The sequence below is a fragment of the Gossypium hirsutum genome, chromosome A11 (genome assembly GCF_007990345.1).
Source record: "Gossypium hirsutum isolate 1008001.06 chromosome A11, Gossypium_hirsutum_v2.1, whole genome shotgun sequence".
Taxonomy (NCBI): domain Eukaryota; kingdom Viridiplantae; phylum Streptophyta; class Magnoliopsida; order Malvales; family Malvaceae; genus Gossypium; species Gossypium hirsutum.
In genome coordinates this window covers 3,385,026-3,529,204 of record NC_053434.1, presented here as the reverse complement: position 1 = coordinate 3,529,204, position 144,179 = coordinate 3,385,026, and the positions used below count along the sequence as shown (strand labels likewise).

Sequence of the window (144,179 nt, the reverse complement as noted above, 5' to 3'; positions counted from 1 at the left end):
TGATTTGATGCGGTGAAATAAATGTAAGGTAAAATAGTGACCCAAGCAATAAACATGTATTGGATGGAGCATAAAAAGAAAGTATTATGTGGAAAACATCTGGTTCTCCATTTTCAGGCATCTATTAACACTATAGATTGTCAGAGAAATTAGTATATCTTATCCATCTACTACCTTCCAACGCTTCTCCATGCAAAAGCATCATTAGATAAAGCCACATAAAGGAATCTATCATCCAACATCACAATTCTACTTAGTTTTGTTTAGTGCAAGTCTCAACATTCTCGACTCAGCCAAAGAATGAACATAACAGTGTCTTTAAGGTGAATTAGCATGAGACTGGAATCTTTTTCAACTTGTGCCCATGTCGTTTCTTATACATAGCTTGTATGTGACTCTGCCTACACGTTCAAGCATTTCGGATCTAGAGACACAAAGTAACCTAGCTTCATCTAGAGAAAGGTGGAAAGGCGGCATAAGTTTCAACAAAAACTTCTGAAGCCGGCCATATATAATGAGTTTAGCTAAGGAGTGCTGAATAGCCACTTCTTAAAGTTAGTTAAAATACTATTTATAGTATTACTTTTGTATTAAATGCAGTACCTGACTGTTAATGTTGTGAATTCCAATGCAGTTGAAAATAAATTATTTCAAATAATAACCTTCCTAATTAGGGTGCTTGTTAATAAAACCCGTAGCTTTCAAAAAAAAGTTAGTACACTAAGGAAACTACGTTTTAACCATCTGATCTTAAGAATTGAAAATATTCCATTAATGATCTGAATGTGGTTGTCTTCAGTGGTATCCAGTAAGAATTGAAATTTACTATTATTGTTTCTCAACACAATCATGACATCATAAACCAAATATCCATTTTGTTACATGCAATTAAATGTTCAAGATCCACAAGCATCTTTACATCTTCAAGAATATGCAAGTGGATATACACCCTGGAAACTTCAAGGTATGGAAAGATGAAAATTCTAGGAAAAATATTAAAATGTGAAGTGGAGGATTGAGGAATGAGGAAGGTGAGGACCATGTAATCCTAAGATAAACTAGATAGATGCTATGCACTATAGTATCCTAAGATAAACTTAATAGATGCTATAGATTATACTAACATAAATCGCATTCAAGCAATTATAGTACCTGATACCCATTCCATTCAGGATTTGGAGGTGGAACACCTGGAGTTGGTGAAAACATAATTGGCATAAAAGTAGCAGTAGCAGTCTCATTTAACGCCCTTGGCGATGACCAGGAAGCCATATTCACTTGTGATGCAGCTTGTGATGAAACAGATCCACCATTACCATATGCAGCAGGTGGGGCACAAGCTCCAGTAGTTGTAGGATCAGGATGATTAAACCTGCAGTTGGCTCCATACTTGCAGGACCCATTACGCATGTAATAGGGGCACTCTTTCTCTCCCTGTAGAATTAAAACTTTGAAACTTTCCAGAATGACTACTCCAAATAATCACTGAAAAGAACTCGTAGGGTTTGGTTGAGTGTAGTACAAATGCAAATGAGCATCCACCAGTTAACGAATTAAGGAGTCTTGCTAAACTCAAGTAATACAGTTAACGAAGTGGTACCTGTCGGATCGGCAGCCCCAGAAAGTTAAGTTCTAAAATCGGATCTGTTGAAGATTTTGCCCTTGAGTGGTTGTATCTACAGGCCTTACCAAACTTACATCCACCAGTTCTTAGGTAGTACTGCAAAAATCTCGAGAAAAATTGTAACACCAAAGAAATGTTACTATCAGCCCATGCACATCTCCTATAGACATAAAATAGATATAGATGATTTTCAGAAGCAACTGAAAATACACTAATTGATATGTAATGGGCCATAGAAAAGTAAACCAGTCCTAAAAACAAGACGTATTAAAGCAGCGATAATAGATGTCAAAATATAGAACTTGAAATGCTAGAAGAATACTAAGCTTCATGGAAAGAATTATAAAATTACACAAATTCAGTCATCGAAAGAATACTGACCTTGCATTCTGTCTGGCCTGGTTTCTCTGTTGATTCATCATTTTCCTTTAATTTTTCCTGAACGCCCTTCAAACATCATAAATCCCAAATACCCAGAATTAAATAAGTCAGCACAAAATCAATACGTACACGTCTGTAGCAAACAAGCCAATCTTAAAACGAGAAGAAGAAATATAAATATATTTATTTAACAAACATCATAGTAATATAGCAACAAATATAAAAAGAAATCAACAGTAAGCCAAAAAAGCTCCTATCCAGCTAAAGGAAGAACGTTCTTAGAACATGTAAAAATAAAATGAAAGTTATAATAAGGTAAGAATAAAGACCTGGTTCTTCCTTCGAACAGGGTGATTGAACTTGCAATTAGATCCAAATTTGCAAAGTCCAGTTTTCATATAATAGGCGCAATTCTCGGCGTCCGGTCTCACCGGATAATGCGACCTCACTCCTTCAAACCTCTTCCCGTTTTCACCATCATTTTCGTTCTCGTTTTTCTCCTCCTCATCTTCTTTGTCCCCGGCAGCGCCAGCATCAGCTTCATTGTAATCATTGTCGCCTTTTCTCTCCCCATCATCTTTCGTCTCAGCAGCTGCAGCTGCAGCCGCCGCCGCCACCTCCTCCTCTTCCTCCTCCTTCAAATCGAGGTCCTGCAACTGCTGCTCGAGATTGCTTTCGTCGTGCCCGGTTTCCTCAGCCGCGCGATTAAGATCAGACGGTGTCGGTGAGGCGTCGGGATTCGGAGTCGGATCCGAATCGGGAGAGCGATGCCCTAAAGTGTTAAGGGCGGAATCGGCGGGAGCAGTCGTATCGGAGATCGGAGCTTCTTCAGATTGTGACATTGTAAATCCACATTTCAAAACCCTAATTTCAGCAGAAGAAAATGAGTAAAAAAGAAAGAGAGAAAGAACTAAAAAGATCAAAGCTTTGTTATCGGGAAATGGAAGTAAAAAGAGAGTGTGAACAAAAAGGCCAAGAAGAGAAGAAAGAAAAATAAAGAAATTAAAATTAAAAATAATAATTTATTTATCTCTCGTATTCGTACGTTTTTATAACATACGTAAATGACCGTCGTATGTAACGTATACTTTTTTTGCCTTTCTGTAAAAGTACTTTTTAACTGTTATTCTGTCTGAAACTCGACACACTTTTTATGTCCTAGGGACTACATTTAACTTCTTCTTTTTTCAATTTTTTTTAAGAAACCGTTAATATGATATGTTTTAATAAATATAAAATAAATGCAATAAATACAATAAAAACACCTTTAAATATGAGTAAAAATACAAAAAAGAGAGTCTATTTGTTTAACACCAAAAAACCTTTTAATGGAGGTTGGTGTTATAAAAGTGAAAAGAATTTCAAATAAAAAGTAAAAAGTATTAAAATTATAATAGTAACAAAAATAATTATAAATACTAGAAATCCTACCATACATGTATTTGTGTTAAATTACGGTTTTAAAATATAAATATGTATTTAAAAATAAAAGATAATAAATATTGAAACGTATGGTTTAAAATTAATTAATCATAATAACACATGAAGTATGTACGATATTAAAATAAAAAAATTGAATTAAATTGTGAGTAAAATAAAACTAAAACATATAAATACATCATATTAACAATACTAAATGTATTAAAATTATTTATCATAATATTGTCATTAATTACGAGTTAGTATCGAATTAATTTCTTACATCAGCTCAGTTAACAACATTACCATAGGCTTCTATGCTGGGAGCAGCATTTCGGGGTAACCATCTCAACTCCCCGTTTCTAGCATGCTATAGTTATTTCAGTCTCTTGACGGTGGAAATGAGAGATTACCGATACAATTAATTGAGTCTAAAGTTTAAGATTAAAAATACAAGGGTTCAGGATTAATTTAAAAAAATATTAAAATAATATAGAAAAAAAATATTAAATAATTAATAAAAAATACGAGATGAAGTGATATTTATTTTTGATACAATCCTTTCCAACGTTGCCTGGAAAACGAAAAACTTAATGGGGACACAAACTTGGAATATATTCATTATTTTTAGCGAAGTAAATGTTACAAATGTATGGCAGTAACCAAAAGCACACATCAAACCGGCAATCTAAGACTCTTCAACAACAAATACCAATCATAAAGTAAGTAAAATTAACCCAAAAGTAATTGTTTATTCTGATTTTCTACGCAATTTTAATCCAACGGCTTTCATTCAACACAGCAGCGGTACATGAAATACATCTCCATAGTACGTCCACACTCAGCACACACCACTGTCTCCGCAATTCCCCCACTGATTCCCGGAAGGATAAGCCGAGTGCAGTGATGCTCGTCGGCGATCCCTTCCAAGTGCCCACGGATTGCCGAGACGAAACCCGATACTCGAGCCATGTCTTCCCATTGCTCGAAGCTTTGAATGGCGTTTAAAACTTTGTCTCCTTTGGCTCTCACCATATCGGTCCCTGAAAAAAACACTGCCCACCCTTGTTCGCTGCCGTCGTATCCAAGTAAGGTCATCACTTCTTGCTTTATAACATCGATTTCGTTGGTCTTGCCGTGTTGTGTTTTCGAGAACAACATGCTTTCCAATCGTTTCCAGAAGAACCAAACATTGGCATCTTGCCAAGCGTGACTAAGCTGCCTTTCGTTGATTAAACCGGTAATCTTTTTCACCCGTTCCTTGGCGTTGCTCTTTCCGACATAAACCATCTCTAACCCAATGCCGAGAAACTGTGCAACGTTTTTTGTTGCAGAAGTGAAGCTTTCGATCCATTCCATTTCTTCTCCACCATACAAACAAATCACTTTCTCTTGTCGTACCTGAAAAATCAAATGAGTTTAGATTAGTCATTTATAAATATAAACTCATTTACATAATAATTATAGGTGAGGATGTGTACCCAGTTAGATAAGTTTGGTTCAAGCCCATCGACAAGCAATTCAACAGTCCAAGCCTCAGCTTTCCAAAGACTTGCTTCTCTGTCGGTGGTGAAAGGGAAGGCGGTATTTCCCCATATCCACAACATGTTGAGTGCATTGGGGGCATGTCATTTTCCCTAGTGGATCCAACGTTACCACAATCGGCTTCTTGACGAAATTCCATACTTCCCTGGTGTACTTAACAACAGCGGGTTCGATAATGGAAGGATGGTTCACAGTATACCACGGCATCATCGATTGCAGACTCAAAAACTTTTGCTGATAGCTATCATTCCAAGCCGATCTGTCTACAATCGGGAGCCATACGATCTCATAGTTAACCTCAGAAGTGACTCGGTCGTATTTATAAAGGGATTCGAGAACCTGAATCTCTTCGTGGGTGATATCGAGATCTGAAATCAGCAGCAAAACATGCTTTCTTCTCAGTACCTCGACATGAACCTGTTTGATTGATACTGTTAATATAAATATCCGATTTGATGGGTGGAAAATAATGAAATGGGGGTGTTTGAAAACGAACCTTGGTCTTCTCCGGACCCAAGAGAGAGTGAGGATCTTCCTTGCTGAGTGAGAAAATTTTGAGGAGAATCTTGGAGTTGTCGAGTTGAGGAGTTCCGAAACTGTGCTTTAGGCCTTCATATGATTCTGTTTGCTTCTTCTCATCTGCAATATTAAATGTTCTTTGTAAACCATTCCTCACAGTAAGTTCAGTAAGTAAAGGACTGACCAATATGCTGATGACAAAGTTGCAAAATCTTTTGAAGGTGTTCATGGATGTTGCAGACTTTATGAGCCAAGCTTGATAGTTCCCATGCCTCCGACGTCGATGTAACGAACCTTTAAGTCACCGGAAAAAAATCAATTACAGGTAAGTTCATCGCTTTGGGCTGATATATACATGGAGAAAACACAACCAGATGGAGTGTAACTCACTCATATCTCGTGCCAACAAGGCTGGTAATCTGCGCAGCACAAGCCACAACGCTTCGGATAGTCCAGTAAGCAGCTGTGGGGATATGAGCCACTGCGATCGACATCGGCGGCACGTCGCTGGATATGTACTGAGAAGGTAACTCGGTGAACTCGACGATGCACTTGGTTACTTCCATCATTGCCTTGATGAGTTTGTGAAGTGCATCGAACTGGGGTTTCAGTGTGTGGGAATACTCTAAGATGTCCGGCAGTTGTTTAAGTAGCGCCACGGATTTGGCGAGTGAGTTCGTAGTGCAGAGTTGAAGAACCAGCCAACATTCCCCGAAATTCACGGCGAAAGCGGCTAACGTTAGCACCACTTTCGCGTCCCATGAATAGCTTGAAAGCGTGTTGAGAAGCACCATTGTTGTCGCATGAGCGTCGCCTCCGCCCGAGCACTTGCATGATATCTGCAAAACACATTTACAATACAATTATATAATATGATCCCTCGGTAAACATTCGACGGTATCGGGAATTTAGATGTAATGAAAAAAGAAAGTTTTATCACCCTTGAAAAAGAAAAGAAAGTGCCATAAAAGGATACAAGTCACAATCAGCGAAGGTATATGTTTATTACTGCATAAAAGAGCACTGTAATGAACATATAATAAAGGTCGATACTTTTAGAATTTAGAGTTGGCGTAATATTTTTTAAGTTTTTTTCATATATTTAAAGTATCTTTAACGCCAAATTACCTCGCAGGAGATCTTGTGAACAAGAAAAGCCAATGCTTCAAGCATGCCATTGCTATCCATAGTTGCGGAGCTATCATCAATGGCATCCATGTGCCCTTGTCCACCCTATATATATATATGTTAGAGATTGAAATACTAATTAAAAACTATACGTTTAATGACTTCGAATAAAAGTGGGAAAACTTGAGACTATACATTTAGGGCATGATGATCGATGGTAGGAGTGAGATGGCGCAAAACGTTGTCAATGACTTGGAGAATGGGCTTGACATCGAGAAAACGACCATCAGGCAAATGAGTGGACTGAATTTGCTTCATCATTGCACTGTCATCCGATGCTGAGAACATCCGTCGCTCACTTCTCATCAGTTGCTGTGAGTGTGAGCTTTGGGTTGCCATCTTTGGAGGGATGGGTTTTTTTTTTAAAATGTGATTTTGTTAGTTGTTTTTGTGGTTTGTTTAAGGAGCATTTGCTGGGGTTATATAGTGATGGGGGTAATGGAATAAAGGCCCCATTGAATTGGCGTATCTTGCTTTGCTTGCGAGACGAGTTCTAGATAAAGCTAAAGGGCTTCTGTTTTTTAAATGAAAATGTTAGCCAGTAGTAGCCATGATTGTTCCCTAACACTGCCTAAAGATAAAAGAGACCGGCGGCAGTGGCATGGGGATCTACCCTGCTCTTTCCAGTCAAAAGGCATCAACGTTTGTGAATAATAGGAGTGTAATCAAATCCAGATGGGTTTGAGCTAAAACTGAAATTAGAGATTTGGAATTTATTTGAGTTCCATATGTTTATTCTATTAACAGATAGCTGGATTCAATGCTGAATTTTAAATTTAATTATTTGTTCTCGAGTATAATAAATTGAAAGTTTTAAATATTAATTTAAAATAAATTTTGATTACAATTAAGAGTTATACAAGAGGATGTGGGTTCGAGTGCCTTTTGTAGCCATATCATCCTCCTATTTATGGGTTGAGTAGAGACTATAAATAGTTTTAGGCATTCTCATAAATATTTATTAACTCTAAATATAAATAGTAAAACGAGTAACATTTAATTTCCTCTCGAGTTAGATATTACTTAATGATTTAATAGACTCAATTCTTATGCGTCTATCCAAATTAAAATTTAATAATAAAAATATTTTTATTAAAATTTAATTATATAATATTTATTTTAACCATATATATATAATTTTAAACTTACATAAAGCCAAGCTACTCGTTAGCCTATGAACACCTCCACAACTATATGTGTCTTACTCTACAAAATCTTAATCCTCAAGGCTCAAACAGTTTCTTATTTCGGATTAAAGCTAAATATAAACTTTTGTAATTTAATATAATCCCTGCAGCAAAAAGTTGATGGAGAATGATTGATGATTTCATTAATTAATTGCATGGTGTCGTGTATGAACGACAATCCTAACAACATTTTTTTAACGAAAATAATATATTATATATGATACTCTTATGGATAACTATTTGATAACTTTATTTCTTATTTTAAGTGAAAGTATTATTTATAGGAATAAATTATATTAAAAATGATTATTTTTAAACATCAATAAAATAATACCACGTCATTAAATTTTAAAGATAATAAAATAATATTATACACTCATCTATATCAAATATCTTCTCTAACTTAATTTAACTTTAATTATATTATTTAAAAAATAATTAATTTTTTAAATTATAAACAAACACCGTTTCTTCTTTTACAAATTTTATTCATTTTGTTTTTCTTTCCATAAGTTAAAATTTTTTTGTATCTTTTTGCAACCAATTTTTAAAAAAAATTGACACATAATTTTGGTAATTAGATTTGGGTTCGAGATTTAATGTTCAAGGTTTAGGTTCAAGTTTTTGGATCGGGGTTCAAAATTCAGGTTCAGGGTTCAAGGGTTTAAGGTTATAGGCCAAGGTTCATGTTTTGGTTTAGGGCTTAAGGGTTTGAGGTTACAAGTTTGGTGTTCAAGTTTAGGATTTTGAGTTAAGGGTTTGAGATTCTAGATTTAGGGTTCGGTTCATGATTTCGGGTTTGAGGTTCAGGGTAAAAAAATATCAATATTATGTGTTAATTACATGTAAAAAATCATTAAAATGTTATTAAATAATTCGAAATGACCATGAATAATGTGTATGGGAAGGGTCCATAAAATAAATTTTCTATGAATAAGTGTATAATAATAATTTTGTGTCTTTAAAATTTGATGATGTAATAAAACTTTATTAGTACCTAAAATCTTTAATTTTTAGCATCATTCTAATATAAATTATTGTTGTTATTTATATATAATAACATTAAAGCTTTTGGCATCATTAATGCCATGTGATCTAAAACGGTGTTATATTATTCAAAAGAATACCATTAAAAGAAAATATTGTCAATAGTAGTGTCCCACTATGGCATCTAATTCTGGTTTCTCTTTTAACTTTTTTTTAAAAATTTTAAATTTGTGCATTGCAATTTCTGTTGCGGAAAGGATCGATTCGAGAACTCCGATATGACTACAAGTAAATTGACCGGAACGAAAAATAAAGTGAACACAAGGATTTACGTGGTTCGGCTTTAATGCCTACGTCCACGGGCAGAGGCGAAAAGAAATTTCACTATAACAAGATGAAGATTACAAGTGTTTTACACTCAAGACACAACCCGAGAACCTCACAACTCTCAACCCCTATAGAAAACCCGAAAGCTAAAATCCTAGCTTTCAAAGAACAAGCTTTGCTCTCTCTTGGTTTGGGATGATTAATATGGCTAATGAACCTCTCTATTTATAAGAGAGTTCAAGGACATAATTGTCCAAAACTTTGGCAAAGATTTGTGGTTGAAAATGGACACCAACAACCATCCACTAATCCACTACCACCAACAACCCACTACCAACAACAACAATCCACTACCAATTTTAAGCCATTTCTTAACAAATCTCCACCTTGGCTTGAAATTTACCAAGCTGAACATCATAGTGAATTCCTCGAACTGGATCACCTCTTCCAAACGCCTCTCTGGCGCTAATCAATCCCGAATACCTATCAAGTCCAAGCAATGCTTGAACTTATATGCAGGGATCACCTTAGTTAACATATCTGCAGGATTCTTCTCGGTAGCAACCTTGCTGATAACAATGTCACCTTGCGTAACATGTTCCCGAACAAAATGATATCTGACATCAATGTGTTTGGTCCGTTCATGAAACATCTGATTTTTAGTCAGATGTATGGCACTCTGGCTATCGCAAAATACAACAGTGAAATCCTGTTGTAAACCCAAACTGCTTACTAGACCTTTCATCCACAATGCTTCTTTCACTGCTTCTGCTAACGCCATATATTCCGCCTCAGTCGTAGATAAGGCTACGGTAGACTGTAACACAGCTTTCCAACTAATGGCTCCTCCAGAATAAGTGAAAACATAACCCGTCAGAGATCTTCTTTTGTCCAGATCTCCAGCATAATCAGAGTCCACATAGCCCGTGACACTGCTAGTGCAGTCACTCTGATCATATACCAAGCATAAATCTGCAGAACCTCTCAAGTACCTGAGAATCCATTTCACGGCCTGCCAGTGTTCCTTGCCAGGACAACTCATGTATCTGCTGACCACACTAACTGCATGTGAAATGTCTGGACGAGTGCAAACCATTGCATACATCACGCTTCCAACTGCACTCGAGTATGGAATGTGAGACATTTGCTGCTTTTCTTCATCAGATTGTGGTGACAACTCTGCAGAGAGTTTGAAATGTGGTGCCAACGGAGTACTCACAGTTTTCGCTTTATCCATGCCGAAGCGTTGAAGAACCTTTTCAATGTAGTTCTTCTGCGACACACGAAGCTTGCCCGCCTTGCGATCTCTGTGAATATCCATGCCCAAAATTTTCTTGGCAGCACCCAGATCCTTCATCTCGAACTCACCACTCAACTGCGACTTTAACTTGTTGATTTCCGACATGTTTTTGGAAGCAATTAACATGTCATCAACATACAGCAACAAATAAATGTGCGAACCATCTGAGAGCTTCCGATGATAGACACAAGCATCATAGTCACATCTTGTGTAACCATGCTGAATCATGAAGCTATCAAACCGCTTGTACCACTGCCTTGGGGATTGTTTCAATCCATATAAAGACTTCTTTAATAGACAGACATGGTCTTCTTTACCAGGAACTGTAAAACCCTCTGGTTGACGCATGTAGATTGTTTCCTCGAGCTCACCATGCAAGAACGCCGTTTTTACGTCAAGCTGCTCAAGTTCTAGATCAGACTTGGCCACCATGGCAAGTAATACACGAATGGAAGAATGCTTTACGACTGGGGAGAAAACTTCATTGTAGTCAATCCCCTCTTTCTGAGTGAAGCCTTTAGCAACCAATCGTGCCTTGAATCTAGTTGCTTCAACCCCTAGGATGCCTTCCTTTTTCTTGAAGACCCATTTGCAACCAACTATCTTCTGGTTACTTGGCGGCTTAACCAACTCCCAAGTATGGTTCTTGTGAAGAGATTCTATCTCCTCACTCATAGCAATTGCCCACTGTGCCGACTCATCACACGTGACAGCCTCATTATAACTGGAAGGTTCTATACCAATGGACTCCGCCACACTGAGCGCGAAAGACACCAGATTAGCGTAACGCGGATTTGGTTTGATTTGTCTCTTCGTTCTTCCAGTGGCAATGCTATATGGTTTTTCTTGAGGTGACTCATCTTCATCGGAATCTTGCACCTCAACTTGATCATCCTGGACTGAAGTACCTTCCGTAGGAATTGGAGCGTCCACCTGACACTCCACCTGCTTCTCAACACCGTGATCTCCCATTCTATCTGACTCCTCCTTTTCCCGGGAATTTGTGGTGGATCGAAGCATGGATGACTCATCAAAAGTCACATCTCTGCTGATGATGAACTTGGACGAAACCGGATCAGGACACCACAACCTGTATCCTTTCACCCCTTGGTCGTATCCAAGAAATATGCATTTCTTCGCCCTCGGTTTGAGTTTTCCCTCATTTACATGAGCATACGCAGGGCAGCCAAACACTCTTAAACCAGAGTAATCAGCAGGAGAACCAGACCATACTTCCTCAGGAGTCTTCAGCTCAATAGCTGTTGACGGAGATCTGTTAACCAAATAACAAGCAGTATTAACAGCTTCAGCCCAAAATTCTTCACCGAGCCCAGCATTTGATCGCATGCAACGAGCTCGCTCCAAGAGAGTTCTATTCATGCGTTCTGCAACTCCATTTTGTTGTGGTGTTCGACGAACAGTGCGGTGTCTCACTATTCCTTCATTTTTGCAGAACTCATTGAATTCACCTGAGCAAAACTCCAAGCCATTATCCGTCCGGAATCGCTTGATCTTCTTTCCTGTTTGATTTTCGATCAAAGCTTTAAATTGCTTGAAGTTGATGAGAACCTCATACTTGCTCTTCAGAAAATACACCCAAACCTTTCTCGAGTAATCATCGATAAAGGTAAGCAGATATCTGTAACCACCTTTAGAAATTGTCGGAGAAGGCCCCCAAAGGTCAGAATGGAAGTAATCCACTGTGCCTTTTGTCTTGTGAATCCCAGTGCTGAACTTTACCCGAGTCTGCTTACCGAAGACGCAGTGCTCACAGAAATTCAACTTTCCTGTACACTGCCCAGACAATAATCCTCGTTTGCTTAGCACCGATAAGCCTCTCTCGCTCATATGCCCGAGCCGCATATGCCATAACTTCGTGGTGTCAGAATCTAGATCATCTGATGATGACACTCCCGCAACACCTGTAACCGAGGAACCATCGAGGAAGTAAAGGCCCCGCTCCAAATTACCACGTATCACAGTCAAAGCACCCGAGAATACCTTGAGAACTCCACCTTCAGCAGAGTACCGAAAGCCTTTCTTGTCCAACGTACTCAAAGAGATCAAATTTTTCTTCATTTCTGGAATGTGCCGAACATCAGTTAGAGTTCTAACAATACCGTCAAACATCTTTATACGAACTGTGCCAATCCCCATGACTTGACATGCGTGGTCATTTCCCATTAGTACTGAACCAGAATGCTTCTCGTATGTTGAGAATGCATCTTTCGAAGTACTTATATGAAATGTAGCTCCCGTATCAAGAATCCATCTCCCACCAGCGTAAGAGTCGGATACTGCAAGAACGATCTCGGCATCACTTGAAGAATCTGCATCAGCTACATTCGCACGATCATTTTGTTGCTCCTGTGATTCTGATTTCTCCTTCCTTTTCGGACAATCTACCTTCATGTGCCCGTACTTCTTACAGTAGTAGCACTGTATTCTCTTCTTGGACTGCGATCTAGGATGGCTTTTACTTGAACTTCCACCCTTTGCCTTGGATCTTCCTCGAGCAACCAAGCCTTCGCCTTCATTGTTTTCGACCACCTTACCAGTGATTTTCTTCCTCAACTCACTGGAACTTAAGGCATTTTTCACCTCCTCTAGAGTCAGGTCATCACGACCGTACATCATTGTATCAACAAAATTCTCATACGAGGGAGGCAAAGAACACAAAACAATTATTGCTTGGTCCTCATCATCGATTTTGTTATCGATATTATTCAAATCCATGATAATGGAATTGAATTTATCCAGGTGCTGGGAAACAGGTGTACCTTCCTCCATCTTCAGGGCATAGAGTCTTTGCTTGAGGTAGAGCCGGTTCGTCAATGACTTCGTCATGTACTTGCTCTCTAACCGGAGCCACAAACCGGACGCGGTTTTCTCATCCGCTACTTCTCGTAGCACTTCATCTCCTAGACATAGCAGAATAGCACTATGTGCTCTTTCTAGCATGTCATCCTTTTGCTCTTCCGAAAGCGTGCTTGGTAATTTATCTTTACCAGACAATGCTTTTAGCAATCCTTGTTGAACCAGCACTGCCCGCATCTTGATGCGCCATAAACTGAAACTATTTTTCCCGGTAAATTTCTCGACATCATACTTAGTCGATGAAACACTTGTAGCCATAATTTGGAACCTTTGAATGAATGATAATATTTTCTTCCTGATGTGAAAGATCAGACAAAGCTGCAGTCACAGGGCAATTCAGAAAATATTATCACTCCTTCAACTACGCTCTGATACCAATTTGTTGCGGAAAGGATCGATTCGAGAACTCCGATATGACTACAAGTAAATTGACCGGAACGAAAAATAAAGTGAACACAAGGATTTACGTGGTTCGGCTTTAATGCCTACGTCCACGGGCAGAGGCGAAAAGAAATTTCACTATAACAAGATGAAGATTACAAGTGTTTTACACTCAAGACACAACCCGAGAACCTCACAACTCTCAACCCCTATAGAAAACCCGAAAGCTAAAATCCTAGCTTTCAAAGAACAAGCTTTGCTCTCTCTTGGTTTGGGATGATTAATATGGCTAATGAACCTCTCTATTTATAAGAGAGTTCAAGGACATAATTGTCCAAAACTTTGGCAAAGATTTGTGGTTGAAAATGGACACCAACAACCATCCACTAATCCACTACCACCAACAACCCACTACCAACAACAACAATCCACTACCAATTTTAAGCCATTTCTTAACAATTTCCGATACCAGTAATAATATAAAATTTCCATATAAAAATTGCGAAAAACAAATTCAATCTTAAAAGAAGAAGAAGAAGAAGAGATTACTAAAGAGGGAAACACTGAAAAGAATCATACATCTAAGATTTGTTTGGTATTATATGTTATTACAAAAATCATGTATCTTTAAATTAAATCTTGTTTGTCACGAAGGAAGTATATATAATGAAGCTAGTAGGGACCGGTTCTCCAAAATTCATTTAACTCCTTTTATAATTTATAAAATTTTTAAATTAATAACATAAAATTATATTTTAATCTTTCAAAATTGATAAAAATTGAATTGAATTTTTTAAAATTTATAAAATACTATTAAAATTATAAAATTATATTTTTTATTATCATAAAAATATATAATTTAATTCCGTCTTTATAAGAAAATTCTGACTTCATCCCTTTATATGTGAGTGATGGGGAAGAGTTAATATTATTACAAGAAATTTAAATTATTTTGTGTTAATAAATATTGTGGAGGGGCTTGGTTTTAAGATTTTTAGGGTGGTTAGTTTTTGGGCTTGCTATATGGTTCCAATTTTTTCTTTGTTAATTACAAATTCAAAAAATTAAAATTTCGTTTTAGGATTTTTGAATACCTTCAGTCCCAATAATGTATAGTATAGTCTGTATAGATATATTCACAAAGGGGAAATGCTTAAAAAAAAAGAAGAGAAAGGCTCAACGTTAATGGTAGTGGCAGTAAAACTTTGGGTATTAAACGGTTGTAGCATAATAACAGAAGTCATAAACTTCGTAGGAATCGTAATCACTAATTATAGCAACCAACACAGCATGCATGAAAATATTTGTCTTGTATTTTATAGAAAGTCGGCATACCATAAGCAGCTGTGGATAGGCTTGGTTCACGAAATAAGTAGCATTTTAGTTGGTGAAGATTATAAGACTCAAAAACAGATGTGTTAAAATGGGGTGTGTAATAATTATGGAGCTTATCAAGACATGTAAAGAGTTGAAATACCAACATGAAGCCTATATGCCACTTAACTGCAATTATAGTACCATTTGAGCTATGTAAATTAAGTCTATCATGCAGCTTACTCATAATATATAAGTTTTTAATAGAGTATGTAAGATAACTCTCACCAAAGAATAATACCTTCGATTATTATGGAACTAATACGAACGACACATTTCGAAAACTTTTCTTAAAAGAGTTGACCTTTCATGATTTCAAAAAATCGAAAAATAACAAAGTATACTATAAATAAAGAGAGACATTATATGAATTTACCCAAGAACTTTCAATTGAAGGTACTCACAAATTTGGGCTATATGGACCACTCTGAAATTTGGACGATCCATCACTATTCTTGCTTAAAAAAAATAATAACCTGCTTGTCTCAGTTCGTACAACCTAAAATGTAACTACAAGAAATTAAGGTAAAAGTACTAAAAAAGCCCCTTATATTTAGGGGCAGATTGCATTTTGATTCATCTAGTGAAAATTTAGCTTTTATACATTTCAAAACATGTAAATTAATTCCTCCGTTAAATTTTATCTATTAAATGATGATGTGGAATATTAATTTAAATATTTAATTACTAATTTGACCCCTAAATTATAGCTAAAATATCATTTTGATTTTTTTTAAATTCTTAAAAATAATTCTAAAACACTATAAAAACATAAAAAAACTATGTTAAAATATTTTTAAAAATAAATATTCTAAATATATATGTAAAAAATCTAAATAAAAATTCAAAAAATCTTAAATATTTTTTTATCAAAGTTCTGGGTTAAAACCCAAAAACCGTCATCTTTTTTACAAGACTTTCTTCCCTATTTTACAAAACCTTCGAAAATTGAAAAGGATTTCCCCATGGAAGTCATAAATAAATAAATATTTGATTGAAGCTAAAAAAAATCAACTAAAAGTTTTAATTACTCATTTTTAAATTTCTCATACTTTCATTAATATTCAATTTCATATTCGTCGTCTATGCTTTCAACTAAAAGGTACATAAAAATTTATTTAATTTTTACTTTCTTCTACTTTAGCAAGAGTTGTCCGTAGGTTGGATTGGACCAAGTGAAAAGTTTACGTTACGAGTTGACCCAGCCCAAAAAATGAGATTAAAATTTTACTCAAGCTCAACTCAACCCACCCGTAATAAAATTTTTATATAAAAATAAATTTAAAAAATGTAACACATTAAATACTTCCCAGGAAAAAATTAAAAAAATATATGTAATATCCTCGAAATCCGTTCTATAGTAAATAATATGAGATGCAAATATTAGCCAAAAAAATGGATATGATCAAAGAATGGTTTGATCGGCTGACATGGTTAAAGAAATCGTCAAAAGCCATGACGTTGTTTTCTCCAACAGATCAAAGAAAACGGTAGCAGATATCTAGCTTTACGGATGCAAGGATCTCGGCTTTGCACGCTACGGTGAGTACTGGAAACAAATTAAGAAAATCAGTGTTGTCGAGCTCTTGAGCCATGTGCAATCGTTCCAGTTCGTTAGAGGGAAGAAGTTGAAGTTGTTATTGACAAAATCCGCAATGTTTGTCTTAATGGAGGGTCCATTAATCTCACGGAGACGCTTGCGTTGGTTTCAAATAACATAATTTCTCGATGTGTTCTTAGTCAGAAAAGTGAAGAAGACGACGACGGCAAGTGCAGCAAGTTCTGGTCGTTCTCGTTTCACGAGTTTCTGCTTCGGCGACATGTTCCCTTACTTGGGGTGGCTTGATATGATTACCGGATTGATTCCAAGTTTGAAAGCATTATCTAGAGAAATAGATACATTTCTTGATGAGATAATTGAAGAGCATAGAGCTTTGAAAAGCAATAAAAAGGACTTCATTTCCATTATTTTCCAACTCCAAAAGGATGCATGGCATGCTTGACATGGACCTCACTCAAGACAACATCAAAGCAATTTTACTGGTTATGATCATCACTATTAATTTTATATTTCGATAATTTTTTTTGTGCCATTAATTATAGATCTCAAGCGTTTAATTTTGAAAACCTCAGGATATGTTTCTAGCTGGAATTGATTCCTCAGCATCGACAGTAGAATGGACAATGGCTGAAATTTTAAAGCATCCAACAGCCATGAAAAAGCTTCAAGAAGAGGTGAGAAATGTGGTGGGGAATAAACCAAAGGTGGAAATGGAGGATATCAACAAAATGAGTTGCTTAAAATGTGTATTTAAAGAAACTTTAAGATTACATCCAGTTGCTTCCCTTCTTCTTCCTCTGCACACATCTGCAACTGTTAAAGTGGGAGGCTACAATATTCCTTCCAATACTACAGTGTTGATCAATGCATGGGCAATTCAGAGAGAACCCAAATGGTGGGAAAAACCAGAAGAATTCATCCCAGAGAGATTCGAGAACAACCCCATTAATTTCATGGCGAAGATTTTCAGTTCATCCCATTCGGTGTGGGAAGAAGAAGCTGTCCTGGCTTGCAGTTCGGAGTTGCTTGAGTTGAGTATATGATTGCCAACATTGTTTATTGCTTTGATTGGAAGTTGGCTGATGGTGATACTGCCGACAACTTGGATATGACTGAACCCTACGGTACAGCAGTTTATAGGAAGTCCCCTCTGCATATTCGTCCGCTAGCTCGTTTCCGTACGCTCTAAATACCATAGAAAAGTATTTTGCGGATTAATCTGTTATATTATACAAAGGCACTACGGTTTATAATAATACTCGTAGATTAGCACGTGACATGTATTTACTATATTAATATTAAAAAATGGGAAAATATTTGGAATAATTGAGCTTAAATTTCTCAATGCTATTTTTAAATTATAAACAAACCATGTCTTCTTTTTCTTATAAGATCTAGCGTTAACGGAGGGAGATTTACAATTTATTTAATTAAATAATTAACATTAAATTAATTTTTTATTAGTCTAAGTAATTATTTACTTAATCTTTAAGTTGGAATAATATTCTATTTTTAATTAAAAATTAATTTTTTATCGATTACATATATTAAATCGATTTATAAGTAAATTTTAAAATAATTAAAAGATTTCTTCACAAACGGGTTAAATTTTAACGAAACTCTAAATAATCTTATAAAAGAACTATTTTATATTTTTTAAATTGCAAACAAATTCTGTATAGATTAATAATATGACTATTAATATATTATATTTTTTTAATTGTTAAAATTAAATTTATGATAATTTAGAAAAATAATAATTTATAAAAATTGCAAACAAATTATAATAATGTATCTAAAGTAATTATTTCTGATACATTATGTTTTATGAAAAATAAAACATAGGTACTAAATAAAAAAAAAGTTGAACTTAAGTACCAAATGATATATTAAGTCATTATAAAAAGTATAATTTTAATTAATTATGCAAAAATAAGAGTTAATATTTAATACATTTACAGTATATTTTTTTTATTTCATAATTAACTTTAAAAATTACTATTTTAAATATTTATATTTTTAATATTTTACTATACTTTTACCTTGGAGTCTAACAAATATTTAATTATTATTTTATTATACTCTAAAAACAAATCGCGTAAATCCAGACTTAATTTTTTACCCCATTGATAGTGTATGGGATGGTAATCCTACTCTTTTTATACCCTTGCCTAACACCTCTTGCTCCTTTGAAGTAGCCTTCCAATACAGTAAGCAAAAAACCCCAATGCAGCGAGTCAAAAGCATTTTGAAGATCCACTTTTATGGCACACCTTGTAGAATGAAAGTAAAAAGAAATTGCTCAATGTATTTGATACAAAAGATACTGTTATATACAAGTGGAAATGAAAAAATAACAGAAAGAGGATAACAGAAAATATAACTGCTAACTGCTAACTAATTAACAAGATTTTAAATAAAGCTATATGACTAACAGCCCCCCCTCAAGCTAGTGAGTAGATAGGAAACAGTCCTGGCTTGGACAAAATAGACTGAAAAGGAGCAGCAGCAAGGGCTTTAGTGAAAATATCAGCAAGTTGGTCCTTGGAAGAACAAGGAAGTAGTTTAACAACACCGGACAACACCTTTTCACGAACAAGATGACAGTCAATTTCGATGTGTTTAGTACGTTCATGAAATGTAGGATTGGCAGCAATTTGAAAAGCAGAACTATTGTCACAAAACAGAGCAGTAGGGCCAGGAAGAGATAAATGCAAGTCACAAAGAAGAAATCGAAGCCACTGAATTTCACAAGCAGTATGTAACACCCCTTACCCGTATCCAACACCGGAATAGGGTACGAGGCATTACCAAAACACATACACTTGTAAACGTATTTAACCGAGTTATAAAATTTTATCAAAATTAAAACTTTCAAAATAATTAACATGTTTCTATAACTTTTCACAATATATCCTCAAAATATTATAATCATAATAATTAGGGCCTGCGAGACCCGATACATACTCATGCAATTTAATGCTTCATTTCCATTTCATTCAATTCGCAATTTCTCATGCTCATAGTTTAAATCATATCACTAGCAATTTCCATTTAATTCACGTACAATTCAATGACATCAAATTCAAAACTAATACGTATTTACCATTTAACTCAATGTTTATTGATTATACCATTCAATAACACATTTATGAAATTCTCAATTTAGCAATGAAAATATCACTTTAGTTTGAATAACAACATCGTCCTGATATAAATACACTACCACTTATCCATTTACTTTAATTCTTTTGGGCCCATTTGTCACTTACCATCCTTAATCAAATTAGGGAACGGTCACGGAAAAATGAGTACTTCACTTTCACTTTGCCATAGGATAACTATGGTCTTACGTATGATCACTTATCACTTGTCCCTGATCAGATAAGTGTAGCTAAAGCTATCACTTATCACTTTGTCTCTTGATCAGATAAGTATAGCCGAAGCTATCACTTATCACTTTTCACTTGTCACTTGATCAGATAAGTGTAGCCGAAGCTATCACTTATCACTTTGTCACTTGATCAGATAAGTATAGCCGAAGCTATTACTTATCACTTTCCACTTGTCACTTGATCAGATAAGTGTAGCTAAAGCTACCACTTATCACTTTGTCACTTGATCAGAAGTACTCAAATCCGGCGTTCCGCTCAATTTGATCATTTATTCATATATCAGGCTTACCAACATGTGTTAATTCATAAACCATTCATGGTATTATTTCATGCCAAATCATATACTGAATATACCATACACACATACTATGAAACTTTATTTTCACACATGAGCTTAAACCATGACCAATAATGCACAAAAATAAGCATCATTCATATTTCATCGTTTATGAGTTATAATCAAACATATGACCATTTATACACGAATCATTCATATATTTCCCAATTTTCCTCCTCCTCCTCTCCATTCCACATCCTTAATGTGTATAACACACTTAAACAACATTAACCATAATTTCAATATTCACTAACATGTATATTCAAAGTTGTTTATCCGAGTCAGAGTCACTAAATTATTTTTATCCGGAGATACAGAGCTCCAAATTAAGATCCGTTAATTTTCCCTGAAACTAGACTCACATATCTTCATACCATAAAATTTTCATAATTTTTGGTTCAGCCAAATAGTACAGTTTATTCTTTAAAGTTTCCCCTGTTTCGCTGTCTGACAGTTCCGACCACTCTTCACTAAAAATTAATTATCTCATTGTACAGAATTCGGATGATGTTTTAGCTTGTTTCTTATAAAAATAGACTCATTAAGGATTCTAACCATATAAACTATAACTAATAATCATTTTTGTACAATTTTTAATGATTTTCCAAAGTCAGAACAGGGGAACCCGAATTCATTCTGACCTTGTCTCACAAAATCTATTATATCTCATGATTTACAATTCCATTGCTCACATCATTTCTTTTATAAGAAACTAGACTCAATAAGCTTTAGTTTCATATTTTATTCATCCTCTAATTCAATCTCTACAATTTTTGGTGATTTTTCAAAGTTACACTACTGCTGCTGTCCAAAACTGCTTTAGTGCAAAATGTTGATTTCCATTTTGCCCCAAATTTCACAGTTTATACAATTCGGTCCTTTCTCAATTAACCCCTCAATTAATCTAATTTTCTCAATTAGTACTTTACTAGACATTATAAGTTGTTACACAACTATTGAAATTCAGAATTTCCACATATAACTCTATCTTCAAACTCTTTTACTATTAGGTCCCAAACATTCACTTTCTATTCAATTCTTTCAATAAAATCAGCATATGAACAATTTAAAGCTCTAATTTCATGCTAAATCATCATATACTTCCGGCACATATTCATATCAACTTTCAACTTCTTTCATAAAATCAAAAACTAATGGATTTAACAAGTGGGCCTAGTTGTAAAAGTCATAAAAATACAAAAATTTCAAGAAATAGTCAAGAATTGAACTTACTTGTAATAAAAATATGAAGAACCAGCTTGAAGAAGCCCTTCCATGGTGTTTTAGCTGATGAGAATTCAGAAAAAATGAAGAGAAATCTAGATAATTCCACTTGGGTCCTAACTTTATTAAGCAAATTTTGCAATTTTCCAATTTTGCCCTTAATTCTCCTTACTTTCTTGCTGATTTCATGCCTCTGCCGTCCAGCCCAAATAGACCTTGGGGCTATTTGCCTTTTAAGCCCTCTTCCTTTTATCATTTAAGCTATTTAATCATTTCCCAAAATTTTGCATTTGTTACAATTTAGTCCTTTTTGTTCAATTAATTATCGGAACTTTAAAATTTCTTAACGAAACTTTAATACTAACTTTTTAACACTCCATAAATATTTATAAAAATATTTATGGCTCAGTTTAAAATCCCCGAGGTCTTGATACCTCATTTCGATTCTAATTATTTTAATATTTATTTCTAGTGCACTATTCACTATTTCAAAAATTTTTCTAACTTCATATTTAACTTATACTTACTAAATTAATAATATTTTCTACCCATTTGTCGAATTTAGTGATCTCGAATCACCGTTCTGACACCTCTGAAAATTCAAGCCATTACATTTTTTTTTTCGTCGGATTTGTGGTCCCGAAACCACTGTTCCGACTAAGCCTAAAATCGGGCTATTACAACTCTCCCCCCCTTTAGGGATTTTCGTCCCCGAAAATCTTACCAGATGGTAGGTTAATGATTTACTTCCACAGTATATTTCAAATTCACACATGATTTTGGATTTTCATATCTTTTACAGATAATCACATAGATTCATAAGAAAATCAGGATAGCGATATTTCAGCATCTGAAGCTACACAAAGTATCGAAAAATTACAATCCATATAGAATGATATCCATTTTGATAACCTGAGTAGTTTTCAGAACTATCAAATATTTCTCTCGTTTTATATTGTCCTCATTTTCTAATTCATTCACTTTTCCGACCACATTATTATTCTCCCGTACACGAACTTCTGTAACACTACACTCGTAAGCTTATTCAACCAACATCTCACAAATTTCATTGTAACATTTTACTAATATGGGGGTGAGTGTAGTAAAGCCTCAAATTTATCTTACACATAAATGCGCATAACACATACCATCACAAATAGCCAATTCATTACTAAGTTCACATTCTCAAAGCATTTAATAAACATTTGCTTTTAATCACTTTTGTTCTCAACACAAAATTCTAACTCAAATCACTAATTCACAATCAAAATTTCTATATAGCATCATAATCCAAATATCATAACTCATATGCTTGTATAATTATAACATTCATCAATAAAAAAATGTTTTATTCTTTGATCCATACCTTTATGAGTTTCAACTCATAATCAATACATTTTCACTCAAACATTTTAGTATTTATTTCTATACTATTAGAATTAACTCAGTTGAAAAACATATCTGTCTCATCAAGATAATTTTCGTCATAGAACAATACTGATAAGGGGGTGATGGTGAAGTCATAAATCTTTCAACTTGCTCTCATAGATACATATATATATATGATTTTGTATTCATCATCAATGTAATACCATCATAACCACGTAATTCATTCCAAGCAAATTAACACATCTATTTATTACAAATGTTTTCTGTCACTCACAATTTCACACAACGAATTTACTTACTCAAGCTCAACGTTAATATCTAATTAAATTCCAATACTTGGCTTCTATTTTACTTACCGACATTTGTCAAATTAGAGAACGTCTTACGGAATTGAGTACTTCGTTTTCTCGATGCCATAGTCCAACTATGGTCTTACACGTAATCACAAATCACATACCGATGCCATAGCCCAACTATGGTCTTACACGAAATCACATATCACTTACCGATGCCATAGCCCAGCTATGGTCTTACACGGAATCACATAATCACATGTTCACATGTTGCCATGGTCAAACCATGGTCTTTTCCGTCAATTCATCACATATCACTGAACGAAAGTACTCATTCCTGCGTTCTACTCAATTTGACTTCCAATTCAATTTTTCATACTATTATAATATTCATGGTTTAGACATAGAACAAAATATCTTATTATCTTTAATTTAACAATTAAACATAAGATTCTATCATATGAACATACTAATTTCACTTATTCAAGCAGATGTACATACACACGTTCCATCTATTTAAGTAAATTTGCTTATCATATTCACTTAATCAAATATGTTGAGCACATAGCATTATATAATCACCAACATACTTGGATGAGCTTGTCACAACATAAACTTTTTTTTTTTAACTTATAGTCATCTCTTTTCATACATGAACACATCCATATCACAAATTTTTATACTTACCTTTCCAAATTCCAACATAACGTGAGCATATTTCATTTATCTCAATATCATTTTTAGCATTATCGAAAATAGCTCGATTGAAAATCATCTCTGTCTTAACAAAGCAATTTCGTTAGAGCCCGGAGATATCACATCATCAAGAGTAATAACGTGGCATGTATAGCTAGGCTCACATATGCTACGTTTGGTCCGAGAACCGACTAAACCGTAGCTCTGATACCACTAAATGTAACACCCCTTACCCGTATCCAACACCGGAATAGGGTACGAGGCATTACCAAAACACATACACTTGTAAACGTATTTAACCGAGTTATAAAATTTTATCAAAATTAAAACTTTCAAAATAATTAACATGTTTCTATAACTTTTCACAATATATCCTCAAAATATTATAATCATAATAATTAGGGCCTGCGAGACCCGATACATACTCATGCAATTTAATGCTTCATTTCCATTTCATTCAATTCGCAATTTCTCATGCTCATAGTTTAAATCATATCACTAGCAATTTCCATTTAATTCACGTACAATTCAATGACATCAAATTCAAAACTAATACGTATTTACCATTTAACTCAATGTTTATTGATTATACCATTCAATAACACATTTATGAAATTCTCAATTTAGCAATGAAAATATCACTTTAGTTTGAATAACAACATCGTCCTGATATAAATACACTACCACTTATCCATTTACTTTAATTCTTTTGGGCCCATTTGTCACTTACCATCCTTAATCAAATTAGGGAACGGTCACGGAAAAATGAGTACTTCACTTTCACTTTGCCATAGGATAACTATGGTCTTACGTATGATCACTTATCACTTGTCCCTGATCAGATAAGTGTAGCTAAAGCTATCACTTATCACTTTGTCTCTTGATCAGATAAGTATAGCCGAAGCTATCACTTATCACTTTTCACTTGTCACTTGATCAGATAAGTGTAGCCGAAGCTATCACTTATCACTTTGTCACTTGATCAGATAAGTATAGCCGAAGCTATTACTTATCACTTTCCACTTGTCACTTGATCAGATAAGTGTAGCTAAAGCTACCACTTATCACTTTGTCACTTGATCAGAAGTACTCAAATCCGGCGTTCCGCTCAATTTGATCATTTATTCATATATCAGGCTTACCAACATGTGTTAATTCATAAACCATTCATGGTATTATTTCATGCCAAATCATATACTGAATATACCATACACACATACTATGAAACTTTATTTTCACACATGAGCTTAAACCATGACCAATAATGCACAAAAATAAGCATCATTCATATTTCATCGTTTATGAGTTATAATCAAACATATGACCATTTATACACGAATCATTCATATATTTCCCAATTTTCCTCCTCCTCCTCTCCATTCCACATCCTTAATGTGTATAACACACTTAAACAACATTAACCATAATTTCAATATTCACTAACATGTATATTCAAAGTTGTTTATCCGAGTCAGAGTCACTAAATTATTTTTATCCGGAGATACAGAGCTCCAAATTAAGATCCGTTAATTTTCCCTGAAACTAGACTCACATATCTTCATACCATAAAATTTTCATAATTTTTGGTTCAGCCAAATAGTACAGTTTATTCTTTAAAGTTTCCCCTGTTTCGCTGTCTGACAGTTCCGACCACTCTTCACTAAAAATTAATTATCTCATTGTACAGAATTCGGATGATGTTTTAGCTTGTTTCTTATAAAAATAGACTCATTAAGGATTCTAACCATATAAACTATAACTAATAATCATTTTTGTACAATTTTTAATGATTTTCCAAAGTCAGAACAGGGGAACCCGAATTCATTCTGACCTTGTCTCACAAAATCTATTATATCTCATGATTTACAATTCCATTGCTCACATCATTTCTTTTATAAGAAACTAGACTCAATAAGCTTTAGTTTCATATTTTATTCATCCTCTAATTCAATCTCTACAATTTTTGGTGATTTTTCAAAGTTACACTACTGCTGCTGTCCAAAACTGCTTTAGTGCAAAATGTTGATTTCCATTTTGCCCCAAATTTCACAGTTTATACAATTCGGTCCTTTCTCAATTAACCCCTCAATTAATCTAATTTTCTCAATTAGTACTTTACTAGACATTATAAGTTGTTACACAACTATTGAAATTCAGAATTTCCACATATAACTCTATCTTCAAACTCTTTTACTATTAGGTCCCAAACATTCACTTTCTATTCAATTCTTTCAATAAAATCAGCATATGAACAATTTAAAGCTCTAATTTCATGCTAAATCATCATATACTTCCGGCACATATTCATATCAACTTTCAACTTCTTTCATAAAATCAAAAACTAATGGATTTAACAAGTGGGCCTAGTTGTAAAAGTCATAAAAATACAAAAATTTCAAGAAATAGTCAAGAATTGAACTTACTTGTAATAAAAATATGAAGAACCAGCTTGAAGAAGCCCTTCCATGGTGTTTTAGCTGATGAGAATTCAGAAAAAATGAAGAGAAATCTAGATAATTCCACTTGGGTCCTAACTTTATTAAGCAAATTTTGCAATTTTCCAATTTTGCCCTTAATTCTCCTTACTTTCTTGCTGATTTCATGCCTCTGCCGTCCAGCCCAAATAGACCTTGGGGCTATTTGCCTTTTAAGCCCTCTTCCTTTTATCATTTAAGCTATTTAATCATTTCCCAAAATTTTGCATTTGTTACAATTTAGTCCTTTTTGTTCAATTAATTATCGGAACTTTAAAATTTCTTAACGAAACTTTAATACTAACTTTTTAACACTCCATAAATATTTATAAAAATATTTATGGCTCAGTTTAAAATCCCCGAGGTCTTGATACCTCATTTCGATTCTAATTATTTTAATATTTATTTCTAGTGCACTATTCACTATTTCAAAAATTTTTCTAACTTCATATTTAACTTATACTTACTAAATTAATAATATTTTCTACCCATTTGTCGAATTTAGTGATCTCGAATCACCGTTCTGACACCTCTGAAAATTCAAGCCATTACATTTTTTTTTTCGTCGGATTTGTGGTCCCGAAACCACTGTTCCGACTAAGCCTAAAATCGGGCTATTACACAGTAGATGCAAGGGCACGATATTCTGCTTCGGAAGAGGATCGGGATACAGTGCTTTGCTTCTTAGCTTTCCAACTAACAAGAGAATCTCCATAAAAAAGGCAATAACCAGTTACAGAACGTCTTGTAAGAGGACAGCCAGCCCAGTCCGAGTCACTAAAGGCCTTCAGTATAGGTGCGGAAGAAGCAGAAAAGAAAAATCCAAAATCAAGGCAGCCTTTCAGGTAACGGAGAACACGATAAGCAGCTTGAAGATGAGCAACTGTGGGCTGATCCAAAAACTGACTCAACTGCTGGATTGCAAAAGTGATGTCAGGTCGAGTAGAGACAAGATACAGTAGACGACCAATGAGTTTTCTGAAGATAGTATTATCAGGAAGCAATTCGTCAGAAGCATCACGAGGGAGTTTGGTAACCATAGGAGTCGTAATAGGCTTGCAATCAGAGAAGCCAAAGTCAGACAGGAGGTCAAGAGTATACTTTCGCTGACAAAGAGAAATGCCAGCAGAACTGCGAGCAACTTCAAGACCAAGAAAATACTGCAGATCACCTAAACCCTTTATGCTGAAAGTAGAATCCAGAAAATCTTTTACTCGTGTTATTTCATTGAAATGATCACCAGCTAGAATAACATCATCAACATAAACTAGTAAGGCAGTGAAAGAAGTGTCATCCTTTTTAACAAACAATGAGAAATCTGAAGTAGATTGAACATAACCAATAGAAGTGAGAGCTGTTGTGAGTTTAGCAAACCATTGGCGACTTGCTTGCTTTAGGCCATATAACGACTTTTGCAATTTACAGACCTTATGTGGAGTAGAGGAAGCAAAACCAGGGGGCAAAACCATATAAACTTCTTCAATCAAATCTCCATGCAAAAACGCATTATTGACATCAAGCTGGTGCAAAAACCAGTTCTTGGAAGCAGCAATAGCAAGCAGTAAACGAACAGTAGTAAGCTTGGCGACAGGGGAAAAAGTATCAAAATAATCAACTCCCTCGATTTGTGTAAATCCCTTGGCAACCAAGCGAGCCTTGTAACGCTCAATAGAACCATCAGCTCGATATTTCACTCGATAGACCCATTTACAGCCAATGCAGTCTTGCCTGGAGGTAAATCCGTAATGATCCAAGTGTTATTTTGTTCAAGAGCAGAAATTTCAGCTTGCATTGCTTTTTGCCAATGAGGAATTTTACTAGCTTGTAAATATGTAGTTGGTATAGAAGAGGCATTAAGAGCAAGGGTAAAGGGTGTAGAGTATTGACAATGATTGGTAGCAGCATTGCTTAAAAAACAGTGATATTGGTCTAAATATGATGGTGGTTTCCTAAGACGAGGTGGCCTAGAGGGTTGCGAGGGTACGGAAGGTAAAACCTGTGGTTGAAGTGGCAAATCATAAGTAATGGAGGGGTCAAAGGTTAATTGTGGGATGGAGGAGGAAGAAGATGGTTGAGAGGAAAAAGGAAAAACATACTCATGAAAATGAACGTTTCTTGAGACAAAAATGACATGAGTTGACAGATCAAAAAGAATGTAACTTTTGACATGTGGTGGGAATCCAAGAAAAACACACTCACGAGCTCGAGGATCAAATTTGTGGCGATGAGCAGTAAGGGTGATTGCAAAACAAAGACAGCCAAAAACCCGTAGGTGCTGAAAAGATGGTTTAGTTTGGTATAAATGGTCAAAATGAGTGAGGTTAGCTAAAAGAGGTGTTGGGGTGCGGTTGATAAGAAAAACTGAATGAAGAACAGCATGTCCCCAAAAATGCTTAGGTAAACCAGCATGAAATAATAGAGCTCGTGAGACATTGAGAATATGTTGGTGCTTACGTTCAACAAGACCGTTTTGTTGCGGGGTTTCAACACAAGAGGTTTGATGAATAACGCCTTTGGAAGCATAAAAAGCTGGAATGGCAAACTCACTGCCATTATCAGTTCGAATGACTTTAATTTTGGATGAAAATTGAGTTTCAACAAGGGTAAAAAAATTCTGAATATGGGTACGAACTTCAGATTTTGTTCTTAATAAGATAATCCAAGTAAAGCGACTAAAATCATCAACAATAGTAAGAAAGTAACGATGACCAGTAATAGAAACAATATCGGTTGGGCCCCAAATATCCATATGAACAAGGGCAAATTTTCATTGGATACAGAAGTGCTTACAGGAAAGGATATTTTCTTTTGTTTTGCCAAATGACAAGCTTTACAAGGTGCATTAGGTGATATGGACAATGAAGGTATGTAAGGAGAAAGAAGCTTCAATCTGGAGTCAGAAAGATAACCGAGACGAGGATGCCAAAGGGAACATGACGTGTTAGTAGCTGATAAGGCAATTGGTGTGGTAATAGAGAGAGTTTGAGCTGGTGAGTCCAAAATATAGAAACCATGTAGAACTTTAGCTGTACCAATCATCGTCAAAGATGGAAGGGCCTGTAAAGAGCAATAAGTTTTGTGAAAAGTAAAAGAGCAAGGTAGTGTAGCAGTGAGTTTGGTTACAGATAAAAGATTGAAAGTAAATTGGGGAACATACAGAACATTAGTAATGTATAGGCTATTACTAAAAATGACTGTACCAGAAATTCGAGCACAAACTTTGGTACCATTTGGAAGATTAATATATACTGGTTTAATGGAATGAAAAGAGGCAAAAAAAGATAAAGAGTGTGTAATGTGATCAGTTGCACCAGTATCAATGATCCAATGGTGGGGTTGAAAAGAAAAGAGGTTACCTGAAGATACAGAAGGCTGTAAAGGTAAAGAAGAGGGGGAATTGGTAACATGAGTAGGGGAGGTAGAAGATGGAAGCAATGTAAGGAGCTGCTGTAACTGATCTTGTGTCAAAGTAACAGGAGAATCAGGTGGCAAAATAGCAACAGACTGTGAAGCGTCCAAAGATGGTGCCTCACCATCAGTAAGTACTGCGTGTGCACGAGAAGTCCGCCCACGAGTCTTGTAACCAGGTGGATAACCATGCTTCTCATAGCATGTATCAACAGTATGCCTGGATTTGCCACAAAAGGTGCACTGCCGTGAGTCAGAAGTCGATTTCGGCTGAGATTTCCTTGAAGAAGGATGTTGGCGCAGTGTGTTACTGACAAACAGTTGGGAAGAGCTAGCAGCAAGTAGGTGACGTTCTTGTTGAATAACCAAAGAAAACGTTTTGTTGATCGTAGGCAACGGATCAATGAGCATGATTTGAGAACGAACAGCAGCAAAACGATCATGGAGACCTTTAAGGAATCGAATCACATAATCATTATCATGATACTTTTGAAGAGTAGCAAAAACACCACAAGAGCAAGATGTGGGACAAGAACAAACTGGAATTGGTCTAAAATTTATCAATTCATCCCAGAGGATCTTTAACTCAGTAAAATAATCAGTGACTGAGCGATCATCTTGTTTGAATGCATTGATTTCTTCTTGAAGATCAGAAATGCGGAAAACATCTCCCTGAGAAAAACGTTCCCGGAGATCGCGCCAAACATCAGAAGCAAAATCAAGCCAAAGAACACTGTTCATGATCGAAGGTGAGATGGAATGGTGCAACCAAGAAAGCACCATAGTATTACATCGTTCCCAAGCTGAGTAAAGAGGGTCTGTTCGAAGCGGAACTGTGATGGTGCCATTAACAAACTGGAGCTTGTTCTTGGATAAAAGTGCCATTGTCATTGCTCGAGACCAAGAATGATAATTCGAGCTTGATAGGACGGGAGAAACAAGAACCAAAGCTGGGTTTTCATTTGGATGAAGATAGTATGGACTAGAAGGTAATGTATGATCATGGAGGGCCATCGTAGGAAAGGAAAATCAAGAAGAAAATTGTTTGGAAAACAAGAAAGGACAAGGAATTATAATAGAGAAATATCACATCTGATACCATGTAGAATGAAAGTAAAAAGAAATTGCTCAATGTATTTGATACAAAAGATACTGTTATATACAAGTGGAAATGAAAAAATAACAGAAAGAGGATAACAGAAAATATAACTGCTAACTGCTAACTAATTAACAAGATTTTAAATAAAGCTATATGACTAACACACCTTAGTGACAAAAATTCCCTACCATAAACACAAACCAGTTCTTGAGCTAAAAGAATATTGTCTGAAATGTTTCTCATTTGGACAAAAGCTGATTGATTCTTAGAAATTATAAGCGGAAGGTAACTAGTCAGCCTGTTCATTATGATCCTAGTCACGCACTTATACACAGTAGAGCAGCAAGATATCGGCCTGTAATGCTTAACCTGATTACCATTGGAAGAAGAGCAATTGAATGCCGGCAGAAGTTTCCTTGTCTGAAAGAAATAAATTAAGAATGGCCTTTGTCACATCTGCACCAACAATATCCCAAGCAACTTTAAAAAATGTTGAAGTGAAACCATCTGGCCCTGGAGCCTTATCCCCATTCTAAGCAAACATTGCAATCTTAACTTCATTTGCTGTAATCTGCCTAGAATTAGCACTCCGAGGGAATGAGATCTCCCTTAAAAACTCAACTGAAGGAGTCTGCACATTCTAATCCTCCTTGCATCATTAACCAAAACCTTTATAGGATTTCTATTATTCTTTATCCTTACTACTCTATGAAAAACATAGTGCTTGAATCCCCTTCTTTTAACCAAAGAACTCTAGATTTCTGTCTGAAATGACATTCTTCAGCTTCAAGCAAACTTCTATACTCCTTGTACAATATCCTTCTTTTTCCAACTAATCAATATCATTAGGAGCGTTAAGAGTTTCTAGCTGAACTCTTTCAAGTTCCTTTTTTTTTTACTTGGACCTCTTCGCGAGATAGCACTATAAGTACTCCAAATTCATCTTTCCAAGTACCTTCTTAACTCTTTTCAATTTCTGAAACAGAATAATCATAGGATCAACCCTACATCTTCATTCCATGAGTCCTCCACAATAGTCAAGAAGTTAGGATGTTTTGCCCAAGAAATGAAAAACTTTAAAGGCTTTGGAGGTGAAAATTCAAGCCTAAGTTAATCGGTATTGGACAGTGATCTGAAACATGTGGAGAGACAAACTCCACCATAGAATGTGGAAAAAAAACAAATGCCAAGTGCTACATGCCAATGCTGGATCAAGCTTCCTTGCCAATGGATTATCCGCTTGATGATTATACCATGTGAAAAATGAACCATTATAAGAGTGATCATGCACATCCAACTCCCCAACACAGTCTCTGAAGTCTTTAATATCATTGGATAAACTCTTATCTCCAGTAAAATCTGAACTTTCTGAAGAGTCAAACAAAACATTGAAGTCTCCTGCAATTAATCATGGCCCCCCAATAACAATTTTCTGAATTTCCATCGAATGCTTCCATAAATTCTTCCTTTCGGCACCATCATTTCTACCATAAACAGCAGTAAAAAAAAACCAGATATTCTATTAAAAACAAATTTGCAAGTAAGGCTTTGTTCTGTGTTGACAAGAGGCTCCAAAGAAACATTTTTCTTCCACAAAACCCATATCCTACCATTCACTGCATCATTGTAATTACAAGAACTATTCCGTTCTTTGTAGAAATACAATCGACAGATCAATCAAGAAATCAGCAAGTAACGAGCTCGAAACAACAAATATCAAAAGAAGATGTCCAAGAAACAACAAAATACAAGAAAAATGTTGCACAAATTCCTCACAATATTATTCAATCAACATAAATAAAGCATGTTATCTCGCCTGTGCACTCCAGGCTTAACTCAGATTCTATCACACTGCATAAAAAATTCATTAAAAAAAAGACAATTTGTGATTTTAGATGTTGCACAATTTCCTCTGCTGCATATAAATGTTGTTTGAATAGTATAAGGTTAGAAATTGACAGAGGTATTGGGTTGAAGAGTAATTTTAAACCAGTTAGATCAAGAATTGATATGAACTACTTGAATCAGCTAAAAATCTATTAAACTCGTAAAACCGAATTTTTAATAAATTTTTAATTAAAATTTACCGATTAGATTCACAAATTAGTGATTTGACTACCAAACTGGTTTAGAAAGCATTACTGCATGTGTATTTGACTTGATTGATATTTACTGAAAATTACTTAGAGAACTAAAATTATAAGAAGGCGGCTAATTTCGAAGAAAAAGAAAAAGAGGGTGGCTAACTTTATTAATTGTCAATTATACTTAATAATTTATTTTACATTAAATTAATTTTTAGATATAAAAAAATAAAAATATAATTAAATAAACCTATTCAACCGGTTTAAATAATTCAATCAACTTATTCCAATTCCATTCCATTCTTTTTAACATTTGTCTTATGGGTAGATAAATTGCTCATATCTGGCCTTTATTCAGGCCTAATGTTACTACTTGCTTGCATATAAATGAAGAAAAAAATTGAAAAATAAATTAAGTATCTAAATATTTTTGGAAAGACTTTAAATTTTATAAATGAAAATATATATATTTACAAAATATAAACACAGTGGAGAGCCGAGGTGGCAGGTGTGCCTCAGCATTTGAAAATGGAAAGCGAGTTTATAATTTATAAAATTTTAAATTAGTAATAGTAAAATTATATTTTGATTCTTAAAATGGTAAAATTTTTATTTAATTCTTTAATAATCATAAAGATGTAAGCTATTAAAATGGTGAAATTATATTTTTATGGTAGTAAAAATATATAATTGAATTCCGCCCCAAAAAATTTTCAGACTTCGTCCCTACTAATAAAGCATTAAAAAGAAATTGACCTAAGAAGGTTATATGAAAAAATGAAGTTAAACCTAATTTGCCCATATTGAACTATCATATTTGAAGTTTCAATAATAGAATCGGGTCAATGTTAGAATCTTATCGTACGTAATTATAATGTGTGAATCATTAGTGTTAATATGTGCATGTTATGGATGGATTCTTTCAATTCTTTCAATTCTTTATTCATTATAATTTATATTAGTTGAATAACAAATTTTACTTTATAATTCTCTGAACCTGTATTTATAACTATATAACTTTAAAAAAAATTGAAACATACTAATTATTTGTTTTAATTTCTCTTATTAAAAAATTCACTATCCAATGAATTCAATTTAAGAAATTATCTCAACAAATTTACGCACCTCGTCCAAAGGCTATTTAATAATTCAAAAATAATTTTATTTAATTTTATTTACAATATATATTAATATTTCTAAAATTAAATGAGCAATAATGTGGGCTCAAGTAATTAAATATATAAAAAAAAGTCTGAAAAGAAAACAAAAAACAAAATAAATTACAACCCATTTCGATAATTATAATTACCAAATAAGAATACTATATCTAAAACAAAGATTTTTTAAGTTTTTACTTGAAAAATGGTTATTGAGTAATTGTGCTTACCAGGTCAAAGATTATCTCCCCAAATCCACTACTATAAATTAAAAAAAATTCACTACCATTTTAGCCTTGCCACTAGAACCCTCCTTCAGCCATAGTTTCTGAAACAATCCCCACAATTGCTAAATTAACAATGGCGTCCCCTTTCATCAATATTTTCTTTTTTCTCTTTCCTCAGCACCCACTTTTACACTGTTATTTGTGATAATGGCTGGATTGTACCAAAGCATGACTATCAAACCTACAACAACTGGGCATCCACCAACATGTGCTTCGTTAATGACACTCTCCGTAAGTAGATTTGATCATCCATATAGTTGTACTTTACTTGCTTCGATTCTTCGCTGTTTTCCATCAATACATATTCATATGCAAGTATCGGGATATAACATGTACTTACCTGATATTCACACGATTCTCGAACTGGTGTTCTGATTTTAGGTACAAGAAAGACTCGGTATTGGTGGAGTACGACAAATGCCAGACCTCACATTCTCAGTTCTTCTCCAACAATGGCGACACAGTTTATAAGTTGGATCGACCCGATTTATTTAATAATTAAGTTGGGCAACCGGGTACTATCAGAGAGGGCAGGAAATGGTGGAGAAGATTGTCCAGGCAATAGACGAATTCGTCGTTAATTGTAATCCAGAGACAATGTATAAGTTTGCGATACTGTTGATGTTTCTAGAGATGCTTCGATTAATACTAGAGTAGCTTATGATGCTAGTACTATTGCTGTTGACTCTTCTCTTACTTCTATTGTTCATACTAAAAAATGTATACATTGTATTCAAGCGTCCACTCAAGAGTCGCATCATAGATTAGGCCATGCTTCTGTCAATGTTTTGTCTTAAACTCGTACATGATTGTAAGCTGCCATTAAAAATAGATAAAAACATGCCTTTATGCAAAGCCTTTCAGTTAGGAAAAAATCACAAACTTCCTTATACAAAATCTGTGTATGAATCACCTTTACTCATTGAATGTGATTTGTAGGGTTCAGCCCCTTGTTGACTCAAATATGATTGATATTCCTCAAGCTGATTCAATACCTTTACAAGAACCAGCCACCGCCGAGTCTTGCTCATCTTCAGCTGATTATATCCCTGACCCTCAACATATGTGCATCCCATGCTTACAAGGAGCAAAGCAGGTATATTGTTACTAATGTACTATACTCTAACAATGCGATGAACAATGGTGCAGTTTATGAGGTCCATTGGCTTGCTGCTGTGATTTTTTCAACTCTTACGTTGTTCTTCGTATCAGCTTTTGGTTAGCTTTTTTTCTTTTAACATAATTCGATCTGATTATATACGTGATTTTTCTAGGATTTGTGATTTATCAGAACCTTCCTAGTTGTTGCTAGGATATTACTTTCGTGTTTTAAACTTCTTTTCTTTCTTCATACCAAATACACATTATATATGTTCAATCATATCGGGATATAAGGGTGGGATTTACTTAGCCTAAAAAACATTGAAAACATCATGAGAAATAAAATATACATATTCAAATAAACTATATTCAATTTTCACATAGGTAATTAATTAAATTCAAAAATTTTCACATCCTTTTAAGCCTACTCTCCAAGAACCCTAGAGTCTGAAACAACCCCCACATTTGCTGAATTAACAATGGCGTTCCCTTTCAGCAATGTTTTCTTTTTCTCTTTCCTCATCATCCACTTTTACACTGTAATTTGTGCTAAATATGAAGTTAATGGTGATAATGGCTGGATTGTACCAAAGCATGACAATCGAACCTACAACAACTGGGCATCCACCAACAGGTTCATCGTTAATGACACCATCCGTAAGTAAGTTGATCATCAATATAGTTGCTTACTTTCTTCGATTCTTCATTGTTTTCTATCCATACATATTCGGATATAGATATTGAGATTTAACACGATAGAGTAGATGAAAATTTTTCGAAAGTTTAAACATACATATACTCGTCAAATTTATATATTGTATCTGATACTCACACATTTTTGAACTTATGGTTCAGAGTTTACGCACGAAAAAGAGTCGGTGTTGGTGGTGATACAGTAGGAGTATGACAAATGCCAGACCTCACATCCTCAATTCTTCTCCAACAATGGCGACACAGATTATAAGTTGGATCAACCCGGTTTGTTTTATTTCTTAAGTAGGGCAACAAGGCATTGTCAGAGAGGGCAGAAAATGATCGTCAAGGTGTTGGGGCTACCGCCGGAAAATCCAGCACAACAAGCAAGCCACGGAGAATGCGATAAACAATGGTGCAGTTTATGAGTTTCGCTGGCTTGCTGCTGTGATTTCTTCAATTCTTATGCTGTTCTTCATATCACTTTTGGTTAGATTTTTTTCTAAAACATAATTCGATCTGATTATATATATGTGTGTGTGATTTTCCTAGGATTTGTGACTTGTCAGAAACCTCCTTAGTTGATCCCTTGTAGTTTTTGCTTGTAGTGAACACTTTTTTCCTCCCTAAGTAGGCAGCCATGAAAATGCCATTGAGACACATTATTTGTCGTGCTTTATATTCCCCCATAAATATGGATATATTTCATATCGTCTCATTAGAATCAATTTTACCATCCCTCCAAATGAAGCTTTATTCTAAAAAAAAGGAAAAAATGATATTTTCACGAAAAAAATGAACCATTTAAATTTCAAATGAATTACAATTGTCTATATCTGTATGAACCATGAGCAAAATCCAACTGGAAAAAAACAAGCTCAACATTTTTAAATTTCAAATCGCAGCATCTATAACATCTTCTTCAATCTCGGTACTCAAAAAATGACACAACGCCTTTGTCACTAGACTTGCTACTACTCCACCAACACCATCCAATTTCCAGTCATTTGACAAAGAGCCTTTTACCATCACTCGTTTACTTGTTCTTTTTTTCTTCACTAAAATTGGTAAAATTATCAGACTGTTTTTTCTTCTCTCCCTTAATTTAGTCAATCATTGTTTCCTGTATATAACATCACTCATGAGTCATGCCTCAAACCCATAAAAAAAAGACACTCGACCACCATTGGTACATGCCCCTATATAAGTTATAGAAAACTAGCCATTTGTATATATATATAGCTTAAATAATGGAGGAAGCTAGAAATGGAGTTGGTTATAATCTATAAAAAAAATAATTAGTCCCACAGAATATGTGCAGTGGGAGGGCTCTACCTTTCAAACTAGAAAAAAGAAAAAAGACCGCATTAAGGGAGTATATAAATATAAATATATGTAATAATGATGTAAAAATTAACAAAGCAAAGTGGGCTAACTATTGAAGAGCAGCAGGCTGAACTTTTGAAGAATGATGAGTAGATCATCAAACAAACAAAAAACACATCACACATTGATTTTTGTGTATATTAATTCTATGCTTTTAGGATATAAATTTGAATTTTATTTACGATTTTATATTATATTTTGTATATTATAAGGGAGTGCATCCCACTGAAACTAAGCCCCTATACGGCCAACTGATGAATGTCCCCCGTATTTAATCTTTTTCTTCTTTTTCTTTGCCATGAAAGGATATGAAAGCCATAAAACTAGGAAAAGGATGGCCATGGTACAGTGGGACAACGTAACCCTTTTTATAAACCACCACCATAACTCTAACACACATTATATATATATATGTATAAAGAGCTAAAAGATTCAATTTAAAATAAATTCGTTTTAGTAAAGTAAAATTAATAGGCAAACATGAAAGATATATCATACTATATATGTTGTCAATACAATAAAAGGGTTTATAAATATATTATATAAAATAACTTGAACATGCCTTGATATTACAAAACATACATAATCTTGCCAAAACATACATAAGTTTTCAATTTGAACAAAAAAACAGGCAGGAAATCAAAAGTGAAAAGCAGTCAACACATAGTGGAAAAGGTCATTCTTCTGTCAGGAATTGGTAACTTTTTTTTTTATTAATTGTAAAATATTTTGCTTTTTATGACTTCTATGATTAAGGTTTTAATAAAATTCTAGGGATCAATCCCCACACAAAATTGTGCACCCAAAAGCAATGATTGGGGAATTTGGGACATCTTCCACCTTTATCATACCCCTAATGTTTTTTCAATTAATAAATTTACCTTTGGCTTTAAATGTATTCATTTATAAATTATAAGCTTATGCAAATTGTCAAAGAACCCTAATTAAAGAAAGAAATGTTTTTTTTTCCATGTGAGAGAGAACTAATAAAAGAAAGAAAAGAAAAAGTCTTAAGCAAAACACCGAAATCTCCCATCGCCTGAAATGATTAAAGAAAGAAATGGGTTTTTTTTTTTTAGATATACTCAAGAAAATTAATTCAATGGAGACGAGATTATTGGGGTTGTAGCTTAGAGGATTAGAGCATGTTCCACCACAATAAAAATTTGTGTACCAATCATTTGATCAAAGTTTTCATTAGCTACTCCACAAATTAAGCACCTAAGGAAATTTAATCAAATAACCTATATTCAACGTTTTTATCACTTAATCATATGAATTAACTTAATTATGATTTTAGCACTTTCCATAATTTGCTTTATATTAAGGAATTCTTTTCTAAAATTATGATAAATTGAAATTAAACCTGAAAATCGAACGATTCTATTGCAACAAGTATATAAATTGTCCTCCGTCACAAGTCCAACAAATTTCATTGTGAATAATATTTCTCATTAAGAAATTGTTTTTTTTTATTGTCCATTTTTCTAAAATTTGAAGGTACGAAAATATGATTAAAGGGAATACTATTGTGAGTTTACTAATTATAAAAAGCTAAGATCCATTCTCTTAAACCTAAAAAGTAAAAGTTTCACTCTAATATAACATTTGGATTAGAAATCTATCACTCTGTTCTTTTTTATAAATATAATAAAAGTAATTAATACGATAAACTCATTACTTCATCAAGAAAATGGATTGGATAAAAAAAAACAAAAGAATATTTTTTTATCAAACATGAAATTCTTGAATTAATAAAAAAATAAACAATCCTTAATATACCTCCATTGAATTGAATAAAAAAAATGGAGAAGCGAGTATAGGTGTTCAAACTTCGGTTAAAAATTGATCTAATTTGATTAATTAGTTGCTTAACCAATCTAGTTCAGTCGCATGTTGGTTAAAGACTTTTTGAAATTTCAGTTAATTGTTGATTCAGTTCAAAATCTAGTAATTAACTGAAATTTAATAAATAATATTATATATTATAATATTAGGCTATTACTAATTCGGTTAATCCAGTCAAATAAATATTATTAATTTATTTTTATATGTTTTATACTTGTTTTAACAAAAAAAATAAAACATATAAATTTTGGTTAACCGACTGAATTAACTGAAATACTTCGATTCGATTAACGGTTAAAAGATTAAAATGTTCGGTTAATTCCAATAATACTAGTTTGATTCAGTTAATCAATCTTTGAAAATTAGAGTGAGTTTGGATGGACAGTGGGATATGGTGCGTTTAGTTTTATTTTTGTCTTACACTATATTATTTAATCTTACCATCACTACTATATTTACATAAATTGTAAGTAAACATAACGTTCATCTAAACTCGCTCTAAATAAAAATTGGTAAGAAGAAAATTAGGTAGAATATAAATTAGTAATAAAGTGAATGAAAGTAATATAAAAAAATTATAAACGTCCTAAATCGGCTGGTGGGGCAGCTTTATGTTTCTTTTGTCAGGATTGTCTTTCACTAAACCAAAGAACTAGAAACAAAGAATTTAATAGCCCCAGAAATTAATATTTGGTTTTTTGGTGCATTACCCCAAGAAATTAAATAATTAATAATAAAAGCATGAACTGTTTTTCACACTGTCTTTTATTCTTTTAAGGAGAGATAGCTACTCTTGCCCCCAGTAATCTTTGTTTTTATCTTCTCCCTTTCATATCTTAAGCCAGGTATGGCAACATCCTCTCAAGACTCTTCCTCTTCCAAGAGACACTTCCATTGGACTAACAAAGTTGCAACCGAAGATACCGAAGCCTCTTCAACAACACCTAATGAGGATGACAAGAATGGAAGATCAGGTATTAAAACCCATGTTTCTTTGTCCACACCAAGGAAGAAAAAGCTTCCGGCTGCTGCTGTTTCCATCGCAAGGCTCCGATCTGCTGTTTCATCTTTTAGGAAGAGCCGTTCGAGCCTTCCTTTTGGCCTCGGGTCACGAGTGATCGGTACTCTTTTTGGTTACAGGCGAGGACACGTTCACTTCGCCTTGCAGAAAGAAGCCGGTTCCCCACCAGCTTTCCTCGTCGAACTGGCGACGCCCATAAGTGGTTTGGTTCGAGAAATGGCGTCCGGGTTGGTCAGGATTGCTCTAGAGTGCGATAAACCCAAAGCAGAAGACAATAATAAAAAGGGTACTACTGTAGTGAGATTGTTAGAAGAGACCACTTGGAGAACTTACTGCAATGGAAAGAAATGTGGGTTTGCTACGAGGAGGGACTGTGGTGACAGAGAATGGAAGATTTTGAAAGCTGTGGAACCAATCTCCACCGGAGCAGGGGTTTTACCGGCCGGGAATGAAGTTGAAGCTGGTCCTGACGGTGGTGAACTTATGTATATGAGGGCTAAATTCGAGAGAATTGTTGGGTCAAGAGATTCAGAAGCTTTCTATATGATGAATCCTGATAGCAATGGAACACCTGAACTTAGTATCTATTTGCTTAGAGTTTGAAAGTTACATTCCCATGGAAGATCTGAGCTTATTTTGCTTTTTTTTAAGGGGTATACATGTGATAATTCGTCTTGCTTTCATTTAGAGCCATGGAAATTGGGGGTTTAATTGTACTAGTGTTTTTTTGTGTTAGTTTAGGTGGGAGGGGTGAAATACATTATAACATGATGATGGTGATGATGGTAGGTGGGGGGTCTTAAAAGCTGTGTATATGTACAGTTTTCTTCTTCAGTCTTTGATCAAGTAAATGAGGCACTGTGCCTAGTGCATGCAATCAGTGACTATCTTTTCCCATTTTGATAAGTAATAGGGCCATTCCACACTTATATAGATACCATCATTTAATTATAAAAAAAATGTGTTGAATACATGATTTCATCTCATAAATTCATTCAAAACTTACAGATCTATCCAACTACTATATATATGGAAGTACCATTACAGAATTGGTCTAAACCCCATTCAAGTTTTTTTTTTCATAAAATCCATCTAAGTTTCAAACATTAAAATTTTAAAAAAATGAAGATAACTTGGGTTTAAATATATTTAAATGTATTTTTTTCTGATTTAAGGTTTGAGAAAAGATTATAAGTATTGTATTAAAATTTTAATTTTTTAATAATTAAATGTATTATACTTAAAATCAAATCCAACCAATATAATAGCTTAAATCGACAACTAAAGATCATAAAATTCGGTTTTTGAGTTTGGATATTCTTGTTAACATTGTGAGTGCCTCTTTGGGTGTGCATTGGCTGCTGTAGGCAAAGCTAGAATACGGCCTTCAATTGTTTGTAAAAGCCCAGTGTCATGTTTAGTAAAACGAGCATACGGGCTGTCCACCTGGGTATTATATAAGGCCTCTCGGCCCAGTAATCCAAACACAATTTATAATTACAGTTCAACTTTTGAAACCAAAACAGCCATCACTACCAAAAGAATATATTTCAGTGGTTGAAATTAGTCACATAAGAACCGTCGTTATGAATGATCCGAGGTTATGATGTTTACACAAAAAGAGAGCAAAAATAATAACCATAGTTAACCTAACTAAAACTTTAGTATTAGTTAAGATGATGATAAAGAAATGCCCAGAAATTCCAAGGCCGACTTTACCATTACAGAAGAAAACTCATTGAAGCTAATGACACCATCCCCATCGGCATCAGCCTCTTTTATCATATCCGTTAACTCTTTATACGTCAACGGATGACCCATTTTCGCCATGCAACCAGCCAGCTCCGCCGCCGTGATATACCCATTTCCGTCACGGTCGAACAACCGAAAAACCTCCGTGAGCTGCTCTTGGTTCACCAGTATCTCATCTTTCATTGTAGGCAATATAGTATTGGCTAGTTCATCGAATTCCACCGCACCGTTGCCGTTGGAATCCATTTTGGCTAACAGCGCATGGATTTGATCACCCGATGGCTTCAGCCCTAGCGATCTCAATAACGCCGCCAGCTCGAGAACGGTGAGGCTTCCGTCGGAATCCATGTCGAACCTCGCGAAAATGTCCTTCAACTGCTTCAGTTGTTCAACTCGTAATGCCACCATTTTTATCCAAATATTTCCTTAAAAAAACAAGACAATATATGTTACTGTCTTTACAATGAAACAATGATTATGGCAACGTCGGTGATGGCTCCGGCCGGCAACAATGTAAGAAGAAGAACAAGGGCATAGACAAATTGTAGTAGCTAAACTATGAAAGAAAATGGTCCTTTTTTAGTATTTTTGGGAGAGAGGGGGGTTTAAATTTTACTTTTGCGGTGACATTAAAAATAGAAACCGTGTCGTCGTCGGTGGATTTATTTAATTTTTTTTTCTTTAATTAGGTACATGTTCATACGAGTTTCACGGAAACCTCGTAGTACGACTAATCTTTTTGGTTTTTTTTTTGGATAAATTTATTTAAGGGATTTTTATTATATTTTATTTATTTATTTATTTCTTAAACAAAACTTCTAGACTCTATGGTACCATATGTTTATAAGTTAAAAAATAATACAATAAATAATCTACTAATTTTGTTTAGAATTAAAAAAATAATTTAAGCGAAATATGAGGAAATAAGCAAAATTACTTAACCTAAAATTTAAATAACAATAAATATTAAATAATTTTTATAACAGATCCTAAAAATTCCGGAAATTATTAGCTTGATTTTAGTGCAAAATTAAAGAAATTACTTAACCTAATTATGGTTATATATTTAATATTAATGAAAGTGAAGCTCAATTTTTTTATATAATTCTCATGGTTATGTGCTGCACTGTCATTGTCGGTACAATATGCTATACAACTAAAACCGGTTGGTTTTGTTTCCAATCATTAACTATTGAATGCAGTCATTCGAAAAAAAAAATGTAGGGTGCCCACAAAGAAATTAAAATAATAATAGTTTTAAATTAATTATTACTCGTAGAATCAAGATTTTTAAGATAAATAAAAGTAGAAAAAAAATTAAAATTTTTAATAACCTGTTAAACAAATGCTAATAGACATCAATAAGGTTGTTTAGTTTAATTTATTTTTTTGAAATATTTAATCTACAATCACAGTTTTATATTTAATTTATTATTTTCATCAAATTAAATAAAAATAATATTGCATTAATGGTAGATTTATTTCTTTTTAGAAATATCACGGCAATAATTGATATTTTTTTCTTTCGTTAGCTTAAATTTAGGAGGTAGATTAACTTCTTAAAAAAAATTAATTATGAAATTAAATCATAAATATGGTCCTATGGATGAGAAATTAAATTGATGTTGAAAATGATACGCGTATACTATAGCTATTACCTATTTGAAAATAATGTTTGAATTATATATATCTACTATGTATGAAATCAAAATAAAAAAAAAGGAGTTAAAATTGTAAATAAAAGAAATTTTAAATAGAAAAATATATTAGATTAAAAATATTAAATGCATTCTAATTATTTATTATGGTGTTTTTATTTTTTTAAGTTAATGTCGAGTTGATTTATAACACCAATTCAATCGTCAACATTATCAATATATACAAACGTGAGTGAAACAATTGTAAAATATTGAAATGTATAAAGGTATTAAAATAAAGGTTTGGTTGAAGTAATAAAAATAAGATTTTATAGATGCATGCTAGTGGCTAGGGGCAAAGTCAGAAAATTTTTTTAGGGGGTGAAATTAAATTGTAATTTTTATGATAATAAAAATGTAATTTTTAAAGGATTAAATCAAAATTTTATCATTTTTAGGGGGTCAAAGTACAATTTTACTTTTACTAATTTAAAATTTTAAAAATTTTAAAGGGCCAAAATGAAGCCCCTGCCAACCCCCTAGATTCGCCCCGGCTAGTGGCATGAATTCAAATATCACAATGTGCGTTTTTTAACTCTATCAGCCTCCCTTGTTAAACAATTCTTTAATTTATTATTTTAAATTACTATAATTTTCTATGAAAATGTATAAATATTGTGAAATTAGTAAAAAAATATACAAAGAAAATGAAATAAATGTTTATTTTGTCGAAATTAGGATGTTCGCCTATAGCAATCATCAATTCTCTCGTTGTGGGTGTTCTCTGAAAAAGATAAATAATTAGTTAAGAAATGTGTTCTATTTTCATAGGCAAGGATGAAATCTTCGATTTCATGATTAAGGCATGAGGAAACAATCTTAACACACCACACTTCATGGTTAATTTTTTTTTAAATTACTTATACAAGAGTATTTTTTTTATAAAGTACTAATCATTATATTTCATATTTATTTAAAATTAACATTGTTTTGCAAATTTTGCCTTAGCTTAATTTGCATTGTTGCTATAGTAACAATTAGGAGGATGTAGCTTTGAAAGTGTTTAAATACATTTTTCCTCTTATTTTAGAATTAGGGAGGGATTTTGGGTAGAAGTAAGCATTATACCCTATTTGTTTTAACAATTATATCATACAAGATGTAGAATAATACAATGATAGCTGTTTACACCATAAGAGATGCAGAAAACTATTAGAATAGATGCAGTTCACATCATAAATGATGCAAAAAGCTACTAGAATGAAGGTTTAAAAGTGTTGAGGTCGAATTTTAGTAGAGTGTAAGCACTATGTTTGTTGTGTATGTTCTAGCTCTTTTTGTCACGATGCCAAGTAAGAGTATTTACAGAGTGACAAATGTCAACTAAAAGTACTGTTGCATTCAACTTGAAGGAACAAAATGAGGCATTCGTTAGGTTGGGAGTGCGACGACTGATGAGTATTGTAAAGAACATTTTCCCATATATTTTTTGTAGATTGTTTGGGTCAGCTTATTATGACGGTATATTCAAGTGAGACACTTTTATAAAAAGATCATATGATTGAATTTTGCCGTATTTTGATTTTGATTCCAAATTAATATTTTTCTACTAAATAATATAAATTAAAGATACAAAAGTTTAACTAAGCTTACATATACACTAGTTCAGTTGACTAGGTAACTCAATCTACTCCATCTTAACTCAACAATGACAGAGCCCAATTCAAATTGTCTCAAACTTAAGCTAAAACAACATAAATATCTCATTTAAGACTTTAATACCTTAAAAAGTTTTATAAAAATAATTTTATAATTTTACAACACAATAAAGACAATTAATCATAAACACTTACAATTTTTTTTCAGAAACATAATAAAAATTAATTATAAAAAACTATTTATTAGCAACAAAAAGAACAACAACCGAGCATGTAAATGAGAATTAAGAAAGCTAAGAGACAGATATTGATTAACGCCAAAGCCTTCCATTCCCTCTTTAGGTTTTCAACCACCCCAACTTTGCATGAATCGCACTCAAAGCACATCTTATCCCCATCATTGCTCCATTTCTTACAGTCCTTGTCTTTCGACGACGGTCCCGATTTCGGCACTTCCCACACTAACTCGTTCTTCTGTGTAAACCCACACACATCCGGCGGCTTACAACACGCCACCTGCCAAAAAAAAAAAACCGGATAATTATAAGTTTAAGAATTTGAATCCCAAGCCGGATAAAAAAAACGCCGAGTATTTTACAAGGGCCGACAATGAATTCCGTTAATAATACAACTTGATGAATTTAATAGATCTTTTAGAAAGACTCAATAATCATAGATCAAACCTATCTAATTTTTATGGTGCAATAATTAATTTGATGTTTGATGGATTCATTACACCAACTTAGTCAGGCTTAAATAATAGAATATATGTAATTATAATGAATACCTGTAAATCATGGAGGCTCTTGTTATAAACCTCGATGTCAGGGACCTGATCCACTAACACCAAGAAGTTAAATTCAAGTTTATATTCGTCGGTGGTACAAAGCCTGGCATCAATGAGACAACTCTTGATCTTTTTCCAGTTATTCTCCTTATTGACTTTATTGGCCAACCAATTGGAAAAATCCATGGGGTTTTTGGGTTCAATGACTTTCTCGCTATCGGCGATGACTTTCCCGACGGCTTGGTTGGTGATCATGAAAACGAAGATGGTGAAAGCGATGACACCGAGTATCAAAAGGAACATGAGGGTCAAATAAATGTACATGCATAAGGTGCTGCTGCATGAGGTTCCCATTATTCCTATAAGGGAAAGGATGAGCAAAAGACCACCCATTACTATTAACGGGGTGGTTAAAACTTTCTCGCAATCGCTGTTACCTTTGATGTTGAGGTAAGCACCAGATATGACGAAACCTATGCCTACTGTTAGCAATACGCAGTTCAGCAACCCTACGAAGCAATTGCAGATACAACCCATTATTTCTTATTTCTTTTTTTTTTTTGCTAGAATATTAATAACAATAATAACATTTGTTGTTGGGTTTTCTTTTTTTTTTTAAAGGTTTTGAAAAGAAAAAAAAAAGTAATCAAATAATGGGTTCTGAATTTGGATTTTGGGTTTTAGATTTTTTTTTTCTTTTTTGTGATTGCTTGGTTTGCTTATAAGAGAAATGGGTAGATGGAGCGAAGAAAAGGGAAAATCTGCGTGCATAATTTATTTTAGCAGTTTTTTCGGTTACGTGAAAAACGGATTTTTTTCTTTTCTTTTCCTTTTTTGTCGGGGTGGGGTTATGATGCTGCCACGTGGCAAATTCACGGAACATGTTCGACAGGCTGAAATTAATGATGTTTATACGTACTAAGCGTTGGAGTTGCTAACGAATTACTTTTAACATTGAAGTATTTTAAGGAGGAGTGTTAAAATTTCGGTTAAAATTGAATTAATTGATAAAATTGATTTAATTCGGTTAAAGGTCAGTTAATGATTTTTTATAAATTTAGTTATCAATTAATTCGGTTGTGAAATCGGGTAATTACTTGAATTAATCGAACTTAATAATTAATAATATAAATTATATCTAGTTTTAATTTGATTAATTCGGTCTTATAAACATTATCAGTTTATTTATTTTTTAAACATTTTATTCTTATTTTAACAAAATATATATATATAAATTTTGGTTAATTCGATTAATCGATCGAATTAATCGAAATATTTCAGTTCGGTTAATTTTTTTTCAAAAAATTTAATTCGGTTAACCGTTAAAGATTAAAAAATTCGGTTAATTTAATTCATACTAGTTCGATTCGAATAACTGTTTGAACATATCTAATTTTTAAGATTGTGATTGTTTATAGGTCAAGATCTTGATTGTTTGAATCAAATCAAATTGATCAATTTTATCAAAAATCGATTAGAATATTAATCGATATTGTACTTGTACGTATTTATAAAATGACACTTTCAAGAAAAATATAAAATCGGCTCAATTATTGTTAAGATAAGATCAAGTTTAATATATTCGATATAAGCGTCCACCATGCAAATGTTCAATTGTTTCTTTCTTTAGAAGATTTTTGAAAATTCACATTCTCGTACCCACAGCATCCAAATATGTGTTGAACAAATACTAGCAAGGAAATTGAAGATCATACAACCTACTGAAAATGTTTGATCATACAATTTTATGGTTACTCTTTTTTTTCTTTTTTCTTTTTTTCAATTACATGTATTGATCAAAGAGAAAAGCCATGTTTAAAGCGCATTGAAAGAGCATATTTCAGATTTGCACGTGATTGAGGCCATGACTTATCTTCTCAAAGCTTTCCCTAGATTCAGGCCAAACAACTGAGCAGCCAACATGATATTTATATATACCAAACCCTAAACCCGAATAGATGGGCCAACATACACACCCGAACGCATATATAGGTCATCTGGTGTTTCTATCTCTGCAAGCCATGCATACTCCTCTTCCTTTCCGTTACTTATCTGAGCTCCATTTCCTGCAGAATCAGTGGAATGGTTCTTTAACAACTTAATTATTTCTGACTGAGAAACGGAAACTTTTACCTTGAGGAAAGTCGTTCCCTTGTAACATGTATGATGACATAAGTCATATGGTTTTCCTGTTGCACAACACCGGGCGAAAAATCGAAGCACAACAAGAATGATATATTAGGAATGGAAAGATTAACTTACCAAAGGCAGAATACGGATAGTCGACATAGTAAGTGCATTTTCGACCTAGATCTTCTCTGTAAGGAGGAGCAAGTACATCAAGCACGGCACAAGGGGTGACTGCTGTAAAACAATGCAGATTGCCCCCAGTTTTCGGGTACAAAATGGAGGTTCCGCATGGTGCAGTTAAAACTTTATCAGCCGCCAATCTTGCTAACCTTACTGGCAAAAAGAAATCCTGTCATAAGTTTCTGCCCTAAAAGGAAACAGAATAATTCCATGTTGACATTAATCAATCTAAAACAACCCAAGCATTATAATTTCAACTAACTTAAAAAAGACAAACTATTTATCCCAAGAAAGAGAAAGAATCCCGAGAAAAATAGGGCTGGTTACAAGTAGAATATCAAGAACTAAAGCCCCCAGTTCTCCCAACTCATTTTTTTCATGAAGTACTTGTGTCCAACAAATTTGACATGGTTGTAGGAATATATGACTTTCCGAGGACCCTCCAAATACACGATAAAACTTAGGAAAACCAAACATTTTGGTTTTGGACACATACCTGAACCCATCACTCATACAACACTCATACCTGAGTAACATAGGCCCAAAAGTTCCATTCTATAGCTCATAATTACATAGTGATAACAACAGGTAGTTGAATGTAATGGCAAGAATTCGGATTAAACTAGTAAAGCTAAACCCGGTGTAGCTTTATATCTCTTCTTTATTATATCATAACTGAGCTATCCAATTGATCAAATTTTTGTATGTTCCATTTCCACTCAGTTAATGAAGGTTGGCAGTCTATATGTGAGCTTTTGACAAAATAACCAAACTAATCAGCTTTCATTGCTAGCATGATGTAATAATAATTGTTATGTAAAGAAAGTACATTAAAACCGAACCTTGAGGGCAACCTGGCTCCTGGCTTTCCTTAATACATGATGGTTCAACCCAGTCATAGGCCTTCACATGCATAGACCCGTAAAGAACTTTGCTCAATACGGTCATCCCGGGATGGTCATGTAATGGAATAACCGAAGAAGTGGGAAAGCAGAATACACACATCTGCATACGACATCATTTGTTCAAAACATGAGTAAAGTACAATAATAATAGAACCTTAGGAGTAATTTTTTGGCCGGATTTTAAATGAACTCTGGTTCACAGCAGCTCAAAAACCGATAATGATGGTGTGTAATAATACCACCAAAAGAGGCCTATGAAAACTCGGAAAAGTGGGTAAAAAACAATTTAAAATTTTATATCTATGTAACTAAGGAGATGTAGACAAATGAACTACAACCTCATGGACATGGAACACAATAGAAGGATGAATATAAGACCTGAAATGGTAAACTTGATCGTATGAGACTCTAAAGAGAGGGGCATGAAATCAAAAGTGGAATAAGATTTATATAGTAAGGCTCACCGTAAAACTATCACATTCATGAATGTCCAAATATGTTATCGGTTGAGCCCATCGAGTTACTCTATTTAGTCCAAAAAATCCATGCCCTCGATCATCATCTGGACTTTCCTCTTTAAGTCCAACATCAGCAGGGCCAAATGTGTCTGTAAAAAATGGCATATATAAGGTTGATGTTAATCAAAATTCCATTCATAAAAAGTTGCAATTCAATCCTCTCTACGTAAGAAGCACATTAAGGCAAGACAATACTCCTTTATTAAGCAGGAGAAACATGTTAAGTATGCCTAAGATCAATCTCGATCATTTTTTCAGAAGTTAATTCCATTAATAGCATAATTCAAAAACCATACATAAAATTTTTTTTTCTCAATTACCCTGTCGTTGCTTTGGGTTAAAATAAGAGAAAACCTAACTTCACAAAGTAAGCTCCATAGAAAGAGTGATAAAAGAACAACCCTGCACTCTAGCATCTTTGTGTAAATTGTAAGCTATACAAAGTTGAACCAATTCTCTAAGCTAGTGAACCACGAATAAATGGTTTTACCATGAACCAATCCTTAATTTTCACAGGTTAAGAATCTCTTAACGGTTACATCTCCATATTCGAATTACAGGGTAAGGTTAAAGTAATGAAACATCGTTATTCGTTATAAACAACAAACATCAAAATCTGATTTAACAAACAATGGCTTAAAGCCATCATAACATAGTAAAATGAATAAGAATCACATCCCTATCACATTATGAACCTCATATAGCGGCACTAGTCCAAAATCTGAACAGATTATCTTTCCCTCTTGAAGACCATCTTATTCACTGTTACTAAACCACATAACCAAGTACTAACAAGGAACATAAATTGAAAGAAAAAAGAACTAAAATATTTTCACAAGATAACTTGGTTTTATCTGAAACAAAACATTAGGCCACAATCTGTCCAAAACTTCTAAAATTATAGTTGATTTAGCTATAAAAAAAAACAACTTAATTTTTTTATTGAAAAAATAATGTGCAGAACTTTACACCAGAAACCAAGCAATAATTTCATCAATTCACATAACAATTTTTTCAAACTCAACAATAAGCCAGTTCAACCACAAATCAGATATTCGTAAAATTAAAAAAAAAATCTAAAACCCTAATCAACCCGAACTTTTACATAAATCACCACATTATACGAAACCCAAATGCAGAATCCATCAAACTTCGACATGCAAAAGCTTTATGAAAATAAACCCCCAAAAAGAAAAAAGAAGAAAAGAAAATAGGTAATAATGAAAAATACCCAGAAGAGAGCAGAGTTTGTGGATTGGTTGAGGAGAAGGAGAAGAAGACAAGCCTGAAGGAGTGAAAGTAGTTTTGCAGAGATCATAAAGAAGCTGCACTTTAGGAGCAGTGGTGTTGTTCATAGCCATATGTAGCTTTTGCTTTGGAATATACAGAGCGGAAAGTGCTTTCTTCTGAAGAAATACCATGGCCTTATCGGTTACTTTTTGGATCTCTGAGAACATTTTTGGTATATTTTGCCTACTTTCTTCTTGTTTTCCCTTATTTTCACAAGAATCACTGCAAATTTGGTGTCTGATTATTTGAACTGGGTTGGACCGGATTATTAACTCCATCCTAAAATTTCATTATAGGTTAAAATATGTTGGGTCAGTGTACTTTTCTTATATTTAAAATTTAGTCTCTGTATTTTTATTTTTAAGAATTTAGTCCTTTTATTTTCTATATTTTAAAATTCAGGTTCTAGTACTGTTATCTTTTTTAAATAAAAAAAGTTACTCACTTAGTAGCAATGTAGTTAAAAAAATAACTAGTTATAATAAATTTAAATTTAATAAAATAATCTTAACAATGTTCAAAGTTAGACTTGAATTTTAAAATCTAAAAAGTAGGATTAAATTTTTATAAATAAAAGTAAAAAGACTAAATTCTAAATTTATAAAGAATACAAGAGTTTATGAAAATTTTAGCCTTTTTATATTATATCTTAATTCGATATTTTAATTTGTTTTTATGTTGAATGAAAGTTTACATTTAAATAATAATAATAAATTGTTTAAAAAATATGTCAATATTAATATTATTAAATTAAACTAAACGTGTACTATTCAAAAGTTAAAGTTCCAATCATTCTAAACAAAACCAAAACATTTTCTATTAAAATTTTCCAACTTAATATGTTTTCTTTTTCTTGTCAATTATATGGAATTTTAAATAAAAAATATTTAATTTTAATTTTTTAAGCAAAGATTAAATTTTAAATTTTATCGACATACAAGTATTGACAGCATAATTTAACCGAAGAATAAATATCCAAACCTGAAAAAATTAAATTGAAAAACCAATCCATTCTCCACCCCATATTTTATGATAAAAAAATAGTATCCAGTTTTTAATAAAAAAAGAGTTCGAACTTGAAAAGGAAAGCAGGTTAAAATATTGGTCAAAATGTGGTGTTAGCCCTTGTACATTTACAGAATTTGAAAATCAATCCTTAAACTTTTAAAGTGAAAATTAAATCTACTTTCTTTTTCAGTTTAGTAATTTACGTAAAAAATTCTCAACTTCACGGTTTTTTTTCTCGTCAATTATATATTTAATTATTATAGAACATGGACAAATTGTACAAAACTTCTAGTATATTTATTTACATACATTACCATCCGTTTGACAAAATGCCAACAATTTTGCCATCAGCCATTCTTCTTGAGTTGAAGCTTGCCATTTGAGATGTTAGTTAAGGTTTCTGGCTCAGAAACTGAACCACCATTGCTGGGATGCTCAAATGCATGAACTGGGTCGGCAAATGATCGAGTGCTAGGCCACCTACACAAAAAATGTTAAAATGGCATATCGGTTTCAGGATTCAGCACCAGACATTCCAAAAGGAATGAAATTGTTGGAAGAAAGTTTATCCTCTACCTGCTCGACAATATAGTCTCGCTATCTATCGTTGCTTTTTCATCAAAAATGTTGCCTGAAAGAATAATGCGGTATGGAGAGGATCATGTGTAAAGTTCAAAGCAGAACAAAATAGGAGGCAGCAATTTATACCTCCATAAAAATTCTTTTTCGAGAAATATTTTGCCATCAACCGACAAGTGTAATCAGTCTCGTATTTCTTGTACTTCTCGATATGTTCCGGATCATCAAGTGTTGTTCCAATAGGGTCGAAAGCGTGTAAATTATTGTACTAAAAAATCACACAAAATTCAATTCCCAGGGAAGAGAGGTGGATCACATGGATCTCTTAAATACCAAGTCTTTCCTTAGTCAGAATATCCCTTCTATAGTAATTTAATAGCACAATTAAATACTACTATTATACCCTCAAATATTGAAAGAAAAATAGGACAAGAAATAACACAAAAGTTTTAACAAGGTTCGGTAAATTATACCTACGTCCTCGGGCACTAACACCAGATGATAACTTTACTATCTTCAAAATATTACAAACAAATAGAATTCCTTAAGAATTCTCAAATGGGAGAAGAAAGAAAACTAAGAGAGAAAGATTGGTTGGGATGGTGTAAATGAGAAATGGTTAGGCCTATTTATAGTTGAGGTTCAGGGACTAACTTGCAAATGGCCTAAAAAATTAGGGACCAGAATTGTAATTATCTCATTCAACTTTAAACAACTTGCCTACCATTTTTTTCTTTCGGTGCCACTTGCACCTCCCATTTTTTTGACTTTTCAACACCCCTTTTAATTTGACTTTTCAACAATCTCCACCTTGAAGATTTGATTAGGATAATCACATCTTCACACACTTCCTTTAACCCCCCAAATTCAATAAAGTTATCTTTTGTAGTGCCTCCAAATGCGCTCTCGAGCGCCATACACCTGAAGGTGCTCAAATTCTCAAGATGTTAATCAAGTTCAAACAATGATTAAACTTGATTGTTGTTACCACCTTGGTCATCATATCTGCGGGATTATCTGCTGTCGGAATCTTCTGAAGTAGAATTTTTCCTTTTTCAAAGACTTCCCGCACAAAGTGATATCTTACATCGATATGCTTGGTTCTTGAATGATAGACTTGATTTTTCGCTAAATGAATAGCGCTCTGATTGTCACAATATAAACTTATGTGACTTTGAACAACTCCTAAGTCTTTCAACAATCCATTAAGCCAAATAGCCTCCTTAACAGCTTCTGTAACTGCCATATATTCTGCCTCTGTAGTAGACACAGCTACTGTAGACTGTAAGGTAGACTTCCAACTCACTAGGGCTTTCGCAAGAGTAAACAGATACCCCGTAGTTGAACGACGTTTATCTAAATCACCAGCAAAGTCAGAATCAACATATCCAACTACAAACTGACCAAGTGCTTCATCCTGTTCAAAAATTAAACCAACATCTATGGTTTTTCGAAGATACCGTAGAATCCATTTCACAGTTTGCAAATGTCCTTTTCCAGGATCATGCATATACCTGCTCACAACTCCAACAACTTGTGAAATGTCAGGCCGCGTACACACCATCGCATACATCAAACTCCCAACTGCATTAGCATATGGGACTTTTGCCATATATTCTCTTTCTTCTTCAGTTTTCGGAGATAATTGAGCACTAAGTTTCAAATGAGAAGCAAGTGGGGTACTTACATGTTTTGTGTTTTCATTTGCACCAAAACATTGTAATACATTTTTCAGATATTGCTTCTGATTCAAACAAAGCTTGCCTCTTTGTCTATCTCTACTTATCTCCATGCCGAGAATCTTCTTGGCCTCACTTAGATCTTTCATCTCGAACTCTTGATTCAACTGAGCCTTCAACTTATCTATCTCTTTTTGGCTCTTCGAAGCGATTAACATATCATCAACATACAAGAGTAGATAAATGAAAAATCCGTCATGCAGCTTCTGCAAATACACACAATTGTCATATTTGCTTCTTGTGTACTTCTACCTTCTCATAAAGCTATCAAATCGCTTGTACCACTGCCTCGGGGATTACTTCAATCCATATAGCGATTTGTTCAGCTTACAAACCTAATTTCTACCACCAGCATCTATGTATCATTTGGGCTGAGTCATATAGATCTCCTCTTCTAACTCACCATCCAAGAAAGCCGTCTTAACATCAAGTTGAGCTAGTTCCAAATTCAACTGTGCTACCAAGGCCAACAAAATTCTAATGGAGGAATGCTTCACAACAGGGGAAAATACATCATTGTAGTCAATTCCCTCCTTCTGAGCGTAGCCTTTAGCTACTAATCTTGCCTTGTAGCGAATATCCTTCTTGCTAGGAGATCCATCTTTCTTTGCGAATACCCACTTGCATCCGATTGCCCTTTTACCTTTCGGTAATTGCACCAACTCCCAAGTATTGTTCTTTAGGAGAGACTGCATTTCTTCATCCATGGCGCTTTTCCATTTATCACTTTCTAAGCTTTGCATTGCTTCTTGATAAGTGATAGGAATATCATCAACAACGGGAAGGGCGTAGGCCACCATATCAGTAAATCGAGCAGGTTTACGAATTTATCTCCGTGGCCTTGCAACTGCAACTGGTTCTGGTGTACTTAGTGGTTCTTGGGTCAGAACCTCTTCAACCTCTAATTCCTCCATTGTAGCTGGAGAATTAGACTTATTAACTGGGCAAATCCCCATCTGCTCAAACTCCACCTGTTTTGGAGTACACTCCACCTGTTGTGGAGTATTGCTCGTCTGAATATCTTTATCTGCTACCTTTTTCAATGTGGCAGATTCATCAAAGGTAACATCTCTGCTACAGATCATTTTCTTTGTGCTTAAGCACCAAAGACGAAATCCCTTCACTCCAGAAGTGATTCCCATAAAGAGAGCTTTCTTTGCCCTCGGATCTAACTTTGACTCCTTCACATGATAATATGCAGTGGATCCAAACACATGTAAGGAATCATAATCTGTAGCCGGTTTTCCAGACCATACCTCCATAGGAGTTTTTCTTTCTAATGCAGATGATGGCAAACGATTAACAAGATGGCCAGCGTATGTCACAGCCTCAGCCCAAAATTGCTTGCCCAACCCAGCATTGGACAACATACATCGAACTTTCTCCAGCAATGTTTAATTCATATGCCCTGCCAATCCATTCTGCTGTGGTGTATCCCTAACTGTGAAGTGTCGAACAATACCATACTCTTGGCACACATCGAAGAACGGATCACTTTTATATTCCCCTCCATTGTCCGTCCTAAGCCGCTTGATTTTCTTGCCAGTCTGGTTTTCGATCATAGTTTTCCATTTAAGAAAAACTCTAAGCACTTCATCCTTAGTTCTCATGGTATACACCCAAACTCTTCTGGAAAAGTCATCAACAAAAGTAACAAAGTAGTGTTTTCCTCCCAATGAAGGTGTCTTAGAAGGCCCCCACACATCTGAGTGAACATATTCCAAAATACCTTTTGTATTATGGATAGCAGTACCGAATTTCACTCTCTTTTGCTTTCCCAGAACACAATGCTCGCAAAATTTTAATTTGCAAGCCTTTGCACCTTTCAACAATCCTTGCTTTGCCAGAATTTGCAAGGATTTTTCGCTGACATGTCCCAACTTCATATGCCACAACTGCATTGAGTCCAATTCTTTGTTATCGGAAGCTGTAGCGACTGCTCCAATAACTGTACTACCTTGGTAGTAATACAAGTTATTTTTCCTGATGCCCTTCAATATCACAAGTGCGCCAGATGTCACTTTCAAAATCCCATCTCTCATAGTAACAACTGAACCATTGGATTCCAAGGCTCCCAATGAGATGAGATTTTTCTTCAAACTGGGCACGTACCGAACATCAGTCAGAACTCTGGTTGATCCATCTTGATTCTTTAATTGGATTGAACCTATCCCAACAGTTTTACAGGCATTGTCATTGCCCATATAAACAACTCATCCATTTAGTTCTACTAAATCAGAGAACCACTCCCGGTTAGGGGACATATGATAGGTACAACCCGAATCCAATATCCACTCATCTGAATGGAACGACGATGATGATGCAACCAGTGATAGTTCAGAGTCACTAGTATCATGCTTTGCAACACAAGCATCTACAGCAGCTTTTCCCTTATTCTTCAGCTTTGGACAATTTTTCTTCCAGTGGCCTTTCTCATGACAAAAGGCACATTCATCTTTCTCGAGTCTGGACTTTGACTTTGATCTCCCCTTCTGAGTTTTCTTCCGAGTGTATGAACGATCTCGGACTACTAAAGCTTCTGTATTTCTGATTGAGTTTTTCTGTTTGTCCTTCTTTTTCTGTTCATAACTGTATAAGGCCGCACAGACTTCGCTCAGAGATATATCACTCCTGCCATGAAGTAGAATAGTTTCTAGGAACTCAAACTCCTCAGGAAGTGACCCCAACAGCATCAAAGCTAAATCTTCATCTTTGAATGTCTCATCCATATTTAGCAAATCAGTGATTAACTGATTAAATTTGGTGATGTAATCATTCATTGTGGTACTTGGGACGTAAGTGAAGCGAAACCGTCTTTTCTTCAAGTGGAGCTTATTTTGACTATTTTTCTTCAAAAATTTTTCTTCAAGTGCCACCCACAACTTATTTGCAGAAGTCTCCTTTGAAAAAGCATACCTCTGCTCTCGAGAAAGGCATGATCGAATTGTGCCACATGCCAACCGATTGATCGCCTTCCAATCTTTCTCCTGTACATCATCTGGTTTCTCTTCATCAATGGCAATGTCTAGACCCTATTGAAAAAGGGCATCTAGAACATCACTTTGCCACATACCAAAATGGCCCGTGCCATCAAAGATCTCCACGGCCAGTCTTGCATTTGCAATTGTCGGTCTTGTCCACATGGACGATGTTGAAGCTCCTACATCGACCGTTTTCTCCATAATCTTTCAATATACCTAAGGAAATCTTTTCTGATGTGGAAGATCAGTTCAAACTGCAACCACAGAGCATACTACGATTAACCTTCGGCTCTTGATACCACTTGTTGTTCCAATAGGGTCGGAAGCGTGTAAATTATTGTACTAAAAAATCACACAAAGTTCAATTCCCAGGGAAGAGAGGTGGATCACATGGATCTCTTAAATACCAAGTCTTTCCTTAGTCAGAATATCCCTTCTATAGTAATTTAATAGCACAATTAAATACTACTATTATACCCTCAAATATTGAAAGAAAAATAGGACAAGAAATAACACAAAAGTTTTAACAAGGTTCGGTAAATTATACCTACGTCCTCGGGCACTAACACTAGATGATAACTTTACTATCTTCAAAATATTACAAACAAATAGAATTCCTTAAGAATTCTCAAATGGGAGAAGAAAGAAAACTAAGAGAGAAAGATTGGTTGGGATGGTGTAAATGAGAAATGGTTAGGCCTATTTATAGTTGAGGTTCAGGGACTAACTTGCAAATGGCCTAAAAAATTAGGGACCAGAATTGTAATTATCCCATTCAACTTTAAACAACTTGCCTACCATTTTTTTCTTTCGGTGCCACTTGCACCTCCCATTTTTTTGACTTTTCAACACCCCTTTTAATTTGACTTTTCAACATCAAGAACCCTAACAAAAATGGGAGAATATCAAAATGGAATCACTCTAAGAAAATATTCGTGATGTAGCATTTAACTCGCAATGAAACAAATATTAATCCCTGAGCAACACATCATACAAGTGTGTGTGTTGAACAAGGGTTTATATCTAACATCGATATGTTTCTTTGTTTTCTTAGAGGGTTCTTAGAATGTCATATCTCCATATTTACATCTAAAAAAGTGTCAAACACAAGTACTTCAAAAAAGTAATGAACCATAGCAACATAGTCCACAACTGCAAATCAGATCAGGATTTACACATCCAAAAGACCATGACTCAGCAATATCATCGACCTCTAATATAAATATACCAGCAATACATAGTTTAAAGAAAAGATGCTCCTATAACACTACTAATCAGTACTACATACAAATGAAAACCTTGTTTAAGCAAAATAAGAACTCATAAACAGAAACAGCGATATGACTGATATTAGAACAATACGAACTAGCATTTACCGGAAAAGAGAACAAATGTTTTTACTCTGGAAATTTAGCTCCAATTTCAAGAATTACTAGGTGATGGTGAACTAATCCGAGGTTCGTAAAGGACGTTGTTTTACCAGTTTGTTTATCCCCAGGAATTATCAAACCAATAGAGGCAAGTGCAAGTCTTGTTTGAAGAAGTTCATAAACACAAACACTGTGTTTGGTTCAGTGTAATCTCTAATCATTACGCCCCGATTACGCGCCTATTCTATTACTGGTCTATTCCAGCGTTTGGTTCACTGTAATAGGCATTACACGGCTATTACAATACGGATCTAAGCCCTCAAAATCTCCGATTTTCTATTCCCTTCCCAAATCTCAGATTCCCTATTACGTCCGGCTTCCATTCCCAAGTCTCTGTTTTACCCTCCCTCCCTCTCCTTTTTCTGTCCCCATCTTTTCTCCTCCCATTTCCCACTGCTTCATTTTTTCTCTCGGAGCACGTCTGGTTTTTGAATCTTGAGGTATGAATCAACGTTTGGTTAAAATGTTTATGATTTGCTTGTTTAAAGTTTTCTAGATCTTTTTCTATATCTATAGTTTCTGCTACTTCTATTTCTTTATTTTTCTTTTTGGTGCTAAATACCCGCTCGAATTATTTTCTGATTTGGAATTAGGGTGTTTTCCGATTATAATCTTTACTATTCTGAAATCTTACTAATGCTATATCGGTTACCCACAATTTGTTCGTAACGAAAAACATGGTTGGTATTTTTTCCAGATTTTCTGTTGGCAGGTCTGCCCATCGACGCTCCAAGAGTGCCTTTGTAAGTTTCTTTTCTTCATTTTTTTCCTGTTTCTCTTTTTTAGAAGTTTATTTGGGTGGATTCTGTAACATTCAAATCTGAATATTTGGGTTTTTATTTCCCTTTTGGATTAGTTCATTGATGTTTCATTGTTGATTGGGTTTTTGAATTTTAAATTTTGTTTAGTTTCTTGTTCCTTATTGCTTTGATTTGGTCGAAATATCCCTTTTGTTTTATGTGTTGGAATTGGTTGATTTACTTTGGAGATATCATGTCATTATGGTAGAAAGAATTGTCTATAAAAATTATATATTGTTTTGTTTATGGTAATAAAAATCAATTTTTCATTCCTTGCTCCAATTCGAACAACTTTTCAGCAACTTTAGCTCCAATATCCAGTGCATTAAAAGTTTTACAGGAACTGAGTAATGAACTCCAGATTCCAGCATCTGGTTCATCAGGCATTTCATTTACATGTCGACCTCACCCTATGTTTATTTATTTTTATTTGTTTTAGGGTAGCATAGATAGTCAATCTTGGTTTCAGTTGAATATTTTAACTTCAAAAAACAGATTTAATGTTGGAATTATTAAATGATTAAATTCAACAAACAAGTATCCTCTTTATTGATTTTTGCTGTCTCTCAACACTTAATCGATTTCCCTTTTATCATTACAGGTTCTTTCTTCCAACACTTCTTCATCGCAGTCGTCCCCGATTTGCTCATTACAGGTTAGTTTTCCATTGGTATTTATGGTTTTGTTTGTATGTTTGTATTGCTCATTACAGCCTTTGTATTGCTCATTACTTGTTTCTCGATGGCACAGTATTTGATATTTAGCTTTGTAAACTTGTAGTCATTAAGGAGGAGTAAAATAACATTTGAATGTTCATTGTCACGTGAAAATTCATTTCTTATGTATTTATATGTACTGTTTCTGTTTGAAGCTTTCCCTGCACCGGGTAGATAAATGAGTCACTTTTAAATGCTTTATGCTATTGTTCATGATTTCTATGCTATGCTATACAACTAAATGATGTTTATTTTTACTGATATTCTTTACTGTGTAAATTTTGAATATATTAATTGAGCCCATATACTAATCTTCTTATTAGTATTTATTTTCATGCATAATTTGATGTTTGTTAACTTGGTCGCAGTAGTCTCTGTGTTATTTTAGAGAAATTACATTTTAAGTTGATCTTTTATCAGCAGAAAAGTTTCCCCTGCTTCTATTTTGATGCTAATTCATTTCTATTTTAAACTAACTAAAGAAAGAGTCATGTTGTAGTTTTGGAAGTCCCACAGTATGGAGTTAAGCGAAAATTCCATTAATGCTCCTTACCTATTTAGTATCTTGAGGATTCTGCTATGGTACTAGATAGTTGATAGGCTGCTGATGTTCTCCAATTTACGTCTATGCAATTAGATGTTACTAATAATTTAGCTTTGGTAAGCAAGTTAATATTACCAATAACGTTTTCTGCTTCCAGTAGGCCTTATTTACTAGTTTATAGATATTTTCTGATTTATCATATATAATAAATTTGTAAAGGTTTCCCTCTCCCTTTTTTTATTTGTTATTGTAACCTAAAAAGAAGGCATTATGATTTACTTAGCCCTTTAACTTTACAAAAAAAAAATCATTTTAGCCCTACATTTAATCTTTCACATCTTTTAGTCATTGAATTTGCGTGGTTGGACAAATCATCTCAAAATGGAGGGAATAAATAATGTCTATTAACTTTGCTCATATAGTATTTATTTCAGCAATCCACTTTTAATTAATTGAATAAAAAAATAATAATAAGAAAACTAATTTTATGGTGGGTTTATAATTATAAAAGAGATGCCAATGCTTGACTAAGATGCAGAAATAAGACCAGTACATTTGTTATTGAACCCATTACAGTTGCTTAATACGAAGATTGATCTCAAATTTGGTAGCAATATGTTATTAATGTTAGTGCCATAAAAAAAAGCTCTCAAAGTTATTATTTTAAGTAAGATTTGAAAGTGATGCATAATTGATATTATCAAACCAATCAAATTAAAAATAATATATAATTAATTTATCCAATTGAAAACAATATAAGCTCAAAAAGAAATTCAAATTACAATGAAATAAAAAGATCAAATAATATTTTGTGAAAAGAATGATATCGAAGAAGCAAAGAGTCTTTGATACATTTGGAAAATGTATTCATAATTTCCTAGTGTTTGTTTTAGTAAAATGAGTTGAGTCAACGAGAAAACATGCGTTTGTTCGTAAGCATCATTTTACTCTTCACTATCATGTTGATGGAAACACATTCATAAAAAAAAAACAATCACCTCTCTCTCATTTGCATTCTCAAGCTTTGTACAGATTCTTAAGCTTCTCATTTGCTTGAATCTTTTTATTTTCGGTTGCCTGAAATAAGAATGAAAACCAGTACAGTGCTAATATTTACTAAAAATCACAAAAACCTTTTAAGACAAAAACCTATTTCCTTTTCAACTCAGCAACTCGGTTCTTTTCCATCATACACATATCAAAATATGCACCACAGCCACACTGTGTCTCATCTCATCCAAAGTACTAAAATATTGATTGCAATCAAGGTAAGAAGTCGCCATTACCATCTCCTTTAGGTTTCGACACCTGTTTAATTTCCTAGGGTGGCGTCATTTGCAATTTTTATTTCCTAGGCTGGGATAAAACACCCACTTCCTTTATCATTATACATAATTATAAAAGATATTTGTCGATGTATGCTTGCTGTAAGTAGAACAAATATTAGCCTCTTTCCATGTATGCTTGCTATAAGTAGAACAAATATGATATGAATTATTATAAGGTATAATATCTTTTCTTTTATTATTGTTTGGGTGATTGATAAATAAATGAAATTAAAGTTGCAACGATATCATTTAATAGATACTTTTTTGCTTCGTGTGTTCTAAATTTGCAGTAATGGCTCGTCTGCCTTTAATTGCACAAAATGTGAAGCGTAAAAGAATTGGTATTGCTGTGACAATATGGTTGGAAATCTGTAGAATCGCAATTTGGTTCTTATTTAGAATGGGTGCCAGCCTTAGCCTACATAGACCAAGGATTAGGTCCTATATCATAGATTTTTATGCAAAACGGGATTATGTGAAGAGGCTTGTATATGCTAGTGACGAGACCTGTATTGAACAAGTTAGGATGAATAGAGCTGCCTTTTTTAAACTATGTGAGATGTTAGAATCGATAGGGGGATTGAAGTCGACAAGGTTCATGCTTGTTGACGAGCAAGTAGCAATGTTTTTACATATCATCTCCCATCACCTGAAAAATCGAGTTATCAAGCATCACTTTAGAAGGTCCGGGGAAACTGTTAGCAGAGTATTTCATAGTGTTTTAAATGCTGTCATACGCTTACAAGATGTGTTGTTTAAAAAGCCGGAGCCAATTACAGCCGATTCTTCTGACGCAAAGTGGAAATGGTTTAAGGTATTGGACTGAGTTTTATATATAGCTTCAACAACATTTACTTGATTTAGATTTAAATTAGTATTCTAACTCAAGGTTTTATATCATGTGATATAGAATTGCTTAGGTGCTCTTGACGGAACCCATATCAAGATTAGGGTTCCAACAGTTGATAAACCTAGATATCGAACGCGAAAAGGTGACATAGCAACAAATATGCTAGGTGTTTGTACACCTGAGATGCAATTTGTTTATGTTCTTCCTGGTTGGGAAGGTTCAGTTGCCGATGGACGGGTTCTTCGAGATGCCATTAGTAGAATACATGGATTAAAAGTTCATCATGGTAAAGTGTATAGTTAGAGGACTTTGAATTATTCATTAAGATCAAACTTTGTGTGCTGAATTAATCATTTTAAAAAAAAATTATTTTATAGGTTGTTATTATCTAGTTGATGCTGGATACACAAATTGTGAGGGATTTCTTGCACCATTTAGAGGACAGCGATATCATTTGAACGAGTGGCGTCAGGGTTATCAGCCAAGTTCTCCGCAAGAGTTTTTTAATATGAAACATGCCTCAGCACGTAATGTCATTGAAAGATGCTTTGGCTTATTAAAACTTAGATGGGGAATACTTAGGAGTCCATCGTTCTATCCTGTAAGGGTGCACAATAGAATTATTATTGCATGTTGTTTGCTCCATAATTTTATTCGAACCCATATGAGTAGTGATCCCATTGAAGCGGAGGTGGGAGAAGGATTACCTACAATTAATGTGGTGGATGACGATGAACCGAATATCACAAATATTCATCCATCGGATGCTTGGGCTACTTGGAGGATGGAACTAGCCAACCAAATGTTCGATGAATGGCAAGCATCTAGAAATTAGTTTGTGAAACTTTTGTGAAACTTTTGTATTGATTTTTGTATTGTACTAAACTACAGAAATTATAATATAATTTCTTCTAATTCAGCATGTGTTATAATTTTAAATTTTTTGTGCTATGGAACTTTTGATTCATGATATTCAACTTAATTACTTAGATTTTATAAAGTGTTGACCTTTTGAATCATGATATTAAAATAGTATTTAATATAATTTGTTTTTTTTTTGTTCTTAAGATCATTATGTCAGGTGTTCCAGAATCTAATGCTCAAGCTTCTCGAGGAAGCAAAAGAAAATGGGTTCCCGAGGAAGATGCAGCATTAGTTTCCAGCATGGTAGACCTGCACAATGTTGGAACATTTAATGCTGATACCGGGTTCAAAGCCGGTTATTTGAACGAGTTGGAAAGAATGCTACAAACGATTTTACCAAATGCAATGTTGAAGGCGAAACCTAATATTGAATCAAGGATTAGGTTACTTAAAAGGGAGTGGTCAATCGTCTACGACATGCTTAATGGCCAAAACAATAGCGGTTTTGGTTGGGACGAGCATAGGCAGCTCGTTGTTGCTGAAGATGCGGTTTGGGAGTCCTATTTAAAGGTAAGATTATTTCAAGTCTTTATTATATTATTTTTACCAAACTTACGACTAATATGATTTCCTCATTTTTTTAGAGTCACAAAGAAGCCGCCCAATTCAGATTTCGTACTTTCCCTTACTATGACCAGCTTACTACCATATACGCAAGAGATCGAGCAACTGGGAGAGATGCTCAAACAGCTGCTGATGTTCTTGAAGAAATACATGCTGATGATGAACGTACTACAGATATGAATGAAGAGAGAAACACATTCTATGACTGCGAAGCTGATGTCTCTTTAGATGACATAGATGTTTCTGGTACGGATCCGCGAGGAGATCGAGACCAAGGGGGTTCCTCATCTTCAAACAAGAGAAAGAAGAAATCTGATGCTCGTGATAATGTGTTTTCTTCATTTAATGAGGCTGCCACTTTGTTCGGGGAGAAAATCCAGGCCGTTGGCGATCAAATCAGTAGGAGTTTTGCCTCCGAGGTGGTAGTTCAGCAGAAGTCAGAACAACATATGGAAAAGAGAGCTTCAAATTTATATTCAGCCTTATGGTCAATTGAAGGTTTAACCGACGATCAGCGGTATGATGCATTGAGTAAAATTCCCGACCATCCAACTCAAATGATCGTTTTCTTTAGTTTACCTTCAGTTGCCCGATTGGAATGGGTTAGGAGATTTCTTTCTTACCATTAAATATCAATGTTCAAACTTTTTGATGTTGTAAAACTATAAAACATATGGATTTTAATGTACAATTTCATTTTCATCTAACCTTTTCTTAATATAAGTTAATTATGTTTATGCATAATATAATTCTCAAGTTATATATTGATTTTAGTAAATTCATATAAGAACATTTTATTATTAAGAATTTTATGAAATTATATATCACTATATAATTATATTTAATATTAATTATTTTAAATTGTATAAATTCATATAAGAAAATTTTTATTATCAAGAATTTTATGAAATTATATATTATTATTAAATTATATGTAATAATTATTATTTTAAATTATACAAATTCATAAACTATAATCATATTAGTTATAATAATTTTAAATTTTATTAAATCATATATTTAATTAAATCATATTTAATATTAATTATTTGAAATTTTCTTTTATAGTATCATATATTATGATTTGAGTAAATTCATAGAAGAATTTTATTTATTAAGAATTTTATTAAATTATATATTTTAATTATAATATATTTAATAATAATTATGTTAATTTATATTTTACAGTATCATATATTATGATTTGAGTAAATTCATATAAGAATATTAATTTTTAAGAATTTTATTAAATTATATATTTTAATTATAATATATTTAATAATAATTATGTTTAAATATGATTAAATTATTTATTATTGATATTAATCTTATTAAAATTTAAATAACAATAACAATAATAATTTACCAAAACAAATTTATGCTAATTATTAAGAATTTTATTAAATTATATATTTTAATTAAAATATATTTAATAATAATTATGTTTAAATATGATTAAATTATTTATTATTGATAATAATAATCTTATTAAAATTTAAATAACAATAACTATAATCATTTACCAAAACAAATTTCTGCTAAGGGTATTCTAGTCATTTTAGTTTTTTCATTATGCTATTACACCTCTATTACACTCAACCAAACACAGGATTACTATTACGCCTCTATTCCATTACATTCAACCAAACAGTTGATTTGCTATTACACAGCTTTTCCATTACACCTCTATTCCATTACACCTCTAATCCAATACACCTCTAATCCAATACAGCGAACCAAACGTGCTGAAAGTGTCTCAAAACAATACCAGGGGTAGGAGATTCGATTAACCGAGATTCAGAAGCTGAAATTTCACACAGACTGTCAATAGGCTTAACCAAGGCATTTATAACACGACCCAAAGAAGCCACACTCACTGGTACCTAAGTAAAACCAAAACACCACCTAGGAGGCTTTTCTTTTAGTGATCATAGCAATTAATTCTACAACTTTGTTTCTCAATAATTCACTACAATTAGTTTCATTTTTACTTTTTTTTTTCAAATGCTCCTAATATACAGGATGCTAACCACCAATTACAGCCAAAAAGAGGTTCAAACCTGCTGCTCTTTTTTGTCCTTCAAATGCCATTCACTTAAACTGGATATTACTGTTCCAGAACTGAGTTCAATCAAAGTTACTATGAAGGAATTTGAGCTGAATTTCGAAAGTTCATCAATGAAAAAAAAATGAAAGGTAACAAAAAAAAAACTTAAAATGAAACAAAAATGGTGACAGAAAAGTACAGCGATCATAAAAAGGGAGTTAAAAACGGATAAGAAAAGGCATATGAAGAAAAACCCAGAAAAAAAAGCTTCAATTTTAGAAAAAAGATAAGAAACTAACTCACGCAAAATGATCATGTATTTGAGGCTTTCGTCCATCGACATGGAACGTTCCATTTTCAGTGGCGGTAGCATCAAGCTGAGCTTGAGAGTGAACAGGGACAGTGGGAACGGTGGCGGAGGACTCAGAATGGGAGGCAGAGATGGAAGGAGGTGACGATGGCAGAGGTGGAGACGATGGAAGATTCGAGCTCGCCATATTTGCTTTCCGAAAGAAATTTCAAGCCTCCAGCAACTTATATTAGGGAATGCGTAGTTAAAGTTTAAGATTTAGTTGCTAATTTTAAAAATTATAAAATATTGTTGAATTATTTAAAAGTTTTAATTTAGAATTTTAAATTAGACTATTTTTTTTTAAGTTATTGGTGGCTAAGTTTTTTTGTAAAAAGAAATTCGTTAGCAAACTTTAAGGATAAATTTACAATTAATACGTGAATCAATATCTATTAATAAGTAAAAAAGTATACTTTACATAGAAGTTGGGTTAATAATTGTGTTGAAGATAAAAAAAAATTATTTAGATTTTAATTCGTAGATTCATAATATTTAAAGTTGTTTTATAAAAATAAAAGAGAATGCGAATGAGAGTTTTCAATTTATGCAAGTAACCTGAACAAAAAATATAATACAAAAGTGGTTTTAACACACCAACTACTTAAATGAAAATTTTTAAATAGTTCAATAACTATTTTAGAAATTTTTGAAGTTAAATGACAAAAACATAAACCTATTAATAATTTAGTGATTTTGGTTGTAGTTCACTCTTTTAATTGTGGAATTTAGTGGCCATATTTTGCTCTTATTCATTGTAATATGTGTAAGTTATAGATTTAGCCGTTACACTTTAATTTATTAAATTTTAGGTCTTATACTTTTTTAAATTTTAAAATTTTAATATTGAACCAAATAGTATCCATTAAATTTGTTAAATTAAATTCTATTATGTCTAAAATTTTATGCAATAAACATATTATTACATATGTAATATCATGTTAGTTAGTTCTTTTCACATATTACTTACAATTTTTTACATCACTTTAGTAAATAGATTTAACGACTACCATTTGAGTTAAAATTAAAATTTTAAAAATCGAAAAAAATATAAAAGGCTAAAAATAATCAAATTAAAAATTAACGATTAAAATTTCGCATGAATTATTTAATCAAACTTAAAAATTAATTTAATATTATATAAGGTTCAATTAAAAATTAAATTTATTAGAATAAAAAATCTAAATTTAATAAATGAATTAAAATCTATTTAAAAATTAAATTAACATTCAAATCCCAATCCAAACTTTTTATTCTTCGACTACAAGTAACTCTCTTTTAATAAAGAGAAAAAAATATCACAAAGCAGTTTCAAAAAAAATTACAAAGCAATGAAACCCAAACAATGGTTCATTCTAGAATACAACCATACAATCATCAAAATTATACATGGGATGGGATGTAATGATAAGATAAATTATGATAATTAAACACATTATATTTTTAAGAAATCAGATTTATATTTTAAAAATATTATTAATAAAAGAAATAACCACAAACTTTTAAAAGAATTGACTAAAGACTGTGAAAATATGAAAAATACCTTTAATTATACAAAAGAAAATAGCAACACTGTTGTCATGCTTGCCGACCAAAGAGGTCATATAGCTCCAAGGACCCCAATAGCAAGCTTTGATTATTACCTCCTCAAAGGGAAAAAGTAGACCCACGGTTAGACCCCAGACATCATTATCATCCCATTCAATGACAAAATCATCAGGGAAAGCCCAAGAAGCAAGACCCGTGCGAGGAAAAATAAAAGACAAGGCTCCATCAAAATGTGAAAAGCTCCCATGAGAGTATTCCAATCGAGCGTAATAAGACGCATTCAACCCCAAAAGCTGACACCGCCCTAAGGAGGCTAAGGTTTCAAATTAGATGGAAGACAATTTTGGTAGATAAAAACAAAACTTAAGGAATTTCAATCGTGTCATCCTTTACCCCATTCTTCACTCCACCACAATATTATATCGATAGAAAAATGTCTTTGATAGATAGAGAGACAGACGGAATTGTAATTTAAATTATATCAAAATTGCAACTTCTTAAATCCAAGCACTCGGTGTAAATGCTAAGCATTCGCCCCTTTATAATAGTTTGATTTTATAATTAAAAGAATGAAAATTTAAAATAATCAAATCGTTGTATCAAAAACTTCAAATCTTAATAAATTATGTGGTTTTTTCAGGACAAATTAACTTTGTTTGAGTTTATAAAATCAAATAGTTGTTATACATGAATAACAATAATTGACATATAAATTATACTTGAATTTTCTAAATTTTTAAATTAATAAACTATAATATATATATCATTAGTTAGCAAAATATAAATCATGTGTTCAATGAAAGTAACAAGTATAATTTCATTTATTAAAATATTTTTATATAAAATTTAAATATTTTACTGAAATGATATCTTAATTATTGGAGCAACGAAATTTTCAACAAAACTAATTTTCCTAATATTTAAAATAAAAAACTGACATATAAAACTAATTTAATAAGAAAATTTACTTCATACTTTATGACATTATTACTGTTATAGATAAAATGTTGTTATAAAATATTACTATTAAATCTCTCTCTATAGATATAGCTGATTCACCCACCTAAATACTAATCCCTAATAAATTTATGACTGGAATTCCTATATAATTATTAATATTGCCAGTTTCATACCCAATACATTTTATTTCTGGGTGTACCATTGCTCTTTTAAGTATTTCCGATTCAAATACTCGTTAAATTTTAATATTAAATTATCATCCATAAAAAATTCTTGAATACTTGATATCTAATTTTATAATTCAAATAGCATCTTGTATCTGAATCTACTATCCGAAAATGAACTATAGATTTCATAGTTAACAAGCTACTGACATGGTGATAAACTCTTATGAAGCATTAAATCTTTTGTGAAGCATCAAGTCAAAGCTATATTTCGGGAAATTATAATAAAAATTGAATATAAATTTTATTTTAATAAGTTGACCGGGTCTTCATTCAGCTGACATCTGCATTGTTGCTAATGCAAAAGAATATAAGTTCAAGCACACTGAAATGCATTTATTTTCTTATTTAAAAGTTGAAAAGAGATTATGAATAATTTTAAACATTATATTAAAAATTTTATCTTATTAAATGTTAAATGCAATGGCCTAATTTGAATTCGTTTTTTTTTTTTACTATTTGAACCAATTTTAGATTGGCTCAAATGGTTTAAGTTCTTTATATAATACCTGACCAGTCAAGCTTCAAATTCTCTATTCAACCGGTTCAATCTATTAGTCCGATATTTTCGGACCTGAAAAAATAGAAAAGAATCTACTTGCTTAGTGCTTACAGTTACAGGGACAATACAAAGAGAGGCAAGATGTCCACAATCCAAACGGAAAGAAGAGGATAACAGAAAGAGAGGACATAACAGTTAACTATAAAAGCAAATACAGAAACTAGGCAACAAGACAAATTACCATATATATTTATAACATCTACATCTTCTTCAGTTCCGCTAGAAATTCGTGAAGATCATCCAACTTTGCGTTCGAAAGGCCTGCTTTTCAAATGAGAAGAAAAAAAAATAAACATGAAAATTACATCACAAGGTGGAGCAGGGAATACACAGACCTAGTAACTGTGCAGGTGTACAGAAACAGAAAAATTTTGTACCCTTCTTCGGGTTCACGGTGAAGTAATTGGTAAGTGAATTGTGTATCCTCTCGGCTCGTTCATGTTCCATTTTTCCCGCCTGTCTGGTCTTTAGCTTCTTCATTTTGACACGGAGCTCAGTTGCAGTTTGCATCATTTCTGCAGGAAAGAAAGATTACAGGTAAATACCATGATGAATTAACTCAAAAACTAGTGCTTTAAAAATCTGACCAGATAGCAATTACAAGTTCAATAATTATGAAAGGCTAGCTTTTACGTGTACAACGTCAAAAAAGGATTTCTATTTTTGGTGCAAGCAAAGACTATCTTGCCAGCAGCCGCGTGGTGATAGGAGATGTAGAACCGATAATTCCAGCAATTAGGATTCAATCCTTAATAGTCCCAAATACCAGAAAGCACAATCTCATGGATTTAATGCAGTACAAGGCAACTTAAATTACCTTGAAACATGTCCTGTACAGAGGTGTCTTCATATAACTGCAATGCCTCATTAATAAGTCCAGCACAATGCCCACTAGAAGCAGACTGTCTTTCCAATTCTTTGAGTTCACTGTTGATCTTATCAGTCTCTGCCCCAACCTATGAAGAAGTTCTCTTTTAGACAGAGATTAAATTGGGGGGAGGGGGGAGGGGGGATTAAATAAATTCAGGCAAATAAACATTTATGCAATATAAGTACATATAACCATTACAAATTCCTTTTACCAATGTTAATTTATTCCTTAACGAGTCCAACTCCGCATCCACATCTGGATCAGATAAAGCATCTTGAATCGTTGAAGAACTAGCAAGTAACTCATCCTAGAAAGGAAAATAAATGAAAGTTCACAATTATAACTAAAATAAAGAAATAAATTTAACAAGATATAAAAAACTAAAGCAAATTTTGAACAAAGTTACACGTGCATTTATGTAGAGTTTTCCATATATTTTCTTTTTCTAGACTTCTACATTTCGTTAACAAGCAATTTCTTTGACATCCTTTGCGTCTGGAGAACAATAATATCAATTACTATCACTAGATCTTCATGATATGCATTTTTATCTTTGTCCCAAATTCCCAACTATAACAAATGGTTGTTGTTTAGTAGTGCCTCTCGCCAATCCCAATGAAGGCCAAATTATTGAGATTTCAATTTTCTACCATTACCTTAGCTCAATTATCCCTAATTTCCTAATGCTATGTTTGGGAATATGAATTTGAGAATTTGGATTTAGATTTCATTTCCTACATTAATTGTGAGAATAAATGCATCATTGTGCATAAAATAATTAAAATTATGATTATGTATTTAAAGATATAAAAACTTGAATATCAAAATAAGAAAGATCCATAGGAATTTCAAATTCATCACTTATACAGGCATCCCACAAATCCATAAATTTCAAAAACAGTCATGGATGTTAAACTTACAAGTTTTTTTATCACACGACTTACACCATATTGAAATTTAAATCCATCTTCTGAAACTCAGATTCCTAAGTACAACCTAAGTGAACATTTCACAGCTATCAATTATTTAATGCCTTCTATGTTATATCATGACAGACATCTCCAGTCCATATCTCTTTTGTCAATTGTTTAGTCCCAATTTTGTCTAGCATTCAGTACCTTTTACATATAAACTCAACATGCAACAATAAAATCCATTTCTCAACATGTAAGCATTTGCAACACAAGTAACACTGAACAGATATACGCACCAAGAAATTAATGATTCCTCATAATCATCGCAAAAACATACATTTTCAGGCAAAGAAAAACCTTCAGGAACCGTAAAACAATGGCGAAGACAGTACTTCTCCCACATAGCAAGCCGCTTATCCAAACTTGATTGAATCATATTGCGAATATAATTAACTCCCTAAAAAGAAACAAAGAGTTGAAAAGCTTAACGTGCAATTAGGAATATCACAAAATTGCTTCTTCTCCTGCATTTTCTAGTGCTCAACCATATTTTTTCAAATCAATAATGTTAAACTCTATTGATATGTTTGGAAAACATGAGCTTGACAATTTGAACTTAGATGTCATTTGTTATATTAACTTTGAGAATGAAAATACATAAATTAGTTCATATTCATTATAATTATATATTTGAAAAATGTGTATGAATTTCAAATTCACCAATATATAAGCATCAAACAAATCCAGGAATTTAAAAAATAATCATAAATGCTACATCTAATGTGTTTAATTACCTAATAACTACTGTGATTAAAATCCAAATCCATCTTTTGAAATATAAATTCCAAATGCAACCTTTTTTAACTTATTTTCATTCAAGAATTTGGGGGGAAAATATGAACACTTGCTTGAATTCAATAAACAGTAATCAATATGAGATGCATGATTGACGAAATTAAATCATCTGTATTTTTAATTTAAGGCAAATTAATTTTCGCAGCAACTATAATTAGCAAAATTTTGAAAAATATAAATCATTTTCAGCTCTAAGAAATCGACATTTCTAAACTCAAGAGTAATAATACTTTATTTTTACAAAATGAAAGAGAAATTCCAGGTTACCTTGGTTGGTTCTTGGGAGCAGCCGGTAACTTCGACTTTCAAAAGTTTGGAAGCTTCTCTGCACATTTTCAACAAAATTTTACTAACCTTTCCTGAGAGAACTCACATAAAAAAAAATTAAAAGATTAATAGAAACTGAGAATGGGGGAGAGAGATACTGGAGATAGAAATCGAAGGCATCGTTGAGGAGATCATCCACTGTGTTCAAGGTTTCATTGATAAAAAGTTGGGGATTTAGGTTCAGAGTATCGAAAATTGCTTCACTTTCGCTGTCTTCCATTTTTACAATCTCTTCGATTTTATTTTCTTTTTTCGTTTTTAGGGTTCTTACGTATTTCTTTTTAATTATAGAGTTCAAAATATTTCTCACCCCAGATTTTCCCGCCAAAACTATTGTGGTGGGTACTAATCTTATATTCTAGAGATCGGAATGTTAAATTTTTAATGACGGTTAATTCTACAGTTCGTATTATATTTTTTATGTTTATTTTTGCCACCTAAATTTTAGATTATTTTTATTTTGGTCATAGAAAAACATTTTTTAAATATAATCTAGGGTAAAAAATATTAACAATTAAAATAAAAAAGTGATAGAAATTAAATGCATTAAAAAATTATTAATTTGCTCTTATTCATTCTTTGTTAAGTGATATTTGAATTGATTTCGTTAAAATAATTTGGAAATCTAAAATAAAATTATAAAATTTATAATGATATTAAATTAATTGTTTTCAATATTATAATAACAAATCGGTTAACATTGTTTGGGATAAAAAAATTCAATAACTTATTTTGATATTTTGAAATTTAAAATTTTAATATTATATTAAAAAATATAATTTTTTGCAATGAGATAAACAAGTAAAATTTGATAAAGTTTTATGTATTATTTTAGTTTGTATTGTCTTTTCACTTTAATCATTGATATCTTTTTTTACTCCAAACAATACTTATAATAAAAATAATTTTTTAATGACCAAAATGAAAGTGATTTAGAAGTTAGGAGACCAAACTAAAAGTGTAAACATGATATGACATGTATAGTTTACCGCGTTAGAGATTTAACGTTTGGATAATTAAAAAGAAAGTACTATAAAAGTTGGATGACAAAATTACAAAAATTTCATTTTTGGCGACTAAAATGAATGTGCCCTAAAAATTAAATAACCAACTAAATAGTTTACTCTATTATTTTATTAACGATGTTTTTTGTTGTTTGTTTTTTTCATTAAAATATTATATCATATATATTACAATATCACAACCTATTTTGTTTGACATATGAATTATTCGTATTTTAAAATTTTGAGAATGATTATGGACAACAAATATTTTAACCATCTATTTTTTATTTTATTTTTTTTCTAAGAAGTTTTGATAAATTCTTCATTTTCTTGTTTCTTAAATAAAAAATTATTATGTCATTTATCCTCAGTAAGAATTTTAATTTAAAAATAGAAAATTTTTTTAACTTACAAATAAATTAATAAAATAAAAAGATGCATATTTTTAAATATATTTTAAGAAATTAAAAAGTTAATTTTAATCCCCATGTCAACTAGAAAACACTTGCACACCTCACATTTATTCTATAAATAAATGTCAATTCTTTTGTTATTTTCATAAATTCTTCGTGTTTCTTTATTTGAAAAAAATTGTGGATGGCTTATGGTTTAAAATTATTTATATTATTGATATATAAAAGCAACTAAAGGTGAGCATGGGTCAAGTCTAAAGGTGTGCATGGGCCGGGCCGGTCCCAACTAAAAATTTAGGCCCGTTTGCTAGGCCGAGGCCGGACCTGGCCCGAAAAATGGGCTTAAAATTTTTCTCAAGTCCGGCCCGAATAAAAATGTTAAAACCCAAGCCTGACCTTGCTCGACCATATTAATTTTTGTATTATTTTTTATATGATTTTAAAATATATATAAACCATCTAAAATACTAAAAACATTAAAATAAATATTTCTCAACAAATTGAAAATAAATTTAAAAAAATATGTATACTTAAATAACACTAAAATAGATGCAATTTAACAAGCAAATGCCTCTAAAATAATAACAAGATTAGCAAATGTCTTTAAAATAATAAAAAAATTAACAATAAAATAAGTTTTATATAATATCCAAACAATAAGAGCAAAATAGTAGCAACATAATAGTAAATTAGTAGGAAAATACGGAGAAAATAATAAGAAAATAATATTTAAAAAAACAATGTTTTTTTTCATCTAGTGAATTTGGGCCGGGTCGGGCCCAGGCCAAAAATGCCTTACCCGAGGCTCGGCCCTTTTTTAAACGGGCCTTATTTTTTTCCCAAGCTCATTTTTCGGGCCTATGTTTTTGCCCAAACCCTCCCACATTTCGAGCCTATATTTTTGCAACTAAAGGTGAGCATAGGTCAGGCCACCCGGCCCAAAGGTCCACCTGAAATGTGGGAGGGGTTTGGGCAAAAACATAGGCCCGAAAAATGGGCTTGGACAAAAAAATAAGGCCAGTTTAAAAAACGGGCCAGGCCTTGGATAAGCCATTTTTGGCCCCGAGCCTAGCTCGGCCCGAATTCACTAAAGGACAAAAAATTTAATTTTTTAAATATTATTTTATTGTTATTTTCTCCCTATTTTGCTACCATTTTAATATTATGTTGCTACTATCTTGTTGTTATTGTTTAAATATTATATAAAACTTATTTTATTGTTAATTATGTTATTATTTTAAAGACATTTGTTAATTTTATTATTATTTTAGAGACATTTGCTTGTTAAGTTGCATCTATCTTAGTGTTATTTAAGTATACATATTTTTTAAATTTTATTTTCAATTTGTTGGGAAATATTTATTTTGATGTTTTTAGTATTTTTGATGTATTATATATATTTTAAAATTATATAAAAATAATATAAAATTTAATATTGTCGTAATCGGGCCTAGATTTTTAGTTGAGCCCGGCCCGACTGATGCTCACCTCTAAAAGCAACATATTGGAAAAACTTTTGAAATGCGAAATTAATTAATTTGGTTATGTATTTTAAAATTTATACTTAAAAAAAACATAATATATCTATTAATTAATAAAATTATAAATTTGTAAAATCATTGATAATAAATAATAATGTTAAAATTATTTTTTATAATTAATACAAATTAAATGTGTGAGATTAACATTATATATATAATGTTAATATATTGGTAATCTATTCTATAATGTATAAATTTATTTATTCAACAAACAAGTGAGGACTACTTGGAATCCAGACCTTTTACCTGGGATGTGAAGAATTTGGTAAGGAACTTTCATTCTTGTCGATTCCAATTTATTGCGCGAAAAGGTAATAGAGCAGCACATGCAATGGTTGTTAAAGGTTTGCGAACTGAAGCGGATTTTAGTGGGTTGAAGATGAGCCTTCGAAAGCGGTGGAAGTGGCCGATTCTGATTGACAGTTCAGTCAGTCACCATAAACATTTCTTTGTAATGACGACTAGGTTGAGAAATTCTGAAATATGGATGATTGTCTCAACTAATTCCTTTTTCTGGGCGATTCATTGCCGGATTTTGGAAGATTTAGCTGTTTATTTGTGGGGATCTTTGACGCGAGAATAGCCAGGAATTTGCTGGGTGGAAAAGACGCTGCCTGTAACACCCCCTACCCGTAACCGTCGCCGAAATAGAGTACGAGGCATTACCAAGGAGTACAAAACACTTACAGATAATTTAAATATATTTTCATAAGAACTTGTCTCGATTTCATACTATTTCGTATTTAAGCTTTACTCACCAAAGTATTTGAAATATCATCTTTATACAAATAGCACACATGAGGTACATAATTCCATAATTAAGAATGAACAAATTTATCAAACATATTCCACATTCATATATCAATGTCTCATGTCTCCATATATCAATAATCGTCATTTTTCTTGTTTTTCAGATAATTATGTGTAATCATTCATAAGCATGCAAATTCACTGTTTCTTCTTGTCAATCACAATTTCAAATGACAAATTCATGTGAATAAGCTCAACCTCATTAGCTGTTTAAATTCTGTCACTTTGATTCACATACTCAAAATTTACTAATATAACCTGTCAAACACAATCTCTAAATTATGAAATCACATAATTGAGCTAAATTTCAATTTCACTAAAATCTATCATATAAATTCAAATAATAATTACCAAAACTTTGTCAAATTGGAGAACGTCTTATGAAATTGAGTACGTCGTTACTTAGTGCTACGATTCACAACTCAGTATGGTTTTCCTCATTGAAATACCATACCTACATTTCACAACTCGGTATGGGAAATGACATACCTACATTTCTTAACTCAGTATGGATAATACCATACCTACATTTCTCAACTCGGCATGGATGATACCATACCTACGTTTCACAACTCAGTATGGATAATACCATATCTACATTTTTCAATTCGGTATGGATGATACCATACCTACATTTCACAACCCGGTAAGAATGATACCATATCTACATGTCACAACTCGGTATGGATGATACCATAGCTACGTTTCACATCTCGGTATGGTTAATACCATACTTACGTTTCACAACTCGGTATGGTTAATACCATACCTACATTTCGCACTTTGTCATGGATCAACCATTGTCTTTTCCATCAATTCATCTTGTCATTGAAAGTGCTCAATTTGATCGTTTATTCAATTTTTATGCTTTTACATTATTCACGATTTTATCATCAATTCATAAGAAATAACACATCATGAAATTCATAAAATTAACAATTGGTCACTAAAATTTAGTTATACAAATTCACAAGTACGATTTTTGTATTATAACGATAATCATAATGTAACGCCCCTAACCAGAATCCGTCACCGGAATAGAGTTACAGAGCATTACCGGAGTTACCGATTCATTTATCAGATATTTCATTAATCCGATATCTTTTCTTTTCCACGTTCAAGTCTCGTATTCAAGTCATCCGGATCTTTATAAAGAAATTTGATCGTCGTTTTCATTTATTTCATGTTATAATACATTCAACTAATGCTCTAAACAAAATTATTATTTTACCCCTAAACTTTTAATTAATGACGATTTCATCCTTAGGTTAAAATAAAATAAAATTATTGCAATTTAATCCTTATTTCCAGCCGTTATTCTCACACAAATTGATAACAACCTATGAATTCTATAAAATGTCAAAATTTTCCATAATTTCAACACTTTTCAATTTAATCCTTAAAACATGTTTTTCCCTGATCTTGAGCTAAATTAATAATTTCATTCAATTTTATAATTTAAATAATAAAATAATCCATTTCATGCAAATTGGTCATTTCTAACATTTTTTTTACAAAATTGCCCATAAAATTTTACTTTTATTCAATTTAGTCCATGAGCCTAAAACATACAAATTACCCATGCTAGCTGAATATTCATACACATTTTCCTCCTCCTCCTCTCCATTCCACATCCTTAATTTATATAACATGCAACAAGTAACATTATCAATAATTTCACTATTTACTTATGTATATTCAAAACTGTCCATTTGCGTCATAGTCACTAAATTATTTATATCTTAAGATACAGAACTCGAAATTAAGATCCGCTAATTTTCCCTGAAACTAGACTTACTTATCTTATTACCATAAAATTTTCAGAATTTTTGGTTTAGCTAATAAGTATAGTTTATTCTTTAAAGTTTCCCCTGTTCTGCTGTCTGACAGTTCCGACCCTTCTTCACTAAGAATTAATTATCTCATCGTACGAGATTGGATGATGTTCCCGCTTATTTCTATTGAAAATAGACTCTTTAAGGATTTTAAACATATAAATTTAATACCTTAATTATTTTTATCCAATTTTTGATGATTTTCCAAAGTCAGAACAGGGGAACCCGAAATCATTCTGACATTGTCTCATAAAACTTATTATATCTCACGATTTACAATTCCATTGCTTACACCGTTTCTTCTATAAGAAACCAGACTCAATAAGCTTTAATTTAATATTTTATTCATCCTCTAATTAGATTTCTACAATTTTTAGAGATTTTTCAAAGTTAGACTATTGCTGCTGTCCAAATCTATTTTAGTGCAAAATGTTGATTTTCATTCTGCCCCAAATTTCACAGTTCATTCAATTCAATCCTTACTTAATTAACCCCTTAATTAAACTAATTTTCTAAATTGATACTTTTCCTAGACATTATAAGTTATTTCATAACTATTGAAATTCAGAATTTCCATATAAAACTCTAACTTCAAACTCTTTTACAATTTAGGTCCCAAACATTCACTTTCTATTCAATTCTTTCAATAAAATCAGCATATAAACAATTTAAAGCTCTAATTCTATATCAAATCATCATATACTTCCATCACATATTCATAGAAACTTTCAATTTCTTTCATAGAATCAAGAACTAATGAATTCAACAAATGGACCTAGCTGTAAAAGTCACAAAAACACAAAAAATTCAATAAATAATCAAGAATTGAACTTATTTGCAGTAAAAATATGAAAAACCAGCTTAAGGGAACTCTTCCATGGTGTTTTTTCTGATGAGAATGCAGAAAAATAAAGAGAAATCTAGATAATTCCACTTTAGCCCTAGCTTTATTAAGTAAATTTTGCAATTTTGCAATTTTACCCTTAATTTCCCTTATTTTCTTGGTGATTTCATGCTCTTGCCGTCCAGCCCAAATAGACCTTGGGTCTATTTTCCTTTTAAACCCTCTTTCTTTTATCATTTAAGTTATTTAATCATTTCCCATAATTTTGCATTTGATACAATTTAGTCCTTTTTGTTCAATTAGCTATCAGTACTTTAAAATTTCTTGACGAAACTTTAATACTAACTTATTAACACTCCTTAAATATTTATAAAAATATTTATGGCTCGATTTAAATTTCCCGAGGTCTCGATACCTCGTTTTCAATTTTAATTATTTTAATATATATATTTTTTTTAGTACATTTCACTATTTCAAAATTTTTCCTAACTTCACATTTAACTTATACTCACTAAATTAATAATATTTCCTACTCATTTGTCGGATTTAGTGATCTCGAATCACTGTTCCGACACTACTGAAAATTAGGCTGTTACACATAATTTCATAATAAATATTCCAAATAAAACATTATATCATTTCTTATTCAACATTTATCGATTATAATCGGGCATGCGATCAATTTATACCCAAGCCATTCATATATATATATTTACTTTTCCTCCTCCTCCTCTTCATCCACATCCTTAGTATAAATAACACACTTGTAATTAACATTGTCCATAATTTTTACTATTACTTATGTAAATATTCAAGCTGTCCATCTGTGTCATAGTCACTAAATTATTTTTATCTTGAGCTAAAAAACTCCAAATTAAGATCCATAAATTTTATCAGAAACTAGACTCGTATTTATTCTTACCATAAAAATTCCATAATTTTTAGTTGGGCAATTAATACAGTTTATTCATTGAAGTCTCCCCTGTTCTGCTGTTTGACAGTTCTGACCCTTCTTCACTAAAAATTAATTATCTCCTCGTACAGGATTCGAATGATATCCTAGTTTATTTTTCTTGAAAATAGACTCATTCAGGATTCTAAATATATGAATTTAAGCCCCTAATTATTTTTATCCAATTTTTTATGATTTTACAAAGTCAGAACAGGGGAACCCAAAATCATTCTGACATTGTCTCACAAATTTATCATATCTCATTATTTACAATTCCATTGCTTACATCATTTCTTCTATAAGAAGCTAGACTTAATAAGATTTAATTTCATATTTTATTTATCCTCTAATTCCATTTCTACAAATTTTGATGATTTTTCAAAATTAGACTACTGCTGCTATCCAAAATAGTTTTAGTGCAAAATGTTGATTTCCATTTTGCCCCAAATTTCACAATTCATACAATTCAGTCCTTGCTCAATTAACCCCTCAATTAAGATAATACTTTTCCTAGACATTATAAGTTATTTCATAACTATTGAAATTTAGAATTTCTACATAAAACTCTAACTTCAAACTCTTTTACAATTAGGTCCCAAACATTCACTTTCTATTCAATTCTTTCAATAAATTCAGCATATAAACAATTTAAAGCTCTAATTCCATGCCAAATCATCATATACTTCTAGCACATATTCATATCAACTTTCAATTTCTTTCATAGAATCAAAAACTAATGAATTCAACAAGTGGACTTAGTTGTAAAAGTCACAAAAACCACAAAAAAATTCAAAAAATAATCAAGAATTGAACTTACTTGAAGTAAAAATATGAAAAAATAGCTTAAGGGAACTCTTTCATGGCGTTTTGCTGATGAGAATACATAAAAATAAAGAGAAATCTAGATAATTCCACTTTAGTCCTAGCTTTATTAAGTAAATTTTGCAATTTTGCCCTTGATTCTCCTTATTTTCTTGCTGATTTCATGCCCTGGCCGTCCAGCCCAAATAGACATTGGGTCTATTTGCCTTTTAAACCCTCTTTCTTTTATCATTTAAGCTATTTAATCATTTTCCACAATTTTGCATTTGATACAATTTAGTTTTTTTTGTTCAATTAACTATCAGACTTTAAAATTTTTGGATGAAACTTTAATACTAACATATTAACACTCCATAAGTATTTATAAAAATATTTATGGCTTGATTTAAAATTCTCAAGGTCTCGATACCTCGTTTTCGATTCTAATCATTTTAATATTTATTTTTAGTACACTATTCACTTTTTCAAAATTTTTCCTAACTTTACATTTAACTTACACTCACTAAATTAATAATATTTCCTACTCATTTGTCGGATTTAGTGATCTCGAATCATTGTTCCGACACCACTGAAAATTAGGCTGTTACATTGCCTTTTGGGTTTCTTTTCTCTATGTGTATGTTATTTTATTTTGGTTCACTTTGGGTTTATGTTTGAGACTGGTTTGGACTTCTTTGGTGGTTTTTTTTCAAGCTCAAATAATAGACTTGCTTAACATTTATCTTGTATGATCACATATTGCATTACTGGAGACAGTTGAGCAAAAAAAAAAAAACCTATTGTACACCTCCTAACTTCCTTAACTATAGTGCCAACTACCATATTTGTTGTTATTGGCACAAAACAAATCTTAACATACCAATTATTCACCATCCAATTACAGATCTCCAACCCCAGCCAAGAGTTTCCCCCTTCTCTCATTCCCAAGTATTAAATCCACTGTCGTTTTACTATCACTCTCAATAACCAAACGACGCACCCCTTGCTCCCATGCCAATTGGAGTCCATCCATAATCACATGAAATTTAGCTTCTAACACTGAGTTAACTCCCAAATTTCGACCATACCCAAACATCCAATATTTCTTATGATTCCTCACTAAACCCCCAATAATGGCAATTTCAGAACTTACATCAACTCCATAATCCGTATTAAACTTCAACCACCCCAACTGTGGAAACTCCCACATTGGAACTATCGAATGACACGAATCAGAACATAATCACATAGTCACCCTTGCCCATGACAGACTCATCATAACCATTGCATTCATACTTAAATTTTGCTCATTAAAGATAATCATATTTCTACCTTTCCACTGTCTGCATGGGATATTAGCAAAAATTATCTCCCAATGGATTTCTTTCACCAAATATTTCTTCTCATTTAACACATTACCAGTCTTCAATTTTTATAGTAAATAAATCATTATGGAGATTAATAGGAACTAACCTCTTCCATACTGTTTGAGCCATCGAACACGTTCTCAACACATGATTTATATTTTTCACCATGTGGGCACAAATAAAACACGACCCATCGTTTATTAGACCTCTCATGCATCTTTCCACATTTGTTAACAACCAGCCATGCATGCACATTCATAGGAATTGTCGAATTCTTTGCGGGACCTTAACTTTCCAAACTCTTTTCCATTCAACAACATTCACATCATTCCTCGACTCTTATTTCAAAGTTTTGTATCCCCTGGCCACTGTGTACGTCCTCGATGCGGCAGCCTTCCATACGCAACTATCACTACACGGAAAATAGGGCTTTAGCGGCATTTTTAGTGGCGTTTGGACAAAAAACGCCACAAATATTATACATTAGCTGCGTTTGCAATAAAACACCGCGAAAATTGAGCAATAGCAGCGTTTTTGGTCTAAAAGCCGCTAAAAACTGAACAATAGCGGCGCTTTTGGAAAAACGCCGGTATAGATCGAGGTTTTAGCGGCACTTTTGAAAAAACGCTGCTATAGATCGAGGTTTTAGTGGTGCTTTTGGAAAAACGCCGCAAAAAAGTAATTTAGTTTATGGGTTATAGTTTAGTGTTTAGGGCCTATAGTTTAGGATTTGGGGTTTGGGGTTTAGAGGTAAATATGGTAAACTACTTAACTTGTGTATCTTTGATTTTTTTATAATATAAATCTAAATAAGATAAATATAAATTATTATTTTAAAATATATATATCAAAATGGGTTAAATCCCAAAAGTATACATGAACAATGGTTTAGTATGCAATAGGTTAAATCCCAAAAGCATAAATTATGAACACAATTATTGATATAACATCATTTTATATTTATATATTGCATACATAAATATTTATATTTATTCAATATAAAAATATATTGATGTATTTATTTTTTAAACTGTGTATAATTAAATCAAAATTAAAGTTTCAATTATACATTTAAACCACAATTAGAATTTCACATCTACAATTACACATTAAAACGAAAATCATATATAATTCTGATATGTATCTCTATCAAAATTTAGGTGTATACATATAATTAAATATCTAATTATGGTTTAAGGGTTGGGGTTAATGGTTTATGGTTTATGTTTTATGGTTTAGAGTTTAGGGGATAAGGGTTATGATATAATGTTTATTATTTTGGGGTTTAGAATTTATGATTTAAGATTTAAGGTTTACTGTCCATGGTTTAGGGGTTTAGGGTTTATGATGTAATGTTTATTGTTTTTGGTTTAGGATTTATGGTTTAGAGTTTGTGGTTTTTTGTTTTACAGTTAGGATCGTAGTACTGTTCATGGTTTTAGGGGTTAGGCTATTAAGGTTTAAGAGTTAGGGTTTTTGATAAGATAACAAAAAATCAAATTATTTTTGGGTTTAGGTAAGTAATAAGATTATTTTTTTAATTACTTTTATCCCTTGTAATATATATATTTAGGGTTTAAGATATAAACTTATAATTTGAGGTTTAAGTTTAGGGTTCACTGTTGGAAAATTGAAGCAACATTTGGGTTTTATTGAGAAAAAATTTAAAAGTAAAAATATAGAAAAACACATGTCAAAAATAGAAAAAATAAAATACTATTAATTAAAATAATTTTAAAGTTTTTTTTTGGTATATGACTGATTTTTTTAATTTATATATTAATTAATTTCTTATATAATTATAAAAAAAATAATATTTATTTTAATATATTAAAATTATCAATATAATTTAAATTATTTAAGAGATAATGATAAAGTTCATATATATTAAAACAAAATAATAGATTTTTAGCAGAGTAAAACAACACCATTTAAGTGTAAAAAGAAATAACTTTTTGCGACGTTTTTGTAAAAAACGCGACAAAAAATCTTACACAAAACAGCCCCGTTTTGTTACCCCAAAATGCCTTAAAACTTTTTCCCTAAATCGGTTCCCCCTTCCCCCGAAATCTCAAAATTTTGACATGAAATCTCTTTTTTTTTCCCTCATTTTTTTCCCCAAAATCCTTTCTAAACTTGAATCCGTTCATCATTTAAATCAATGGCTGAAGAAGCAGCAGTAGCATCGACGCCGCCTCAATCATCTGCGCCGCCGTTGGGATCTACCGTTATACCGATAGTGAACAAGCTACAAGACATATCGCTAAACTTGGTAGCCAGTCCACTATAGAGTTGCCGCAGTTTCCCGACGCCTAGCCACTCTACCCAGTAGTGAACTCGTATGTGAGGTTTTTTAATTTGGGTGCTGCCGGTTTCAATCGTCTTAGAAATTCCTAGTAGTTTTTTTTTTAATTTATTCTTCTTAAAATACTTAAAAAAAAACATTTTAGATGATACTGTATGCATGGGTTGATGTAATGTTGTTGTGTTTGGCATTCAATATTATGTCTTCATTACATTTTGATTTCATGATTTGGGTGTTTCATTTTTTTACAAACATTCGTTGTGTTTTGTTCTCTGATTCTAGGTTTTGTGATGCTTTAATTCTACTAAATAGGTCTTTTACAGAGCAGGAATTAAATCCCTGGAATTTGCAGAGTAGAGCTTCATAATGAACGACTGGCTTTCAAGGTGAATTTTGATTCTCCCGTGTTTTATATCTGGAATACTTAGAATGCTTTAAATTATTAAACTTTATGCGTTGATCTTCAATGCGTGCTTTTTATACCATCAATAGTGAAAAGTTTTGTTGCGAGTGAAAATATGTGTAAGAATTACCTAAACATAATAAATGCATTTGTTTTGGGCACTCACTGAGATTATGTGTATGGCAAGTTCAGCATATGGCAAAAATTGCTGGTGTGGAAGAAGACAATAGCTAGTAGTGGATTGTTTATACAGCTGTTGGCTGATCAAACTAGCTGAATTTGATGAATAATATGGCAACAAAATAGGTTAGTTTACTTTGTTGTACCTGACATCGCTGCTTTTCAGCATTCATTTGTTATGAAGAGACTGAATATTTGTTTGCATGAAACTACATTTGCCTTTATTTTGCTTAATATTTTGTGATAGGCATTGCAGAGTGGAAGCTGATGTGGGTGATTGGCGCTGCATATACAAGAGAGTTTAGCAGGTTTCTTCAAGTATTAATGCTGATTATATTCTTGGTCTAGTTGAATCATTTAACTCATCAACGAGTGTTCTTATTTGCCACAAGAAATGGGATGGTTCACTTCTCAGGTGTTATCCAAAATGGTGGCAGTGGCAGATAAAATCAAGTTACACTTTTAATGCTTGATTTTCATTAAATTAAATTAAATTAAATTGCTCGGGTTAGTTTAATCAGACATGATTAAATTCATTTATCAAATAAAAAATCAATTTGACATATTTGATTTCAAACTAAATTATTTATACTCGAGCTCTAATTCAAGTTGAACTTGGTTAGTCTTACAAGTTATTTGTAGTCAAATGTTAAAATATTTGAATTCAGCTTACTCAATAACTTAAGCTCGAAACAAGAAAACAAAATTAAGTTGAAGTTATTTTTTACTTATACATATATATACACACTTGGATCATATCTATTACATTTTGCATTTGCTCAATAATAACATATGTATGGCTTGATGATGTCCATCTAGTTTCAATGTTTATCATCAAAGATCATGAGATTAAATATATTTATGATTTTATTGAATGTGTAAACTAATCTAAACCCATGAACTGATATTGAAATGTGGTTATTGGTTGTTAAAATTTGCAGGCCCTTTGGTGTTGCTCTTGAAGAAAGCAAAACCTTGTAATTTGCCTAATTCTCTACCATTATAAACCCTAAAACATCACAAAGACCCCATTACTGTCTCAGTCAGAAAAGGGCATAAGCACGTGACTGCTTGCATGTAAAACTAAGTTTCGTAGTTATCTTTTGTGTACCATCCCTCTTTTTACTATAGTATACTGTTAATTTATATAACTTTATTTTGATTTATCATTTTGTATTATTTAGAGATTGCATTGTTTGGGTTTCTTATTTCTATTATATTAGCTCATGGAAAAGGGACACAATGTTCACGCAACTACGACGAATTTGGGTTAGTTTTTCTTCTCTCTTTGCTATCTTTGGTTCATCTGTAGAAGGTGATGACTTTGTTTTGCTTTTATTCGGTATTAACAATGATTACAGTTGATTTTAGTGGCATTTTTGTTTATTCCTTTTGGGTTAGGATAAAATCAAAGTGGTGAGTAGCACAGACATTCCCTTTTTTACATGTATTCATTTTCCTTAAGCTGCCAAAATAACAAACTAAGGACTTCCAATTCTGTGAATTTTCTGAGTAACTTTTTATTATTGTTGGGTGAGAAGAACATTCTAAGTGTATGACTACTCAATTTATTTAAATTAAACCAATTTTACCATTCCTCTTCTCTTGTCTCCATCTATATAAAATTCTTTGTCTTTTATTCTATTTCCCGGGAAAAACTAAAATGAGAAAAAAAACTCTATTGTGGGTTTTTCCAATAGACCAATAAAATAAAATGAATTATGAATTCTTGACAAACCAAGGAAAAAGATAAGGTTGAGGGCCTCTTTAAAATTTATATTTTTTTAAATAAGTCTTATTTAAGTGTGAAGAGAGCAAGTTGTACTTGTATGTAAGTTACCAAGCAAAAAGAGATCTAAATAATTAGTGGATGATAGAAATTTCATATGATCTTGAATTTGCTACTCGACAAGTGATCATTCTTTTTTGTCCGAGACTTGTTTTCTCTCAAAGTAATGATTATGTAATTCTCTTGATATTGATTGGCTGCCTACTCTTATAGGATTATGAGTATGCAAATTATAATCCTGTTGCCTTTGATATTGCAAATCACTTCTATGAGATGGCTGCCGGTTATACACAGAAACACCCCATGTTATGGATTATAGTAAATATCCAGGTGAACCTTTTGGATCTCATTTTTTTTCTTTTGGATCTTTCTTTTGATTTTTTACCTGTTAGTTGTTAGCTGCTTAAGGTGTAGGCGATAATACAGGATTGCCAATGACTCAATTCTGCTTTAAGTTTACTACGCTTTTTAATATGTATTTATAATCTGAAATTTAAATAATTCATTTGGACGAACAACTTATTATAGTGCCTGAAATGCTGTCAAGAGGCATGCTTCTTTTCTTTTCTTTTTAATATTAAATTTTGTCCATTTATTCTGTCAGTTAAAGCATATTAAACAATATATATATATATACATGCATATATGTGTGAGTGTGTGTGTCCCTTCTATTAAATTCGTCGTGATGTATTTAATAAAGTCAATTTTGTGTCTGGCTGCAGGCATTAGTGATAATAAGATATATCATTATCACTTAAATCTTAGAAGTGTTTTTGCCAGAAGGCTGACTAGGCTACCTTCAATTCCTAAGAATGATGCAAAGATCAGGTATGCGCCATACTTAAACATTTCTCTGATCTTAGGTTATATTTTAGCATTATATTTTAATTATTATTTTTGAGTTTTAGAAAATGAAAATATTAGAAAAATCCTTTCATTTATATTTGAACTTTGTTAAAACTTGAAATGCTTCAAAAATTATTGGTTTTACCTGTGAATTTTACCTTCATTTGTTCTTTTTTTACTGTGTTTTAGTTGTAGAAATCAAAATATTTGAAAAAAAATTGCTTATTCATCAATTTACATTTGAGATAACCTTGATTCTAAAACTATGGTTTTGAATATTTTTTAGCTTATTAAGAGAGTAAGATGGCATCCACTTTCATAGCTATGTCATCAGTTGGCTCATTCGTTGCATCTAATGGTTTGGCCATAAAATAATTTATGGTTTTGCTCAATCAGGTGACCGAGATTCCGTTTAACAATTTTCTTTATTGCTGGAACAAGTCTTAACCAAGATCAAGACCAGAGTACTTCACTAAGTTATATATGCAGGCATTGCAATACTTTGGCTTCATTTAAGCTTGAACTAGCCCTCTGATGTATATTGTTTCCTCTTCTTTTCTGATCTTTTTCCTTTGATTAATGAGAGGTGATGATGATTTGGCATTAATTTTTCACCAGGATGAATTTTGTTTTAGTAATTGTAATACTTTGTGTGTGTGTGTTTTTTATGTATTAAATTATATATTGAATCAATGTTTATGTATTAAATTTAAATTCATTAATTTTTATATTTAGTTTTGAAGTTTAAATTTTAATGGAAAATTTAATTTAATTAATATTTTTTATTTATCCTTAAAAGTATATAGTTTAAAGTTCAAATTTTAAAATTTAAAAATAATATAATTTTTTTAAAGGTCATGGTCTTTAGCGGCGTTTTTTTAAATAAACACTGTGAAATTTTGCGGCGTTTGCTATAGAGGCGTTTTTTGCTGCGCTTGTAAAAACACTGCTAATAGTTCTAGTGGCGCTTAAAAGCGCCATTAAAGGTCAAAAAAAATGCCGCTAAAAGTTTGTTAGCCTGTAGTGTATCACCTTCTTCATCAACTAGCTGCAATCTTGATTCTAGTAGCAAGTGAATGATCTCATGCAACAATTCACCAATAAAAGAAGAGCAATTCCAATCCTCATCTAATGATTCCATTGCAAAAACCGTGGCTTCCAATTAAAGCTAATATTTAACACTATAAGTACATGTATTGATAAACATTTTCATTCAAAATATCATCTAAAGAATTATTAAAAATAATAAAATTCGAAATTAATTATAAATTAAACAAAAATAGTGTGTGATGCGAAAACTTATTTTTTTTTAGCTTGTATTAAAAAATCTATGAAATATTGCAATTCTTATCGATTTGTTTTTTATTGCTTTTAACTTACCAGTATTTTTATTTTTTCAATTTTTTTAATTGCGTTACGTCACTCATTAATAAAGTCGATAAATTTATAACAGCTAAAAGAACACAATATGGCAATAATAAGCTACCTGTGGAACATTATCGGAGACGGGGAAGGTTTTGGGTTTCGAAATTTTAAAAAATTCCCTTATTTTCCTTTTTGAAATTTTCTTAGAAATCCTTATGGAAATATTTGTTAATTCTTTTAATATTTTATTAATTTTAATCTCATTATCAAATTTACTATTTTTTCATATAATATCTAAAATTACTTATAATTTTTTTCAACCCTTAAATAAGAAGATAATGCATCTTAACGCACTTTTTTGTACTAATAATAATATCGATGTTAACCCAACTAAAATTTAATTGACATATTTTTACTATTTTAAAGTCAAATTCTTTCGAAATTTGATATTACCTTCTACCATTAATTTATACTGCATTCGAAATTTAAATCCTACGTGCTATATTTAAATAAATATCTTAAAACCAAATTTTAGCAAAAACCGACCACCTTATCTAAAAATAATTTACAAAATACCTGTCCATTAAAGTGGCCAATATTTTTGAAATCATTGTTATAGGATCAAATTAAATCGAAACATGAGGAATGAGAAGTAATTTGTCAACTCTATCGTGATTTTAATTTGAGATGATAAAATTTCAACTTTTTAATGAATTTTAAAGTAATTCAAATCGATTTTTTATTTGAAAAGCGGGTGCAGGATGAATGGATTTTTTTCTTTTAGATAATAGACTTTGAATAGTTATGGTTATTACTTGTCCTGTATTAACCTGCTCTATTATATAAAATTATCATTTTATTATTGTATATATAAATTATTAAAAGGAGAAAAATTTAATAACATAATATATATAAAAAATAATATATTTTATGTTTAAATATTTTTCTCGAGAATTATGTTTAAATGTTTATTTAATTTAAAAAAATTAAAAATTTAAAAATAAATAGAAAAAAATTAAATTAAAACAAAGTAAAATAGAGCGAATATTGATGCATGCAATATTTATAGAAATACTAATAATTTTCAAAATCGAATATTCATAATAACGAAACAGAACATACCAGTCACAAAGCGATAATAAATTTACTAATATTTACTCTCATCCCTCTCCATTTACATCCTCAAGCCTGCTAATAAGTAAAATAACAATAATAATAGAAGGCAAGACATGGGAATCTGATTTTGACAGTAAGAGAATGAGACACTTGTCATAGAATGAGTGGGGCCACGTCTCACAAGTTAAAACCAGCCAAAACAACGGGGCCACGCGAGTAATCATTTGAGATGACACGTCAGCAAAAGAAGGTCACTGTTTTGGTTAAATTAAAAGTTTAATGATAAATTTGACCACTAATATTTACACGTTTTATTAAAATGCTTCTAATTGTATTTTTGAGTTTTTTTTATCATAAACCTTTGTTTTTTTTTTCAAATTACATTTTTTTAACATATTGATGAAAGTACTATTAAAAAAATTAACGAGATGATGTGGAATTTCAAATGTAGAATATTTTTAATGAGATGTAATTTATTATTTAAATAATCCAATAAGATAATTACATGGAAAAAATAATAAAATAAATAAATAATACATTAAATTAAAAAATAACTCTTAATTTAAAGAAAATAAACGTAATTATCTAAAAAAATAAACTCAATAGAAAAACTTCTAAACAAATATATTAAAGATTGAAACCTTTTGAAAGAACAGAAAAATTGAAACCTTGAATTTATTAATTAAATCTATTGGAAAAAAATAGTTGAAAAAAAAGAACAAATGTTGATGGCCAAAAAAATCTCAAAAATACAATTAAAGTCATTTTAACAAAACATACAAACGTTAGTGACCAAATTTATTATTAAGTTAATTTAGAATTAAATTACAAACTACCTTTTTAGAGATATTTCATAAATCGATTTAAGATTAAATTTCAAAACAACTTTCAAGCACTGAGTCTAAGCATTCTCAATAACCCCTCTCAATGATAAAAGTAAAAAATATTTTAATTAATTATAAAAATATAAAAAAAGTTATTTTTAAATAATAAAATTAGTTAATCCAGACCGATTTAAAAATTAAAAAAAAATCTAAGAGTAATTCAAGTCTAACCGACATATGAACACTTCTGATTACGACCTGCTAGCCTAGCATTGTTATTTATGGCTACAATTTTCTTTTTTAATGTCAAAAGTAGTGTTTTCTTTCAAACACATTTTAAACGGGTAAAAATTTTTAATTTTAGCAGTTGAAATTATGATTTAGCAATCCTAATAAAAATATAATTTTTAGATAAGTCTGATTGCACTGCACATGAACAGAACATTGTAACTTCGATCTTTTTAAGAATAATGTTACGGTGAAACATTTACTTTTGAAATATTTAAAATTAGCTTTATAATTTATTTTGCATTAGGCTATAAATGACTTCCATAAGAATTTGAGTTGTCAATCTGGTCACGTGGAATATGTCGAAATTTGAGTTGTCAATTTTTTTTGCATAAATCATATATCAGTCGCAGTTCTGAAATGTTACCATCAACCGCATAGTCATTTCCTATTAAATTAATTAACAAAGCACTATCGCTTTCCATCACCACTTTACGAAAGCCTTTTTGCTAAGCATTGAGGAGTCCTTCATAAATAGCTTGTGCTTCTATTTGAAAAATGTTAGATACGACTCTCTTTGCAAAACTAAACATCCAGCCTCCATTCAAGTCTCGACCCGCTCCTCCAACAGCAACAGTGTGGTGTTTTACTGATAGTGTATCGTCCGTAATAAGCTTGACCCATCTGTTCTCAGGCGGATACCATTTCTCTCGAAGAATAATGTTGTACATCAGATGGTCCTTGCATTTATAGTTGTTAAGATTTCATGTCCAAATTTTGTGTGTCAAAATCAGATTAGTACTATTACTACTTGTCTGCTAAAAAATAAAGTCATTTCAACTATTCCAGAGTAGCCAACATGAAATAGTGACACGTCATTTATTCATGATATTCCATTCTAGCCAAAGCTCTAACGGGCAGCTAAAGAAAAGGGTCCAAGCGTAACTTGGTACCACAACCCTCCAAACTATTGTAGCAAACTTACAGTCTCTCACAACATGAATTGTTGTTTCGACATTCTCCCCGCATATAACACAATGAGCATCATCAACCATACCATTCTTCACTCTCTCCCTATTCGTAAGTAGCCAGTTCTTTTAAAACAACCACAAGAATAGTCTTACTCTTTGTGGCACGTTGACTTTCCAACCTTCGAGCTATCAACAGGCGTAGACATGTTTCTTCTTCCAATAAATTGTTTGTATGTTTTAGAGGAAGAGAATTGACCAGCAGATGACCATTGCCATATAATCCTGTCTTAGCCTACGTACTGTGAAGGCGGTAGCACCGCTGCAATACAACCAATAACTGATCGAGGAAGAAGCATCTCTAATTGTTGCCAATTCCAACTCTCATCAAATGTGATCAAATCACAAACTCTAAGTGTTTCGTCAATACATCCTCTATCGATATGGTGCGTTTGAAGTGGCCCAACATCCTTCACCCAAGGATCATTCCAAAAGCTTACTGTCCGCCCATCACCAATAGACCACATGATACTATTGATGACTTCAAGCCACAGAATAATGAGAGATCGCCAAACATATGAACAATTGCTATGAGCAAACGTCATTGGAGTAACTCCCTGCACATTATATTTATTCCGCAGAATCAGACCCTAAATATCTTCTGTATTAACAACAATGTTAGGAGAAAAATTTTATTTCAGTCTTTTAGATTTCAAATACCCAATCATGTTTTCTCAATGGGCTGACAATAATTATATTTTATGATCAAAATAAAATAATCATAGATTAAAAACAATATAATTCAAACGCCTTGGCCCTCTTAATTTGAAATTTGCCTTTCAACTTTTTTTTTTTTTTTTTACCTCTCAAACCGTTTATAATTCAATTTTGGCTACCATTTCAAAATATCTAGCTTCATCCTCATTCAGCTCAAATTGGATAATTATAATTTTTTAACTTGAGAATCAAAAATCAAATAAATTTAAGTACCAATCAATTCCAAACCAAACCGAACATAATAAACTTAAACAAAAAAATATATCATATAAAAATAACACATGCATAAATAAATAAATTAAAAAAATACATTTTTTTATCAATAATTATTAATCTTGTTCTACCCCATGAATCAAGACACATGACAGGTCAAGAGAACACCCATATAGTAAGCCAGTGGTCAATAAGTCAGAAGGTCGTCCACAAACCTCCCTTCCAAGGCAACCATTTGAGTCCTTAAGCCTTAATCGAGAACATGACGTTGTTGGCCATCAAGTATCACGTGGATTCAACTGCTCCATACAATCGAGACAAAATAAATGACAGGATCTACCCGATCACAGATATTCTCATCCCATGAAGACATTCACTCCACGTGTTCCGTAATGATAGTTTAATTGCAAGTTCAACACGTTAACACTATCTTACACGAACCCTCGCCTATAAATATCCTTAAGAACGATGAAGAAAAGATTATCTTTCTAATATACTAAGCCTACATTCTGCTAACTTACTTTTAGCTCTCAATCTTTATTCTTTCCTCATATTCACTTTTTATAACCTCTATTTATCTGTTTCGACAGAGTGCAACGACTTTCTTAATTACTACCACTTTATTGTATCACTGTAACAACAAAGTAAAAATTTTAATCATATTGTATACTTTATAAATTTATTTTTTCATAGAAAATTATAATCATCTTCCGAAATCTGAACTATTATCTTAAAGAAATAATAATAATATAGAGAAATGATGAAAATATTAAAAAAGAGAAAAGAAAAGGAAAAGACCCATAAACGACAGGTGAGTAGGGAAAGGATAGCACATGCCCCCACTAAGTGGGTATTTTATTTTATTTTATATTTTTCTTTAGGGAGGGACGTTTAGAAGTTGAAAGGCTAAAAATAGTGGGGTCCAGCTATTCCTCTCTCCCACCACCCCACGTGACACCGTCACAGAAAGATGAAAGGGAGGGAGTGAGTGACGCACACCACTTTCTCTCCACGTACCCCCTTCTTCCCCACTCTATATAATCCACCATTCTTCCGACCCCCACCCCATGCTCCTCTTTTGCCTTTCCTTTCCCTTTTAAAATTTCCAAATAAATATAATAATAGATATTGTATTTATATTTTATTCTTGTATTTTTCTATATAAATTTAAAATTATTATTTATTTTTATTTTAATTTAATTTTTTAATAATATAATGATTAAATTGATACATTTAATAATAAAAAATTTAATTTAATCAAGTTTTTATAATAGAAAAATCTCTCAACCGCATTTTCCTTTTTGTCCTACTATAATAAACCCTTTAATTGTGTTAATATCATTTATTAATTATATCTCAACGTGATTAGAAAATTATCGAAAAAAATTTTCTTTTATCGTTTCAAAAATATTTTTATCTTTTTAAATTTTATAAATCAATCTTTATTTACTCGTAATGGAATTTAAATCAATAGTATAATGCATATAATTTTTTTAAAATTTTACTCTTATAACCAACACATTATTCTGTTTTTATCTTGATTTTTAGTAATTATATTTGTTATATAATTTTGTTTTCGTATGAGTATCCATTAATGGAGTTATATTTAATTTTTATATTATGTTCGTATCTTCAAACATTTTTTTTAAAATTCCATGATGAGAGTTCGCTGGCCAAAGATGTTTAACGAGTTCCTTTTATAGAATGAATAGTAAAACTAAATTCATCCACCATAAAAGGTGGAATTCTCTTACATTTAATTTTAAAATAAATACTTAAAATAAAAAATATAAAATTAATAATGATTTTTTTCAAACCTAAAATAAAAATCATAAATTAATACAAATTTGAAAAAAAAATAATGATTCAAACAATAAACACTTTTAATATTAACTATATTATCATTTAAATCCATAATTAAATTGGTGTTATAAATTAATCAAGCATAAATTTTATTGAAAAATTACCAAATGATCAAAATTTTAAAACAAAATTCATATATTAAAAGAATAAAAATGTGTAACAAATATATTTATAAAAATTGATATAAAATCAAAACTAAATTTTAGTTGACATAATAAAATTAATATATTAAAGTTTAAATCTTATTGTATATAAATTTTTAAAATTTTATATAAAAATAAAAATATTATTATAAAAATATATATTAATTTATAAAATAAATTAATTATTTATAATTTCTTAATTGAATTGAAAATCAATAAACTCTTGAATAATAATATATTTTTATCCACTATTGTCTTCCACGGTAGGCATTCAAGTAAATTTTCATTTGATGAAAAATGAAACTTAGTGTTACTAATGGACCAGAACGTCTCCTAACCATAAAACCATCGACCCAAAAATCTAACGGCAATTTGACGGCGTGGAAGCACGAATAGATAAAAAAAAATGTGAAAGAGAGAGGTGGGGACCCCACCGCACACGAGGTAGGCAGATGAACGGCAGGGGATGGGCGCACGTGAGTAATTGCCGCTCACCCCCGCCTCACGTGCTACACGTACGACGCTTATTATCATTAATAATTTTGCCAATTTATAGTTTTACACAAATTTTACTACAAAACGCATCGTATATAATTATAATTCTGGTATCCAATACAGTACACACCGAATTGTAGCGTAGGGACCCTCTCTCTTTATTATCTCGTTGAAGTAAAATTTTGTCAAGTGTTCTGTCACGTCACTGTAATAATACGTGTAAATGTCATTAAATTATGTATCATTTTATTTTGTGAATAAAAATAATATAATTTTTTTTATATTATGAATATTAATTTTATTGTTTATATTTAAAATTTATGATTGTTTTTTTAATAATATTATCTTTAAAATTTAAATTTGTATACTTCTTTTAAATAATTTATTTTAATCCATTATAGTTTTAACTTTGATTGTTATAAGTAGCAATAATAAATTGTTTGATTTGGATTATTTTTAGCTTTAAATACAAAAATCCATGTACCATAAGCAATGGTAGACACAATTAATAGTTAGGCCCATTTTTTTTTTTTTGGTCGTATCAAAAAGAAAAACGAGAAGGTAATTTTAAACATGGCTCAGACAGAGTATATTTCCTTTTATTACAAGTACAATTATAATTATAAATTTAATAATTACTAATTAAAATATATAATTATAATAAATATGGAAGCTCCATGATAAAATGAAATATTCGTTTATAATGAAACTCAAGGTTAAAATTTTATCAACTATTTCTCGAAGAAAGTGTTACAGAGAGTAACTATTTTAGGGAAGGTTGATTATGTCTTTTTTCATCTATACAATAATGGGGATGGAAAAAATGATGGATCATATAATTTAAACCGATGTGATTTTAAATGTTAGATGAGAGTTTTAACCATCACTTTTAATAAATATAGAAATTTTGATATTTTTTATAATTTATATTACACATTTTAATTTTTATAATTTATCATAACCATGTTATTTGTATAATATTTAGTGTTAACATTTGATATATAGGTATTACACATAATTAACAATTATCATGTGTTTTATTTTTATATATTTTTATATTTATTATATTTTTTCAATTACATGTTATCTCTTAAATATGCTTGTGAAAATTTAAATTAATTTATAATTTTTGAAATTTTTAATAGACATAGTATTTCTTTTTGCCCTCAAAACTAAAAAAAAATCATTTTAGATTTTTTTTCTGGCTTTTATTTAGCCTTTCAACTTTTGGTTATTGTCAAATTATTTAAAATTGAATAGAAAAATTAACGACTGATGATGTGGATAATTGATTTGACATGATATGTATGTCACATCAATAATTAATTAAAAGTTTAAATTTAAAATATTAAAAATTTAATTGTTATAAATATTACAATTTAAAAAATAAAAAAAGTAAAGTTTTCAAATAAAAAAATTATAACAATTTTTTAAAAAATAAAAAATATATATTTAAAATTCAGGAAATATATAAATATATTTTTTAAATTCAAAAAAACATGCCCCCTGCTTCTTTATCATCACCATTTATATAGTACGCCTTTTCAATATTATGAGATAGAATTGAAACCCATCTTTTGTTTACTTGTGGCGTTTTCATTTTATTACGAAAACCGAACATTTTTCTAAAACGAGTAAATACGTTCGGCCGGAAGAAAAAAAAAAGATAAAAGAGAAAACGGGATCGCGTAATATCGTGGGATAGGGCCCCACAATTATAGCGAGAGTGAGTTGGCCACGTGATTTGGGGGGCTGAGGAAGGTGTGGTAGTAGGCAAGGCAGACATTTTTAATCACGTGATGCGATGCGGATTCCACGGGGAAACTGACATCTGTCTATTTACGAAAACAATTCAAAAAATAAAATAAAATAAAAAACAGAAAAGCACCTCCAATTATTAATGTCTTGATTAAATTAAATAATAAATAAATACCGTTTTACTATTTTAATTAGTAATCATAAGTAAAATGAATTATCCAAAGACAAATGTATTAAAAAAAGAAAGGTGGAGGAAAAAAAACATTGTTAACTGATCCCTAAACGGATTTCCTAGCAAAGGAATGTCCATGTTACAGGGAAAACTGTGTGTTATTATTGGCCTTTTCGTTAAAATATGTAATTAAAAGACAACTAAGTAGAGTAAGTGGCCAAAATAAAAATAAAAATAAAGACAACCTAAGTACTGTCCGGTTGCGATGTTTGCGCGCTTACTTTTGCTTCTTCCATAACTCCTTTTTGTCCTTTAATAAGATGACTTCAAGTCAATTGATTCGGATTTTTTTTTTCTTTTCATAATTAGATTCCGATTTAATTTTTGATTATTATTGATGTGTATTAAAAATATTAGTATGTTTATAAATAGTGGTGGAATCAATAAATTTTTTTAGAGTAAGAATTAAATTATATATTTTTATGATAATAAAAATATAATTTTATTATTTTAATAGTTTTTATATTTATAATTTTTAAAATATTAAATTAAATTATTATTATTTTTGAAGGTCAAAGTATAATTTTATCATTACTAATTTAAAATTTTATAAATTATAAAGGCCCAAATAGAAAATTTTCTATTTTACGAGGGTCGGGGCCCTACTACTATGAGTGTTCAAATTTCAGTTAAAATTGAATTAACCAACCGAACTGATCTAATTCGATTAATCTATCAATTGATCAATCTAATTCAGTAGGAGGCCAGTTAATGATTTTTTGAAATTTCAGTTATAAGTTAATTCAGCCCGAAATCGAGTAATTAATCGAACTTAATAATTAATAATACAAATTATATGTAGTTTTAATTCGGTTAATTCGGCAAATGAACATTATCAATTTACTTTTTTAATATTTTTTATACTTGTTTTAATCAAAAAAAAGAAAACATGCAATTTTTTGTTAATTCGGTTAACCGATCATATTAACCGAAATATTTCGGTTCAATTAATTTTTTTAATTTTTTGGTCCGGTTAACAGTTAAATGATTAAAAAGTTCGATTAATTCAATTAATACTAATTCGATTCGGTTAACTATTTGAACACCTCTACGTACTACCACTAGCTCCACCACTGTATATAAAAGTATATATATAGTGAATATAGTTATTTTATTTTATTTTATAAATAGTATTAAAAAAGTCAAATATTTATTCATTTGAACATTAATATTTTTTATTTATTTAAAAAATAATCAATAAATTTGAAAATAATTAATCTATTAAATAGTTAATAACCGGCGGCACAAAGTTAACTAAAACAAACCTACGAACAATGGATAAGTAATAAATGACAAATCTATATTTGACATTTGATTTTTATGAGTAATCTTATACTCATATTCTCTTGCCATTTACTTTTCATCAACATTAAAGTACAGCATTACAACGATAAAAGAAAAAAGGTACACTTACGGATTCTAGGTTTGGCTGATCGGTTGGTTCATGCTTCTACTGAAAAAGTATTGGATTGGATTATCACAGTCAATATTTTTTAATATAATATTTGATTTAATCGATTTAATCATTTAAATAATAATATTTAAAATTTTCACTGATGTAATTTTTTATCTGAATTTTAAATTTCGTTCCTTTTTTACTTTTAAATTGATACCAACCAACAACCATGTTCCGCCATTGTTACGTCTAGTGTTTTTTTTTTATCAATCCTTATTTAAGTAAATGAAAGATGATTAATAAAACAACGCTTGAAAAAAAAAAAAAGAAGCAAAAGTGTTAAGTACATGAACCTTATGTGCTGTCTCTTTGTGTTTTGGGGTCTTTTAATTACTTCCTTCTTTTAAAAAAGTCGTTTAATTTATGCGGTGTATTATTGTATGCCCCTTAATTTAGAAGGTTGTTGCTCCCTATTCTCATGCAATTAATAATTTATAAGATTTATCTACTAAATTAATTTTAGTTTTTCCAGTATTTTTTTCTGACCTTTATTTCGTGGTTTAATTTCCTTTAATAATATAAGATCAAGATTCCAGTGGTGGGATAATGGATAAGCTATAGTATGTATGTAATTTATCTTTATACATATATATGTTTGTATAAAAGTTACTTGTAATTATTGTTATCTACGTGGGCAATGATAAGTTTATTTATATTAGCTTTTTTCTTTGTCCTGAAAATGGAAAAAAGGAATTCTTTCGTTATTTTATTGTGTGCTGATAGTGTTTGGTTTATTGCATTCATATAAATTTTGATGGATAAATAACTTGTGCTATATTAATTTTTACAAATTTATATACCCATGCCATGTTATAATAAAGTATTGTGATGGTGTTCGTGAAATTGGATTTTGAAATGATAATGAATATGATAGATTCTTTGAAACTTGAATTTTTTATATCTCATTGATACAATGGATCTCTTAAGATTTCTTTATAATATTCTACGAGTAATCAAGTGCATTGACACCCTCGGTTCAAATGGATTAATTGCCTCTCTTTTTTCTTTTTAAGATTTATAATTCAATTTAATGTTTTTCAATGCAAAATTCATGCATTCGATCCTAAAAAATATATATTTTTATTTTGATCCTCTTGATAGAAAATTCTACATTCGTCCCTAGATAGTTTTTACTCACCCGCTACGCAAAACAAAACATATAATTTTTTCTTTAATTCAAATTATTGATAATTTTTAAAATTTTATGAAATTATTGGTGGCAATGTAGTCAACTTTGATTGCTTGGTCTAGTAACAAATTGAAACGACTACTTCTTCTTTTTGTATTGGTGTAAATTTCAATCTATACCAGTTACACGGCTTGTTCTAATTAATTTCAGTTGCACCGATCAGTACATAAATAATTTTAATAAACAGATAAAATTATTATTGAACCAATTTTAATCCTTTTTATTAATCAAAATTAAATTTAAAACTTTAATCAAGGTAAACGAGTAATTTTAAAAATTTAAGTAGAAAATTAATGAATAATAAAAAATATTTGATGTATATTTTTGTTAAACTTTCATTTTATATATTTAGTATGGGATGATTTAATGTAGATTTTTTAAAATAATGTTGTGGATACTTTTGTTGTTTACCGTGTGGAATGTTTTTTTTCTTATCTACTTTAAATTTGTTAAATTTTATTTGCGAAGTTTATTGATGAATATTTTATATGATCAATTCATATTTTTATATTTGAAATTATTCAATCTAATTTATTTGATATATTTAATAATTTATATATTAAATCTATTTTTAAAAAATCGATAAATTCGAAATGATACATTGAAATAGACCTATTTCTGTACATACCAATTCTAGTAAAAAAATTGTGCATCCATCGTTGTAGATTGGTAGTGTTTTCTTTAAGAGAGTAATTTTCAAGTGAGATTGTTTTCATAAACAATGATTTAATTTAATTTATTTAATTGTATAATATAAAAAAATTATAAAAAGGAAAAATACTTTTAAAATATTTATCATTCTTAAGGAAATGAGTTTTGAATATTCTTTAAATTAGGTGCTGATTGATAAATTGAAAAATTAAGTATAAAATTTTATAAGTGTTAAGTTTATATTGTAAAACTATTTGTTAGGTTAATAAATATTGTGTATAGGAAAATTTATGTTGTTTGATAATAATAAATATTGATATTGAAAATTATTTATTTCATAATTTTAATCTTATTAAGTTTTATATTATTTTTAATGATTTTGGATTAAAATTACATATAATAATTTCAATATTTTCATTTTAACAAAAAAATAGTTAAACTATTTTAAATATATTTTAAAAAATAAATTAACATAATCTTTTCAATGTTAGGTCATTAGGTGATAAGCAACTATCTATCTATTTATTTTATTCAACACTTTTTTATTGAAAATTTTGAATTAAATAAAAATTTATTAAGACAATCAAATACATTTAAATTTTAAATTTTTTTTTAATGTATTGAGAATTTTCAATTACTTATTAAATACATTTTTAATTAATGTCCGATTAACTCGTAAAAAATATTAGGTGCCTGCATAACATGAATTTTTTTATTTTAAAAAATTAATTAATTTACATAAATTAATAAAAATATCATTTTATTTTTTAATTGATTAAATCATTTAAACCGAGATCAAATTTATCCAAATATTTTATATTATTAGAGATCGGAGATTAGTGATAAATAAGGCATTATCACATAAATAAGATTTTGCCCCTTATAAAACACATGAAATGAAATGCAGATGTGGTCGAGAAAAAATGCACGTGAGTGGGGGGGTCAACTCACGTGGCCCACACCATAGCATCTGTGACGACAACCATGAAAATGACCGCGCATCACTTTTTCACGTTAATTATAACCCTTCTCACGTGCTTTGCTCTCCAATTAATTATTAACAGTTAAACTCACCTCACATTACCTTATCTATTATTTTTACCCAACTATACGTAAATTAAAGGTTAAACTCTGCTATTAGTCCCTAAACTTAGTAAAAATTGTAGATTTAATCCCTATATTTTTATTTGGTCATTTTTAATCCCTATACTTTCAAAATTTTAAAATTTAAATCATCACGAAACAATAATCGTTAAATTCATTAAGTAAAGTTATGCTATTTCCAAAATCTAATGTGCCAAATATATTATAGTACGTGTAATGACATTCATGCACATTTGGTTCCTTTTCCTCTATTAATGGCAACCACCTAGTAATTTTTTCAAAAAAGAAAAATCCAGTTAATGATTGCAGATTGCAATTTGTGTTAAGATTGTAATTTAAAATTTTGAAAACTATAGAGACTTAAAATGATCTAATTGGAGAAAACTAATTAAATCTACAACTGTATGCATAGTATAGACTAATAATTGAATTTAATGAAAAATATTTGACTGCTACTGTCTTGGTCGGGATTAAAATTTCAAATTTTAAAAAGTAAAAGGACTCAAATTTATCATTTTAAAGATTATAGAGACTAAATTTGATCAAACAAAAGTATAAGGACTAAGTCCATAACTTTTGCAAAGTACAGGAACCAATTACAAAATTTAACCTTTTAAATTATAAATAATTAAACCATTATAATCAACTAGTAAATATATCATCATACACTTTACAGGTGAGAAATTAGTTTTATTAAAAAAGCACATATCGATTAATTTTTTAAGAATGGGTGATGGATAATTTTAGAATAAATAAAGGAAAAACTATAAAAATAGTTATTTTTGTTTGCCTCGGGTTATATTTTGGTCACTTATATTTGAAATGTTATATTTTAGTCACTTACGTTATCGTGTTGTAACATTTTAGTCACTGAGCTATTAACAGTATAATAGTAAGCAGACGCGACACGTTAAATCATCATTTTAAATAAAAAATTTAGGTTAAATTATCCAATTAGTCCCTATATTTTTTCGTTCTAAACAATTTAAATTTTTTTCTCTAATTCAGTTAGTGTTGGAATTATCAATTTTATCTTAAGCTTTATGAGTTATTTTAAAAATGACCATAATATGATATAAAATATACAATATATATATAAATACATATTTGTTTTTGATAATTGAGGTGGAGAAGAGTATGAAATCGAATTCAAATTCTCGTATTTACAACATAATACTTTTGTCATTAAATTAAAAGATATATTTATTTTATAGTTTCGCTTTTATTTATTTTTTGTCACCATCGAATTTATTTACATTATTATAAAACTAATTAATTAATTAATATCAACAATAAAATGAATATAAAAAATAACAAAATGTGTAAATTGAAATTTGTTGATTCGACTTTTTTTTTTAATTGATGTTCATTCGATTAACTTAATTGGCCGAACTTTCTCAATTTTTTTAAAAAATTTTCTTGAGCAATATATGGTAATCCATCAAAATCAGTCCTGCGATGAATTGAAATTGTACATTTTGAAAATGAAAAGAAAAAAGAACCAATAAAATGGTGACGACCTGCCCTAAATCTCTTTTACACCCCAATTAGTGATAAGACAGCCATTAGACGTACTAACGACTCCCTAAACAACAAGTGCCTCGCATGTGGCTTTTAAAAAAAAATTATTTTATTAAATATAATATTGCATTTAATTCCATCCCCTAAACGTTTCTATTCTACTCAAATTATACGCCTATGTACGCCGCCAGGGTAAATAAAATGAATTATTTTATACTATTACGATAAAAGTGTGTCAATTCGTGAACCACCGATATTAAGATTTTAAATATATGTAAATAAATATTCTTATTTTTTTAATAATTTTCAAATTATTTGATTTACTAACTATATATAACTATACAATTTATTTTTGGTTCTCTTAAAACAATATTTCTGGCTTCACCTTATGTATGAGATTAGATGTGTCGTTCTTACATGAATATTGAAAACATTTTATTTTGATATATATTGGTTACACCTAAAATTGTTTCAAACTATTACATGTAACTCCTTTGCACATTTTCTTTTCTTATATGTTTTAGTTTTGTATGGACTTATTGATAAATTTGGCCACTAATATTTGTATATTTTGTTAAAATGACTCTAATTGTATTTTTAAGTATTTTTTAGCCATCAACCTTTATTTTTTTAACATACTTTTCTAACAGATTTAATGAATAAATTCAACGTTTCAATCTTCCTTTTCTTTCAAAAGGTTTCAATTATTCATATGTTTGTTTACTGATAAGTTTTTTTTACTAAGTTAACTTTTTTAGATAATTATGTTTATTTTCTTTAAATTAATAATTTTTTAAATTTAATGTATTATTTATTTATTTTATTTATTTTCACATGTAATTATTTTATTGGGTTATCTAAGTAATAAATTACATCTCATCAAAAATATTTCACATAACCCCATTTAACTTTTTTAATGATGCTTTCATTAAATCTATTAGAAAAAACATGTTGAAAAAAAAGAACAAAGATTGATGAAAAAAATAAAAAATACAATAAGAGTCATTTTGACAAAACATACAAACGTTAATGGCCAAATTTTTCATTAAATCTTTTATATAAAATTCATTTTCATAAACATAATGTTAATTTTTTTTTTAGTATAAGCAATCTATGTACATTAGATCATGATACCCCACAATGGTCAAAAAAATATATTAATTAAAATTTTATATGAGAATTAAATAAAATTTTAGTCGAAATGATAAAATTAAAAATTAAAAATTTTTAATATTTTAAGTTTAAATCTCATTATATATAAATACATAAAATGAAAATATTCTCACAATAGTATAATTTAAATATAATATAAATATATGCACATGATTTTGTTACATAAATCTAACATCTTATAAGAAAACCAAAAACTTCTCATTTAAAATAAATACTATTAATTATTAAATGTTGATTATAATGATAAGATATATCGTATTTTAAATAAAAAATTAGTAAAATCGATATAAATAATAACTTCACTTAAATTCGTGAGATGGGTTGAGTTTCACTGTACCTAAGTGAAGTATAAATATATATTTTAAAATTTTTCCCTCAAGAGAACGGAAAAAGAGAAACTAAAATTTAAATCATCATTGCGTGATCCATAAAATGCCACACACAATTTTTTTTAAAAAGAAAGTCGAAGGAAGCCATCAACCTTAGCACAAACGTCGTCAACCCCGCCGCAACGTCGTTACTTCAACGCCGTTAACAAAACTTTCTTTTTCTATTTTTTAAATAAAGGAAACACACACCAAAAAAAAAAAAAAGGGGAAAGAAATTGTATAAAATGATCTTTGAAGCAAGCGGACGGCCGGATGCTTAACAAAACAAGAGAGGAAAAAAGAAGAAGAGAGATTCATTTTCTCCGGCTCAAAGCCTCTCTCGCCATTCGCCGAACAACTTCTTCTTTAGAAAGTAAGATAATTTTTTTCTTCTTTTGATGGTTGAATTTCGAAGGCGGCGCTTGTTAGCTGCAATTTTAGACGTTCTTACTTTACGAGTTTACCTTGAGTGTTTACAATTCAGATTTTCGGTTGGTTCAATCATTCCTTCGTTGAAATTTCACGTTAACATCGTTTGAGTTCAGATCAAAGAAGGTATGTACTCTTTTTTTGGGAAAAAGGTTTTGTTCTTGAATTGTTGTTTGAATTTTGAGTTGAATTATGCAAAATTCCATTTCTTAAGTTTTGGAGGAGCTGGATTTTGTATAAGCACGATTTTCTTTTTAAATAATTTTTTTTATATTTTTTGGTGGTAGATTCTGTGACAAGAAATAAAATTCTGATTCCGTCAGTAAAACGAGTGGGAAAGATCTTCTGAGGCTGAAATTGTCGAATTTTTCTAAAGAAAAAAAATTGAAGGAATTTATTTTGAAGGTTCAGAATTTCTGGAATCTGAAGTGAAAAATGCGCCTCCGATCTCAGGTGGAGGCGTACGTGAAACGGATCTGATAAAGGCAATCAGAGAGAAGGAACTTTTCAGTTTGTTTTTCGAAATTTCCGGTTCAAGCTCTTCGAATTCTTTGAATTTGTCGTAGAATTTCGAATTTCGCTCGTCATAAATCACATAAAATTTTCTGATCCAAAAACAAAAGGAATTCGTCGCCGTAGATGGAGCTCCCTCAATCCCGGCCTTTCGGAGCTGAAGGTAATATATTTTACTACGTCGTTTTATTTTATTTTTTCCTCTTTCCAAAATGATTTACTTCCATTTTACAACAAGAAATTCAGATAAAAAGAGAGATGGATTAGAGTGAAAATATTTTACTTAATTAACTGTGTTAAAATTTAAAGAATTTATGGATTAGATTTTTTTTTTAAATTTTGTTTTGATAAACAGGAAGAAAACCAACGCATGACTTTCTGTCACTGTACAGTCATTCAAGTGTCCAACAAGATCCAAGGCCACCTTCTCAAGGTAATTCTTTCCTTTATTTTAATTTTTAAGATCCCAAAAAAAGAGATTGAAACAAACAGACAGATTCTCTACTATTTGTTTTTATCTCCTTTCCACTCCCCCTTTTTTTTCGTAGCTTAGTTTTCCATTTGTTATACTTTAATTATTATATAAATAAATTATAATAACTAAAAATTTGGTAGAAGAAAAAACTTGCACACAAATGTTATTAAATATAAGAAAAAATATTTCCCTCTTAAATCCTCCGTTTTCATCTGTAAAATCGGACATGGCAATTTTAATCTTTTCAATTGAATTAATGTTTTTTTTTATTTGTAATATTAAAAAAGAAGTATGTATATCATGAATTTTAAGTAAAATAAAAATTAAATTACGTGAAGTTGAAAGAGAAAAATAAATAAATAGAATATCTTTACAGTTATGTTTAAAGTCTTTTTTGGGGCCATCTTTGGAGTTTTATCAGGGATCATGATTTGGAGTAGTGCACGTGACTCATTGTTTTTAAGAATGAATACTATGGGCCAAATAAAGCCTTTGATGGGCCCATTTTATAAAATTAATTTTTTAATATTTATTTTACTAAATATATTTAAGATTTAATAGGTTAATTCTATAAAATTAAGTTTTAATGATAAAATATAAAAAAATATAAATATAAATAGATGATTACAATATCATCTAAGAATATAATATAAAATAATTAAATAAAGATAAAATTATTTATAAATAGGTTTCAACAAGATTCGAAATGAAAAAGGGTTAATCTCAAATGTAATCTGAGTTTAAAATATTGAAAAAAAATATTTTAATTTTTATATGATTATGGATTATATTAAATATGATAATACAGCAATAAAATTATTAAAAAAACCCCGAAAGATGATTTGACAAGTCATATAATTCACATCATCACCAACTTTTCCCTGTATACTTGCACGCTCGCTGCTTTCTTCCATTTCTTCTTTCTTTCCCTTGCTTCCATCCCGTGATAGACACATAAATAAATATTTATATTTATATATAAAAACGCAAGCCAGCAAATAAAGGTTTTTTATGTGTAAAAATAATATTTTATTATTACTTTTATTTATAATAATTTATTAGTGGAGAAATTGATATGAAAAATAATAATTGTCTAATTTAATTAAGATGACATACCATAAATAGAAATAGAAATATAATTATTATATATATTAATCGGATCTGAATAATAATTCAACACCAACCCAAACAGTTTTGATGAGAATGACTTTCACGTGAAACTGATGCAGACGGAGTGGGTCAACAATTTTAATTATTCTGTTTTTGAGCTATGATTAGAACCTCTTATTTTCTATTCTTAAGTGTTTAATAATTATAGTAATTATTTGTTGCATGCCTAGTAACCTTTAAATTATTTTAATCCAAGAAAATTGCTAAATATAATGACATGTTGGGAGTATGATGCTTTTGCTGATTTGATTGTATTTCAACCTAGTTTTTCCCCCCTCTAATGTATTTTCTTTTTAAAATTTAAATATGGCCACCAACCATTCCATATTGTATTGACCAATGTGTACGACTTTTAAAGAAACAGAAACGATATTGGTTCATGCCAATCAATTCGATCTAGATCGACATGTATTCATCGGTACATGGTGATACAAAATTTCAATTTCTAAAACGGTAGTAGTTTGACCACTAACCCTAGATGTCTTCATCTAAGTAGTTGTGGAAAGCAGCATATATGAAGGCTTCATAATTGATGAAAAAAAATTTGAATATGTACGTCAAAATCAATTAAAGAGGCAATAAAAATTTAACTGACCTAATAAAATATTAGATTAAAATGACAAAAAGATGGATTAAATTTATATATCTTCGGATTATTTCTCTTATGGTTGTTTTGAAATGGTTTATATGTTATAATATTTAGAACAATCATAAAAAAAGAAACAAAACAAAGGCAAAAGACCCGGATTTACTTTGTTTGATCGTGTCTAAATATGCAGGTGGGTACCTCAAGACTCGTGATTTCTTACAACTAGAACAACAAGGGAATCCAAGTGCCAAGAAGGAAATATCAATAGAGGTAGCGACTGTTGAAATGCCAACACCGCCGTCTGTGGAACATATTCTTCCTGGCGGGATTGGAACATACAGTATAAGCCACGTTTCCTATTTTAATCCTAGGGTTCCAAAGTCTGAGGGGGCCGTATTTACTGTTGCTGAAGGAAGTAGTACAGAGAGAAATGATGAGAATTCCAACTGCAGTTCTTATACCGGAAGTGGTTTCACTCTGTGGGAAGAAACTGCGGGAAAGAAGGGAAAGACAGGGAAGGAGAACGCCGGAGAAACACCCTTTGTAAGAGGTAAAAAATTTCTTACTTCTTATATGCAATACTTTTCTACTAGTAGTAATTCTTTTTGATATTGTCATGCATGAGTTAGGATCTAGTTCCTACTTGTATTATCATTGATTGGTCATTACCTGAATTCGAGTGAGTGTCAAATAAAAATATCCTTTTCATTTAGTCATGCATGAATAACATCCCTTAAGATCTAACACTTTCTTGTATTAATCAAAAACAATAATTTAAATTTAAGGTGAGTATCAAATAAAGATATATGTTTAATACGAATATATTTAATTTGTATCTCATTGTATTTGCATGGGTATATATATATGCATGCTACTATTAAATTTGTGTCCTGTTGCATTTGCATGCGCATGCATAGTCATTGCTATAAATTTCAGGCTGGTACCATAAAAGCTAGCCAGATGTTCCAAAATATTAAAGAATTTATGCTTGGATTTGAAACTAGAATGACCATCATGTACATCGAGTCTGCAGATGATTAGGTAAGAGTAGACTGAGTTAGGACATAAGTCACGCAACAGCAAAGAGCCCATGCTAGTATATTTACCCTTTCCTGATAGTCAATTTTCATATGTTTCTAGCTATTGATGAATTTTATATGACCGATTCATTTTCATTTCTTGCATGTTCCAAATCAAAATTACTACGTTTCATATTTGGTTTCGTTTTCTTTTCATTTTCATATCATCTTAATGCATGTTTTTATCCTTCGTTATAGCACTTCACTCCATTGGAATCCCAATGTAGGAATTGATTCTAATGTTAAAAGTTTTCATAAATGAGTGGTAATTTTAATAAAAATTAAAGTATAATTAAATCGTCATTATAATTGGTTAAACTGAAGGGGCTTGAAGGTCGATTTCTTGTTTTCTTGGTATATATGAAGACCGAAGGAGAGTGGATATTTGAGCCTTAAATCTTAATTTTCTAGTAGTGGCCACCATTAGACAAAGTTTTTAAGTGCATTCAATTCGGCATAAAAAGCTGTTACGCTCGTTTACTTAGTATTATTTTGGCGGCTACTTCTGATAGATGCGGCGGGAACGGTGGGACACTGGGCCACATCGTCGTTGGAAAAGGGAGCGCAGTCGTCAACCAACAACCATCCAAAGAGCTACAGCTGTCTCTCTTCCTCTCAGTCAGTCACTTTTTGCTCTGGTTTCTTTTATGGCCTTTATTTTTCTTATTTATGGGTTCAAAATTAAACCAAAGGTTTCCATTGTGATCTTCTTAACAGGCCATCCTCAAAGCAGAAAAGGCAAAGCTTCATGGAAATGATAAAATCAGCAAAAGGTAGCTCACATGATGATGATTTTGAAGAAGATGAAGATTTTGTTCTCAAGAAAGAGAGTTCCACTACCACCCATAATATAGGTAATGTGCTGTGCTATATTGTTACCTTGCTCCAACTCTTTATTTTCAAGTATTTGTGTCTATTGTATATCTTGACATGAAAATAATATGTGAAGCCTCCAGATCTTTTAAAAAATGTTAAATATTTCAATAAAGAATACATGCATGTATTCAACATTTGCATCCAAGTAATTAGATGATTACTTTGTGATATTAATGTAAACGAGAGGGGACTTAGATAATACATTTTGGTTTTTTTAAAAGGTTATTTGGATATGCGGACAGTAATTTTTTTAGGTTGTTTCTGTAATTATTGAAGAACGAAGATTTTATTTGTCCTAATAACTTTAATTATTTTTACAGGAGAATTGAGAGTGAAAGTGGATGGAAAGAGTGTACCTGATCAGAAGGCCAACACCCCAAGGTCAAAACATTCTGCTACTGAGCAGCGGAGGAGGAGTAAAATTAACAACAGGCAAGCATAACTCTAATCAGCTTCACATTTAATATTTCTTAGCAATTTGAATGAGTTTTATTCATTTTTCGTGAACAAATATGTTCAGTTAGGTCTTTTTTTTAACTTGATTTTTCATGTTGAATGTATCCCTTTGTTCTCACTAGAAAATCCTTTTTCTTTTATGGTGAAGAGTATTGCCCCTTTTGATTAATTCGCACCAGTGATGGAGACCTATTGAGAAAGTCCTAAAAGTAAAGCTAACGTATACTTTTTTTTAATGCAGTGTGCACGGAAGCTCAGCTTCTAGAAAATAGCTTCATTTGCTTCACATATTAGTTAGGGAAATTTCATGTGGATTTGTGTTGGATACTTACGAACTATGATTGTCCGAATGTCTTTTTTAAAGTGAATCTAGAAATTAAATGCTGTTTAGAAACTGAAAAGTTGAAATTTTGGGATGCAAATCACCTTGATATACTAAACTCTTGCCATTATTTTGCAGATTTCAGATGTTGAGAGATATCATTCCAAACAGTGACCAAAAAAGAGATAAAGCCTCATTCTTATTGGAGGTACGTAGATCCAGTGATAGATATAGTTATTGTTTGCCTCATTCTTATTAGAGGTACATAGATTCCTTGTAATAGTAATAGTTATTGTACTTCTAACTACAGTTTTCTAAGTTCTTAACAGTGGCTGTTCAATCTTTTCATAGGTTATCGAGTACATTCAGTTTCTACAGGAGAGAGTACACAAATATGAAGGAACATACCAAGGATGGAGCCATGTACCATCAAAATTGATGCCATGGGTAAATTCTTTACTTGGCTTTATTAATTAAGAATTTCATATGTTCTAGATATGAAAATTTCAAACATCACACACAAACAGATATATGTATATACTGGCATTACAGTTTTTGAGTATTGGTATTTGTACAATGACTGACTGATCATTGGCCTCAACTGAAACAGAGAAGCAACCAAAGGCCTACAGAAAATTACGCTGATCAATCTCGAGCCATAAATGGTGTGTCCGCTCCTTCGGTGGTGTTTCCTACGAAGTTGAATGACGGAAACATCAACATCACCCCAACCATTCGTGAAAGTGCAGAGAACCCTATCGAACCTAATAAGAGCAGTGCTACAACCTTCAGAGCAATGGACCTTACTCCAGGAATGATGAATAAAACAATGCCCTTTCCTGTGTCACTACAACCAAACTTCTTCAACACTGCCCAGAACACTGTTCCAGCAACTCAAATTCCACCTAGGTTGCCATCTGATGCAGAAAATAATGCATCTCAGCCTCAGCCTGTACTGTGTCATACTGGATCCTGTACTGCCAATGGTGCTCTTCCTAGCGAGAAGCTAAAAGAACAAGAGCTGACAATTGAAGGTGGAAAAATTAACATCTCAAGCCTATATTCACAACGGTAAGTTCATACCTTTTCGATTTTTAGTTTTGTGAAGAACAGAAATGTGTTAGCAGCTTTCCATAGTCCTTGTTTAGCGAAAGCACGATTTGTTATAGTGATAAATGTGTTTTGACAGATTGTTGAATACACTAACACAAGCGCTACAAACTTCGGGATTAGATTTATCGCAAGCCAGCATCTCGGTACAGATTGAGCTCGGAAAGCAATCTAGCAATCGGCCGACGGCTCCCACATCCACACTTAAGGTTGTTTGCCGTTGCTAACTACCATTTTATTTCATTTTTCACCTTGTAAAACTATAGGCAATTCAACTTAATTCTTCATTGTTGTTTAGGATACTACGGTGGTTCCCTCTACAAATCAAGGGAAGACACGGCCTAGAGTTGGATGCGGTGAGGATTCTGATCAACCTTTAAAGAAGCTTAAAACATGAGAATTCTAGCTTGATAATTCCAGAATATTCTTTATTTTATTATTAAATTAATTAATTTTTTGGGGGTACCTTGCCCTACCTCAAGGGTTATGCACATACCCTAGTTAGTCACTCGGGCGACTGTTGGGTACAGATTCCAATACAAATATATCTTAAAGTTTTCTCCTTTTTTTTCTCATAATTTGGAGGACATATTTAAATACGTGTCATACAGATGCCAAAAACAAATACCGAATAGCATGAGCAAGCTTTCAGGTTTTGTTGGGGTAAGATGAAGAGAATTCCCATCAAAATGTATTACTAATATATATTATATATAATTTTGTGTAATTTTCACCATATGGATGTTGAGAAGCTGCTGCTTTTCATTGAAGGCTTCCATCATCTGAATTTTCTTTTCCTTTTAATATTATTTATCTACTTTTTTGGTGAGATTCATCGCTCTTATTCCAAACACACCAAATTACTACATTCATATACCTCAATTTTCAAATAATTGTTTATATTAATTGAGATACCAAGGTGTCTAAGGATGTATTTAGATTGGGCCGCACTATCAATTTTACGGGATTTATTCGCCTAAGCAGCTGATGGAAAAGATGGCTCAGTCGAGTTTTGCATAGAAAATTTGAAGAAAAAGAAACCAAAAATATATTAACGGCACCATTCACCTATGGATTTAGGTCCATATTTTGAATGTATAATATAAAGGCACAAAGTGATATTTTATGTTTAACAACGGGGCGTGGCATGACGGACAATAATTTTATGTACTGACGATGAAATAAATTTAATAATGAATTATATTTAGAACCCTCATCTTTTTTCTTTTCAAATTTTATATAATTAAAGAATAACTGATAACACTATATTCTCATTTGTAAAAAAATATATCTCATTAGCGGTAGATAAAATAATAATTGGTCACATTAATGAAAAAAAAATTGTAACAAATGAGCTCAAGCTTAATCAATCCTCTCGTCATCCATCCAGAAATAATAAAATCAATCCATTCATCCCCAACTAGGTATAATTATATTGTTCTTGTTTCTTTTCTTCTTCCTTTTTAAAATTTTTTTATTGGTCAATTTCTGCTCAAAAGGCAAGTGCTGTACAGTGTTGAGTTTTTCAAAAATTAAATAGAACAAAGAAAATGCAAACATGGATTCCACTATTGTTTAAGAATAGTAAAAATCCCATCAAATGCGTCGAATTTTTTATATATATTTTAAAAATTATTCATATATCCTCCTACCCCTAATTAGAATAGAAAATATTATGTTACAACTACAATAATTGAATAATATCGATTCAATTAATATTTAGTAAATATGTCGACTAATTTTAATTCGACCGCTACCTTATCCAATTTTTATAGTATCCCTTATTTTTAATCGACAATTTTTTAAATCAGCAATTATTGAAAATTAATGCTACTAGGCTCTTTTATTGACTTAGTTTTAATCAATATTTTGCTATGTCAGAAAATAAACGAATCAAATTAATTTTTTTATTATTATACAAGTTTGTTCGATTTCATGTATGGTCTAAAAATTATTGTAGAGGGGACCAAAAAATTTTATTCTAGAAGAATTGATTGAATAAAAATTTTGTATTAGATTGATAAAAAAATTGTCCACTTTTTCTATGTAAATAAATTGAATAAATATATCATTAAATTAAATTAATAATTTTATTATAGACTTATTCATGTTTTGTATTTAAATTTTTTATAATTAAATCAACCTTGAAACTGAATAGTTCAATAAGTGGACAACATTGAACATAATAAAAATAATTTAAACTAAACCTATGAATTTTTTGAAAAATAGTTAATTGGGGAAATTAGGTGAGAAAGCAACTCAATATTAGAAAACATCACAATCATCATTAGGCTAAGCCGCCCTTTGATACAAAAAAAGATTGTGTTTTGTATAATTTAATTTGCTTTTTTTTTTTTTGTTGGTAGTTATTTTTCATTATCATAAAAGGTGGATTTGGGAACAAAACAAGTTTTCCTGACCACGCTTTGTTTTGGTTTGGCGTACAAGCAATGATGATTTGCTCTTCCAACTACACCTATTTATGCTATAACAATTAGGTTAAAATATGTTCTAAATCCTTACTAATCTCTACTTTTGGATTTAATCCCATTAGAATTCAATTCGGAAAACAAAAAGAGAAAAAGACCATTTTATCCAAAAGTGCAGTAAATTCTATATTCAATGCTTTCAATCATTCCTTGCATTTGATGGGGAGGGACCATAATACAAAGAAATACAATCGTCCATGTAGTGTATGTATGACAATGATAAATTCTAGAATGTGATATATATATATATATAAAGCTAACAAGAAATAAAATAAAAAGGGGGGAAAATTCAAGAAAAATGGAGGGTGAGAGACTAACCTTCCATGAATCCAAATCTATACTTCGCAAATACCTTTTCATCTGATATATTATCCTATTAATGGCATTCCACAGCTCTTCTTCTATACACGCTTCGGATTTTTTTCACCTGCTAAAAATCCGTCCTCTCGGGGTTTCTTCGAGCTCTACTGCCTGTCCCCGATTCTCCTCCAATGTAAAACCCTCTTCATTCGTGTCATTTACCTTTTGTGTTTCAGGTATGATGATGCCTACCACTAGAAAAACAAAACACCCTTCAACATACATACATAACAAATCCTGGTGACAACGATCACGTGCTACTTAGTTGACCATCCCGTTGTTGCAAGCATTCTTCTGGGTTGGCATAGAAGTAATCCTCTTCTTTAGGCCTGTCAGGAATCACCAACCTCTTACTCGGTTGCCCCCTGCGCCTTTCGTGAGTTTCCTTCACAGTGTCTGAGAACTGGATCCAACTTAGAGATCCATTATTGTACTGGTCTATTAAATCGACTAATAGCCTTCTGTCCAGCAAAATCGTCTGCTTGAACCCCAAATACCTGGAGGAGCATTCACCACTAAATCATTACATTTATCACTAAATCAATTACCATTATAGAACCATCAAAGAAAAGTTTGGCTCTAATTTCGAGATACAGATCAACAAAATATTGTCCCCTCTAATGATAGATACAAAAATGGGGATAGTCAAATGCGGTTGAAGTCGAATTTCTAAAATTACTCATCTCATCAGAAGAAAAAAGGACCATTGGATCATTACATGAATAGATTTCTGAACATATTAAGAGCAAAACGGTACCTGCGATGGCCTTGAACAACTTTAGCCATGTTCCCATCATAAGTGGGAATAAAAATATCACTCTCCAATGAAACAAGATAATCTAATGCTGCCATCTGGGATGAATGATTTTGGAAAAACCCAAGGTCAGATGGCCCCAATAGAGTCTCCTTTCTAACCTGTAGCAAACAAAAGACCACTTTAAAAAACATGACAATTAAAAACAAAAAGCCTAAGCTAACCATTATTTAATCAAGTATGCTGATTTTCTACATGCTTACCAATTTTGGATAAGCAGCAGCAAGACTGGCCATTCTCCTATCTCCACCATATATTTCACCAGCTGCGATATAGATGTGGTAATTTTTATCAATGTCCAGTGCCCTCAAAATAAGGGCAGTTTCCTCAGGCGTCAAGGGGCACAAACCATCTTTCCTTTTCAAGTCAGAATTTATTATTTTTTCTTTCCACCATGGATAAGCGTATCTGCCAAAATGGTCGTATAAGGAGAGTGAGATTAAAGTTGGAATTTAGGCCTCCCAGGCAGTATTTGTTGAGGATGCATGTTCAGCTCACCTCATTCTTGTCAACTCCTCCACTTTGTCATTGTTGCAACCTTGCGTACAGCCAGAAAATGCTAACATGTCCATTTCATATCTAAGGTGAAGTACTATGAAAGGACCATTTTGCCTCAGAAGCTTAATAACTCGTTTACCCAACTCTTCTATCTGAGGAGTGAATCTTAAAGCATTAAAATTTACACGACATCGCAGCTTCTGAACATCTAAAGACTGCCCGTTGTTGGCAAGTCGAGCATCAGTTCTATTCAAATGTACAACTTTATACTTCCGTATCAGAGGAAGAATCTGCATAGACAGATGAGAATGCATACAACGTTAAGAGGAGTCTTTATTAGGAAGTAAGAAAACCAGAAGGGTAGAAAGAGCCAGGCTACATTATAGTGGTCTACAAAGCTCTAGCTGCATAACTAACTCGGAAATGACAAAGAATTGACCTGATTATGATAGTAAGATATATCTGACCAGCTAATTGGTGGCATTGAATACACAAACCCCATTTCCACTCTCCTCTTAAGCCTAGGAGGCAACTCCTTCAATATTCGAACCTCATCTCTCAGTGATGTAATGAAATGATTCACATCAAATATATCTTGAAATTCACTGGCATATAAATTTAAAAATATTTAGAACTATGTAAGAACAATAACCCCAGTTCAAAATATACCAGAAATACATTTTAGACCATCCTTCTGAAAGCTATAAAACCAATAGCTTGAATGATATGAACAACGCTAAGCTAACATACCTGGGATCGGCCCAGAAGGATGTTTTATCCAGCTCCGGGACTATAAGCGTGACATTCAAATATCTTGCAATAGTAACCATGTCACAAATCTGTCGAGAAAACCCCAAAAATCAAAAGACCATGGCGTCAATATTCACATAGCGTTACACCCCAAAAACAAATGATGAACTTACATAAACTAGAAAGAAATAAGAGGAAAATCATAAATTTAGTGTTGTTGCTAGAGCACTCACTGCCGCTCGCATTTGATTGAGACCTCCATTACATGAAACCATCAAATAACCATTGTTCTTATACACTCCTGTAGCCAACAAACAAAAACATTATATCGTTTTAGGATTTAAATTCCTTAACCCAAAAATAGTACATCAAGTACCAAAGATCCCTAAAACTTAAATGACAGATAAGAATGAAAGTAAAGTTGCATAAAAGTTAATCCCCATATGAAAAATCAACTGAAAGCCGATATACAATTTCAACTGGCCTTATCCAAAACAAAAAGAAGACGATATAAATGGAGAAAATTAAGATATATTATGTAAACATTAGGTAACATCAAATTTGATGCTAATTCAAACCGTATCACCATATCAAAATGAATTCAGTTCAGGAATTTGCAAATTCGTCAAACAATGGGATGGAAAATCCGTCGATTTCTTTTGCTTTTATCTTCTCAAAATGCTTTCCTTATTTCCAGTGGAGATTAGCTTAATTTCTTCCCTAATTTAAACCAAAAAAATTTGGATAATAACAAAAACAACGTTCAAAATTAACAGAACTTTAAATATTTTGTAAAAAGAGAGGGGGAGAAGAAATTACTTTTGGGAGGAATTACACGGGCGGGAACCGAGGGAAGTTTGTCTTCAATGGCGGAAACCGAAGAATCCTGGTGAGAGAAACAGGAAGGGCAACCCTTAAGGACGCGAGGTCCCCATGTCTCCCCCAAGGTCGTTAACTGTACGATGCAAGTCCACAGCAACACCGATGTGGTGGCGCGTATGATCCAAACCTTCATTCTCGAACTCTTTTTCAACTTATCCACTCTCTCTCCTCCGCTTGCTCCGCCTCCGCCCCCTTTTATTACCCCGATTCTCATACCTCCCTTTTTCCCTATCCCTTCAACACTGCACATTTCCAGTAACAACCTCAATCTCCACTCTCCTCATATACACCGTCAATAGGACACCGCTCCGCTCCTTCCAAATTCCATCAATGCAGGTTGATTTGCACCGACAACAACAACTTCTTTTTCTTTTTTATGTTGCAAACAAAAAACTAACCTAACAGAATCTTCAAATTCCGATAACTTCCAAAAACAACCCCCCCAAAGAAATTCAATAATCAATAAAACCGATCCAATTTTTCGCCTCTTATTCTCAAATCGAACTCATTAACTTAACCAAATTTCAATTTAAAAAACAAACAAAAAAAACTTCCTACTCCGCGGCGATCAAAACATTTCCCGGTGAAAACTTGCCGTGTAACGGCCGTTGATACCGCCGTACCGACCTTCAAGTATAAACCGATCAAGAAAATTAGAGAGAATGAAGCAATTAGAGAGGAAAAAGCCACATTTAGAACTTTGAATATAAATGCGGCGTATGCATTACCGTTGTTGGCGAGATCATTGGAGGGATGCGAGCCGTACACCGCTGGGCGCACTTTTTTAACCATAGTTTACGAATGGTTAAATATTTATAAAGTCCTTAAATTAATTTTTTGTTTAAATAAACCCCTACACTTGTGTTTTATTCAAATAAGTCCTTCTTGATTTTATTTTAATTAAGATATTGATTCTTTTTAAATTTTATTTTTTTAAATTAAAACTTACAACTATAAAAAAAATCAGTCAGAATAAATCATTATTAAACTGAACAACTAAGAACAAATCAATCATTGCAATGGACTAAGAGACTAATAACCGAAACATATACTACTGAAACCATAATAATTGTACATATTAAAATTTTAAAATTTATTTGAATATAATAAAAATATACGTATTTATTTAAAGAAAGAAAGAAGGTTCAAGGGATCCATTTTGTATTTTAGCCATTCTGAATCTAAAAGGATTTCTTGACTAGGGTTAGATGTTGAGCACAGTCCAATGGTTTAAACCCATTTCAACCAATAAATGCCAGACAGCTTGTTTAATGTCTGACCGGGCCCAACTTTCAGCTACGTGGCCGAGATCACGCGGTGGTTAAAGTACACTCGATGCCGTCTTGGGAACCGGAAGTTCATCGATCGCCGTCTGATTTGGGCTTGTTGATACGCCGACAATATATCGCGAGAATTTAATATCGTTTGGATTATTTATTTATCATTTTAGGAAAAAGAATAATTATGTCTGAGAGAGAAATTCATCCATGTTTAGAAAGTTATTAGCTCTAAACATTGATAATTACTTGCCATTTCAAAATAATAATAAAGCTGAAAATAATTATATTGTCCATCGGTTAATTTTAAAAAATATATATCAATACAGATAAATTATCCTTATTTTTTTGGTAATTTAATTAGACATTTTAAGTATCAAATACACTAAACAGCCATTTAGATTCAATTAATAATTTAATATTTAAAAAAATCCATTAAATCAATTAGTTGAATGAATTATTGGAAGTTGAATTGATTAGACTTTTATCTATAATAGAAGCAATTAGCTTTTTTATTTTAAATCTAATTAATTTAAATTAATCTCCTTTTATCCCTCTATTAAATGAAAAAAATTGTAATTTTAACTCCTTTGAAATATAAATAATTCAATTTAAATTATTTTAGTGCAAAAATATTAAATTCTATTCTATTTTTATTAAATTTATCTATTACTTCTTTTTTTAAATCGATTTAAATCATCGTGCAAAACAAATTGGGTATTTCGATTAAGAATGGAATAATCTAGTGATAGTTATTGCTTGTTTAATTTTAAAAAATAATTATTTAATTTATAAGAAACAAACTTTTTGAATGAGATTTTTAACATTCTCTATTGCTATCTTAATTTATCACTACAACATTTAATTAATGAATATTGCTATAATAATTATCACGGAAAATTACTTTTAGAGTACTTAATTTCCTTCTTCTTCTTTTTTTAATGAAAGAGTTCGAGAAAATTTATTTATTATTTTTATATTTATTTTTTCTTTTCAAAAAAAGCAAAATAGTTGGTAGAGTAATGCTTTTCATACTTTATAAAAAGGTAACACTAAATTAGCACAAAGGTTTGTAATTTATTAAATATTTTAAGAAAAAAATGATTTTTTTATATATATGATAGTAGTTAGCTTGATAATAAAAATATGTTATCAATGTTGTAACAAATGAAAAGAAAAACATGTGAGCTGTTTTAGTTTTTGTTAAGAAATTTTTTGACCATTTATGGCTTTTTTTTTTATTTTCTTGTACAGAAGCAAGGAAATTAACGCACAGGTAAAACTATTGAAGGCTTTAAAAGCACATGTTATTCATTGTGGGACGTCTTCAAGTGCCGTTTGAAGTTAGATTATGTATGCTATTTACATTATGTTTATTTTAATGTTTTATATAGGATAAGACATCACTAAATTAATTAAAATTTCAAAGAGTCTGAAATAGGTAAATGAATACATAAGGAATAATCAGATGAAATTCATATTCTGATCACTTTCATTTTCGAGAAATACTCTTTTCATCGTATCAATAATACTCTATTTTTAATTATTTAATTATATTTTAATATTTTTCATATCATTAATATATAATTCTAATAATTTTTTTTATGAATTTCAAACTTTAACTTAAATCATAAATTTTGAACTCTAATTTTAAACCTCGAATTCCAAATCTAAACTATGAATTCAAGATTCAAAGTTTCAATTCATGAATCAATGTTTAGTTTAAAGTTTAGAGTTTAAATTTAAATTTTAAGGTTCTAGATCAAAATTTAAGATTTAATATCCAAAATTTAGAATTTAAAATAAAAAATTTATTAAAATTCTATACCAATAACATAAATAATTAGTAAAATATTATTAAATAATTTTAAAAATATCACAAATAATATAATAAAATAGTACATAAAATAATTTCTCTTTCATTTTCTTGTGACTGTCCTAAATACTCTCAGCTCTCTCTATCCCTCTGCGGCAACTCGCATTCCGATCACAAATTTATTTTCTTCGCCTGATTTAATCTTTACCAACTTAAACTCACTATTCATTTAATATTATTTATTAATATTTACATAATTCTGGAGTTCATTATAATTAATTAATAATCCCAATCCAACCGTATCAAATCGAATCGAGATAATTTTCCCCCAACCCGGATCAGTTTGTATCTTAAACTTTAATCTTTAATGTGATATTCCGTCGGTCACCGTCAGATTGTCGGTTGCGCCGTTAAGACGGCGTTCGTGTGTTAGAATGGTTCACTCAATGGAAATGCCAGGTGGGAAACCCAAAAGCTATCCCACTCCATCAGATTGCTTCAAATCAGATCCACGGGCTCCATGAAATTAAGACGGTCGTGCCCACTGCCCACGGAAAAATAAGAGGTCATTTTATCACGCGCTGCAGGCAGCAGGGCGGTGACCGGTCGTTCGGGGAGGGAAGGAAAGGAGACCGTGAAATTCACGCGGATGGATGGCGATGGTTTATTATCGTGCTTGAGGTAGTTGGAGGTTGCATACGTGGAGAGATCCTGCATATATTACCGATTAATCTGACTATACCTAAGAATGGGCCAGGATCCTCTGCTACAGTAGTAAGATGACCTTCATTTTTCTGGAAAGATCTCATATCATTTCTGATGGATCAGAATGACGTTCACTTGATTTTAGGGTGGAAACTTTAAATCTTTTTTCGATTTTTCATATATTGTTCGTCCCAGCATATTTCAAATTTTGGAAAAGTAAAACCTTAAATTCTAGGCTATTATTATTTTTTATAGGAAATGGCTAGTGATTCAAATATATATATTTTTTAAGAATTTTTTCTGGACAGAGTCAAAGATGGGTAAATGTGTAATAAAATTATAGTAAAATATTAAAAATATTTTCAAAGAAAGTAATACTCACTCTTTTTTTTATTTATCAATTAATAAGATTATATTTGTCTTTGTTCTAAAAATATTTAGATTTTAGATTATAAATTTTCATGAGAAATAAAATATTTAAAATAAAAAATAAGTTTTAAAAATTTTGAATTAAACATAAAATAAATTATACAAAAAATTAAAGTAGTTCGAACTGCAATTAAATTATGTAAAATGGATAAATATCAACCCTACACATAATTTATGGTTTAATGTGATATATCATTCATGAACTTTGATTTTGTGGGATTTTATACATAAAATTTTAATTTATTTCAATTGTTATAAATCACTAACAACATTATATAAATAGCATCATTTTATGTTGATATATTGCATTTACAGACAATTATATTAATCCAATTTTAAAAAAATATATGTTTCATTTTTTAAATGTGTATTGAATAAAAATCAAAATTTTATATATACATATGATTCATAATTCAAGTTTTACATGTATAATTGCACCAAATTAAATTACATGTATCAATTTGCATATTAAACCAAAGTTCATATATAGATTAGATATCTATCCTTTAAAAAAAAATTAAGATTTTAATTTAAGAGATACATGTAAACTTAACAAAATTTAATACTCTTATAAAAAAACTTTATTATTTTAATATTCTTCATTTAAATTAATATTTAGTTAATTAGTGAAATTAATTTAATTAGTAATCTAAATATAATAAAAAAATGTAGTTTAAAAATGAACTTATAACAATATCTTAATTCACTTACCGTAATATCTTATAAAAATATTATTATTTTTAAATAAAAATATTCATTATGTAATAAAAATAATATTATTATTAAAAATATTTATTAGAATTTATTTTTAAAACATCAATTCAAAATCTCCATGATAAAACAATTTTTTTTTGTTATTGAAATAGTACTCTTAAAAAAATAATATCATCATTTTGATTAAAATAATTAACAATATTAACTTTTTAAATTAACTAATGACATTGTAAGAGTAGATGAGTCAAACATTAAATAATATAGATTAAATCTCAAGTTTCAGTATAGTTTAAGGATCAAAATTGAAAATTGATCATCATTTTATAATGTAAAAATGAAAAGTAATGTTACAATATCTAGTACTAAGGTATTCAAATTATATATAACCACGTAATGTTCTAATAAAAATATAGAATATTAATTATTTAGACTAATTAATAATAATATAAAATTATAAATCAAATAAAATATTAAAAATTAAATTTCAAATTTAGATATAATAAAATTAAAATTTAACTATTTTTCGTAAAAAAACACGAACATGTGGAGAGTATTTCGACCTTCCTTTTACACGTATATATAGATATATATATAAATATAAAATAAATTTAATTTAGAGAAACAAATTTATTTGTTCATGAATTTGTTTTGCCGACAAAATACAGAGACATCCCACCTCATTCTTGTATTATTGACACGTAATCAATCGTCGTTTCAATTAGACGGGGTATCCTGCCAAATGATGAGTATGTTGGTGCGGATTGCGGCAACGGGTTAATGAAAATGATTGAATGAAATGGACTTCCTAATTTACTCATAATTTTATGGGTAAATTGTTAAAATAACCACTTTATTCGCTTCATATTATATTTTAATTATTTATGTTTGAATGTTATTTTTTAATTATTTACATTATCGTTTTGTTACGAAGTAATTATTTTAGCGTTAAGCCCTATTATCTTCCTAACAGTAATCCTACATGGCAGTTTAAATAAGTTTTAAATGTTAACTTGAATGTTCAACTCGGATGATAATAGTTTCTTCAATTAAAATAGGAAAAAAAAAATAGAAGAACAATTTTTCTTTTCCAGATTAAGGTGTAGTTTAAAATTTTTAATTAATTAAATTTATTTAATTAAAAACCTATTATCGTCTCAGTTGGACATCAAGTTGGTATTTAAAACCTATTTGGATTGCCATATAAGATTATCGTTAGGCTGATAATGGAGCTTAACAGCAGAGTGGCTATTTCGTAACAAAACAATAACGTAAGTGACTAAAACGTAACTTTTCAAACATAAGTGACTAAAATGTAATCTGAGATAAACAAAAATAACTATTTTTAAAATTTACCTAATTTTATTATTTTAATAATAAAGCAGAAAATGGCACATTTTAAATTGTCGATTTTTATAAATATATAAAATAAATATATGTTTATTTTGGTACTCATGTTTTTTTAAGGGCTCAAAGGTTATTAAATTATTCACTTTCTTTTATTTTTATCACTTAATTATTAAAATATTCAATTTAATTATTAGATTTTTCGAAATTAAATATTCTACTCTCTTCTACATAGTTGTTTTTAGATTAGTGAGCAAAAGTTAATGTGGGTTATTCTAATAACAAATTTAACATTATGATATTTATATATTCTATAAATTTGATTATAAATATAAAAATTTTAAGAAATTTAGTTCCTAATGTTTACAAAATTTGTCATTTTAGTTCAAATTCTAAAAAAAATTAATAAATTCAACCCTCAGCATTTACAAAATAATAAATTTTAGTTTTTAAAATTTTGTAAAGTTAACCGTAAAATTTGAAAAAAAAATTGTATTCTACTTAATGTTTTTTATTTTTTTTTGAACAATATTATTATAATTCTGATCATATCTGTTTTTTTTTACATAATACTTTGAATTAACCATAGCTTATTCTCAACCCATAAATAAGAGAATAATACGCTTCAGTGCACTTGAATTTACATCTTTTTACATTAGCAACAATGCCCATTCCAATTGAGCTAAATTCAAGTGATCAACATTATTTTACCCTATAAAATATTTTTTAGAGCATTGAAATTTAACAGTGATAGTTTAATATCTTAAAAAAAATTTTAACTTGGGTATTTGGGTTTTTTCAAAAGTATTTTTATTTTTAATTAAATTTAAATATTTTCATGAATAAAAAGAACTTTACTTTCATTAAACATTCTGGTGGATGAATTAAAGAGAAAAATACAACCATTAAAAAATATTAAAGAAAAATGCAACAAAAATGATATTAGTCTCTTTCATGTCCTTAAATACTACACAGCTTGTTTCCTGATATTGGATTTCAAATAAATTTAAAAGAATCCAAACAAAATCTTGGCGTAAGAATAAGGAAACTAAACCATAAAACAGAAAAAGACTGACTGCAACACTAGCACGGGAAAGTTACAAACTAAGGAACCCTACAACTGCTTCAAATCATCCTAAGCAAACCGGATAAAAGCCAAAGAGCAGAAGTGTCTCCATATTTAGGAATCTGCAATGGTGACCTCCACCTCCACCATTTTTTTAAAAATCAATTTTGTATTCGGTAAAAGTTAAATTTATTGAATTTTTTAAAATTTGAATTAAAATAAAAAAAATTTATAAATATTGAGATATAAATTTGTTTATTTTTTTTATATTTAGGATTAAATTGATTGAATGTGTAAATATTAGAGAACTAAATTTACCATTAAACCAATACAAAATTCACGTCAACTTTCTACCTGACAGGCTCGACCCTTTTCGGGTATTTTTTATCCGTATAAAACCCGTATTTTTATCCATATATTAATATAAATATTAAAAATAATATAATAATAATTTTTTAAAACAAAAAAAAAATTAATAATAAAATAATAGGTTGTGCCTGTCAGGTAGGCACGACCCCAAAAAGTATACAATTTTCGTAATTAATCTGGCTGACAACCCATTTTGGTGTATATTTTTTTTTATAATATTGAGGTAAAAAACCCCACAAATTGATAACAAACCTATGAATCCTATAAAATGTCAGAATTTTCCATAATTTCAACACTTTTCAATTTAATCCTTAAAATATGTTTTTCCCTGATCTTGAGCTAAATTAATAATTTCATTCAATTTTGTAATTTAAATAATAAAATAATCCATTTCATGCAAATTGATCATTTCTAACATTTTTTTACAAAATTGCCCATAAAATATTACTTTTATTCAATTTAGTTCATGAGCCTAAAACATACAAATTAGCCATGCTAGCTAAATATTCATACATATTTTCCTCCTCCTCCTCTCCATTCCACATCCTTAATTTATATAACATGCAACAAGTAACATTATCAATAATTTCACTATTTACTTATGTATATTCAAAACTGTCCATTTGCGCCATAGTCACTAAATTATTTATATCTTAAGTTACAGAACTCGAAATTAAGATCCGCTAATTTTCCCTGAAACTAGACTTACTTATATTATTATCATAAAATTTTAAGAATTTTTGGTTTAGCCAATAAGTACAGTTTATTCTTTAAAGTTGCCCCTGTTCTGCTGTCTGATAGTTCCGACCCTTCTTCACTAAGAATTAATTATCTCATCGTACGAGATTCGGATGATGTTCCCGCTTATTTCTATTGAAAATAGACTCTTTAAGGATTTTAAACATATAAATTTAATCCCTTAATTATTTTTATCCAATTTTTTATGATTTTCCAAAGTCAGCACAGGGGAACCCCAAATCATTCTGATATTGTCTAACAAAACTTATTATATGTCATGATTTACAATTCCATTGCTTACACCGTTTCTTCTATAAGAAACTAGACTCAATAAGCTTTAATTTCATATTTTATTCATCCTCTAATTAGATTTATACAATTTTTGGAGATTTTTCAAAGTTAGACTATTGCTGCTGTCCAAAACTTTTTTAGTGCAAAATGTTGATTTTCATTTTGCCCCAAATTTCACAGTTCATACAATTCAGTCCTTACTTAATTAACCCCTCAATTAAACTAATTTTCTCAATTAATATTTTTCCTAGACATTATAAGTTATTTCATAACTATTTAAATTCAGAATTTCCACATAAATCTCTAACTTCAAACTCTTTTACAATTTAGGTCCCAAACATTCACTTTCTATTTAATTCTTTCAATAAAATCAGCATATAAAAAATTTAAAGCTCTAATTCTATGTCAAATCATCATATACTTCCAGCACATATTCATAGAAACTTTCAATTTCTTTCATAGAATCAAGAACTAATGAATTCAACAAATGGACCTAGTTGTAAAAGTCACAAAAACACAAAAATTTCAAGAAATAATCAAGAATTGAACTTAATTACAGTAAAAATATGAAAAACCAGCTTAAGGGAACTCTTCCATGGTGTCTTTGCTGATGAGAATGCAGAAAAATAAAGAGAAATCTAGATAATTCCACTTTAGTCCTAGCTTTATTAATTAAATTTTGCAATTTTCCAATTTTGCCCTTATTTTCTTGGTGATTTCATGCTCTTGCCGTCCAGCCCAAATAGACCTTGGGTCTATTTGCCTTTTAAACCCTCTTTATTTTATCATTGAAGCTATTTAATCATTTCCCACAATTTTACATTTGATACAATTTAGTCCTTTTTGTTCAATTAGCTATCAGTACTTTAAAATTTCTTGACGAAACTTTAATACTAACTTATTAACACTCCATAAATATTTATAAAAATATTTATGGCTCGATTTAAAATTCCCGAGGTCTCGATACCTCTTTTTCAATTCTAATTATTTTAATATATATATTTTTTGTACATTTCACTATTTCAAAATTTTTCCTAACTTCACATTTAACTTATACTCACTAAATTAATAATATTTCCTACACATTTGTCGGATTTAGTGATCTCGAATCACTGTTCCGACACCACTGAAAATTAGGTTGTTACAGTATTATTTTCTCTAAGTACCTAAACTTTTTTTAAGTCACAAGTGCTACCTTGACTATACTCTATTATCTAAATTACTCCAAACCGTTAAAAAAATTTATTAGAGAATTATTTCGCGACACATGACACTTTTAAATATAATTAAATTAAATTAAATTAAACTAAAACTTTTCAGAATTCTTTACACTCTCTCCCTCCTCTCTTTTAATACATTTTTTTAATTGTTAAATAACTTTTCTTCGCAATTCACTCACCATTTTTTTCTATAATTTCTTCTCAATATATAGATTTTATGCTTTATCTTTTTTTTTCATTGTAAAGGTTGACCAACATTAACAATTTTATGCAATGTATATAGAAAAGAGTAAAGGAAGTTATTTTTAAATACATGGGTTTTTGAATAGAGATGAGAAAAGAATAGGAGTCTAGGCTTAAAATCAGAAGAGAAGCTTGCTAGAATCTGGTTTTGTCGTCGAAAATTAAGTTTGGATGAGTTTTTTGACGAATTTTTAAATTTTCCATCATCAAAGTTATTGGGTGAAAAATAAATGAGATGAATATATTTATAAGTTTTTTATTAATGTAAATTATATAATTAGTTGCCCAACAATTAGCATATTTCTGGTTTAGTCATTGAAATACAAAAACTTTCAATTTTGTCACCAATATTGTCGTGTGATTTTGTTTTGGTCAACCATTCGTTAAATTGTCTAAAAAAATGAAGATGTGGCATTTTTTAAAATTAGGCCCTCGAGAAAAAAAAACGAAAAACTAATTAAGCCCCTCCACTAAATTCGCACCTAATTAAGCTATTGTTGTTAACCAAAGAAATCAAGCCCATCCATTAACAATTTTTGTCTTTAACAATGTTGATAGTTAAATTCAATTGACGGACTAATTAGATTGTAACACGTGATAGTTTTTGGTTTAATATTATATATTTTTATAAAATTTATTAAAAATAAATATATTAAAATTGATATAAACTTACAAAAATATTAAAACTTATAATATAAAATTCTAAAAACTCTTGAAATTATAAAAAAATTTAAACAAAATTTGGAATTTTTTGTTAACATTTTAAAAGAGGGTGACCAAAATAAAACGAATGACAATGTTGGTGACGAAATTAAAAAAAAATTTGTAGTTCGTAAGACTAAAACAGAAAAATGTTAATAATTAAATGATTAATTGTAGAGTTTATTCAAATAAAATAAAAGCCCAGAACATGATAGCAATTGACGGCCCAAAACTAAGAATTTTGGGGCCTAAACAGATAATTTAGAAACCTGTTCTATTGTTTTGGTTTTTCCTTTTTTCAGCTTTCGTTTTCGTAATTGAACTACATTATCAGTAACACACCAGAAAAAAAACATCTAAAAACCCCAAAAGAAACACAAGTTAAGATTAACTTAGAGCGCTTAAGGGAAGAAACAGCTATGGCGGATATCTCCGTTGAATTTGTAATCACGTACGCTTCAAAATATATTTAACAAGGCTTGTTAAATTCAGCCTATTTGATGAGTCCATCGCCGTTTACATCCACATGCTGCACTGCACACTAGGCAAACGTACGTGAACCGAGCCTGCCGAAGGCGTTCTTACTTGCTAACAAGCTTTTGTTTTTGTTTTGTTTTCATTCTATTACAAGAGGTACATTTAAGCTTGATGCTTGACTTTGCTGATGGATTTCATGTTCTTCCAGCTTACTATCGTGGAGCCAGGGGGAGATTGCTGGTGTATGATGTTACTAATAAACTGAAGTTATGTCACTGTAAACTCCAGTCTTTTCTCTATAACGTTGCAGTTTTATTGGAAGATGAAGTGGCTAATGGAATTGATAATTGTTGAGTGAGTTGACCGGGAATAGGAAGAAAGTAAGTATTTATAAGGTAATTAGTCTTATTTAAAGTTTGGTGTCAAAGGGATACTCTTTCATGTCCCTGAATATTTTAAGTTATCACATTTTAATTTAGTGTCGTAAATATATTATATAGTAACTGGTAAATAATCTAATAAATATGTTATTTTAATTATTAATTTTATTTTTTATATTATTTGAAAATAAAGTCTAAATAAATAATTACGACATGTGATTATTATAATTATATTTGACATGTTCCTAATTAAAATCACGTATCGTGATGCAAATTAAATACGTCAAAGAAAAATGGATTGCCATACAAAGTGGAATGATGATTACATGATTAGGTCAACCACTTTGCTTGGATCCCTTCGAGTTTAAAGAAAAAACACTACTGGCAGCCATTCATTTTAGCCCACTTTCATTGGTACCCTCCTTCCTTCAACTATTTAGGGTTCCCCCACCCCTCCCCCGCCCTCCCCCAGTGAAAAAATTACAATTTAGAGTTTGCCAAATTTTTGGTCATCTCGTCCATTATTTCGGCCATGGAGGTGAGCGTTAAATCGGTTGCAATCTATTTTATTTGATTTCTAAAAATTTTCAACGTATCATTTGTTTATAATTTCATCTGAATGGGTAGTACCATAAAATATATAAATATTGGTATTTAAATAATTTTTTTATTTTTTAATATATATATGCACTCATTCAATGCTTAAATTAAATATAATCCTACAAAATTTAAATTTGAAGTAATTGTATATTGATTTCGATAACATTTAAGTTGTCATATGAACTAATACTGGTCTGCTTTTAATATTATTTAGTATTTGAACTTGATTTTTTTTCTAATTTGATATTTAAATATTTTTTTGTTTAATTTAATATTTAAATTTGATAATTTTTTTAATTTAGTACCTAAAATTGATACTTTTTTCTAATTTAGTACCTAATCTTTTTTTTGTTCGATTTGGTACTTGTCAAACGTTTTACAAATTACTCCAATATACTAACAATGTTATTTTTTATGAGATAACAAAAATAATCAATGTAAGACTGACATGTGATAGATGATATGATATTTTTTTTATATTTTATATGTTCAATTACTTTTAATTTTAATTAATTATTTATTTTATTAATTGAAAACAATGAATTTATTTTAGTTTGGGATTTTAAAAAATATTTTTTTCTTATTTAATATTAATTCAAGTATAACTCAATACTTTTTTTTTAAGATGAATTTCCTCTTGTAAAATAACAAACAAAATTTTAACATTGTTAATTTTAATATTGTCTGCGTAATTTGCATAACATTTAATAAATTTAGGTACCAATTTGAGTCTAAAAAATACTTAAATACTAAATTAAAAAAAATCAAGTTCATGTACCAAATTAGACTTAAAAAATTTAAATACCAAATTAAAAAAAAGTCTCAAATACTCTTAGTTAAAAAAAGTTTTAATATTTAATCAAGAGCAACCTTAAAAAAAACTCAAGACTATAATCTTATATGCATGGGTCTAATTGAAGGCTGCATTTTCAATTGGATTTTGCTTTTCTAGAAAATTTTAAAAAAATTATATATAATACTAACATTCTCTCAATATTTATAATTTAAAATTAGTTTATTCAAACCGATTAAGTCATAATTTGATTAAATAAAAATTATTATCAATACAGAAGGAAGTAGGTTTTAATTAACTAAAACACATTCTCTTTTTATTTATGGATTAAGAAGAGACTATAAATAATTTTAAACAAAATATATAAAAAAAAAAACAGTTTACTCAACCTTATTAAAAATAATATACTAAAATAGTAACCAATAACATTATGCAACGTGGAAACCTTTAGACCAGTCGTACTAACACTAAGATTATCCAGCAGAAAATAAACTGAGGTGTGGCCGACAACTCGATAACGCCACCTGATTGTGAAGACATCAATGCCCTCCTCTTCTCTACCCTCCACGTGTCCCCACCCAACTGTCCCACTCTATATATCCGTACATTTGTCTAATTCCATTTTCCAGATCTCATCATCCATTCAGTCAATCCCATCATTCATTTTCCTAAGGTCAATCTTGTACTTTCACAGCCCTATACAACTATTTTCGTAATTGTGTTTTCAAATAGGGCTAATTCTGTAATTGCATTTAATCTGGTCACTAGAAGGTATGAAAATGGATATTTGTCAGACTTCAAAAACTTCTTCCATGCTTTTTTTTCACCCGATCTTCTAACAATTTCTCTCTTCTTTTTTTTTTTTTGAATTTTGGAGCGAAAATTGTTGGTAAATGCAAGACATCCACTTGATCGAAGGTGGCCGTTTATTTAACGGCGGCGGCGACGGAGGGGGAGGAGACAGAAAGTTACGAGCACACCACCAAGCACTTAAGTGTCCCCGCTGCGACTCTTCCAACACGAAGTTCTGTTACTACAACAACTACAACCTCTCTCAGCCACGTTATTTCTGCAAGAACTGCCGTCGTTACTGGACAAAAGGAGGCGTCCTCCGTAACGTCCCCGTTGGCGGTGGTTGCCGCAAAGCCAAACGCTCCAAAACCAAGCCTTCGTCCGAAACCACCGTTTCCGCCACCGCCGTATCTGCACTGCCACATCCGGAGCAACAACAACAACGGCAACACCAAAACAGCGATCAACGTAAAGCGGATTCTCATTCTAATACTGAGAGCTCGAGCCTTAATGCAGCAAATTGTAAGGTGGCAGTGACGAACAATAATAACAATAATAGCAACAGCAACAATAACAGTTCTTCAGTCGGCACAACGGAGGCGGCGTCGGCAATTACATCTTGCTCTACGTTTTATGGAAACCCTAATAATTTAGGGTTGGAGCCAGGATTGCTAGAACAAGGATCGGACGGCGGGATTTTTGCGGAGATTGTTAGTTTAACGAGCTTGATTACTTCACCAAACAATGAAACACTGTCGTTTGATTTCGGGACTGTATTAAATAGGGCAGGGCAGTGGCAACCGCAACAAATGACGATGAGCATGGGAGGGGAGGAAATCACAAAGGGATTGCTTGATCAGACGGTGCAGATTGAGCAATCAAATTTGAATATTAAATTGGATAGTGTATTTCAGCCGTTGGATTGGGAAGGGAATGAAGATCAAGGATTGTTTGGTCTTCCGAGCACCGTTGATCAAACATATTGGAGTCAAAATCAGTGGACTGATGAAGATCGTCCAACTCTCTATCCCCCGTAAATTATTGCTCACTCTTTTTCCTTTTTTTTTTCTTTTTTCACCTTAAGTTATTCATTTACTAAAAATGAAAAAAAGAAAAGAAAAAGAGAGCTCTTGGGAAAAACGAAAAGAAAATGAGAAAAAAAAATTCAAAGAAAACCCCAAAGCTTTTTTTTTTTTTTAATTTGAAAAGAGTTATATTAATATATATATGAATTTGACTTTTTTTCTTGGATATTTTTTTCTTTTAATATTTAAGTTTTATTTGGGTGATTTTGAAAGGTGTTTCCGTTTGATCTTCTCGAGTTTTTTTCCCTTTTCTTTAGGGAGCTATTATTCCCCGTTCTTGTAAATATTCTTTTATTGTTTAAGATGTGTTGTCAATTAAATTAATCAAAATTATTAGTGAAAATTACTTTGTTTCATTCATGCAATAACGGTCTGTTAAATTGAAGGTAGAGATATTATTAAATTTTAATTTGATCATATAAATATTATTGTTAATATAAAAAAATACGAGTTGAGTGGACTAAAATATCGTGTTATTTTTTTATTTAAGAATGTTATTTTATTTAATTTTAAACATAATTAATATCCAATGCGATTATTCAATACCAATTGAAATTTAGACATTGAAGTAAATTTCGGTTTTTTAGCATTTGATTCGGTATATTTGATTGGTAGGTTTTGTTTTGAAGCATTGTGCATGTGTTTTGCGTTGGAGAAGCTGAGTGTGCGCACTTAGATTGACAGCATGACACAATTACGTCATCTGCTATTAAACTAAATAAATGATCAATTTAATTTAATTAAAAGCGTTTAACTCATTTGGTGAGCTTAAGTGATATATACACGCACATATATTATCACCATATATGCATGCCAATTCAGCATTTTAAATTTCGTGTTTTCCACGTCTACTCGGTAGCCACCTTCTTGATGGCATTCAAGAGTTTCTTTGAAGAGGGCCAATTACACCTATAATTTTTTATCCACCAAATATATAAATAATATAAATATTCATGTTTTGAACATTAATTATAAATATAAGCTATTTTAAATATTAGAATAATTATTTAAAATATTGAAACAAAATTTTCATTTTTAGAGATGAAATATTTAAAAAATAAATCAAAGAGATATATGATGGTTTCTTAATATTGTTTGTCACTAATGTATTATATAATAGTTGTTTTTTAAATTATTAAATAATAGTTTTAAATATTATACTGTACCTAAATTACTAATATCGGGTTTATATTTAGTAATATTATTTATTTATATTTTAAATTTAATGTGATTAAAAAAAATTATTAACAAATGTTGAGTGTAGTATTAAGGTATATTATGCTTTTAGGAAGGGATCCATCAAATTTTTTAAAATTATAATTACACCTTTTATTTTTTAGGAAAATTTAATTAAATTCTCTTAAATTTTTAAAAAAAATTCATTAATCTCAAAAATTTTCTAAAAAAATTAATTAGACTCTTATTTTTTTAAAATCTCAATAATTTTTTAAAAAATTTAATTAAACTCTCCAAAATTCAATCTCAAAGTTCGTCCCTGATCCTATAAATTACATTGTTTATTAGGATGGACAACAAAAATTTCAAAACGATTAATTTTTATAAATAGTAAAACATCGATGACATAAAAAAATAGGAAATTCAATTATTTTTAAGTAATGGATTTATTAGGTTAAAAACACATGGGCCAGGGAATTAAGAGCATCCAAGGTGTATAACAATAGCCACGTAGAATCATAATGGACCATCGAACCGGTCACTACTCACTACCTTAATGGGACCCACACCCTAACTGACCAACTTTCATTCTCGTAACAACAACAGTCTATTTATGGGAATAGCAAGTAACTACCATGTTTGCTGTCCGTACACTTCCGTCAATTGTCATACATATAATAATAAAACACCGCCCGCCCTTGAAATCATTACCGTTTTCCTTGCTTAACCATGGCGTGGCTTATTTTCAAACCAAACGACACAACATTGTTTATGTTTTATTGACTGCCATATTAAACCCCTTCACAATATAATTAGAAACACAAACAAATTTTGATTAAACCATATAATTTTGGACTTAATATAATAAAGGTTGGAATTAATTTACTGCAAAATAAATCTGTTAGTACTAACTGGAAAAAATACATATTAACACAGATCAAACAAATAATAACAACAGACATGTGACAGACCTATGACTCAATTACTTAATAAAAATAATAAGTAAAATTATATAAAAATACTTTTAATAGCTTGTACTTAATCAATGTGGTAAAAAAAATTAAAAAGATGATATAAATAGAGACTGGTAAAAATATATATAAATATATAAAAATTATTAAAACATATTTATGATAATAGAAAAATATATAAACACCATACAAATATACTTAGTAGGTTTAATTTTGATGATGACATGGTAAAATGAGGGCCCAATTTAGGTGGGTAGTGCTGGTGGTTAGTAGCAAAGTGGTGACGCAGGTGGGGTCCAAAGGCATGTGGTCCGAAGTCTAAGTCTCACCGCCCCATATGAGTCATGCACCAGATTCTGAACTATGATCATGAGTGATCCCCTACCCTTTCTATTTTCCTTTCTATCTTTTAAGCATATCCAAGTTGTCATGGTTGGTTTGTTTTTATTTATTTATTTATTTTAATTTCGAGAGATTTTGGTTAAAAGATAAAAAAAAATTATGTTGGTTGATCGAGCGACATTAAAAATTAAGAAAATATATTCGTAATTTAGAATCTATTAAAATAGTTATTGAAAACGTTATTTATTTTAAAAAGTTAATCTTTTATTTTTTAGTGTTGAATTTATTAAAAGATACTAAATTATTAGTTCATATATTCAATGCCTTAAAATAAATTAAAATTTTTTATTTTTTTAAATATCGATAAATTTAAAATGATACCTCAAACAAAATTTGTTAACAAAATATGGTAACATCAGAAGGGAAAAAATTAGTTGAGAGTTTTGACGTGGCCCATTGTCAATATTGGCCTTTGTAATGGTTTGAGTTTTGGAAGGTCCCTTATGACTAAAATTATAATAAACGTGAGAAGTGTTGTTTATGAGGTGTGATAAAAAAATCTATATTATATTATTTTAAATTTTAAAAATATTAATATTTTGATATTGTTCAAACATTTTCTAAATATTCCTGTAAAAAAGACTAAAAACTTGAATTGTAACCATTTCAAATTAAACTTATCCACTAATTAAGCCTTTGAACAATAGGTTTCCAATTTTGGATAAATTCGACACAATGGGAATTAAAATTAAATAATAAAAAATATTTCATTAATTTTAAATTATAGAAAGAAAAGTCAAAATTGATTCAAGGACACCTGTATTTCAAACACATAGGTACAACCTTGAAGGAGGTTGCCTTGTCTACAAAGTCTTAAATTAGGGGGTTATTTTCATCAATCAACCAGGCTATTAGGAAGGGTCTCATGTCCAGATATGAGACTGGACCACCAAATGCCGCCGCTGATAGGGGCATAGGGCTGGTGGTAAGTCAAAGTTTTCCAGCTGACATCTACCATTACTAATGTTTGTTTTTTTTAAAATCTCAATTAACTCTATTTTACATGAATGATCCTTGCCCTAATATGTTAACCTCTTACAACAATATAGCATTTTTATTTGTGCTTTTTAGGTTTCGTAATTGAATCATAATCATATTTATGTTTTTTTTTTCTTATATATATATACATTTCGATACACTAATAATTCATATGAAATACATGAACAACTAAGTTTTAAATTCGTTGACGGTCTCCTCCTTCCGTGATGCTAAAATGCAATGTTGATGCTTCGAGATTGGATCGAGAAAATATAGTAGAGCTTGTCGCTATTATCCGAGATAGTCGCGGCCGTGAGATTAAATGCTTCTCTGGGTTTGAAAAAGCTTTTTATATAGTCCTTGTTTAGTTGAAGTGTTTGCTATCAGGGAGGTTCTCTCCTGGTTAAAATCATTGTGATTAGATGGTGTGATTATTGAATCGGATTGTCAAGTACTTGTGATTAATGAAGGAGGATTGGGTCTGAGAGATTTGGAGAGCTGGAAGAAGGCAAATATACTACAGCATATATGGCTTATCCTTACTCAAGCAGGCTCTTTGTCGATTGCTTGGGTTGAGGCATATGTGCTAAAAGGAGAGTCCTTGATGCAAATCCCAATGAAATCAAATAGAAGCTGGCATTGGAAGAAACTTTTGAAGTTAAGGGATGTGGCACCTGGATATATTGATCAATCAGGAGGTTGGGATCTCCCCAAATAGCTAGTAGGATCTGGCATGGGATGAGGGAAAGAAGTGAAAAGGTTCCATAGAGTAGGTTGCTTTGGTTCCCATTTTGTGATATCTTGACTAGCTATACAGGATCGACTTCCTATAAAAGCAAGGTTTATTCAGAGAGGGATGAATATTGATGGAAGATGCAAATTGTGCTTTGAGAATCAAGAAACTAGGGACCATCTGTTTTTTGGTTGCAGTTTCTCTAAAGTAATTTGGGAAGGAATTTTGCAGCTTTGTCAAATTTGCAAAGGCAAGCTGGAAATTGGCAGCATGAATTGATGTGGGCAATGAGGAGATTAAAAGGGAGGCATTGATAACTATTCTTTTGAAGCTTGGATGGAATGCTTGTATTTACTAGATCCGGAAGGAACGAAATAATAGACGTTTTACAGCAGTTCAAATGACAGAGGAAGAGGGGCTAAACAGAATTAAAGAGGTGATAAGTTTGAGACTAATGGGTACTAATATTAGAAGAAACGATACTGTAAACCATAGATTATGTTTAGGTTGGGGTATACATGATATTAGAGGAAATTATTAGTCATTACTAGTTCATTTCACTGTTCTTATTATAGTACAGAATTTCTTATGTAGCAAATTTCTGCTGTCTTTGGGTAGCAAAATCACATTTCTTCGAATAACAAATGCTTTGTCACGTCTGTCAAATGATGTGTCAAAATTGGTATTGTTAATTAGTAATTGTGTGATGCTGAAGGATTAATTTCAACATTTTTCCTTCTGTTGGACTAGTCAAGATGCTAATTAGGCGACTCATTCTCCAACTCGGATGGTCTTATTATATGTAAACCATTCAAAATGAGATGCTCCTTCCACATTTATTGCTTATGAACTTGATATTGACAGTATTATGAATTTGATTTATGATATTTTACATAGAACGATTTTCCTTAAAAAAACTGTTTCTCAGTTTTACCGATCAAATCAAAGGTTAACTATTAGATAATTCATTACCCAAATATCTTTCAGATTAGCCAATCAAGGTTTCTTCTGGTTTGCTCATCTCCTTGCGTTGATAGGTGAATGGATCATTTTAAAGATTCATTGACGATGGACCCAAGATTACCTTAACATGGCCAGTGGCATGGATCGCGACTGAAAATTAGCACCTCGAATGTTGACCACATGGTGGTGGGCCCTTGACTCGCTCCTTTGCTTTCTGGTCGTTGGCCATTGAACCTTAAATTTGTCGCACTGATTTTAATTTATGCAATCGTTGAGTCAAATTTAGTTGCAAATTGGGGTCACCCTTTATTTGGGGTTTTCAGAACTCGTGGGTTCAGCAATTATGAACTCAACTAAGTCACCTGAAATTAGTTAAAACCTCCATAGGAGATTACCTGGATGTAGTCGCCACACTTCCAATAATGTATAGTTACAAGAACAAGCGATAGACAGCTATTAACAAGGACAGAAGTCACTCGGTTTGCCAATCTTTATGTTCTGTTCTGTGAAGAACCTTATAATTGCATTTCTTTGCCACCCCTTAAAAATCCTGAATCCACCAAAATTTAGCAGTATTTAGTATATTTTTTCCCCAAATTTTCTCCACATATTTGGTGGGACTTTAGAGTACCATATCCTCATACCCATTTATGAATATATGACTAAACCCTATACTAGGAGTTAGATTGCATTTTGTCCCATCTATTAAAAAATGGGTAAACTAATCTTATATGTTGGATCAAAGAACAAACTGACCCTATTAAAAATTATATCCATTTCTACAGTTAAAAACTGACTGCACCTCAGCATGGGATGCACATGGCACATCATGTGTCATAGTCAAACTATTTCGTCAGACATGCCGATTTTTAATAGTACAAATGGATGAAATTTTTAACAAAAAAGACTAATTTTATCTTTAATCTAATTTTTAACAAAAATGCAATTTGACTCGTAGTACATGGGGGCCTCTATGATTCTTTTACTTAATATGTGTTATAACACAAATATGAAAAGTCGGAGTAATATAGAGATTAACTAACTTGTGATCTAGATGTGCTAGAACTTCTCCTCCAGGGAAAGCCAATTTGGTGGTCTCAAATGCAACTCTGATTGTTTCCCTCCAAGTTCCACCAACAACAGCTGAATTTGTTAGTGATTTTGCTTCTCTAGGATCTTCCATCAACAGAGAATACCCAGGCAGCATATGGCCTACCCAAACACCATCTTTCCTGAAAATTTTGAACCCGGAATAATTTACAGAGCTTTTCATTTAGGGGTTATATTGAAAAAACGAAACAGTTTCCGAAATGGCCTATATGAATTTTAACGTCAAGCGCTACTTGACAACTATGTTGCTCTGATTGCTCAGTTTCTCTTCAGTACCAGTCAAGTATCAGCCACAAATTCGGACATGGGCATGGAGATATGATTCTCCAAATATATTAAAAAACTTACAATAAGTTGAGTAATACCCATATTGGACACGTATCCGTATCCGACACCCACCTATAAATGCAAGTAACATACAGTAAACAGTAAAAATGAATACAACTTCACAATGCCCAATAAAATCTAAATTAAAACTAGTGTTATAGCTATGCTACTTAGACTCAAGTGGGAAAGCCAACAGAGGTGTTTTCACTTTTTCTAAGTTCTTTGAAATATATGGAGGATCATTGAAGGTCAATAAGTCATTTCTACCTCGAAAAAAAAAAAAAGAAGAAGAAGAAGAAGAACGACCTGAATTACACAACATTAGGTGATACTAGAAAATTTGTGTAGTAACTTACTGAACAATATCCATATGCCTAGGTACGTAGTGACCACCACCTATACCAAGAAGGATTTTGTTTCTATCATTGTCCCTGCATCATCATACTCTTTAATGAACAGAAGAAACAGCAAGTGAACTTCAGAGTATGTGGTTAATCGAAATTAAACTAATGCAAAATTTAGGTGGAATGAAAACACTTTCCAATTTTTCTAGTTCTTTGACTTCTTCTACTAGGTCCTTTTGTTTTCCATCCCATAGAGATTTTCTTATTTCAGCCGGTCCAGCCCGACCCTAATTACAGTTTCAGTTTGTAACAAAATTATTAAAATATAATTGTAAAAGTATTATTTTAAATACTGATATGGGCTTCTGAGATAGCTTGAGCTTAAGGAAAAACAAAATCTAAATTGTTGTCTGACCTGACCTATAGATAGGTCTAAATACACAGTTCTCATAAAAATAAAGAAAAATTTAGAAAAAGAAAAAGATTTCTTACAATAATGTCAACGCTATCAGATCATGCAAAACAAATTACAAAATTAAATGGCTAGCAGAAGAATACCTGCTCCAGTTTCCAACTGCAATTCTTTCTCCAAGACCCAGTCCTTCCCATACCAACTTCAAACGCCACATTATTAAAATTCAGTCCAAAATAAACAAAAATCTTTGGTTACCTGATGCTAAACCATCCCATGTGCATAAATCGAGCAAATTATCTATGTTATTCGGATTTCGGTATGAGCATTGAATATGAGTGTGTGTCTAAAGGTATGCTCATTTTCTTTTTGTAAGTTTTTTGATGTATTCGGAGGTTTTTGGAAGATCATATCCCTATATAAATTTCCATATGAAGGCCAGATATGGGTGCTTCACAAAAAATGAAGAATTGGAGCAACATAGATGCTATTGTCAAAATAAAAATAAAAAGAAAGCATTGCTCAAAGTTATATTAATGAAGTGAATTCAGAAGAGAAGCAAAGGTATAAAAGCATACCTTATGGAATGACTGCAACATGCTGGATATAAAGGTCAAATGAAATTTCTTCTAGTAAGTTCAATTATGCATGCTCATGTATTTCATGATGGTGAGTATGAACAAGCTATGCTACTTCGACTCTTTCTTTTCTTAAAAGTACTTGTGTCTTACACCCATATCCAATGTTTCTTCAAACATGAACATAGAGATATAGCCCATCTAATGAATAGAAAAGCTTAAAATGATTGAAAATACTTGTGTCGATCACATACCTATATCCAACACATACCCAAATCCGAGTAGTGAGTACTGACACGATCATATTGAAAAAAAAAATGATAGGCATTGCAAATATGCTTATCAATAAGTACTGAGAAGTGAGAAAGGCAGCATTTAGTTCTTACAGAGAATTTAATCAAGTATTTTACTTTTATAAAGTTAGTTGCATTACATTTTCTAATGCTTGATTGCAGTCAATTTGGTTCAACTTAGATACCCACCAGAGCAATGGCTTGTGCAGCATCCTGTCTCTTCCAATACTCTTCTGTACTACCTAAGAGAAAGTATAAATCCGAATTTCAAAACCACTTCTGTTTGAATATGTATCAAACAAAAGTGTCGAACATGAGTACTTCAAGAAAAATGAAGAACCGGAGTAACATAAGTTAGCAAGGTTTTACCAATTTCCACGAACATGGTTGGTGAATTGATTTCAGGACCATGATGAGTAGCCTCCAATGTGACCTACAACATGATCAAACAACATAAAAAAGGAAAGGAAAATAAAAAATAAAAAACTTGTGCAATGCACCACCTATAAGTAATTCAGAAGTCTCAACATTTGTAATTATCCAAGTCCATCAGTGGATTAAACAAAAAAAAAAAAAACAATAAAAACTTTTAAAAACTCTTAACTAGGAGCTCTAATTTACTAAATTCGAAGCTTCGCCTATTCGATTTATGAAATCACTTTTAGCAATAGGTCTAGATTTCAATCTTAGCATTTTCAACCATGTTCTTTATCCGAGACCAGACATTTTTTTTCTTTTTCCTAGTACAAAGAAGATTGCAGTCAGAGAAATAGGAGAAGGGCTACAGATGCTAAGATTTGAAATCCAAGCTTGATAGATGCTACCGCTTAAACATGGTTTCATCAACCAACTAAACTAAGTTTCTGGTTCTTGCCGGCTTCATTTATACCATCATCATCATAAAGCCTTAATTTCCTATAATAATGTATGCAATTGTACAATGACAATGTATTGCGTTGAATTACCTCAAACTCAGGAACTAAATTATGTGAATTAGCGATGTTCTTCAATAGTCTAAACCACGGACCAATCCGTGGGTTAGGTGGTGCAGCCCATCCCGGCTTTCCGCCAGCGGTCAAAGCCTCAACTTCACGAAGGTGCGGCGTGCCTAAAAAACACTTTTATAAGCTTAAGGAAACAAACACCATACTAACAGGGAAAAAGAACAAGGGAAAAAAAATGAAGACCTATGGGGTGAATCGTAAGGGCAGGTCTATTAGAAGAAGCGACATGTTTGCTGAGAAAGACGACGTCGTCGACAGTCTCGCCGGTGGCTTCCTCCCAACGCTTGTCCAGATGGTTCTCTACGACGAGTCGCTTGTCGAGCTTTATAAGCCTCACTTCCTTGTTCGTATAACTCGCAGCATCCTGAAGAATGATATCGGGGATGAAATGCAATACTAGAGAAGATAACCGAAAGGAGATTAGAGAAAAATGGAAGGCTGAAAATTGATTAACCTGGAGAGAGGGGCCGGGGTGCCAGCCAGGCATAGCCAAGAGAGAAGAGGCCGGGCCGATGGAGGCAGGATCAGCGCTTGTCGCCACCACCAGTGTCACCATGTCTTCGCCACTCGAGCCGTCGAGGTTTCTTAGCGCGCGGTTTTTTTTTTTCTAGGGCTGACCCGCCAATTGGGAGTCTTTTCAGTGATAGATTTCTTTCATATATGTACAATATTCAAATAACAATATAATAAATAAATTAACCTTTTTTAATTTTATTTTTTTAAATTGTCAAATATTAAAAATTTTCAAACCCCAACTCAATTCATGAAGGTTTTTTTTTAAGTGACAACCTATCATTTTTTTTAAAGAATTTTGAGTTAATACTTTTTCAAAATGTATTCTTTTTATTTATCTTATATTCATCAAATTATAAGCAATATTTCAAAATTTTTATATAGTTAGTGTGTGAAAATTTGTAATGCAAGTGCATATATTAAATCAAATAATAAGGTGATAAAAATAT

The 144,179-nt window shown here is 31.3% G+C and overlaps 11 protein-coding genes, 3 long non-coding RNA genes and 1 pseudogene across 32 annotated transcripts in view; 6 read left to right on the top strand and 9 right to left on the bottom strand.

Annotated features, from left to right (window-relative positions):
• LOC107924416 (zinc finger CCCH domain-containing protein 67) overlaps nucleotides 1-3,024 on the bottom strand; it is a 4,492-nt gene extending 1,468 nt beyond the window's left edge. Inside the window, exons 1-4 of the mRNA XM_016854859.2 lie at nucleotides 2,335-3,024; nucleotides 2,006-2,071; nucleotides 1,601-1,720; nucleotides 1,153-1,434 (exon numbers count right to left, since the gene is read on the bottom strand). Coding sequence (XP_016710348.1) covers nucleotides 1,153-1,434; nucleotides 1,601-1,720; nucleotides 2,006-2,071; nucleotides 2,335-2,847 — 981 coding nt within the window. The 5' untranslated portion in view covers nucleotides 2,848-3,024. The remainder of the gene's footprint in view (nucleotides 1-1,152; nucleotides 1,435-1,600; nucleotides 1,721-2,005; nucleotides 2,072-2,334) is intronic.
• Nucleotides 3,025-4,020: 996 nt separating this feature from the next.
• On the bottom strand, nucleotides 4,021-7,048 carry LOC107923469 (protein SIEVE ELEMENT OCCLUSION B-like; annotated as a pseudogene).
• Nucleotides 7,049-34,535: 27,487 nt separating this feature from the next.
• Nucleotides 34,536-35,182, top strand: LOC121209643 (uncharacterized). The gene is made up of 2 exons (XR_005904754.1): nucleotides 34,536-34,744; nucleotides 34,895-35,182. It is a non-coding gene; the product is annotated as an uncharacterized lncRNA (long non-coding RNA).
• Nucleotides 35,183-40,123: 4,941 nt separating this feature from the next.
• LOC107943917 (protein MIZU-KUSSEI 1) lies at nucleotides 40,124-41,439 on the top strand. Its single transcript, XM_016877729.2, has one exon. It carries the CDS (start codon nucleotides 40,389-40,391, stop codon nucleotides 41,163-41,165), a length of 777 nt encoding a protein of 258 aa, XP_016733218.1. The 5' UTR covers nucleotides 40,124-40,388; the 3' UTR covers nucleotides 41,166-41,439.
• Nucleotides 41,440-41,846: 407 nt separating this feature from the next.
• On the bottom strand, nucleotides 41,847-42,922 carry LOC107943918 (probable calcium-binding protein CML15). Its single transcript, XM_016877731.2, has one exon. It carries the CDS (start codon nucleotides 42,720-42,722, stop codon nucleotides 42,234-42,236), a length of 489 nt encoding a protein of 162 aa, XP_016733220.1. The 5' UTR covers nucleotides 42,723-42,922; the 3' UTR covers nucleotides 41,847-42,233.
• Nucleotides 42,923-45,589: 2,667 nt separating this feature from the next.
• On the bottom strand, nucleotides 45,590-47,072 carry LOC107943920 (tetraspanin-8). Its single transcript, XM_016877733.2, has 2 exons — nucleotides 46,397-47,072; nucleotides 45,590-46,125 (listed from the first exon to the last, which is right to left on the bottom strand). Exons 1-2 carry the CDS (start codon nucleotides 46,931-46,933, stop codon nucleotides 45,853-45,855), a joined length of 810 nt encoding a protein of 269 aa, XP_016733222.1. The 5' UTR covers nucleotides 46,934-47,072; the 3' UTR covers nucleotides 45,590-45,852.
• Nucleotides 47,073-48,087: 1,015 nt separating this feature from the next.
• Nucleotides 48,088-51,725, bottom strand: LOC107943921 (plant cysteine oxidase 3). Of its 4 annotated transcripts, none has more exons than XM_016877734.2 (6): nucleotides 51,361-51,723; nucleotides 50,076-50,218; nucleotides 49,549-49,711; nucleotides 48,659-48,859; nucleotides 48,530-48,547; nucleotides 48,088-48,462 (listed from the first exon to the last, which is right to left on the bottom strand). In XM_016877734.2, the coding sequence occupies exons 1-6, from the start codon at nucleotides 51,695-51,697 to the stop codon at nucleotides 48,341-48,343; spliced, it is 984 nt and encodes a 327-aa protein (XP_016733223.2). In that variant the 5' UTR covers nucleotides 51,698-51,723; the 3' UTR covers nucleotides 48,088-48,340. The 4 variants fall into 4 exon arrangements, with proteins under 4 accessions (XP_016733223.2, XP_016733226.1, XP_016733224.2 ...); XM_016877737.2 differs by having other exon boundaries at nucleotides 48,530-48,585; nucleotides 51,361-51,691; XM_016877735.2 differs by lacking the exon at nucleotides 48,530-48,547 and having other exon boundaries at nucleotides 51,361-51,725.
• Nucleotides 51,726-52,662: 937 nt separating this feature from the next.
• LOC107943919 (uncharacterized) lies at nucleotides 52,663-56,165 on the bottom strand. Its single transcript, XM_041081567.1, has 4 exons — nucleotides 56,153-56,165; nucleotides 53,136-53,273; nucleotides 53,004-53,058; nucleotides 52,663-52,907 (listed from the first exon to the last, which is right to left on the bottom strand). The coding sequence occupies exons 1-4, from the start codon at nucleotides 56,163-56,165 to the stop codon at nucleotides 52,775-52,777; spliced, it is 339 nt and encodes a 112-aa protein (XP_040937501.1). The 3' UTR covers nucleotides 52,663-52,774.
• Nucleotides 56,166-58,945: 2,780 nt separating this feature from the next.
• On the top strand, nucleotides 58,946-61,816 carry LOC107939817 (uncharacterized). Its single transcript, XR_005904753.1, has 3 exons — nucleotides 58,946-59,596; nucleotides 59,854-59,899; nucleotides 60,558-61,816. It is a non-coding gene; the product is annotated as an uncharacterized lncRNA (long non-coding RNA).
• An 8,723-nt stretch (nucleotides 61,817-70,539) lies between these two features.
• LOC121209642 (protein MIS12 homolog) lies at nucleotides 70,540-73,814 on the bottom strand. 2 transcript variants are annotated; one of them, XM_041080616.1, is made up of 7 exons: nucleotides 73,638-73,814; nucleotides 73,480-73,537; nucleotides 72,695-72,814; nucleotides 71,655-71,750; nucleotides 71,390-71,528; nucleotides 70,950-71,087; nucleotides 70,540-70,836 (listed from the first exon to the last, which is right to left on the bottom strand). In XM_041080616.1, the coding sequence occupies exons 1-7, from the start codon at nucleotides 73,757-73,759 to the stop codon at nucleotides 70,772-70,774; spliced, it is 738 nt and encodes a 245-aa protein (XP_040936550.1). In that variant the 5' UTR covers nucleotides 73,760-73,814; the 3' UTR covers nucleotides 70,540-70,771. The 2 variants fall into 2 exon arrangements, with proteins under 2 accessions (XP_040936550.1, XP_040936551.1); XM_041080617.1 differs by having other exon boundaries at nucleotides 70,540-70,833.
• An 11,249-nt stretch (nucleotides 73,815-85,063) lies between these two features.
• On the top strand, nucleotides 85,064-89,236 carry LOC121209641 (uncharacterized). Of its 9 annotated transcripts, XR_005904744.1 has the most exons (9): nucleotides 85,089-85,445; nucleotides 85,724-85,797; nucleotides 86,007-86,120; nucleotides 86,242-86,302; nucleotides 86,936-87,071; nucleotides 87,179-87,263; nucleotides 87,997-88,113; nucleotides 88,506-88,611; nucleotides 89,026-89,236. It is a non-coding gene; the product is annotated as an uncharacterized lncRNA (long non-coding RNA). The 9 variants fall into 9 exon arrangements; XR_005904748.1 differs by having other exon boundaries at nucleotides 85,064-85,445; nucleotides 86,936-87,263; XR_005904745.1 differs by having other exon boundaries at nucleotides 85,085-85,445; nucleotides 86,251-86,302; nucleotides 86,936-87,263.
• Nucleotides 89,237-106,144: 16,908 nt separating this feature from the next.
• LOC121209640 (transcription factor BIM1) lies at nucleotides 106,145-113,921 on the top strand. Of its 2 annotated transcripts, none has more exons than XM_041080614.1 (13): nucleotides 106,145-106,446; nucleotides 106,558-106,628; nucleotides 106,956-107,178; nucleotides 107,371-107,448; nucleotides 109,440-109,799; nucleotides 110,841-110,946; nucleotides 111,046-111,182; nucleotides 111,525-111,636; nucleotides 112,121-112,190; nucleotides 112,334-112,429; nucleotides 112,593-113,053; nucleotides 113,172-113,301; nucleotides 113,391-113,921. In XM_041080614.1, the coding sequence occupies exons 3-13, from the start codon at nucleotides 107,142-107,144 to the stop codon at nucleotides 113,487-113,489; spliced, it is 1,686 nt and encodes a 561-aa protein (XP_040936548.1). In that variant the 5' UTR covers nucleotides 106,145-106,446; nucleotides 106,558-106,628; nucleotides 106,956-107,141; the 3' UTR covers nucleotides 113,490-113,921. The 2 variants fall into 2 exon arrangements, with proteins under 2 accessions (XP_040936548.1, XP_040936547.1); XM_041080613.1 differs by having other exon boundaries at nucleotides 106,790-107,178.
• Nucleotides 113,922-115,681: 1,760 nt separating this feature from the next.
• On the bottom strand, nucleotides 115,682-119,658 carry LOC107943378 (rhamnogalacturonan I rhamnosyltransferase 1). Of its 3 annotated transcripts, XM_016877123.2 has the most exons (9): nucleotides 119,614-119,658; nucleotides 118,823-119,512; nucleotides 118,237-118,304; nucleotides 118,004-118,092; nucleotides 117,693-117,858; nucleotides 117,254-117,543; nucleotides 116,959-117,163; nucleotides 116,699-116,856; nucleotides 115,682-116,438 (listed from the first exon to the last, which is right to left on the bottom strand). In XM_016877123.2, the coding sequence occupies exons 2-9, from the start codon at nucleotides 119,133-119,135 to the stop codon at nucleotides 116,192-116,194; spliced, it is 1,536 nt and encodes a 511-aa protein (XP_016732612.1). In that variant the 5' UTR covers nucleotides 119,136-119,512; nucleotides 119,614-119,658; the 3' UTR covers nucleotides 115,682-116,191. The 3 variants fall into 3 exon arrangements, with proteins under 3 accessions (XP_016732612.1, XP_040936546.1, XP_016732613.1); XM_041080612.1 differs by having other exon boundaries at nucleotides 118,823-119,657; XM_016877124.1 differs by lacking the exons at nucleotides 118,237-118,304; nucleotides 118,823-119,512; nucleotides 119,614-119,658 and adding an exon at nucleotides 118,177-118,195.
• A 12,778-nt stretch (nucleotides 119,659-132,436) lies between these two features.
• Nucleotides 132,437-134,269, top strand: LOC107943376 (dof zinc finger protein DOF5.4). Its single transcript, XM_016877121.2, has one exon. It carries the CDS (start codon nucleotides 132,943-132,945, stop codon nucleotides 133,876-133,878), a length of 936 nt encoding a protein of 311 aa, XP_016732610.1. The 5' UTR covers nucleotides 132,437-132,942; the 3' UTR covers nucleotides 133,879-134,269.
• A 4,716-nt stretch (nucleotides 134,270-138,985) lies between these two features.
• On the bottom strand, nucleotides 138,986-143,883 carry LOC107943379 (D-aminoacyl-tRNA deacylase). 4 transcript variants are annotated; one of them, XR_001696002.2, is made up of 10 exons: nucleotides 143,672-143,858; nucleotides 143,401-143,581; nucleotides 143,179-143,321; nucleotides 142,583-142,646; nucleotides 142,403-142,455; nucleotides 141,489-141,544; nucleotides 140,943-141,017; nucleotides 140,193-140,381; nucleotides 139,545-139,699; nucleotides 138,986-139,398 (listed from the first exon to the last, which is right to left on the bottom strand). XR_001696002.2 is itself a non-coding variant. In XM_016877125.2 (9 exons), exons 1-9 carry the CDS (start codon nucleotides 143,771-143,773, stop codon nucleotides 139,606-139,608), a joined length of 957 nt encoding a protein of 318 aa, XP_016732614.1. In that variant the 5' UTR covers nucleotides 143,774-143,883; the 3' UTR covers nucleotides 139,518-139,605. The 4 variants fall into 4 exon arrangements, 2 of the variants coding, with proteins under 2 accessions (XP_016732614.1, XP_016732615.1); XR_005904743.1 differs by having other exon boundaries at nucleotides 138,986-139,383; XM_016877125.2 differs by lacking the exon at nucleotides 138,986-139,398 and having other exon boundaries at nucleotides 139,518-139,699; nucleotides 143,672-143,883.
• Nucleotides 143,884-144,179: the final 296 nt, after the last annotated feature.

Excerpts from the sequence above, each read along its gene's own strand:
- LOC107943917 (XM_016877729.2), top strand. The coding sequence starts at position 40,389 with ATGGCAACATCCTCTCAAGACTCTTCCTCTTCCAAGAGACACTTCCAT.
- LOC107943918 (XM_016877731.2), bottom strand. The coding sequence starts at position 42,722 with ATGGTGGCATTACGAGTTGAACAACTGAAGCAGTTGAAGGACATTTTC.
- LOC107943920 (XM_016877733.2), bottom strand. The coding sequence starts at position 46,933 with ATGGGTTGTATCTGCAATTGCTTCGTAGGGTTGCTGAACTGCGTATTG. Across the intron at positions 46,126-46,396 it reads AGAGCCTCCATGATTTACAG|GTGGCGTGTTGTAAGCCGCC; the intron begins GTATTCATTATA and ends TTTTTTTGGCAG.
- LOC107943921 (XM_016877734.2), bottom strand. The coding sequence starts at position 51,697 with ATGGAGTTAATAATCCGGTCCAACCCAGTTCAAATAATCAGACACCAA. Across the intron at positions 49,712-50,075 it reads ATGAATGTGATAGTTTTACG|ATGTGTGTATTCTGCTTTCC; the intron begins GTGAGCCTTACT and ends TGTCGTATGCAG. Across the intron at positions 48,860-49,548 it reads GGAGCCAGGTTGCCCTCAAG|TAAGGTTAGCAAGATTGGCG; the intron begins GTTCGGTTTTAA and ends TCTTTTTGCCAG.
- LOC107943919 (XM_041081567.1), bottom strand. Across the intron at positions 53,059-53,135 it reads GAAAAAGAATTTTTATGGAG|GCAACATTTTTGATGAAAAA; the intron begins GTATAAATTGCT and ends TTATTCTTTCAG. Across the intron at positions 52,908-53,003 it reads GAGACTATATTGTCGAGCAG|GTGGCCTAGCACTCGATCAT; the intron begins GTAGAGGATAAA and ends TTTTTTGTGTAG.
- LOC121209642 (XM_041080616.1), bottom strand. The coding sequence starts at position 73,759 with ATGGAAGACAGCGAAAGTGAAGCAATTTTCGATACTCTGAACCTAAAT. Across the intron at positions 72,815-73,479 it reads GCTCCCAAGAACCAACCAAG|GGAGTTAATTATATTCGCAA; the intron begins GTAACCTGGAAT and ends GTTTCTTTTTAG. Across the intron at positions 71,529-71,654 it reads TAAGGAATAAATTAACATTG|GTTGGGGCAGAGACTGATAA; the intron begins GTAAAAGGAATT and ends ACTTCTTCATAG.
- LOC121209640 (XM_041080614.1), top strand. The coding sequence starts at position 107,142 with ATGGAGCTCCCTCAATCCCGGCCTTTCGGAGCTGAAG. Across the intron at positions 112,430-112,592 it reads CATCAAAATTGATGCCATGG|AGAAGCAACCAAAGGCCTAC; the intron begins GTAAATTCTTTA and ends CAACTGAAACAG. Across the intron at positions 113,302-113,390 it reads CTCCCACATCCACACTTAAG|GATACTACGGTGGTTCCCTC; the intron begins GTTGTTTGCCGT and ends ATTGTTGTTTAG.
- LOC107943378 (XM_016877123.2), bottom strand. The coding sequence starts at position 119,135 with ATGTGCAGTGTTGAAGGGATAGGGAAAAAGGGAGGTATGAGAATCGGG. Across the intron at positions 117,164-117,253 it reads GAGGAGTTGACAAGAATGAG|ATACGCTTATCCATGGTGGA; the intron begins GTGAGCTGAACA and ends CCATTTTGGCAG. Across the intron at positions 116,439-116,698 it reads GTTGTTCAAGGCCATCGCAG|GTATTTGGGGTTCAAGCAGA; the intron begins GTACCGTTTTGC and ends ATGCTCCTCCAG.
- LOC107943376 (XM_016877121.2), top strand. The coding sequence starts at position 132,943 with ATGCAAGACATCCACTTGATCGAAGGTGGCCGTTTATTTAACGGCGGC.
- LOC107943379 (XM_016877125.2), bottom strand. The coding sequence starts at position 143,773 with ATGGTGACACTGGTGGTGGCGACAAGCGCTGATCCTGCCTCCATCGGC. Across the intron at positions 143,322-143,400 it reads CCTTACGATTCACCCCATAG|GCACGCCGCACCTTCGTGAA; the intron begins GTCTTCATTTTT and ends AGTGTTTTTTAG. Across the intron at positions 139,700-140,192 it reads CTAGCACATCTAGATCACAA|GATTTTTAAGGGGTGGCAAA; the intron begins GTTAGTTAATCT and ends TGGTGGATTCAG.